The 102,292-nt window shown below is 56.4% G+C and overlaps 15 protein-coding genes and 1 long non-coding RNA gene across 48 annotated transcripts; 15 read left to right on the top strand and 1 right to left on the bottom strand.

The window, feature by feature from the left end:
• Positions 1–20,225: 20,225 nt before the first annotated feature.
• LGALSL (galectin like) lies at positions 20,226–25,306 on the bottom strand. Of its 3 annotated transcripts, XM_054822108.1 has the most exons (5): positions 25,064–25,306; positions 24,818–24,889; positions 24,583–24,671; positions 23,937–24,114; positions 20,226–21,229 (listed from the first exon to the last, which is right to left on the bottom strand). In XM_054822108.1, the coding sequence occupies exons 1-5, from the start codon at positions 25,094–25,096 to the stop codon at positions 21,086–21,088; spliced, it is 516 nt and encodes a 171-aa protein (XP_054678083.1). In that variant the 5' UTR covers positions 25,097–25,306; the 3' UTR covers positions 20,226–21,085. The 3 variants fall into 3 exon arrangements, with proteins under 3 accessions (XP_054678083.1, XP_054678082.1, XP_054678084.1); XM_054822107.1 differs by having other exon boundaries at positions 24,818–25,224; XM_054822109.1 differs by lacking the exon at positions 23,937–24,114 and having other exon boundaries at positions 21,091–21,229; positions 24,818–25,224.
• On the top strand, positions 20,959–33,202 carry LOC129205074 (uncharacterized). Of its 11 annotated transcripts, none has more exons than XM_054822098.1 (12): positions 20,959–21,098; positions 23,651–23,863; positions 24,904–25,121; positions 27,132–27,212; positions 27,585–27,625; positions 27,708–27,860; positions 29,843–31,212; positions 31,336–31,455; positions 31,649–31,822; positions 31,958–31,999; positions 32,151–32,400; positions 32,721–33,202. In XM_054822098.1, the coding sequence occupies exons 7-12, from the start codon at positions 30,914–30,916 to the stop codon at positions 33,183–33,185; spliced, it is 1,350 nt and encodes a 449-aa protein (XP_054678073.1). In that variant the 5' UTR covers positions 20,959–21,098; positions 23,651–23,863; positions 24,904–25,121; positions 27,132–27,212; positions 27,585–27,625; positions 27,708–27,860; positions 29,843–30,913; the 3' UTR covers positions 33,186–33,202. The 11 variants fall into 11 exon arrangements, with proteins under 11 accessions (XP_054678073.1, XP_054678071.1, XP_054678072.1 ...); XM_054822096.1 differs by adding an exon at positions 25,651–25,730 and having other exon boundaries at positions 27,585–27,860; XM_054822097.1 differs by lacking the exon at positions 27,132–27,212.
• LOC129204599 (T-cell activation Rho GTPase-activating protein-like) lies at positions 33,201–36,097 on the top strand (the record flags this gene model as incomplete). The annotated part of the gene is made up of 8 exons (XM_054820825.1): positions 33,201–33,401; positions 33,596–33,757; positions 33,842–33,951; positions 34,119–34,314; positions 34,492–34,609; positions 34,917–35,065; positions 35,534–35,625; positions 35,712–36,097. Coding segments are annotated over 8 exons (1,344 nt in total), but the record flags the coding sequence as incomplete, so codon positions are not given.
• Positions 36,098–39,027: 2,930 nt separating this feature from the next.
• On the top strand, positions 39,028–41,301 carry LOC129204598 (uncharacterized). Its single transcript, XM_054820824.1, has 7 exons — positions 39,028–39,105; positions 39,319–39,554; positions 39,748–39,921; positions 40,057–40,098; positions 40,250–40,499; positions 40,820–40,886; positions 40,968–41,301. Exons 1-7 carry the CDS (start codon positions 39,028–39,030, stop codon positions 41,282–41,284), a joined length of 1,164 nt encoding a protein of 387 aa, XP_054676799.1. The 3' UTR covers positions 41,285–41,301.
• LOC129204597 (T-cell activation Rho GTPase-activating protein-like) lies at positions 41,300–44,639 on the top strand (the record flags this gene model as incomplete). The annotated part of the gene is made up of 8 exons (XM_054820823.1): positions 41,300–41,500; positions 41,695–41,856; positions 41,941–42,050; positions 42,218–42,413; positions 42,591–42,708; positions 43,633–43,724; positions 43,811–44,076; positions 44,214–44,639. Coding segments are annotated over 7 exons (954 nt in total), but the record flags the coding sequence as incomplete, so codon positions are not given.
• Positions 44,640–47,257: 2,618 nt separating this feature from the next.
• LOC129205322 (uncharacterized) lies at positions 47,258–49,398 on the top strand. Of its 5 annotated transcripts, none has more exons than XM_054822639.1 (7): positions 47,258–47,411; positions 47,532–47,651; positions 47,845–48,018; positions 48,154–48,195; positions 48,347–48,431; positions 48,543–48,596; positions 48,917–49,398. In XM_054822639.1, the coding sequence occupies exons 1-7, from the start codon at positions 47,380–47,382 to the stop codon at positions 49,379–49,381; spliced, it is 972 nt and encodes a 323-aa protein (XP_054678614.1). In that variant the 5' UTR covers positions 47,258–47,379; the 3' UTR covers positions 49,382–49,398. The 5 variants fall into 5 exon arrangements, with proteins under 5 accessions (XP_054678614.1, XP_054678613.1, XP_054678616.1 ...); XM_054822638.1 differs by having other exon boundaries at positions 48,347–48,596; positions 48,917–48,983; positions 49,065–49,398; XM_054822641.1 differs by having other exon boundaries at positions 48,903–49,148.
• On the top strand, positions 49,397–52,291 carry LOC129204596 (T-cell activation Rho GTPase-activating protein-like; the record flags this gene model as incomplete). Its single annotated transcript, XM_054820822.1, has 8 exons — positions 49,397–49,597; positions 49,792–49,953; positions 50,038–50,147; positions 50,315–50,510; positions 50,688–50,805; positions 51,113–51,261; positions 51,729–51,820; positions 51,907–52,291. Coding segments are annotated over 8 exons (1,344 nt in total), but the record flags the coding sequence as incomplete, so codon positions are not given.
• A 3,068-nt stretch (positions 52,292–55,359) lies between these two features.
• On the top strand, positions 55,360–57,496 carry LOC129205387 (uncharacterized). 5 transcript variants are annotated; one of them, XM_054822834.1, is made up of 7 exons: positions 55,360–55,509; positions 55,630–55,749; positions 55,943–56,116; positions 56,252–56,293; positions 56,445–56,529; positions 56,641–56,694; positions 57,015–57,496. In XM_054822834.1, the coding sequence occupies exons 1-7, from the start codon at positions 55,478–55,480 to the stop codon at positions 57,477–57,479; spliced, it is 972 nt and encodes a 323-aa protein (XP_054678809.1). In that variant the 5' UTR covers positions 55,360–55,477; the 3' UTR covers positions 57,480–57,496. The 5 variants fall into 5 exon arrangements, with proteins under 5 accessions (XP_054678809.1, XP_054678808.1, XP_054678811.1 ...); XM_054822833.1 differs by having other exon boundaries at positions 56,445–56,694; positions 57,015–57,081; positions 57,163–57,496; XM_054822836.1 differs by having other exon boundaries at positions 57,001–57,246.
• Positions 57,495–60,833, top strand: LOC129204595 (T-cell activation Rho GTPase-activating protein-like; the record flags this gene model as incomplete). Its single annotated transcript, XM_054820821.1, has 8 exons — positions 57,495–57,695; positions 57,890–58,051; positions 58,136–58,245; positions 58,413–58,608; positions 58,786–58,903; positions 59,827–59,918; positions 60,005–60,270; positions 60,408–60,833. Coding segments are annotated over 7 exons (954 nt in total), but the record flags the coding sequence as incomplete, so codon positions are not given.
• A 2,623-nt stretch (positions 60,834–63,456) lies between these two features.
• LOC129205397 (uncharacterized) lies at positions 63,457–65,593 on the top strand. 5 transcript variants are annotated; one of them, XM_054822863.1, is made up of 7 exons: positions 63,457–63,606; positions 63,727–63,846; positions 64,040–64,213; positions 64,349–64,390; positions 64,542–64,626; positions 64,738–64,791; positions 65,112–65,593. In XM_054822863.1, the coding sequence occupies exons 1-7, from the start codon at positions 63,575–63,577 to the stop codon at positions 65,574–65,576; spliced, it is 972 nt and encodes a 323-aa protein (XP_054678838.1). In that variant the 5' UTR covers positions 63,457–63,574; the 3' UTR covers positions 65,577–65,593. The 5 variants fall into 5 exon arrangements, with proteins under 5 accessions (XP_054678838.1, XP_054678836.1, XP_054678840.1 ...); XM_054822861.1 differs by having other exon boundaries at positions 64,542–64,791; positions 65,112–65,178; positions 65,260–65,593; XM_054822865.1 differs by having other exon boundaries at positions 65,098–65,343.
• Positions 65,592–68,732, top strand: LOC129204594 (T-cell activation Rho GTPase-activating protein-like; the record flags this gene model as incomplete). The annotated part of the gene is made up of 8 exons (XM_054820820.1): positions 65,592–65,792; positions 65,987–66,148; positions 66,233–66,342; positions 66,510–66,705; positions 66,883–67,000; positions 67,924–68,015; positions 68,102–68,367; positions 68,505–68,732. Coding segments are annotated over 7 exons (954 nt in total), but the record flags the coding sequence as incomplete, so codon positions are not given.
• A 2,822-nt stretch (positions 68,733–71,554) lies between these two features.
• On the top strand, positions 71,555–73,691 carry LOC129204694 (uncharacterized). Of its 5 annotated transcripts, none has more exons than XM_054821112.1 (7): positions 71,555–71,704; positions 71,825–71,944; positions 72,138–72,311; positions 72,447–72,488; positions 72,640–72,724; positions 72,836–72,889; positions 73,210–73,691. In XM_054821112.1, the coding sequence occupies exons 1-7, from the start codon at positions 71,673–71,675 to the stop codon at positions 73,672–73,674; spliced, it is 972 nt and encodes a 323-aa protein (XP_054677087.1). In that variant the 5' UTR covers positions 71,555–71,672; the 3' UTR covers positions 73,675–73,691. The 5 variants fall into 5 exon arrangements, with proteins under 5 accessions (XP_054677087.1, XP_054677086.1, XP_054677089.1 ...); XM_054821111.1 differs by having other exon boundaries at positions 72,640–72,889; positions 73,210–73,276; positions 73,358–73,691; XM_054821114.1 differs by having other exon boundaries at positions 73,196–73,441.
• On the top strand, positions 73,690–76,313 carry LOC129204593 (T-cell activation Rho GTPase-activating protein-like; the record flags this gene model as incomplete). Its single annotated transcript, XM_054820818.1, has 7 exons — positions 73,690–73,890; positions 74,085–74,246; positions 74,331–74,440; positions 74,608–74,803; positions 74,981–75,098; positions 76,022–76,113; positions 76,200–76,313. Coding segments are annotated over 7 exons (954 nt in total), but the record flags the coding sequence as incomplete, so codon positions are not given.
• A 3,340-nt stretch (positions 76,314–79,653) lies between these two features.
• On the top strand, positions 79,654–81,784 carry LOC129204732 (uncharacterized). 5 transcript variants are annotated; one of them, XM_054821218.1, is made up of 7 exons: positions 79,654–79,803; positions 79,918–80,037; positions 80,231–80,404; positions 80,540–80,581; positions 80,733–80,817; positions 80,929–80,982; positions 81,303–81,784. In XM_054821218.1, exons 1-7 carry the CDS (start codon positions 79,772–79,774, stop codon positions 81,765–81,767), a joined length of 972 nt encoding a protein of 323 aa, XP_054677193.1. In that variant the 5' UTR covers positions 79,654–79,771; the 3' UTR covers positions 81,768–81,784. The 5 variants fall into 5 exon arrangements, with proteins under 5 accessions (XP_054677193.1, XP_054677192.1, XP_054677195.1 ...); XM_054821217.1 differs by having other exon boundaries at positions 80,733–80,982; positions 81,303–81,369; positions 81,451–81,784; XM_054821220.1 differs by having other exon boundaries at positions 81,289–81,534.
• LOC129204592 (T-cell activation Rho GTPase-activating protein-like) lies at positions 81,783–84,036 on the top strand (the record flags this gene model as incomplete). Its single annotated transcript, XM_054820817.1, has 7 exons — positions 81,783–81,983; positions 82,178–82,339; positions 82,424–82,533; positions 82,701–82,896; positions 83,074–83,191; positions 83,499–83,647; positions 83,824–84,036. Coding segments are annotated over 7 exons (1,149 nt in total), but the record flags the coding sequence as incomplete, so codon positions are not given.
• An 86-nt stretch (positions 84,037–84,122) lies between these two features.
• LOC129204933 (uncharacterized) lies at positions 84,123–84,926 on the top strand. Its single transcript, XR_008576542.1, has 3 exons — positions 84,123–84,206; positions 84,293–84,558; positions 84,696–84,926. It is a non-coding gene; the product is annotated as an uncharacterized LOC129204933 (long non-coding RNA).
• Positions 84,927–102,292: the final 17,366 nt, after the last annotated feature.

Raw genomic sequence — 102,292 nt, 5'->3', positions numbered from 1 at the left:
CGCGTTGGCTGTGCCAGGTGAAGCCCTGTGCTGGGACTGCCTGCGCTCGGTGCTAGGGTTCCCGTAAGGGGGGCCGGGGCCGTGCGGGCATTTGCCCGTGGAAAGGCGCTGATATAAAAAAATCCATCCAAAATAGAAACGGGGAATTTGGAGCGAATCCCTTCTCGCAGCTGGCTGGCGGTGCGGGGAGGTGGCGGGAGGAGCTGGCGGAAGGGCCGCACTTCGCGGGCGGGAGCAGCGCTGTGGTACTGGTAGCGCCGGGGTGAGGACCTCGGCGGAGCTTCTCTGCCGCGAACGTGATCGTGGTTATGCCCGCGCTGTGGAAGGGTTTACTTTCCAAGTCTTGAGGGTTAGGCTAGCATTTCTGCATAGGAAATTGTTTACTGCAAAGCTTCACCCCTTTGAAGTTTAGCGGGGGGAGTAGTCTGATCCCATATGTGGGATCCTGCAACCCTGTTTCCAAACCCGTTTCTGGAACAGGCTGCCATACCACTGATACCCTTTTTATGTCCCGTTGTGATCACGGGGTAAGTTCCTTCAGCTTCAGTTTGCAAACCGCTTAGTTCAGGTGGAGTCCCTGAGGGCCTGTCTGCACCGCGCTGAAACCTCTGCTCTCCTCAGCATCAGGGTCTGCCTGAGTTACCACCCTCAAAGAGTAGCTTGGTACAGATTTGTTTCTGGAAAAAGAGATTCACATGTGCCTATGCATCATAGGGAAGGTGTGTACATAGGCTAGTTGTAAGTGCACCACCAGTTAAATCAGGCTTTAGTTGAACTGGCTTTTTATGGTTTTGTTTGCTTGTTGGTTGTGCAAATTCTGTAAAAAGAAGTAGAATGAACATCGAAAAGGCATACAGGGAAATACTATTTTTACAAATAATTTTAATATTTTAAAAAATGCATACCTTATTTGCCCTTTTTCCTAAGGAGCACAAGTAGACAGTGGTTTGACCTCACAGGTGAAAGCACATTTACAGCAAAATAACTAAATGAAGTCATGAGAAATAATGCACGCATGCTTCTGTTTTTCAAATTTGTTTCTTTTTTGTTTTCTAATACCTATTTACACTGTACTGCTGATATTGTCAGAACTACCAGCACATTAGGTCTTTAAAAATGCATAGCATGGTTTTAAATAACGTGCAAAGCCTGCCATTCATCCTTTGACAGTAGTGAACTGAATGCAGTACAGCAGTTACAACATACTGGCAAATTACAATAATAAAATAGTGATCAAAGTGTAATATTAAAGCTTTATTCCTACAGAGGCTTAAGCATATATTTAAACACACAGTAGTTTGGCTGAGGAAGGCTTAAAACAAGTCTATTCATAGAACTTTCAATGTTTGATATAGGTTTGTGGAATAAAAATGCTTCAAGTGCATTTAAGAGTATCTGCTAATTTAATAAGCAATATAAGGCCTTTGTGAAGCATGGGGAAATTATATTGTTAATACAATGTTTCTGTTACATTAGGAATCCTGTTACAGTAGCTGAAGATAATCATAGGTGACTATTAATGAGGCTGTATGAGTATTACATTTTGCTGCCTGGTGGCTGTTTTTGGGTTGGTTTGTTTGTTTAGGTTTTTTTATCGGAAATGCAGTGTAAAGCTTGTGCTGACCTGGCAGAACAGAAGGAGAAGCGGTGAGGGAACGGGAAGGTAGGGCAATTTAGCAGTCAAAGATCTTTGACCTTCACCCAATGCACAACATTGCGTTTTACAAATTGTAAGGGTGAAGAGAAGAATCTGTAAAAACAGTGAAATACTTCGTTGTAAAGCAACAGACAAACTAGATTGTTTCTTCCTGTATCCAGCACTAGCCATTAACTTCCAGGAGTCCAAAATACACCTCAGTGTGTCATGTTAGTCCATGAAGAATCGTTTCCCATTCCAGCTGAGTTTAGTTGATGGTCCTTGGCCATGAGTGTTAATCATCCTTATAGCAACATTGTAAATAATATAATTAGAGGAGGTAATTTAATAATTATCTTCTCTTATACAGCTGATGTATCAATGACTTGAATGGGCATACGGAATAAACACACTGCCCATAAATTCCCTAGACAGCAACCTGAGCCCCAGCACCCTAAAAAAAATGTAAAGCCCTTCTGTGGAAAAGACCAAAGCCACAAGCACAACCATGTACCAGAGGAAGAGAGCCAGAAAGGTTGACAGTGTGAGTAGTTAGGTCCTAGAATAGAAGGAAATTTGTTAAGTAAAATTCCCAGGTGGTTTGAGGAAATGACTCATATCCTAAGCTACAAAGAAAGGCAGAAAATCCCTCCAAATGGTCCCTGCCAGTTTGACCAGAGGGAAATGTCCTTCTCGGTGGTATTCAGTAGTTCCTAGGACTAGAAGCTTTAATCAGTATACAGTTATGAGTCTGTAAAATTAATTTAACTTGAATGCAGGATCAGATGAGACGTAAGCGTTCCACATAAAACGATGAAGGTGATCTTCACTTAGACATGGTGTGAATGATTGACAAGATGTGTGGGATTTCTTTAGTCATTCCTGCGTAAGCTTTGCCTCTTGAAGGAGATTACATTTGCTTACGAAGGCAGACTGACTCTTTATAATAGCATTAGCTATATTATGTGTTAGTTCTGTGAAATGGAATCCATGAGTTACAACGCTAATTTCAAGATTATATTTTCAACATATGAAAGTTTCCTTTACAGAATTGCATAGATTGTGAACAATTTTTTTATTTGGAGATTATCCTGGAGTGATGTTCTATCCACTTTCAAACATACGGTGGCTTTTTTTTAAAGTGTTTCCAAGTAATTTCTTTTCTTACAGCATGGTGAAAACACGTTGTAATTTTGCGATATCCACCTCAAAGCGAAGCCCCTCTGCATAGCGTAGTAGAGGTTTTAAGTCAAGCAGGACTGGTCTTGGTAACTCTGAGGTCCAGCCTTGACTTGTTAGCTGTAGCAAAGCAGCTTATCAGTCGCTGCTGCTGAATCCTAAACTGTCAGGAGAGGGCGCACCCTTCCTAGAAGTCTCAAATGGAAAAGTATCGTGGTGTGTCAAGCTGATTCAGAAAGGCTGTCTCCCAAAAGTCTGCCTGGTCTGGAGGCTTAGACACTCCTCCTGGGTTGGGAATTGAGAATGGCAGGGCGCACTTGTTATGGTCTATATCCATGTCCTTCATAAAACTTAGTCTCAAGAAAATTGAGTATTTATAGGGAAACAATTTAGCTTTTTATTTCTCATTTTGGAGTTTACAATGTGGTTCCTGAATATAACTTAGTTATACTATAAGCTGTGGCATATATTATGTAGTATAATGCAGAATATTTTCTGAAAGATGTTGAATCGGTGGCAGTGGAAAGCCTAGTTCTTTCTTTTTTTTATTTCCAAAATATGTACAGTACAACTTGGCTCCTGGCAATGCAGGCTTTTTCTGCCTTCCCCACTCAGTATATGGGGAAGAAACTTGCTGTAATCAAAGACTAGGTAAATCTTCAAACATCAGGCAGTTTGCTTCATTCTTTGCTGAGCCTGGCACTGCTGCTGATCAGAAACTAGATAGTCTCTTTCCTGAGAAATTGTGATGTTTGATTTTTTTTTTAAATTTGAATTGGACATTTGAAGATTTGAAAATATCTGTAGAATGAATTTTAAATGGTCTTTGGACCTATCAGATCATTTCATTTCACTGATGCCAAAGGCTTTCATTTGTGCTATTGTCTATGCAATACTACCTAATTTGAATTTTTCTGTGGAAATGAAATATAAAAAAAAAATCAAGCAAATTGAAAACAGGAAATCAAACCATTGCAGTTTATCTTCACAGAATGTATTGACTTTTTCCCATCCTGACATGAAACTGAATTGGCACATTTCTCTGAAATGTTTTTAATTCAGTAAAACTGCATTTATCTTCTACCATTATAGCTGAAATAACCCCTACTACCACATTATCAAGCGGAAAGAGCTTGTCTGACTGAATTCACCAATCAGCCTCAAAAGATTTACATGAAAATTGTTTGTGGCTGTGGTTTCATAAGGTGGGCATTATCAAAACTAGCTGAAGGAATAATACGTGCTTTCCACTGGCTTCTAAATGGGCAACAGTTAGTAAAAGAAAAATTGTGCAGCTACTGTTAGTTAAGTTAAACAAAGCTGCAGCTGAGCAGAACTGTTACTAAATTCAACTGCTGATCTGTCCTTTGGCATAAAAGTGTGGTAAAACAAATCTATGAGCAGCTAATGCTTGTTTCTTTGAGCAGTGGTTGGTGCACTGACCTCCATCCAGAATCAGTGCAGACTGCCTGACTCCTCCACAGGGCACTGCAGAGCTCTTGTCTGCATAAGAGTTGAGGGAGCCAGGAGTGCCTCTTAGTTCCAGGGCCCCCAGCCACATCAGGGACTCCCTTGTGAAGAACCCGTCTAGGTCCGTAAGCTGGCTGTGCAGCAAAGATCCTGAGGATCCCTATTCCCTGCAGTTCTAACAGTGTCTGAATTAATTCCTGCTCCACGTGGTCTTCACGTGTCTCTTTGCTGACAGTGAAGGGAACTTGCGGAGCCTGGCCTCCTCGTGCTAGGTGTTAGCCATTATGATAACCCATGTGTGGTGGTCCCTGTTTCCTCTCTGATCTATTCAGAGGCACTGAGGTACTCTTCTGAACATCTCAAATGCCCACATCTGCTGCGTCCTTTAGCATTGACCTCTGGGCATGCAGAATGACCAGGCACTGGTTTCTCTTATGTTTTGGGGAACTTACAAAGGTGTCTTAGTTTCTCCCAGCTCTTCAAGGAAGTGACTGTCTCCATCTTGCAGTGGCATAAAATATAAAACATCATAACACATGTTTTAGATGCTACATATAAATCTTCTGTTTGGAGTGCAAGCTTGTTACTGTCTTATACAAATTTCCCTCTCTGTCTTTACTAGAGTCATAGTTATGAAAGTTAGAAGGCATTACTACAGCAGCAGCCCATTCTCTTGTGATTCACAAGCTGTTAAAACTCCCAGAATGGTCCTTAATCCTAAATGTGTTAACTACAAAATCCCTATGTAGTTACAGCAAACAGATGAAATGGCAGTAATTTTAAGTGGGTCTCAGAAATCTCCTACATCTGAAGGGAATGTAGGTTCTTTGATTTTTAGCTCAGACTTATTTGGGCAAGGATAGGGTTGCTGACAGCAGTTTTTTGGGAGGGTTTTTTGGGTTTTGTTTGTTTTGTATTTTTTTTTTCTTCTAAGGAACTCCTTTCTGAGGCTCAACCATGTTTGCAGCTGATTTGGAGCCTCTAATGAACATGCAGGCTCACATTCTTGCCATATGAGGGCTACCCAGTGGATTAGCCAGCTCATGAATATCGAAATAGCCCCATTTTTCCTGTCATGGTCTAGACCACATCCTCAAAGTGGCAGAAGTTAATGACTTCACTGTGGTAATACTATGTGTCCGCCTGGCCTCAACGTATTTTTATATCTAACTCAGCAGCAGCATGTGCAAAATATATTTTAGCGTGTGTATATTTTAATGACGGCAAGCCTTGTCAGAAGAGGCAGTAGACAAACCAATGTAGCTGGCAAAAACGGGCAAGCTGTTGGCAGTGCTGATGTGTTCAGGTGTGAAGGAGATATAATAAACTTTAGAGGAGTGCAGGTTGAAAACAATCTGACTTCAGCCCTAATTTAACTGTGTTACTCAGGCAAGCTGAGAGGGGAAAAAAAACAGCTGACAAAGTGTAGCAGCCCAGCAAGCTATGGACAGCCAAAATGATGTACAGGCAACACATACTATTTCCTCCCAGGTCTGACAATACTTCCTTCTTCTAAAAGATGGTGGTGTGTGAGTACCTCAACTGTCAGCAGGAAAGAAAGATTTTTAGTGCTCTCAGTACCAGAACAAAGCTTTCCAGTGTGACTAATTGATTTGGTTTTTTTCCCCAATACAGGTTCTAAGTGCACAAAGCCAGTAAGAAAAGAAATCAAAACTAGTCAAAGACAGTCCCTTGCTTTTAAGAGGTCTGGCTCATGAGTTATGAACATTTAAGATAAAAAGTGCTAACAGTGGTTGAAGACCATTACTCTGTTTTAATGATCCAATTTATTTATTGGGCAAAGGTGAGTTGATTTCCATAGCCATCCTTCCTTGTGCATCAGCTCCTCTCTTTCATAGAATCATAGAATGGTTTGGGTTGGAAGGGACCTTAAAGATCATCTAGTTCCAACCCCCCTGCTGTGGGCAGGGACACCCTCAACTAGACCACGTTGCCCAAAGCCTCGTCCAACCTGGTCTTAAACACTTCCAGGGATGGGGCATCCACAGCCTCTCTGGGCAGCCTGTTCCAGTACCTCACCACTCTAACAGTAAAAAATTTCTTTCTAACATCTAAGCTAAATCGACCCTCCTTCAGCTTAAACCCGTTACCCCTTGTCCTGTCACCTACACTCCCTCATAAACAGTCCCTCACCATCTTTCCTGTAGGCCCCCTTCAGGTACTGGTAAGCCGCAATTAGATCTCCCCGGAGCCACCTTTTCTCCAGGCTGAACAATCCCAATTCTCTCAGCCTGTCCTCGTAGGAGAGGTGCTCCATCCCTCTGATCAGCTTCGTGGCCCTCCTCTGGACTCGCTCCAACAGCTCCATGTCTCTCCTGTACTGGGGCCCCCCAGAGCTGGACGCAGTACTCCAGGTGGGGTCTCACAAGAGCGGAGTAGAGGGGCAGGATCACCTCCCTCGACCTGCTGGTCACACCTCTTCTGATGCATTCCAGGACACGGTTGGCTTTCTGGGCTGCAAGCGCACACTGCCGGCTCATGTTGAGCTTCTCATCGATCAATACCCCCAAGTCCTTCTCCTCGGGGCTGCTTTCAATCTATTCCTTGCCCAGCCTATAGTCATGCTTGGGATTGCGCCGACCCACGTGCAGGACCTTGCACTTGGCCTTGTTGAACTTCATGCGGTTCACACGGGCCCACCTCTCCAGCCTGTGAAGGTCGCTCTGGATGGCATCCCTTCCCTCCAGCATGTCGACCACACCACACAGCTTGGTGTCGTCAGCAAACTTGCTGAGGGTGCACTCGATCCCGCTGTCCGTGTCACCGACAAAGATGTTGAACAGCGCTGGTCCCAGTACCGACCCCTGAGGGACGCCACTCGTCACTGTTCTCCACTTGGACACTGAGCCGTTGACCACAAGTCTTTGAGTGCAACCATCCAGCCAATTCCTTATCCACCGAGTGGTCCATCCATCGAATCCATGTCTCTCCAATTCAGAGACAAGGATGTCGTGCAGGACAGCGTCAAATGCCTTGCACAAGTCCAGGTAGATGATGTCAGTTGCCCTTCCCTTATCCACGGATGCTGTAACCCCATCATAGAAGGCCACCAAGTTTGTCAGGCACGATTTGCCCTTAGTGAAGCCGTATTGGCTGTCGCCAATCACCTCCTTATTTTCCATGTGCCAGAGCATAGTTTCCAGGAGGGTCTGCTCCATAATCTTGCCGGGCACAGAGATGAGACTGACCGGCCTGTAGTTCCCTGGGTCTTCCTTTTTTCCCTTCTTAAAAAAGGGGGTTATGTTCCCCTTCTTCCAGTCAGCAGGAACTTCGCCAGACTGCCAGGACTTCTCAAATATGATGGCGAGTGGCCTGGCCGCTTCATCCACCAGTTTCCTCAAGACCCGCGGATGCATCTCATCTGGTCCCATGGACTTGTACACCTTCAGGTTCCTTAGATATTCTTGAACCTGATCTTCTCCTACAGTGGGTGGTTCTGAATCCTCCCAGTCCCTGCCTTCTGTGACCTGGGCAGTGTGGCTCAAGGATTTGCCAGTGAAGACTGAGGCAAAGAAGTCATTGAGTACCTCAGCCTTCTCCATATCCTGGGTAACCAGGTCACCCGTTTCATTCCGGAGGGGACCCACATTTTCCCTCATCCTCCTTTTATCACTGACATACCTATAGAATCTTTTCTTGTCCTTGACATCCCTGGCCAGACTAATTTCTATCAGGGCTTTGGCTTTCCTAACCTGCTCCCTGGCTGCTTGGACAGTTTCTCTGTATTCTTGCCAGGCTACCTGCCCTTGCTTCCACCCTCTGTAGGCTTCCTTTTTTTGTTCGACTTTGCCCAGGAGCTCCTTGTTCATCCACAGGGGCCTCTTGGTGGATTTGCTTGACTTCCTCTTTGTTGGGATGCATCGCTCCTGAGCTTGGAGGAGGTGACCCTTGAATGTTAGCCAGCTGTCTTGAGCCCCTCTTCCTTCCAGGGCTTTGTCCCATGGTATTCTATCAAGCAGATCTCTGAACAGGCCAAAGTCTGCTCTGCTGAAGTCCAGGGTATTGAGCTTGCTGCACGCCCTCCTTGCTGCCCTGAGGATCCTGAATTCCACCATTTCGTGGTCACTGCAGCCAAGGCTACCCTTGAGCTTCACGTCCCCTACCAGGCCCTCCTTATTGGTGAGAACAAGGTCCAGCATGGCACCTCCCCTCATAGGCTCCTCTGTCACCTGGAGGAGAAGGTTGTCATTGACACATTCCAGGAACTTCCTGGATTGCTTGCGCTCAGCTGCACTGTCCCTCCAGCAGATGTCAGGGTGGTTGAAGTCCCCCATAAGGACCAGGGCTTGTGAGCGTGGGGCTGCTCCTATCTGCCTATAGAGGGCTTCACCTGCTCTGTCTCCCTGGTCAGGTGGCCTGTAGCAGAATGCCACTATGATGTCCCCTGCCCCAGCCCTTCCTTTAATCCTGACCCATAGGCTCTCAGTGGGCTCCTCCTCCATGCCCAGGTGGAGCTCCATGTGCTCCAGCTGGTCATTGGCATAGAGGGCGATGCCCCCTCCTTGCCTGCCCTGCCTGTCCTTCCTAAAGAGCCTGTACCCTTCCATCCCAACACTCCAGTCATAGGAGCTGTCCCACCATGTCTCTGTAATGCCAATAAGGTCACAGCCTTGCAGGCACACACACGTCTCCAGCTCCTCTTGTTTATTCCCCGTGCGTTCGCGTAGAGGCATTTCAGTTGTGCCCCTGATGAGGCTGACTTATTGGCTGGGGTGGCTGGAATTCTTTTGACATATTCTCCCAGTGAAACCCTGTTGGTTCCTGCTGCATTCAGAGCCCCCGGCTCATCTTTAGGCTTCGAGCATGCTATAGTGCATCCAGCGTGTCTCTGCGCAGTAGGCTGAGGGCCCTCACCAGCGCCCTGTCCCTCCAACCTGGGCACGTTGTCCCACAACATGTTGCTGGCAAGCCTGATGTTATCATTTCATTACAGGAGTCAAGAGCCACCAAACACCCTTGTAGATCAGTTGGTAGGAAATTCTGAGGTACAAACTACCAACTGTGTACATGATGGGCACTGTTACAGCAGTTTCTTGCATACTGGGCTGTTCAAGCTAATAAGATATATGCCCATAATCTCTATTAATATCTATTTTAAGGCTTTTTTCTTTTTAAGGCATTTCAGAGGGCTTTGTGTTTGGATTTGTTTGGGGTTTTTGGGGGTGGGGGTTTTAGGAACACTAAAACTTACCTCTGTAGCTGTTTTTTTGTAATATATATATAAGACCACCTGCAATATCTTGTTTGTAATTGCACAAGTTCATTTCACATTTATGTGTCAACATATTAAAATTCAGGTGCCTGGTTTGGATGTTTTGGACAAGTTTTCTTCATGAGCCACTGTTGTGTGACTGGCAGTGATGCATATCAATAAAAATAATTTGAGAATTTTTTTTCCAAAGATAGTGCCCTTTTCTCCTTACAGTGAATGGCAAAATGTCCATTAAATGCAAGTGAAAGTACGATTCAGTTCCAGGCTTTAAAATGCTAATGGCTGAGGTTTTTTTGGGTTAATGACAACTTCTGTCTCAAGTACAACTGCCATGCAAGGAAAGTGGTTCCTTTTGCAGATATTTGTCAAAATCCTTCTAATTGTCTTTCAGACTTCTCTCTGATGCCTGTTTTCAGTACCACATATGTCAATTTTATCCTCTGTCATATTTTTCTGCAATAGGTTTGCTTTCTTGATCTATATTCATTGAGATGCAAAGCATCTGTGATGTAGGCACATAGCAAGGGTAGATCTCAGAAAAACAAGATTGCTTTCTGTAAAGCTCTTATATGAGAAATATGTGAGATTGGCCATGTCTGGTCCTAAATTACCTGACAGGGTTGTTATCATAGGTAAATTATAAACAACACAACAGAATCTAGAGAGAAAGTACCATACTCAAATAGCCAAAATGTTTCTGTATGCTAAGAGAAGTGGTATCTGCCCCAGCTGCCCTGGAGTCCTGCATGCAACGGCCTTTAGCCGCACCAGCAGCAGGATGAGACCCTCAGACAGAGGGGTCTGTTGGTCTCCGTGTGATCCCCTGCTGTTGTCTCACAATTGGAAAGAAGCAAGACTGAACCCCTGATACTTGTACCAAGAATAGGCAGAATGTGGGAAGGAGCAGGCAGAAGGGAGTGTGGAGACCTGGTCGGGGAGAGAAACAGCAGGGTGACAAAGGCAAGCACAAGGACAGTGGAGGAAGATGAGGTCCAACCCCCACCCCTTTAATATCCGGGATCAGTCAGAGATATCTTGAGAGCAGCCGAACGAATCAGCTCAGTTGCCACAAGGGGAGCTAGGAAAGATGAGATTAGGTAAATCCAAGTGCCTGAGAAATCTGTTTAAATTCACCAGGCTCTGAGTAGAAACCCTCTCTAAATCATGGCTAACTGGGTTTCAGTGCTGGGAAAGGGTGCTGTCTGTGAGCCAGCTCCTTGGTTCTAGTATGCGAGTATGATCCCAGCAGGCTAACATGATATCACTGATGTGCTCTGCAGGAGCCCTTGCCAGGAAGTGCTTCCCCTTGCTGTTCCCTGCCTCTCTCTGCACCAGCCATACAGTCTAAGTGCAGCCTATGTCATTTCAAGGGAGATAATGTGCACCTTAGCAGCGAGCTGCAGCCACCCTATCTCTAACCTTATTGAACTCAAGGGTTGTGCATTAGGGGCCAAGTTGGATCATGGTTTTCAACCACTGAACTGAAAAAAAGTTTAATAAGGACAATAAACCTATCAATTCATAGGGTCTAGTGCTTGTTGCAAGGAGCTTCAACTCCTACGATAGTTGAGAGAGGGCTATTTTCAGACCACCAGCTTGGGCTCTGTACCCTCATCTGGCCAAAGAGGGATCTGAGATCAAATCTAGATGTTGAGGAATTCTCATACCCCCATTCTTCCACCTATGCAGTGCTAGTGAGTTGGAAACACAACTCCAAACGGCATCAAAAGCACCCAGACCTGTTTTCCCAACACAAGCTGATTGCCAGATATTTCAAAGGAGCAACTTTGTCTCGATTTCCTTGCATTTATGGAATTGTTTATCATGCAGGCCACAGGGTATTTGCTGTTTGCTTGGTCAGATGTAGGTCAGCAGTTCAGTGGATTTAAATGAAAGACTGGTGGCGACTTACAATTGGTTTGCATGGAAATGGCATTGGGCCAATTGCCCAGTTGTGGAATGTTATATGAGTACAGCAGATATAATTATTTCCAAATTTGGCCACAATCCATATTTTATCCATATTTATCCATATTTTGCTGCAAAGGGGCTTGTCTCCTTCAGCAAGAAATCCCCTGGGCAGAGAGCATATCCTCAGTAACTTGCTGTTTACCCCATACTGGGTGGAGTTTCCAACAAATTCTCCTCTGTGGAGAGCCAAGATGCATGACCCTTGCTAGTGATGCAGCTATCTCCCAAACTCAGACCTCTGTCTCCTTGGCAGCCTGTCTCACTTAGGAAATGTTGCGGCTTATTCACAGTTCTCTGAGAAGCAACTAATTCTTGATACAAAACCTGTTGGCAATAGCCTGGATTTTTTCGAGGAGCAGACTCCTGTGCATATCATCATGTGGAGCAGGAGGGAGTTTCAGGAGCACTGTAGAGATCTCTCACCGTTCAGGTGCTTGTTCTGCTTATTCAAAGAAATGGTGGGATGTGAACCAGCTTTTGTTCAAAAATAACGTAGACATTTTAGCACATGACTGCCCTCCCTCCCCCAGCATGTCCTCTTGTACCTCCTGGGATCATTTGGAATTGTGCTGATGGAACTCGATTGCTGTCAGATGGCCCTTTGCAGAGTTGCTTCTGGAATGAGGAAGATACAGCCTGAACTTGCTGTGGAAGCTGTTGCAAACTGACCTATTCTTCTCGTGCTTATAGCCAGCCAGCCAGGGATGGATGATGTATCTACTTCATGGCTGCAGAGCCATGAGTCTTCTGATCTTTTTTCTCATATAAATGTCTTCTGATGCAGTTTGACAGCAGGTCACACTGAGAAGATTTTTTCCACTCTACATTTCTGCACCATCAGGACATGCTTAAATTATCCTACAGGCTGCACCTTCAGAGAGGCCCTTGTTACTTACACATCTCTGGGTTTGGCTGACAATGTGTACGCCATTACTAGATAGGCCACTTCTGTGGAGAGTTCCCCTTTCTCAATCTGACAGACATGCAGGCGGACAGAGCTAGAGCTCCAAGCTACCTAAAAAAACCCAGGGTGATAACCGTCTACAAGGCATGACAAAGAGTCACTGAGTGCTCAGGTTTGCCTTGGGGCTGGTTTGCTTTTACAGAGCTGGACCAGTTTCTCCTGAGTCAGATTCTGTTATATGCAAGCTACTGTGGTGCCTTTAATTCAGTTCAAGAGTGGATCAAATAGGTTTCTTCCCCATTCACAATTATTACCTTGTTATTGCTCTGTTTGTTAATGTGTATTTTGGTAGCATCACTCAGCTACAAGCATGCCCCAGGGCCCTGGTGCAGTAAGTGTCTGTGGAATGTTTTTCTCTCCTGATTGTGTGGAAGGAGTCATTGCTGCATTATAAACTTATCTTTACAGCTTCTTGAGGCTCATTTTTGCCGGTGGGAAAGCTTCATGTGTGAAAAGTGTCAGACCTGGCTTTCTGTGGGATAGGCTGGACTGTTACACCCTGAGCTGAAAGATAAATTGTTTTTTTCTGCACTGGGACTGATAGGAGGGGGCAAATAGCAGTAGGTCAGAGCTGTGTTGGACGCCAGTCTAATGCTGGCCCTAGGTAAGGCTCTGCAGCAGTCTCTAAGTTTCCCTTGGAAGTCATAATTTGGTTAAAGTAAACATGGTGGTGAATGACTAAGTCCCATGAAGAGCAGGAAATAATCTCTGTAGTTGTGGCAGCTAGTGCTAAGGTGTGGAAAATGCACGTCATTTGTGTGAGCTTTTGAATACTGGTTTTATCCCTGTGAGTCTCTCTGGCTGATCTAACACCTTGATGTTGAATTCGACCATTTCACATCCCAGGAAGCAAACATCACCACTACGGGACCGTCTCTGGTGCACAAAGGTGCTGTTTGTGTTTCCCATTGCACTGGTATTGCCCAGCTATGAAAAAACAGAATCACTGTTTTACCAAGGCAATGGTTGCTACAAGAGAGGAGTCTCCCAAGAGATGCTAGGTGGTAAGTTGCTTGTTGGCAAAATGCAGTGAGCTGCAGCGATATCTACCTAACACGCATATGCAGGCTTTGGACTCATTGGCGTTAAAAACAATTTGAAGGTCAGGAATAACGCTGTATGTGACTGCCTTGTATGTATTTACACTTTTCTTGCAAAGGACAAAATCAAAGAAAGTGATGCCTGCTTTTTGGTGATTAATATTGTTTGTCTGCATGAAGATTGTTTTCTCTGAGGCTTTTGTGTGTGGTGTTTCATAGCTAGTGGGCTGCTCCTGTACAAAAATCCTTCAGAGGATACTCCAGAAGAGCCAATGGCCATTAAAACCCAGAAGACTGTCCCAGTCCTTCTTTGACATCTTCTTTGACTTCTGTTATCTTTAAGTTACATCCTTGTTGCTGTCACTCTGTCAGAGTAGGACCACCCTTGCCTAGATCTTTGCCCGTGGAAGGTTTAGTATAGTCCTAACCTAGTTAGGAATCTGAGGGTTTTCCCCTCATTACCTTGGGGTGTATTAAAATCAATTATCCTGATATGAAGAGTATAAAATAGGCAGAAGTAAAAAAAAAAAATATTCAGGCTCTGAATATCTAAGCTCTGAAGACCTCACCATCCTGAATATCCTAGCAACAAAAAAATGCCTGTAAATGCAAAGTCTTGTATCTCCAAAGTCTTCAGGTTTAAAAAAATAGATGAGCATGTCATCGTCCCTCTATTTTGCAGTCCATCAGACCCTTTAGCCCTAAATCTTTGCTCAGTCTTTAGTTGGACAAAGTAGACAAGGAATTTGAAGTGAGTAGGAACACATTGGGACTCCTGAGTTTAGCTAAGACTGCATATAAAAATAATATTGTCTTAGAAAGTGAGAAGCCTGTGTCCTGTATCTGCTGAGCAAGGGGTTTCATGCCCACGCTTTTTTCCTGCATGCGGTCATATTCACAAAATAGGATGCATTCTGACTGCAGCTAAATAAGCAGCTGGAGGGCTGTTATCTCTGTGCAGAGCCATGGGCCTGTTCTCTTTCTGTTTTCAGGCACTCTGCGCATTCCTTCTCCTTTGTAGAGGCTGCAGCCTTATGGGAGGGTGAGCATGTTCACATGCTACATCATAGCAGTGCTGCTGAGACTGAGCTCAACAAATTGTTTTCTGTCCCATTCCCCCAGAGGTGGTCGCTTAATTATTAATACCTGGTATTTATTCCTTTTGGTAAAGCACTCTGAAACACCTGTCAGGCTGAATCAGACTTTAGCCTGTGATCATTCACCCATCTCTGGCATTCAGCCATTTTGGAGTGATAAAAATGTAAGCTATGCACAAAACCGGCAACCTAAAACAGCTCAGGTCAGATTTGTTTGCTGCTGTAACCTCCTTGACATCAGTAGAATACCAGCATTGTTTCCTCTACATTCAAAGAAGCTGAGAATGAAAGTTGGATCTGCATTTACTCAGGTCAAGTGCTGTTAGTTAGGATCATGCCAACAAGTGAAACACTGGATCTTACAATAACATGTCTCTGGAGCTGATCTGGTGGTTTTACTTACCATGTAACCCTGACCCATGAATCTAGTCCCACCAGAGTGAACTGCAGCATGTGTGCGAGTTACACTGCTGATGGGTTGTTTTATCCCATGCAAAAGTGACCAGCGATCTGTGTCTCATGGCCTGGCCGTAAAGTCTGAGTTGTGCCTGTTACCTCCTGAGGCTTACACTGCCCAGTGATGTCAGCAGGAGTCTTGCATGCGTAAGCAAGCTACTCTTTCCTCTAATGAAGTTATTTGATTGTTCTGTATCGTGCATTTAAACTGTAAAGGAGTTTTACACAAGCTGCTACCAAAGCTGCACATCTCATTCTAAAGTTTCGCACTACAGTTTTATGAGAGAAAGAGTTAGCTATGTCTGAAAAACAGTCAGAACATAAAAGAACCCAGAAGTTAAAGAAGTCAAGAGGGTGTGTAAGGAGCATTAATAATTCAGATAAAAGACAGAACAACCCAGGGAAGATTTCACATTTTATTGTTATTAAAAGTTCATTATGAAATTGGCACAACACATAAAAATAGATCTGTGGTGAATGATACATTACTATTATTGCCCAGTCGTTTCATGCACACCCTCACTTTTTTTTGAATCAGAAAGTAATGAATCTAAGACGTTTCATCGGCTAACTGCAAAACCAGTGTTACTGCAACAGAGAGAGGCTATGCTTTCTGTTGACTCTATCAAATGGATAATGCAGACAGAAATAGTCCTCTATTCATACTTAAAAATAAACTCAGTTTTAGAGTATGCCCTAGCTGAAAATAACTGGAGAGGGAGAGCTAGAAATACCCCTTTTTTTATGGACCTATTTCCATGAAAGTCAAAGGGATTTTTGCCATGGATTTTAAAAGCAGCAGGATATAGTTATTTGTTGACAGACAGATGGAGAGGCCTAGCAACAGAAGCTAGGGAGGACCTGTGGCAAAGTATGAGTTTATTATTTTGATCTTGCACATGCTGCTGAATCTCCTTGTTGTAGTAATTGTGTATGTTTGTAACAGCAGTGATTGCTGGGAGGAGCTGGGAGGGTGTATCAAAGCCAGATAAAGCGTCTGCAGCTCATTTTTTCTCCCTGTTTGGGTTGGCCTTGGTTCTAACCCTACACACCATTCATTGCAAAGTGACTTTTACCTGTACGCTTTCTGATCCACCTGAGAAAATCAGAACAATACCCATGATTACAAAAAATCTCACCAGGTCACTAACTGTTCCTAGACTTGTGTAGCTTTTCTTCCTAACTTCTGTGCTTATCACAGTGAGCATTTAGGGCTGCCCTCGGCCTGACTCTTGCTCCTCGTACTGTCATATCAATTCCAGGGGTGCTGGGAGGTTGCTTACAGCCGTCACTAACTGGCTCAGCAGAATTGCGATTCTGCAGTTTTCTGCATGGAAAGGTCACTGTAACCAGCCTTAGTGCAGAAAGCAGCGCTGTAGATTTCTGTGGGGAGCACTTCTCGTGGATGGGGGGCAGGATGAGCCCCACATCAGATACACTGCTTGAAATGTTTGTGGGAAAGCGATACTTTAGTGGCATGGATACTCCTAAATTTTCTGATTATTTATTTGGGAGCCTCTTTTAAAGAAGCAAGTAAGAACATGAACCCATTCAGGCCTTCCAAACTTGTAAGCAACGCTGTTTTTTTGCTGTGTCCCCTGCTACCCGGTTGCAGAAGGTGGCAGTTGACAATGTGGCAAATGCCCATCCCTGGGAAATTGTCATGCAGCTCTACAGCCTGCGCTCTTGGCTAGCTCTGACGTGCCCGCTACCTCCCTCTAAACTCACGCTGCGTTATGGCTACAGCATGTCATGCTACCCCAACCCTATTACCAAGCTTGAGAGCACTGTGGCTACTCTGTTCTTGTTTCCTCCGCAGTGAATAGTTTTTAATCCTGGAAGATAAAAATCTCAGTGCTGCTCCCTTTACATTAAAATCTCAGGGCTTCAGTCTCAGCTTGACAGCAGGAGAGTGACAGGGGTGGAAAGCTGGCACAGCAGAATGGTGAATCAGGCTCTCCCTTGGTTTTCAGGCTGTTTACTCAAAACAGCCCTTGAGAAAGATGCTATGCCTCAAGCAGATGTCACATTCAACCGGTTTAGCAATATTACGCCTATTTCTTCTCAAGCTAGTCAAGGAGGGGAGGGAGAATATAATATATGTTAGTGCAAGTTCACATAGACAACATATGAATATTTAGTACAAAATGTTCTTTCAAAGGTGGGGCAAACATTTCTAATTGTAACACAAAAAGAAGGTATTTTGTAACATTTTTAACAACTTGGCTGTGAAAAAGTGCTTATGTGAAATATGTTTAGACACAGAGTACCTCACATGATACTGAAGTATTTCAAGGCTCTTTCTGAGTAGACGATAACTTTTTTTTTATTAAATCATCTTTATCACAGCCAGTTCCGAACATAACTAAATAATTTGGTTGTGGTTTTTTGGTTGTTTTTTTGCTCTTTCCTCTTTGGAAAAAATAAAGCTATGCTAAGTCAAGTGATTCCACTCCACGTGGGTTTTACCCATTCAAGGCTTCTTTAATTTCAGAATTAACTTCCTCATTCAGAAGAAACTACAGAAATATTCAGCTAATAAATTCTAGCATAAGATTTCAAAAGTTGATTCACACACTCACTTAGTCCTGAAGCATTGCAGCTTCCAAGAAGTTCACAGACTACTTGTCCCTACTGAAAAACATCTTGAAAACTTGGCCCAATTTGGAAACAGTCTTATTTCAGGTCTAGTAGGGCTTATATCCAAAATGAAGACCTGAATAATCGCTAAATTGTGGAGCCCAAAAATTTCAGATATAAATTTTGCAGCACAGTCTCTCATCTTAAACATTTGGTTTTGGCTCAAAGTCCAACTGAACAGGAACATTTAAGGCCTCAGTTTTCTGTGACTTACACTGCACATGGAAGTGTTCAGCAGCTGCTTCTGAACATGATCAGGCAACATAAGCCAAGCACGCGTGGAACAGCCCTTGATTACAGAGATATCATCCTTCTTTTGCCTGCTGTAGCCTGGTACTGCCCAAGAGCAAAAGAAAAATAAAAAGGCTTCCAAACTGGTCTTAGACAGACAAATAGATGTGGAAGCCCTAACTGTGACTTTCTGTCCTTTCCTGAGCTCTCAGCCAAACCACAACCCATCATAAGTGGGTTCACAGCCCTTCTTGCCTCGAAGCTCAGAAACAACAGGGCAGAACTGGGTGGTGGGCACCACGGTTGATGGAGTTATGCAAAGGCAAACCCAGAACCAGGTTCAAAAAAAGCATTTTCCTGAGACAGAAACCTACTGGAGCAGGAACAAACAGGAATGCCCAGCACAGCAAGTGGGAACAGAGGCAAGGCAGTATCACTGGGCCCTTGCTCCTGCATGGTTGTGCTCCCTGGTGTAGGCATTGTGCTCTGCTGAGCCCGTGCAGGACAGCAAAAGTCTGAGGGCCGTGCTAACCTACCAGGAATCCCAAGCAGCTGAAAATTCAAGTCAGCCAAATTGCTTTTTCTAGGCTACGGTAAAGGCATGGAGGGGAAATCTCGACTGGTGTGCTGTCAGTGAGATCCCTTTTGGTTTTGTGCTAATATAGTGTCATGGTGGTCCTTACTCTCTCCAGCCTCCTACTTCTGTCCCACTGGACTAGCAGGACAGGCTCAGGCAATGGCACTGCACGAGCAAACCTGGCTTTACATATCTAGTGGGAGAAAGCACTAGGCAGGGAGGGTGCTAAATATCTCTCCAAACAGAATTCATCTTCTGCCTGCAACTTCTTTGGAACCATAGAGCATTTTAGAGTTGGAGAAAAATCCAAACACCTCATGTAGAAGCACCTTTCCCTTGGATTTTTATTATCATCATTTTTAAGAATGTATTTTGTACCGAAACGCTGTCAGCATTCTTTATACAATGGAAAATGACACGGTCATTGTGTATCATGTAAAAGAGTAAAAACAGAGTAAGACAGGAACATTTCATATCAAGATTCAGTCTGGAGTACAAACAGAATCCGATGTACAACTTAAAAGCCACACACCAGATAAAAAGATCATCTGGAAAACAACAGGTTCTCTCTTAATTTGGAAAAGGGAGGAAAGGTCAGGGAATGTCAAATTTAAGGCTAAAAATTCCATTTTTAACTTGTATTTTATAGGTGGCAGCCTGATTTGTAACTTGTCTGTAGCAGTAGCAACACCCCCCTGGCTTTACAGAGATTTGCACTTGCATGAAATAAGAATCAGGCTTCTATGCTCAGAGGACTCTGATTGACCTCAACAGGCTTTGGACTAGAGCCACAGTTGGAATTTCAGCTTGCAGTCTAAGGCTTCTTAACTGCAGGCCAAATTAGCACAAAATGAGGCTTTGCAACTGGCATTCCACCCTTAGCTTTGGATATTCTGGTTCTGGTTGCTTTAAACCACAGCTTTATTGTAGGTTTAACATAGTTCTGTTTGTGAGATTCTTCTCTTTTTTTTCTTTTTTTTTTAAGTACTGTGCTACAAAGGATGTTTTTGTATTCTGTGTCTTCAAAAGTCCCTATATTACATGTTTTCAAAATTGCCTAAATATATGTTTGTATCATGATTATAGCTACTCAGAAAGACCTGCTATAGTCTATTGTGAGCAGCCAAGGAAAAAAAGTGTATTAAGTCCTAAAGTAGTCAAGAAAAGTGGCTGTGTTCATTTATAGTGTAGCGCAACGACTGTATTTATACAGCTATACCTACTATTTAAAAAGCTACTTGAAAAGTTATTATTCATGTGCAGTAGCTGATTTTCAAGCATTAATAACTTGGCTGTCTAGACAAGTTTTAATTGTCATATCAAAGGCCGAATACGTTCTCAAACAAGTGCAAAAGATCTCTCATCTCCCTTGGAAAGAGGCTGGTTCTCTTTCTGAACTAAGAGACTGCCAAATTTAACTTTTTCTCAGGTTATAAAAGCACAGTTAAACCTACAAATTTGCTGTTTAAGTTTTTAAAATGGATCGACTTTAGCTCAAACCTATCCTGTGCAGCAAAGTTAGTAAGCCCTGAAAAACAGTTTCTAGTGAATATGCAAAGAGTTCCCCCCACCCCCACCAACTACCATGCCCACATTTTCCCAGGGCCTAGCGGGCTCCATTAAAATGTAACTAAATGTTCGACAGGAAACATGACTTTTCAAGAGTGATATGTAAAGTTTACCCAAAGAACCTAAGACATTTTGTACATTCAAAATGTTTACACTTTGCTGTTCTTAACCATCAGTAAGATTGTTCATTTTTACTAATAATACATACAATGAGTATAAATAAATAAACTACAGATAAGCTTTAAAAATTGTATTAACAATACATTGTGCAAAAACTCGTAACGATCTACATTCTATGCAAATACCCTGACTAAAATATACAGGCTGTGTCCTCACACCCTCATTCAGTTTTTGCACAGTCCTTGGGCCAAATCAGCGGCTGGGAGCAATCAGCAAAATTCCATTGCAAGCCATGGAGGGAATGCCGATTTACACCAGCAGAAGAGCTGGCCTCCAGGCATGTGCAAAAATCCCATAGAAATCAGTGGGAATTGTGCTTGACTAAGGACTAGACAGTTTGATTGTCCCCCATTAAAGTGAGTGGGAGTTTTGCCATTGATTTCCATGGAACCAGGCTCAGGCCCTGGGTAAGGACATCAGCACGTGGCCCTATGTTGTGCTACACTACTCCACTTCAGTGCAGAAACAATATTTGCAAAAGAAAAACTTTTCTTGTTGCTGTTGTCACTGCTGTTCAGTAACCAGTTTTAGTGCTGCATTTCAGAAATTGCCTTTCTGTGAGATTTAAAACAAGACTGCAAGTCTTTCTGAATCCATTCCAATTTGATTATCCAGCACAGGTGGGCTATTTTGATCGAAGAAAAGTGGCTCAATGTCTATTAACCAACAATGTTCTTCATTAGGATAAACAACAGCCCAGTTCATCGGCACTGGAGTGAAGAACTGCATGCGGAAAAGGAACGGGGCAGCCTTCCTACCATAGCTGTGTCCAGAGCTGGCTGTCACTTCTCCAAACAGACGATGGCACCTGAGCCGGTTTGGAATCTGCAGTCCTAACATGCTCAGCCAAGTTTTGTAAGTTGAAGATCTCCGTTTATCTTTATTGTGTCAATTGCTGACAGTGTTTCAATACGGTGGTAAAAATCAAAAAGCTGATGTCCATCCACAAATATTCTAAAACGGGGATGCTCGCAAAGTATCTCAACCTGTAAAAATAAAATGATGAAGCATGTTGTTCACAGTGTAACTGGGAAGTTATTTCACAGAATACAAAGAGCACTCTGTTAGCCTTTAACTTGTGTTGGTGCAGTTACACATTTTGCTATTTATGTGCCATGTGACAGCCAGCGCTGAGACCAGTTTACTCCCATGACACCAGTTATACTATGATGGATCTGCTCTTACTTCACAGGGACATGAATCCAATCTCACACTGTCATGGCAGGAAGGACTCTGGAATCCACTGCCATCAGAGAGGTTTTCCCTCTTGGAATAATGCCAGAAACAGACTCAAACTGCCAATTACAGGGGGAAGAAATTGTATCTCCAACCCAAATCTTGCATTCCTTACTAGAGAATTTTTTTTTTAACTGCAGAATGAGGGGGCAGTTCCCTGTGCAATACTTTCCACACTTCCATTAATTTACTGGAAGGGAGCGAACACAAGAGGAGGGATAGGTTTGCCCTCCCCTCCCACACATACTCACACAGCTGCTGCAAAACTAAAAAGCCTTCGCTGCTGTGGCTGCAGACAGCCCAGGACTCCCTGTTGGACTAGACTCCATACTGGGGCTGCAGCGAGGGAAGTGTGGCACAGGATGGCTTGAATTCAGCTAGACAGTTCGCAGGAGGCACAAACAGGATCAGGGAGGGACACAGCTCATCCCTCCTCCTACAGCCCTGCAGAAATGCTCTGGAAAAGCAACAAAGCCTGGAGCTGAACAGGCTTGGACAGGTCAGGAGATTCCTGATGTTAGGGATTGCTTGAGAGGCTGCCCTGTAGTTAAGCTTTGCTGGAGCTGCCCTGGCAGGAAGCAGGGATATGAGGGCACAGAACGTGTGCTTCTTCTACAGGTCCTTGGAGACCTCCAGGTCCAGACAGGCTAAGAAGAAAATCTGCAGGGAAGCCACATGTAAATCCTGTGTCATTCTGAGAGGCTGGTAGTCTGGAATGAAGTGCTGCTTCCAGGCACTTAACTCTGCTGCTATTACAGCATATAAAAATGGGAACAGGGCCAGTGATAAACTGAGTGAGCCAAAACCCGACTGACTGAGGGCACGTTGCAGCGTGAGAAGTGGCAGCAGACAGCGCAGGAGAGCTTAAGCTCCTGGGGACCTGGTAGCGCACCATGTAACAGGGAAGCGCCCGTGCTGCCGCATAGCTCCTGTGTCACTGTGGCAGGTGCATCCAGCCTTAGGCCTTGTTATGTAAAAGATATGGTTAGCCTCAACACTGCTTACGATCCATTTTTTCAGATCACCCTGGGCCACGCCAGAACGATAATTGGACTGGATCACAAGTAATTGGCAAGAACACTTAATAGAATAGTGACTATTAATTTATTGACTAAGAGGGAGACCATCAAAAGTACAAAATCAATTGGGAGCCTAAATTCCATTTGTGCATTTGGGAAAAAAAAAAGGGGGGGGGAAGAAAAAGAACAACAACTCCCTTTCTACAGTATTTCATGCCAAACATGTGATACTGCTGTCCTCTAACGTCAACTGTGATTAGTGGGACAGCCACAAAACATGCTCTGGATAATTTGTCTGGCTTGTCTGAGGGCCCAGCCACCACCCACTGCAGCAGGTAGTGCAACCCTCTCGGCCAGAGCAGACCAAGCCTCCAAGCCCTTTCAAGTGCATTTCCCACACACACCAAAGGGTGTTACCAGTTCTGATGGGAGAGTTTGCAGAAGCAAGTAGAGCGCAACCAATTCGCAGCAAAACGAGTCATAAACACGCTCTCGAAGCCCAAGCATCTGGGGAGACGTTGAGCTTTTGGGGTTGGGGGAGATTATCTTGGGGGCAAGAAGGATTAAGAGAGTTTGGCAGCTGGTCAGAGCATTGGCATTTAGCAGAGGGGCCAGCAAGGTTTCATAAGAGGGGCGGGGAGGAGGAGGGTTTTTCTGGGTCAGCCGCACAGAGAAGGCATGCAGCCTTTTTTCCTCAATGTAGTGAAGCAGCTGAGAGAGAAGCGGCCCTCTGCAGCTGCATACTTTGTTAGTCCTGATTTGCAAAGACATCTTCACATAACCATAAACACTACAGATGGGAATCTGCTTCTAGGTCAATCCAGTCCATCCCTTGCACCACAGCATTTCCACGTACACCATTTTCAAGTCACTACAGACTTAAATTTGACAGGAGATTTAATCCCAGGGTTCATAAAAGAATACCACTATTGCTTAGCTGTTTTATCTGCTAACATGAAGGGCTACCGTCAACCTCAGTGTAACATCCCTGGAGACAAAGGACAAACAAGATCCTTATTAGCTGCGCTAAATTGCAAACACTATATCCATTAAAAAACCCATCAAAACATATGGCAGTCCTACAGAGTATTTACATTCTACAGTAATAACTTGTAATGCACTAATAACATAAAGGTACTTTTTAATTTATAGCTATAAAACTAAGCTCAGGAAGCGCGCTTCATCACACAGCATTACAACTTCCGACTTGTCATAGTACCCCGGTGAGGTGTTCACAGCCCCATCTGAACTGCCTGCAGCTGCACGCAGCAGTGGGATCTCCGCGCAACTTCTGATCGTTACAAACCACCAGCGTCTCAATTGGAGAAGTGCGGGCTACACTGTGATTTCATGAGAGGCAAGTTGGTTTCTGCTGCAAACTCTGATCATATTACGCTTTATCAGATACGGCGCATACTGCTGTCATCCTGGTACTCACCCTAAAAGGCTGGTCCGGTATAAATGGAAAGTAAGGAATAGATGATTGCTCTTCCCCCCATTCTCCAGCTACACAAGAGTTTCTGATAAACTGTCTGTCTGTAAACACGGCTTTCAGTTCAATAGCTACATCTGCAGGAGGATCTTCTGACTCCCCACAAGTCAGACTGATGCCAAAGCTGCAACACAAACAGAACGGCTCTCATTCAGCCAGAGACAAGCAAATAAACCCCAAATGCCGCGGGTCTAATTTTTCAGCTTATTAAAGCCATTGATGGTATAGTGGCATGGGGGGGTGACAGCTCAGCTCGTTCAGGGAATGCTAGAAGCTCAGCAGGGACAAGAACATGGTTACAGCATATATATATTATATGTGTGCCTGTGCATTGTGCATATATATGTGTGTATATATATATGCTCCTTTATTCCCAAGTGAAATGTTGGGAAACAGGATCCCTTAAAGAAATGCCCCCTCTATGGGTCAAAGGAGAAATCAGCACGCTATATTTAAAATGATAAAAATAATCCCTTTCCAGAAAGGAGGGATCCGTGTGTACGTGTGTTTGTATGTGTGTGTGCAGCTTCCCTGCCTCGCCCCCTCCCCAGGCCCAGCACCCCCGGGGCGGGCAGCCCTGCCCGGGTGTTACCTCTCGGGGTTGAGGTCCACTATGCCCATAACTAAGATCTTCTTTCCCGGCCTCATTCCTCCTTTGATGTGCCCACAGAAGGGGACGATCTGTAAAGGACAGGGGGGAGGGTGGCCACGGTCAACTCGGCATCAGTGGCGGCTGCCGTTGTGCAGCGGTGGGTGAAGGGGTTAAAAAACCCCAACCAACCAAACAAAAGCCACCCACCAAAGAACCCCAAATAAAGGTGATTTACCAGGCGAGGGAAGTACACATCAGCTTGCACCGGGGATCCCAGGGAGTTGTTTAAATGCCCGTCCTCTATTTTCTGCAGGTAAAAAGGAGAGCGCTGAGGCAGGGGCAGGCGGAGCCCCTCCGGCTCCCCGCCCGCTCCGCTTCTCAGGTACCCGCCGTGGGGGGCCTGCCCTGCCCGCCCTCCCCAGCCCCGTCCCGTCCCGGTCCCCGTCCCGGAACCCCAGGGAGGGAGCAAAGCGGCACTCACCAGCGCGTCCCGCTCGGCTACGGTCCCCGCCATCTTGTGGAAGCGGCGGCGGCGCTGGGTACGGGGCGGAGGGGGACCGGCGGGGGCGGGGGGAGAGGCAGGGAGGGAGGGAGGGAGGGGGGCTGTGCGGCAGCCCCGGCGGCTGAGGGGCAGCGATGGACCGGGAGCGGAGCCGGTGCAGAAGTAGGAAGGCGAGGAGGAGGAGTAGGAGGAGGAAGAGGTGGAGGAGGAGGGGAGGTGGCCGGCTCTGCCTCGCCCGGCGGGGAGCCCAGCCCCTGGCCCGGGGGGGGAGCCGGGCAGGGCGGGGGCTGCTGCCGCTTCCTCCGCTCCGCAGCCTGCCCCGCCGCGGGGCCCGACCCTGAGGGGGGAGGTCGTGGTCCGGTGGGCCTGGCCGCGCTCGGGCCGCGGCCCCGCTGAGTGGGGGCGGCTGAAGCAGGGTCGGGGGTGGCGGTGGTGGGCCCGGAGTAGGCCCTGGCAGGGCCCGGCTGGCCTCCGAACCGGCGGGGGCCTGGGGACTCCTCACCTGCAGCCTGCAGGTGACAAGTGCCTGGAGAGAGGCCACAAGAACCCCACGCCCCTTATTTCAGGGAGCACCTTTATTTCTGTGCTTGGACATCCCGGTGAAGAGGCCGAGCCGGGCGTCTTGGGTAACTCCCCTTCTCCAGAGGTGAAGAGATGGCTCAGCCCCCCAAAATGAACCATCACCCCACTCCCCATCATGCTGGCGTGCCCTGCCCCACAGTGTGGACCCTCAGGGCATCAAGTCCCCCAGCTGCTTTGGTGGGCACATCTGCCCGAGGGCAGCACAGCTTGTGGCAGCGGGCAGCTGTTCAGCGTGCTGCTGAGCGACGTGCAGCCTCTTGGCCAAGTCAGGCAGCAGCTCCTTTGAAATCCTCCCCACCAACCTCCTAATGAGATGTGGTAATTGCATAAGTCAGCTGGCTGTCGATGGCTCATTACAGAGCAGGAGCTCCTATTTACATGCAGTGTCCATAGTTATGCAACGTGGCGGTGTCTGTGGGTGTCCCGCTCTGCTGAGAGCACAGCAGAGCTCTGACTGAGGTCACCAGCCCGGCTCGTGGCTGCTGTGCAATGCCAGGAATCCCTCACCTTTACCACAGCAGGAGTGACTTGTCCTGGCAAGCATGCTGTAATGATCCTGTTGATGAGTTTAGGGTCCTGGGGTGGGGGGAACTGAGGAAGGCTTTCTTCTCACTTCCTCACCACTGGGATTTGGTGGCATGAACATCCCTTTAGCAGCGTGACGCAGTGGCTGGGCTTGGCCTGCTTCCTGCAGGACCTTGCACGGGTTGCTTGCCTTTTTGTGCCTCTTACCTGCGCGTTGGGCTGGGTAATGTCGCCGTCCTTCCTCCTCTAAGGCAGTGAGGATTAATTATTCACATTGAGTAAAGTGGAGTGGAAGAAGCAAATCACTGCAATATTTGGGGTTTCAATATGACGGTGCATGTCTGTTGGGAAACACTGGCAATCAGTAGGTGATTGCCATTTGAGAAATCAAGAGCTACTGAGAGCAAGTACTGATTGTGCAAGTGTTTAGACACACTTTTTCAGTAGTGCCCACTAATTTGGGGATGTTTTCATCTCTGGATGACCAGCTGGAGATGCTTATGTTTGTGCATACAGCTCTGCTGGGAGTCATGTACTGAAGTCATGGCTTCTTCAGTTGTACCAGCACAGCCGTACACGAAGGCAGCGGGCATCCCTGTGGCCCAGGTCTTGGTATAGCAAAACCACTGGACTGTTTTCTTCATGCCAAAACATTAGGTGTCAGCCTTCACCGTGTGGAAAAGCACCTTCCTCAAATACTGCCAGGATACTGAATTTGTAAACAGTGCAGTAACGTGAAGCCATCGCACATTAGAAACAGTTGGCTTTTGAGTGGTGAGTTGAGTGTGTTCACAAGTTCACCACAAAGCGGAACTGGAGTTGGCTTGATGGTTTTGTCAGCTTCTGCGTGCTGCTCACCTTTTCCCTCACCGATGCTGATGCCAGCTCTATTTGCCTAAGAGAGAACAGAAATCGCCCTAAGCTTTTTCTTTTTATTTAGTGGTGCAGTGTTATATGGTGCCCAAAGAGCTCTTTTCAGAACACATCTTTTCCTCTGCTGAACAGGGAGCCACTTTATTGGGTAAGACTAAATTTATTGGACATAAAATCAGGCCAGCCAGTCCTTTGTGCCAAAGCATGAATTCTTGTGAGGAGAGAGGTCATCATTATGTCTTTGTTTTGTAGCTGGTTTTAATTGAACTTTTGCATTTCAAAATAATTAAATAGCAAGACTTGGCCATTGGGCTAGCTGCTTTGCCTTGTGTTTGTCTTTTCTAGCGTGTCTTCTGAAAACTAGCACAAATGCAACATTTGTTTTGTGGGCCATGGAAAGAATGACTGGAACAACCTGCAGTATGAAGTTATGATGGGGGAGGACATTACCATGTTTTTTTAAGGCATTGGTGGTCTGTGCCTTTCTGTTTCTATGTCATGTTCTCTCACCCCATAACAGCCCAGGAGGACATCGAAGATCCTGTTTGCACCACAAACAAGGTGAGGCAGCCAGAGCAGGAGCTGTGCCTCTGTGTGCCACTGTCCTACCTGTGTGATGGCTGCTCCTGTGGTTTTGCCTAAGGAGGCGCTCACCAGTAGAAGAGGACTGCTCTGCTGTGCCCAGCAGTTGGTGGAGCAGGGCTGCATTTCTGGGCAGCACTGTGCCTCCCACCCACGGTGGAGCTTCCTCAAGACCCAGCTTCCCAGCAGGTTCCCCTCTGCAAAGGGCTGCAGGGTGAGTGCTGCCATGTAAGCTCCTACACTTGTCCTTCTGAAAAAGGGAGAGGTCTGAGCCAAATCTATTCCCTCACCCATGCAGTCCTTGTTAAATCATCTGCACGAAATGGGCCCTGTTAAGTGTTTGTACCAGCCTTCTCAACAGGGAAGCTCTTGAGGTTTCATGCTTGAGGGCCTGAGCTTGCAGACCTTGTGGTAGTGGCTGGAGCAACACGATAAGTCTCTTCCGTTTCTGGGTTTGTACAGCCCTTTGCTCAGTGGAGAGCCTGGTCCTCTTGAAATACTGAGAATTGTATAAAGATTAAAAAGAAGTGGCATGGTGTGAACATCATTTGGGAACAGTTAATGACATGCCCAGCCACCAAAGCCATTGCTGAGAACTGGCAAACCCAGAACTTCATCTTAATCCCAGCACCTTGTATCTTGCAGCCACTCCCTTTGATGATTTAAAAAGGTGTATCTAATTCTTAGCCGGCCTTCACCGGAAAGGAATGCAGCACGATCGCAATTTTGGTGTGGTATAATTACCCTGCCTTTCTTGCCCCATTACCACTGACATTGCTCTCCTCACGCCTGGGTTTATAGGCTGACTTATACAACCTCTCTAGTTTGTTTTGCTTTTTTTAATGACGTTGGTGAGAGGATGGGAGGTGTTTGCTGGTTTCGTGGAAGCTTCCTTTGGTTTCTGGGTGGCAAGGCACTGAAGTTCTGGTTTTTCTAAGACTCAGAAAAAGCTGAGTAATACAATAAAGAAGAAAGTCTGGGAATAAGTTTGATTCAGTGGTTGGAGCCAAGTGTATAATAGTTCAGAGGAATTCCTCCTTTTCAGAATTACTGCAGCAAATCTGCAGTGCTGATAATTATTTGGGTTGGATTGGGTTTTTTTGACGTTTGTAGCTTTGCTACTGCAAATCCTCAGGCAGAGAGGTCTGGGAGACCAAACCCAACCTTGCCTAAATTTGCCCTGGGTGGGTGTCCAGGGCAGGGCTTGAGAGAAGATAGTGCTGATGATATGTTGCAAGGGGCTGGAGAGCAGGGTGGGAAATGTTGGACTTGCCCTTTTGCCACGTGGCTTCAAAGTGTCGCGAGGACAGATTCCCCTGGCTCTGCATGCCAAGTCTAAAGTGCAGGGTGCCACATAACTACGGAAACATTCATAAGCCTGCCCTCCCACGCTCGCCCATGGGAAAGACAAATGACAGTTATCGGTACAGACAGTGCGGGGCAGGTGTTTAGCACACCTGTGCGCTTTCACAGGCTAGTGCTATTGCATCTTCAAGGGCAGAAGAGGGGATCAAGGGCTAGGAGCAGCACCACCCTCTTGACATTTATTTCGTGTGGCTTCCTTGCTTCTTTTTGTCCCCTGAATTACTCTGGTCTGAGTCTTGCCCTTAGAGGTTCAAGCTCTGGCTGTGCATGAATCCAGTGAAGCCAGTTTTCTGGGGCTCTTAGTAACAAAGATTGTGTAAACTGGTGTTTAAGGAGATGGTCCTGGCCAGTGAGTCATTTGGTCGCACACAGAACTACTGCACATCTGGTGCACAGCATGTGCATCTCAGAAATATTTGTCTTGCAGATTGTTTGCTGGAGTCTGCACCAGGAACCAAAGATATGTACATAAAGGCATGTCAGATAAGGCATTAGTTGCTGGTTGAAGGCTGTTGGTGTTCAGGAACTTTCATCTCTTCCAGTGCCTTCCATGGAAAACTGATGCCCAAAGGCATAGGGCAGGTAGAGGTAATACCTGCAAAGTTGTGGCAGGAGCTGCAGGCATCCACAGGGGACAGACTATTTTTATGACTTGGAGGCTGGTCTTCCCTGATGTGTCCTATCTGGGGCTATTTTAGTATTATCGTTGTCATATCTCAATAATTTTATCGTGAATCTCATGATGTTGGCTCTTTTTTTTTCTTTCGGTTTCCTTGTCCTTCCACAAGTACCTGGCTTTTACTTTATTCACACATTTGTTTTTTTCTACAGAGAGAATTTCTAGCCTTTTTTTTTAAAGACACAAATTCTAGCAATTTGAGAATGTGGCTACTTTCCTAAGAACTGAAATTCAGCAGCAATTAAAAAGGACTGTTATATAAATATATACACACACACGTGTGGGGGATTCATGACTATGATGCATCATGCCTCTATACATCTGCTAGAGGATGTGGAATAAGACTGCAAAACGGCTTTTACCCATGAGTATCAGGACATCAAAAGGTCTTCCAATATACGTTTCAAATTATGAGTGACTGCTGTTCATCTTCTTTATCCCTGTACCATAACAAGAGGTGGCCTTCCCATTTTGGAAACCTCGGCTGCTGCTTCCGCATTAAAATCCTGAGAGAGAAGGGAAAACTACATCTACTTAGCACCATAAGGCAGGACTGAGCACAGGACAAAGCAATGTAGACGGTTGTGATGCGCAGTTCCTCATTGACAAAAGAACCGATCTAATGGTCACATTTTTAGGGATTTATTTTGCTCCCTCTTTAAACACTGCTGGCCTTCGCTGGGCTATGGCGGCAGCACTTCAGGCTGGTCTAGGTTCTGCCAATCGTCCTGGGGCATGAACGGTCCTAGCGAGACCAGCCTTCAGACATCCCAGGCCCTGGAGACCTGCCCGGCGGGGGGAAGGCTGGAGCAAAGAAGAGGTGCCCTCCGTGCAAGAGGCTCCGGCAGGATGAGGTGTCAGAGGATGAGATTAGAGAAGACTTGAGCAAAGCGGGGAGGCAGAAGACGTCCCTGTCGGGCCCCCACGGGGTGCACCCTCAAGTGCCGAGGGGGCTGGCAGGTGGCCTTGCGAGGCCCCTCCACAAGGGAGATGCGCCTGAGGACTGGAAGAAAGCAAAGAGCCCATGGGCTGAGGAGCAGCGCAGTGGCCGGGAAAGCGGCCGAGCGGCCGGCCCCAGGGGGTGGTGGCCGGTGGCACCAAGTCGAGTCGGAGGCCAGGGAGGAGCGGTGAGCCGCGAGGCAAGGGGCAGTGCCAGCAGGTGGAGGCAGGTGGTCCTCGCCCCGGGCTGTGCCCTGCTCTGGGCTCCCCAGTGCAAGGCAGCCATGGCCATCCTGGAGAGAACCCTCAGCCCAGTGCCCCCCCCAGTGCCCCTCCCACTTTCCGTTGGGCTCCCAGCGTTGGTCAGTTGGAGCCAACAGCCCGCAGAGACAGCAGCACGGAGCTGTGCTGGCACGCAGCAGCGCTGCGAGGAGGCAGGATCTGGCCGAGCAGCCACTAGCACCGGCACCGGCGGCCCGCTTCCCATCCTCGCCATCGCCGGCTGGCGCGAGTCCTTGGTGCCCGGCGAGGGGCCTCCTGTCCCGGGCGCGATGGGCCAGGCCAACTGCTGCTGCGGCTCCAGGTAGGCTCCCCGGGCGGCTTGGGGACACGCGGGCACGGCCGGGCCCCGCAGCAGCAGCAGCAGCAGCAGCAGCAGCAGCAGCAGCAGCAGCCTTTCTCATGCCCGCCGCTCGCTGCTCCGCAGGGAGGCTCTCAGCGAGGCCGAGGCGGTGCTGAGCGCGGACGTGCAGCTGAGCCGGGGCCGCGAGAGGAGCGCGAGGCGCCTTCTCCTCCTCCAAGAGGAGCTGGTGGTGGCCAAGTTGCAGTAAGAGCCTCAGCGCCCCGCTGCCTTTGCCCCATGCCTGACCCCGGCACCATTGCGGGGACACCCGGGCACCAGCCCCAGGCCCCGGGACCTTGGTGCTGGACGCATCGATCCACGTCCGTGCCAAGGGCAGGTGGGGGAGCCCGAGGAGGCCACCTCCATGCAGCTCCCTGCCTTCCCCTGCTCTCCGCAGAGGTGGCACCAGCCTGCGCCCACAGCTGCGCCTGGCCCTGGAGCAGCTGTGGGTGCTGAGCGGCAGGAAGGAGGCGGCGGGGGAGGAAGAAGAGGAGGAGCAGGAAGGCAGCGGCGTGGACAGGAGCTCCCTCGTCTTCGTCTGGCCCAGCGGCTCCTGCATTGCCACTTTCGGGCGAGTTGTGCTCCACGGGGCTTCGTCCTGCCCCGTCTCCTTGCCCATGGGGCAGGGCTGTGCCGGCGCCCGCCTCTGCCCACGGGCTGGGGGGCAGCGGGGCCTGACGCTCTTTCTCCTCCTCTCTGTCTGCAGCTCCCGGGCACTGAAGGAGCTGTGGCTGGGCACACTGCTGGGGTGAGCCGGGGGAGGGATGCTCCGGGCGCAGCCCGACGGGGGAAGACAGCTCCCCAGCTGGGGAGAGGTGCCCCCGCGGCACCCCCCGACAAGAGAGAAGAGGTGTCTTGGGGCTCAGCCGGCCCTCTCCCTGTCCCTTCTTGTGGCACAGGGCACCCGAAGGAGCCGCGAAAGTGCGGGTGACCCGTCTCCCATCGCTCCAAGTCCTGGAGAAGGAGCTGAGGCGCCGCCGTGCCGTGAGTGTCTCTCTGGCCTGGGCTCTGTCCCCGAGCGAGCGCTGGTCCTGCAGCTGCCGAGCAGCAGAGGCACGGCTGCTCAGCTCCTCGCCCTCTTTCTCGCTTGGCCAGGGGAGGACATTCAGCGCCAGGAGCCTGGAGAGGCTGCTGGAGGGCCAGGCCAAGGTGAGAGCGGCGGCCTTTTGGCCACCTCTGGCTGTGCCGCCGTGTGCGGCGAGCGGAGCGAGCTCGTGCGGGACAGAGGGCTGGAGGGAGGGAGGGTGCCGCGGTGCCACTCAGGGAGCGGAGAGGCTTGGGGAGCCCCCAGGAACGCCGGCACGTCCCGGCTGTTGGCGCTGGGAGGAAACCCGCCGCGCGGGGCAGAGAGCCCGGGAGAGCGGAGGGTCCCGGCTCTGCCGCGCGCGGGCTGCCGGTGCCGGGGGGCAGCTGGCTGGTGGCCCTTTCTGCTGTGGGGCTGCCCTCTAAGCACAGCCTGCTTCTTGCAGGCCGATCGCAAGCAAGGGCTCGCGCCGGTCCCGTCCGGCGACGCGGGGGCACGCTGCCGCTCAGCAGGTGAGTATTGGAAAGCAAGGCCAGCTCCTGCAACCGACCGGCTGAGCTGTGCTCACTTGTCCCTTGAGTGTCGCCATGCAGGTGCGGTAGCCCGAGGGAGGACGTCGGCGGGAGGAGCAAGGACACCCGCTGGGCAGCGGCCGCTGGATGTGGTTCTGCGGGGACAGGGAGCCTCTGCTGCTGCTGCTGCTGCTGCTGCTGCCCCGGGGCTTGGCAGGGCGAGGGCTGGGCCGGGCTGTCCCGGTGGCACGCCGGCTCTCGGGAGCCTCCGAGCGAGCCAGAGCCGCGGTTCCGGCCGCTGGCTCCCTGCCCCCCCTGCCGCACCGCTCAGCGCTGCGCTGCAGGGCAGGGCAGGGCAGGGCAGGCTCCGGGAGCGCTGGCCTGGCGGTCTCCATTGAGGGGCTCGTGCTCTCTTTTCCTTTGCAGCAGGAGGGAGCAGCTGCAGCAGCAGGAACAGGAGGAGGACACGGCTGCCCTGGCCCTTTGCTCTGCGGCGCAGCCCGGCCGCTGCCCAGGCGCCAGGGCAGGCGGGCTGCGGCTGCAGCAGGGCGCTCTTTGGCCAGCCCCTGGCAGCCGTCTGCGGGGAGGAGGGCACGCTGCCCCGGCCCATCCAGGTAAGGCAGCCTGGACAGGGGGTCCCCAGCCCTCCAGGTGCTCCGTAGAGGCTGTGGGTGTCCCCGGGAGCTGCGGGGAGGAGGGCCTGGGCACTTCAGCCCCAGCAAGGAGCCAGGTCTGGGGCAGCGCTCTGGCCGGCGCTGTTGGAAGGCAGCTCCGCAGGCAAGCAAGCGTCCTCCTGCCTCTCCTGCAGGAGCTGCTGGCTGTCCTGCAGCAGGAAGGGCCATCGACGGAGGGGATATTCCGGCAAGCTGCCAGCGTGACAGCGCTTCGGGAGCTGCGGGAGGCCCTGGACCGCGGTGCAGAGGTGGAGCTGGGAAGGCAGCCGGCGCTGCTGCTGGCTATCCTCTTGAAGGTGAGCGCTTGGGAGCTGCCGCCGGAGGAGCTCCTGGCTGGCCTGGAGTGTCCAAAGGCTCAGCTGGAGGCCCGGGCCTTGCAGGACTTCCTGCGAAGCATCCCCTCCAAGCTCCTCGTCAACGACCTCTACGAGGACTGGATGGCCGCCATGCGGAGGACCAGCAAGGAGGAGAAGATGGCAGAGCTGAAAGCGTAAGCGTGGGCAGCAGCCTGCCTGTTGAGCAGGAGCCCTGAGCGCTGGCCGAGAGCACCTGGAGAGCTGCGCGACACAGCCGCCGCCTCCCACCTGCCTCGGGCGAGCCTGGGGGATGGCTGTGGGCAGCATCTGCTCCATGAACCTTGCGTTCCTGTTCCCTCAGGGTGGCCGAGAAGCTGCCCGCGGCCAACGTCCTCCTCCTGAAGCGGCTGCTCTCCCTCCTCCGGCGCATCGCCCGCAGCGCGGGCACCAGCAGGATGAGCTCCAGCAACCTGGCCATCTGCATGGGGCCAAGCCTGCTGAGCCCACCGCACGAGGACCTGCTCCCGCTGGAGGCCATGCTGGAGGCGACCGAGAAGGTACGCTGTCTGGCCCTGCTGGCTGCGGCCTTCCCGGCCCGGCCCATCCTCCGAGCTTGGCTGCTCAGAGGTCTCCGGCTGCCTCCTGCCTGGAGCGAGGGTCGGGAGTGGGAAAGGCCGCTTGCTCGGCCCCGTTTTCCGGCAGCTGGCTTGAGAGCAAGGCTTTGATGTGTGCAGGTGAAGGTGCTGGTGGAGTTCCTGGTGGAGAACTGCAGGGAACTCTTTGGGGAGGAGACCGCTGAGCTTTGCTGTCCAGCAGCCGAGGAGTCGCCAGCCCCCAGGCAGAGCTCCCGAGGTAAGCGGAGGGACCGAGGCTTGTCACAGCCTGGGGCTCGGGACGCCAGAACCCTCGGCGTCGTTCCTGGCGGGGCTGGGCAGCGAGCGTCGCCCTCGGAGCCCCGCTTGTCCCCTGGCCTCTCTTGGGCCGCTGCCTCTCGGGGCACGAGCGCTTTGTTTTGCTCGGCAAGGTGAGCCGAAGCGGGCAGACAGGGCAGCCGAGGGCTGAGCCCAGCAGTGGCGTAGGGCTTCGGCGGGCTTTGGCCGGAGCTGGTTTCTCCTTCCCAGAAGTCCCTCACCGTGCTGCACGTGCTTTTTCTTTCGAGGCCCGCGTTTGGCAGAGCAAAGCGTCCCTGCGGTCAGAGCAGAGCCCGAGCGTCAGGCAGATGCCTCGCCGCGCACGCCCGCCTCTCTAGAGCTCGGTGTCCTCCGAGAAGCCGGGGGAGATACGGTGGTGGGGTCTGACGCGGGAGAGGTAGGTCAGGTCCCCAAAGCCCGTGACAGCGTCTCTGGTGTGGGAGGGGAGTTTCTGGAGAGGCCAAGTGGCTGCTGTGCCCCTGCCTGGCAGCAGAGCTGCTGCGGGTTTGGGCGATTCCTCCGGCGCCCGGGATGGGCCGTGGTAACGAAAACTGGCACGCTTGTTTCTCAAAGGCACTGGGCATGTGCTCCAGCAAACCAAATGCCCACAAAACACCGTCGGAAGGGCAGAGGGGAGCAGCCGCTGACTTCCGAGGGCTTTTGCCCAGGTCCTACTTCCTATCAGAGCTTCATCGAGTCTCTTTGGAGGGGGCGGGTGGGGGGGGGGGGCGCTGTGCGGACCGTGGCGGATGCAAAGCAGCCAAAGGGCTCTCCTCTGCAGAGCTGAGGTAGCAATTTGTCCGGGAGCTGCTTACGGCTCCGGGTCATCTCTTGCCACCTGCTACCTCCGACTTTTCTGTTGTAGGCACCTCCGGCTTTGCCTCCGAGCACCCCCGAGAGCGCGGCAGACTCCCCGGGGCGCCCCGAAGAACTGGCGAGCCTTTCAAGGGAAAGAAGGTAAACTGAGCCGGTTGTGGTTCGAATGGGAACGGACTCCAGCGGATGGTGGCTTTCCCTCGCTGATACCTCTGTGGGATGGAAAGGTTTGCAGGCTCTCCCCAGGCCGAGGGAAAAAGAAGAGAGCGAAAGAGGAAACAGGCCTGGGGGGAGGAGAGTGAAAGCCCCGTGGAAGAGACGAGGAGGAAGAAGAGGGCAGAAGTTTCTGGGGCTGGACCAAAGAGAAGAGGCAGGAGGGTGCAGGAGGCCAGGAGGCCCACGTGGAAGAGACGAGGAGGAAGAAGAGGGCAGAAGTTTCTGGGGCTGGACCAAAGAGAAGAGGCAGGAGGGTGCAGGAGGCCAGGAGGCCCAGGTGTGTACCAGGCTCTGCCGCCCATCTTTGCCACGAACGGTTCCTCGTGAAGGGTGTGCCCCAAGGAGAGGGGAACAAAGCCCTGCCTCGTCCTGCCCTTCTGGCTTTATGGGAGCTTTCTGACTCTGTTGTTGCAGGTGCCGATTCATTTTCCCTGGCTGAAGCGCTGTGAGTCCTGGGCCCCCGCAGCTGTTGTCCACAAATAAAATGATCTTTTGTCTCTTCGGACTGTGCCTCCTGCCGTGGGATATTCGGGAGTGGGGAGCTGTGGTCTGGGGATGAATTGTCAGGGAGGAGTCTGGGATCGTCCCTTGTCCCAGCACCCTTTGCAGCAGGCATCAGGGCCGAGTGGAGGCGCTTTAGGAGGGAAACTGTAATGGGTTTGCGTGGCAAGGTTTTGGCAGCGGGGGGGGGGCCTACAGCGGTGGCTTCTGTGAGAAGCTGCTAGAAGCTTCCCCCGTGTCCGATAGAGCCAATGCCGGCCGGCTCTAAGACGGACCCGCCGCCGGCCAAGGCCGAGCCCATCAGCGACGGTGGTAGCGCCTATGGGATAACATAGTTAAGAAGGGAAAAAACCCCCCTAGCGGGAGCTTTTGCAGCCGGAGAGAGGAGTGAGGAGATGTGAGAAACTCTGCAGACACCAAGGTCAGTGCAGAAGGAGGGGGAGGAGGCGCTCCAGGCGCCGGAGCAGAGATTCCCCTGCAGCCCGTGGAGAAGACCATGGTGAGGCAGGCTGTCCCCCTGCAGCCCACGGAGGAAGGATGATGGGGAGCAGAGATTCCACCTGCAGCCCGTGGAGGACCCCACGCCGGAGCAGGTGGAGGCACCCACAGGAGGCTGTGACCCCGTGGGAAGCCCGCGCTGGAGCAGGCTCCTGGCGGGACCTGTGGCCCCGTGGAGAGAGGAGCCCACGCCGGAGCAGGTTTGCTGGCAGGACTTGTGACCCCGTGGGGGACCCACGCTGGAGCAGTCTCTTCCGGAAGGTCTGCACCCCGTGGGAGGGACCCCACGCTGGAGCAGTTGGTGAAGAACTGCAGCCCGTGGGAAGGACTCCTGTGGGAGAAGTTGGTGGAGGACTGCCTGCCGTGGGAGGGACCCCACGCTGGAGCAGGGGCAGAGTGTGAGGAGTCCTCCCCCTGAGGAGGAAGGAGCGGCAGAGACACCGTGTGATGAACTGACCACAACCCCCATTCCCCGTCCCCCTCTGCCGCGGCCGGGGAGGAGGGAGAGGAATCGGGAGTAAAGTTAAGCCCGGGAAGGAGGGAGGGGTGGGAGGAGGTGTTTGAAGGTTTGGTTTTATTTCTCATTGCCCTACTCTGTTTTGCTTGATAATAAATGAGATGACTTTTTTTTCCAAGTTGGGTCGGTTTTGCCCGTGACGGTAATTAGCGACTGATCTCTCCCCGTCCTCATCTCCACCCACGAGCCTCTCGCTACATTTTCTCTGCCCTGTCCGGTTGAGGAGGGGAGCGATCGAGCAGCTTTGGTGGGTCGGCCGCAAAAGAAACCCACCCCAGAACCCCAAGCAGAGAGTCCCAGAGGGGAGGGTGGACGTTGGAAAGGACCTGTGGAGGTCCTTGGGTCCAACATCTGCTCAGGCAGGCTCCCCTAGAGCAGCTTGCCCAGGACCTCGTCCTCTGGAGCTTTGAGTATCTCCCGGGAGGAGCGCCGGGAGGGGAGCGCAAGGGCAGGACGTAGGCAGGGCACGATGGCCAGGAAGGGCTCGAGGTCCCTACGCAGCCGCCGTCCCCTGCAGCCATCCTCCTTGCGCGCTGATTGTCGGGCAGTTTCCTCAGACCCGCTTCGCTCACGGCAAGGGCAGAGATTAACTGCCACGCCGGGCGCTCTAAATGCCTCAGCTCACCCAAAAAGCTTTGGAAGCGGCTCCAGCAGCAGCCGGGCTGCCGAGGCTTCGGTGCATGCCCGTGTGATGCAGGGGACGCCCGCACCATTCTGTGTTTGGAAGCGTTATCACCGTCGGCTCGGCAGCCCTTTTGCTTGTAAGCGCACGTGTTGCAAGTTATGAGTTACAAATTACAGCTGTGACTTAGAGAACTTGTAACTTTGAAACCTAATGAATGAATTGGCGAAGGAGTGAATCCACACGTCAGACTGGTCTGGACAAAGTGGATGTAGCCCTTGTTTGCCATTCTTCTTTGTGTGTTTTATGAACTCATAGACTAGAGTTGAATTTATGGAGTACGTTGTCCTACCAATGTGAGAGATCCAAACAGACCACGACGCTGCGCAGTCCAGAAGCAGCTTCCTCCTGTTGCTTGGCACGGTCTGCTGGACAGGGTGGGTGCTATTTACTGGTTTGAGCAGCTCTACAGAAAGCTGCTCAGCAGTAGCCAACGCACCCCTTGGGTTCTCAAGGCTGTTTGCAGCACAGATGCAAAGCACAGCCCCGTAGCAGCTCCTGGGAAGAAATGTCCTGATGCAGCTCATCCAACGGTTGCATTTCAGGACTTCTGCTGCTCCCTCTTTAAACTCTGCTGGCCTTCGCTGGGCTACGGCGGCAGCACTTCAGGCTGGTCTAGGTTCTGCCAATCGTCCTGGGGCATGAACGGTCCTAGCGAGACCAGCCTTCAGACATCCCAGGCCCTGGAGACCTGCCCGGCGGGGGGAAGGCTGGAGCAAAGAAGAGGTGCCCTCCGTGCAAGAGGCTCCGGCAGGATGAGGTGTCAGAGGATGAGATTAGAGAAGACTTGAGCAAAGCGGGGAGGCAGAAGACGTCCCTGTCGGGCCCCCACGGGGTGCGCCCTCAAGTGCCGAGGGGGCTGGCAGGTGGCCTTGCGAGGCCCCTCCACAAGGGAGATGCGCCTGAGGACTGGAAGAAAGCAAAGAGCCCATGGGCTGAGGAGCAGCGCAGTGGCCGGGAAAGCGGCCGAGCGGCCGGCCCCAGGGGGTGGTGGCCGGTGGCACCAAGTCGAGTCGGAGGCCAGGGAGGAGCGGTGAGCCGCGAGGCAAGGGGCAGTGCCAGCAGGTGGAGGCAGGTGGTCCTCGCCCCGGGCTGTGCCCTGCTCTGGGCTCCCCAGTGCAAGGCAGCCATGGCCATCCTGGAGAGAACCCTCAGCCCAGTGCCCCCCCCAGTGCCCCTCCCACTTTCCGTTGGGCTCCCAGCGTTGGTCAGTTGGAGCCAACAGCCCGCAGAGACAGCAGCACGGAGCTGTGCTGGCTGCGAGGAGGCAGGATCTGGCCGAGCAGCCACTAGCACCGGCACCGGCGGCCCGCTTCCCATCCTCGCCATCGCCGGCTGGCGCGAGTCCTTGGTGCCCGGCGAGGGGCCTCCTGTCCCGGGCGTGATGGGCCAGGCCAACTGCTGCTGCGGCTCCAGGTAGGCTCCCCGGGCGGCTTGGGGACACGCGGGCACGGCCGGGCCCCGCAGCAGCAGCAGCAGCAGCAGCAGCAGCAGCAGCAGCAGCCTTTCTCATGCCCGCCGCTCGCTGCTCCGCAGGGAGGCTCTCAGCGAGGCCGAGGCGGTGCTGAGCGCGGACGTGCAGCTGAGCCGGGGCCGCGAGAGGAGCGCGAGGCGCCTTCTCCTCCTCCAAGAGGAGCTGGTGGTGGCCAAGTTGCAGTAAGAGCCTCAGCGCCCCGCTGCCTTTGCCCCATGCCTGACCCCGGCACCATTGCGGGGACACCCGGGCACCAGCCCCAGGCCCCGGGACCTTGGTGCTGGACGCATCGATCCACGTCCGTGCCAAGGGCAGGTGGGGGAGCCCGAGGAGGCCACCTCCATGCAGCTCCCTGCCTTCCCCTGCTCTCCACAGAGGTGGCACCAGCCTGCGCCCACAGCTGCGCCTGGCCCTGGAGCAGCTGTGGGTGCTGAGCGGCAGGAAGGAGGCGGCGGGGGAGGAAGAAGAGGAGGAGCAGGAAGGCAGCGGCGTGGACAGGAGCTCCCTCGTCTTCGTCTGGCCCAGCGGCTCCTGCATTGCCACTTTCGGGCGAGTTGTGCTCCACGGGGCTTCGTCCTGCCCCGTCTCCTTGCCCATGGGGCAGGGCTGTGCCGGCGCCCGCCTCTGCCCACGGGCTGGGGGGCAGCGGGGCCTGACGCTCTTTCTCCTCCTCTCTGTCTGCAGCTCCCGGGCACTGAAGGAGCTGTGGCTGGGCACACTGCTGGGGTGAGCCGGGGGAGGGATGCTCCGGGCGCAGCCCGACGGGGGAAGACAGCTCCCCAGCTGGGGAGAGGTGCCCCCGCGGCACCCCCCGACAAGAGAGAAGAGGTGTCTTGGGGCTCAGCCGGCCCTCTCCCTGTCCCTTCTTGTGGCACAGGGCACCCGAAGGAGCCGCGAAAGTGCGGGTGACCCGTCTCCCATCGCTCCAAGTCCTGGAGAAGGAGCTGAGGCGCCGCCGTGCCGTGAGTGTCTCTCTGGCCTGGGCTCTGTCCCCGAGCGAGCGCTGGTCCTGCAGCTGCCGAGCAGCAGAGGCACGGCTGCTCAGCTCCTCGCCCTCTTTCTCGCTTGGCCAGGGGAGGACATTCAGCGCCAGGAGCCTGGAGAGGCTGCTGGAGGGCCAGGCCAAGGTGAGAGCGGCGGCCTTTTGGCCACCTCTGGCTGTGCCGCCGTGTGCGGCGAGCGGAGCGAGCTCGTGCGGGACAGAGGGCTGGAGGGAGGGAGGGTGCCGCGGTGCCACTCAGGGAGCGGAGAGGCTTGGGGAGCCCCCAGGAACGCCGGCACGTCCCGGCTGTTGGCGCTGGGAGGAAACCCGCCGCGCGGGGCAGAGAGCCCGGGAGAGCGGAGGGTCCCGGCTCTGCCGCGCGCGGGCTGCCGGTGCCGGGGGGCAGCTGGCTGGTGGCCCTTTCTGCTGTGGGGCTGCCCTCTAAGCACAGCCTGCTTCTTGCAGGCCGATCGCAAGCAAGGGCTCGCGCCGGTCCCGTCCGGCGACGCGGGGGCACGCTGCCGCTCAGCAGGTGAGTATTGGAAAGCAAGGCCAGCTCCTGCAACCGACCGGCTGAGCTGTGCTCACTTGTCCCTTGAGTGTCGCCATGCAGGTGCGGTAGCCCGAGGGAGGACGTCGGCGGGAGGAGCAAGGACACCCGCTGGGCAGCGGCCGCTGGATGTGGTTCTGCGGGGACAGGGAGCCTCTGCTGCTGCTGCTGCTGCTGCTGCTGCCCCGGGGCTTGGCAGGGCGAGGGCTGGGCCGGGCTGTCCCGGTGGCACGCCGGCTCTCGGGAGCCTCCGAGCGAGCCAGAGCCGCGGTTCCGGCCGCTGGCTCCCTGCCCCCCCTGCCGCACCGCTCAGCGCTGCGCTGCAGGGCAGGGCAGGGCAGGGCAGGCTCCGGGAGCGCTGGCCTGGCGGTCTCCATTGAGGGGCTCGTGCTCTCTTTTCCTTTGCAGCAGGAGGGAGCAGCTGCAGCAGCAGGAACAGGAGGAGGACACGGCTGCCCTGGCCCTTTGCTCTGCGGCGCAGCCCGGCCGCTGCCCAGGCGCCAGGGCAGGCGGGCTGCGGCTGCAGCAGGGCGCTCTTTGGCCAGCCCCTGGCAGCCGTCTGCGGGGAGGAGGGCACGCTGCCCCGGCCCATCCAGGTAAGGCAGCCTGGACAGGGGGTCCCCAGCCCTCCAGGTGCTCCGTAGAGGCTGTGGGTGTCCCCGGGAGCTGCGGGGAGGAGGGCCTGGGCACTTCAGCCCCAGCAAGGAGCCAGGTCTGGGGCAGCGCTCTGGCCGGCGCTGTTGGAAGGCAGCTCCGCAGGCAAGCAAGCGTCCTCCTGCCTCTCCTGCAGGAGCTGCTGGCTGTCCTGCAGCAGGAAGGGCCATCGACGGAGGGGATATTCCGGCAAGCTGCCAGCGTGACAGCGCTTCGGGAGCTGCGGGAGGCCCTGGACCGCGGTGCAGAGGTGGAGCTGGGAAGGCAGCCGGCGCTGCTGCTGGCTATCCTCTTGAAGGTGAGCGCTTGGGAGCTGCCGCCGGAGGAGCTCCTGGCTGGCCTGGAGTGTCCAAAGGCTCAGCTGGAGGCCCGGGCCTTGCAGGACTTCCTGCGAAGCATCCCCTCCAAGCTCCTCGTCAACGACCTCTACGAGGACTGGATGGCCGCCATGCGGAGGACCAGCAAGGAGGAGAAGATGGCAGAGCTGAAAGCGTAAGCGTGGGCAGCAGCCTGCCTGTTGAGCAGGAGCCCTGAGCGCTGGCCGAGAGCACCTGGAGAGCTGCGCGACACAGCCGCCGCCTCCCACCTGCCTCGGGCGAGCCTGGGGGATGGCTGTGGGCAGCATCTGCTCCATGAACCTTGCGTTCCTGTTCCCTCAGGGTGGCCGAGAAGCTGCCCGCGGCCAACGTCCTCCTCCTGAAGCGGCTGCTCTCCCTCCTCCGGCGCATCGCCCGCAGCGCGGGCACCAGCAGGATGAGCTCCAGCAACCTGGCCATCTGCATGGGGCCAAGCCTGCTGAGCCCACCGCACGAGGACCTGCTCCCGCTGGAGGCCATGCTGGAGGCGACCGAGAAGGTACGCTGTCTGGCCCTGCTGGCTGCGGCCTTCCCGGCCCGGCCCATCCTCCGAGCTTGGCTGCTCAGAGGTCTCCGGCTGCCTCCTGCCTGGAGCGAGGGTCGGGAGTGGGAAAGGCCGCTTGCTCGGCCCCGTTTTCCGGCAGCTGGCTTGAGAGCAAGGCTTTGATGTGTGCAGGTGAAGGTGCTGGTGGAGTTCCTGGTGGAGAACTGCAGGGAACTCTTTGGGGAGGAGACCGCTGAGCTTTGCTGTCCAGCAGCCGAGGAGTCGCCAGCCCCCAGGCAGAGCTCCCGAGGTAAGCGGAGGGACCGAGGCTTGTCACAGCCTGGGGCTCGGGACGCCAGAACCCTCGGCGTCGTTCCTGGCGGGGCTGGGCAGCGAGCGTCGCCCTCGGAGCCCCGCTTGTCCCCTGGCCTCTCTTGGGCCGCTGCCTCTCGGGGCACGAGCGCTTTGTTTTGCTCGGCAAGGTGAGCCGAAGCGGGCAGACAGGGCAGCCGAGGGCTGAGCCCAGCAGTGGCGTAGGGCTTCGGCGGGCTTTGGCCGGAGCTGGTTTCTCCTTCCCAGAAGTCCCTCACCGTGCTGCACGTGCTTTTTCTTTCGAGGCCCGCGTTTGGCAGAGCAAAGCGTCCCTGCGGTCAGAGCAGAGCCCGAGCGTCAGGCAGACGCCTCGCCGCGCACGCCCGCCTCTCTAGAGCTCGGTGTCCTCCGAGAAGCCGGGGGAGATACGGTGGTGGGGTCTGACGCGGGAGAGGTAGGTCAGGTCCCCAAAGCCCGTGACAGCGTCTCTGGTGTGGGAGGGGAGTTTCTGGAGAGGCCAAGTGGCTGCTGTGCCCCTGCCTGGCAGCAGAGCTGCTGCGGGTTTGGGCGATTCCTCCGGCGCCCGGGATGGGCCGTGGTAACGAAAACTGGCACGCTTGTTTCTCAAAGGCACTGGGCATGTGCTCCAGCAAACCAAATGCCCACAAAACACCGTCGGAAGGGCAGAGGGGAGCAGCCGCTGACTTCCGAGGGCTTTTGCCCAGGTCCTACTTCCTATCAGAGCTTCATCGAGTCTCTTTGGAGGGGGCGGGTGGGGGGGGGGGGCGCTGTGCGGACCGTGGCGGATGCAAAGCAGCCAAAGGGCTCTCCTCTGCAGAGCTGAGGTAGCAATTTGTCCGGGAGCTGCTTACGGCTCCGGGTCATCTCTTGCCACCTGCTACCTCCGACTTTTCTGTTGTAGGCACCTCCGGCTTTGCCTCCGAGCACCCCCGAGAGCGCGGCAGACTCCCCGGGGCGCCCCGAAGAACTGGCGAGCCTTTCAAGGGAAAGAAGGTAAACTGAGCCGGTTGTGGTTCGAATGGGAACGGACTCCAGCGGATGGTGGCTTTCCCTCGCTGATACCTCTGTGGGATGGAAAGGTTTGCAGGCTCTCCCCAGGCCGAGGGAAAAAGAAGAGAGCGAAAGAGGAAACAGGCCTGGGGGGAGGAGAGTGAAAGCCCCGTGGAAGAGACGAGGAGGAAGAAGAGGGCAGAAGTTTCTGGGGCTGGACCAAAGAGAAGAGGCAGGAGGGTGCAGGAGGCCAGGAGGCCCACGTGGAAGAGACGAGGAGGAAGAAGAGGGCAGAAGTTTCTGGGGCTGGACCAAAGAGAAGAGGCAGGAGGGTGCAGGAGGCCAGGAGGCCCAGGTGTGTACCAGGCTCTGCCGCCCATCTTTGCCACGAACGGTTCCTCGTGAAGGGTGTGCCCCAAGGAGAGGGGAACAAAGCCCTGCCTCGTCCTGCCCTTCTGGCTTTATGGGAGCTTTCTGACTCTGTTGTTGCAGGTGCCGATTCATTTTCCCTGGCTGAAGCGCTGTGAGTCCTGGGCCCCCGCAGCTGTTGTCCACAAATAAAATGATCTTTTGTCTCTTCGGACTGTGCCTCCTGCCGTGGGATATTCGGGAGTGGGGAGCTGTGGTCTGGGGATGAATTGTCAGGGAGGAGTCTGGGATCGTCCCTTGTCCCAGCACCCTTTGCAGCAGGCATCAGGGCCGAGTGGAGGCGCTTTAGGAGGGAAACTGTAATGGGTTTGCGTGGCAAGGTTTTGGCAGCGGGGGGGGGCCTACAGCGGTGGCTTCTGTGAGAAGCTGCTAGAAGCTTCCCCCGTGTCCGATAGAGCCAATGCCGGCCGGCTCTAAGACGGACCCGCCGCCGGCCAAGGCCGAGCCCATCAGCGACGGTGGTAGCGCCTATGGGATAACATAGTTAAGAAGGGAAAAAACCCCCCTAGCGGGAGCTTTTGCAGCCGGAGAGAGGAGTGAGGAGATGTGAGAAACTCTGCAGACACCAAGGTCAGTGCAGAAGGAGGGGGAGGAGGCGCTCCAGGCGCCGGAGCAGAGATTCCCCTGCAGCCCGTGGAGAAGACCATGGTGAGGCAGGCTGTCCCCCTGCAGCCCACGGAGGAAGGATGATGGGGAGCAGAGATTCCACCTGCAGCCCGTGGAGGACCCCACGCCGGAGCAGGTGGAGGCACCCACAGGAGGCTGTGACCCCGTGGGAAGCCCGCGCTGGAGCAGGCTCCTGGCGGGACCTGTGGCCCCGTGGAGAGAGGAGCCCACGCCGGAGCAGGTTTGCTGGCAGGACTTGTGACCCCGTGGGGGACCCACGCTGGAGCAGTCTCTTCCGGAAGGTCTGCACCCCGTGGGAGGGACCCCACGCTGGAGCAGTTGGTGAAGAACTGCAGCCCGTGGGAAGGACTCCTGTGGGAGAAGTTGGTGGAGGACTGCCTGCCGTGGGAGGGACCCCACGCTGGAGCAGGGGCAGAGTGTGAGGAGTCCTCCCCCTGAGGAGGAAGGAGCGGCAGAGACACCGTGTGATGAACTGACCACAACCCCCATTCCCCGTCCCCCTCTGCCGCGGCCGGGGAGGAGGGAGAGGAATCGGGAGTAAAGTTAAGCCCGGGAAGGAGGGAGGGGTGGGAGGAGGTGTTTGAAGGTTTGGTTTTATTTCTCATTGCCCTACTCTGTTTTGCTTGATAATAAATGAGATGACTTTTTTTTCCAAGTTGAGTCGGTTTTGCCCGTGACGGTAATTAGCGACTGATCTCTCCCCGTCCTCATCTCCACCCACGAGCCTCTCGCTACATTTTCTCTGCCCTGTCCGGTTGAGGAGGGGAGCGATCGAGCAGCTTTGGTGGGTCGGCCGCAAAAGAAACCCACCCCAGAACCCCAAGCAGAGAGTCCCAGAGGGGAGGGTGGACGTTGGAAAGGACCTGTGGAGGTCCTTGGGTCCAACATCTGCTCAGGCAGGCTCCCCTAGAGCAGCTTGCCCAGGACCTCGTCCTCTGGAGCTTTGAGTATCTCCCGGGAGGAGCGCCGGGAGGGGAGCGCAAGGGCAGGACGTAGGCAGGGCACGATGGCCAGGAAGGGCTCGAGGTCCCTACGCAGCCGCCGTCCCCTGCAGCCATCCTCCTTGCGCGCTGATTGTCGGGCAGTTTCCTCAGACCCGCTTCGCTCACGGCAAGGGCAGAGATTAACTGCCACGCCGGGCGCTCTAAATGCCTCAGCTCACCCAAAAAGCTTTGGAAGCGGCTCCAGCAGCAGCCGGGCTGCCGAGGCTTCGGTGCATGCCCGTGTGATGCAGGGGACGCCCGCACCATTCTGTGTTTGGAAGCGTTATCACCGTCGGCTCGGCAGCCCTTTTGCTTGTAAGCGCACGTGTTGCAAGTTATGAGTTACAAATTACAGCTGTGACTTAGAGAACTTGTAACTTTGAAACCTAATGAATGAATTGGCGAAGGAGTGAATCCACACGTCAGACTGGTCTGGACAAAGTGGATGTAGCCCTTGGTTGCCATTCTTCTTTGTGTGTTTTATGAACTCATAGACTAGAGTTGAATTTATGGAGTACGTTGTCCTACCAATGTGAGAGATCCAAACAGACCACGACGCTGCGCAGTCCAGAAGCAGCTTCCTCCTGTTGCTTGGCACGGTCTGCTGGACAGGGTGGGTGCTATTTACTGGTTTGAGCAGCTCTACAGAAAGCTGCTCAGCAGTAGCCAACGCACCCCTTGGGTTCTCAAGGCTGTTTGCAGCACAGATGCAAAGCACAGCCCCGTAGCAGCTCCTGGGAAGAAATGTCCTGATGCAGCTCATCCAACGGTTGCATTTCAGGACTTCTGCTGCTCCCTCTTTAAACTCTGCTGGCCTTCGCTGGGCTACGGCGGCAGCACTTCAGGCTGGTCTAGGTTCTGCCAATCGTCCTGGGGCATGAACGGTCCTAGCGAGACCAGCCTTCAGACATCCCAGGCCCTGGAGACCTGCCCGGCGGGGGGAAGGCTGGAGCAAAGAAGAGGTGCCCTCCGTGCAAGAGGCTCCGGCAGGATGAGGTGTCAGAGGATGAGATTAGAGAAGACTTGAGCAAAGCGGGGAGGCAGAAGACGTCCCTGTCGGGCCCCCACGGGGTGCGCCCTCAAGTGCCGAGGGGGCTGGCAGGTGGCCTTGCGAGGCCCCTCCACAAGGGAGATGCGCCTGAGGACTGGAAGAAAGCAAAGAGCCCATGGGCTGAGGAGCAGCGCAGTGGCCGGGAAAGCGGCCGAGCGGCCGGCCCCAGGGGGTGGTGGCCGGTGGCACCAAGTCGAGTCGGAGGCCAGGGAGGAGCGGTGAGCCGCGAGGCAAGGGGCAGTGCCAGCAGGTGGAGGCAGGTGGTCCTCGCCCCGGGCTGTGCCCTGCTCTGGGCTCCCCAGTGCAAGGCAGCCATGGCCATCCTGGAGAGAACCCTCAGCCCAGTGCCCCCCCAGTGCCCCTCCCACTTTCCGTTGGGCTCCCAGCGTTGGTCAGTTGGAGCCAACAGCCCGCAGAGACAGCAGCACGGAGCTGTGCTGGCTGCGAGGAGGCAGGATCTGGCCGAGCAGCCACTAGCACCGGCACCGGCGGCCCGCTTCCCATCCTCGCCATCGCCGGCTGGCGCGAGTCCTTGGTGCCCGGCGAGGGGCCTCCTGTCCCGGGCGCGATGGGCCAGGCCAACTGCTGCTGCGGCTCCAGGTAGGCTCCCCGGGCGGCTTGGGGACACGCGGGCACGGCCGGGCCCCGCAGCAGCAGCAGCAGCAGCAGCAGCAGCAGCAGCAGCAGCCTTTCTCATGCCCGCCGCTCGCTGCTCCGCAGGGAGGCTCTCAGCGAGGCCGAGGCGGTGCTGAGCGCGGACGTGCAGCTGAGCCGGGGCCGCGAGAGGAGCGCGAGGCGCCTTCTCCTCCTCCAAGAGGAGCTGGTGGTGGCCAAGTTGCAGTAAGAGCCTCAGCGCCCCGCTGCCTTTGCCCCATGCCTGACCCCGGCACCATTGCGGGGACACCCGGGCACCAGCCCCAGGCCCCGGGACCTTGGTGCTGGACGCATCGATCCACGTCCGTGCCAAGGGCAGGTGGGGGAGCCCGAGGAGGCCACCTCCATGCAGCTCCCCGCCTTCCCCTGCTCTCCGCAGAGGTGGCACCAGCCTGCGCCCACAGCTGCGCCTGGCCCTGGAGCAGCTGTGGGTGCTGAGCGGCAGGAAGGAGGCGGCGGGGGAGGAAGAAGAGGAGGAGCAGGAAGGCAGCGGCGTGGACAGGAGCTCCCTCGTCTTCGTCTGGCCCAGCGGCTCCTGCATTGCCACTTTCGGGCGAGTTGTGCTCCACGGGGCTTCGTCCTGCCCCGTCTCCTTGCCCATGGGGCAGGGCTGTGCCGGCGCCCGCCTCTGCCCACGGGCTGGGGGGCAGCGGGGCCTGACGCTCTTTCTCCTCCTCTCTGTCTGCAGCTCCCGGGCACTGAAGGAGCTGTGGCTGGGCACACTGCTGGGGTGAGCCGGGGGAGGGATGCTCCGGGCGCAGCCCGACGGGGGAAGACAGCTCCCCAGCTGGGGAGAGGTGCCCCCGCGGCACCCCCCGACAAGAGAGAAGAGGTGTCTTGGGGCTCAGCCGGCCCTCTCCCTGTCCCTTCTTGTGGCACAGGGCACCCGAAGGAGCCGCGAAAGTGCGGGTGACCCGTCTCCCATCGCTCCAAGTCCTGGAGAAGGAGCTGAGGCGCCGCCGTGCCGTGAGTGTCTCTCTGGCCTGGGCTCTGTCCCCGAGCGAGCGCTGGTCCTGCAGCTGCCGAGCAGCAGAGGCACGGCTGCTCAGCTCCTCGCCCTCTTTCTCGCTTGGCCAGGGGAGGACATTCAGCGCCAGGAGCCTGGAGAGGCTGCTGGAGGGCCAGGCCAAGGTGAGAGCGGCGGCCTTTTGGCCACCTCTGGCTGTGCCGCCGTGTGCGGCGAGCGGAGCGAGCTCGTGCGGGACAGAGGGCTGGAGGGAGGGAGGGTGCCGCGGTGCCACTCAGGGAGCGGAGAGGCTTGGGGAGCCCCCAGGAACGCCGGCACGTCCCGGCTGTTGGCGCTGGGAGGAAACCCGCCGCGCGGGGCAGAGAGCCCGGGAGAGCGGAGGGTCCCGGCTCTGCCGCGCGCGGGCTGCCGGTGCCGGGGGGCAGCTGGCTGGTGGCCCTTTCTGCTGTGGGGCTGCCCTCTAAGCACAGCCTGCTTCTTGCAGGCCGATCGCAAGCAAGGGCTCGCGCCGGTCCCGTCCGGCGACGCGGGGGCACGCTGCCGCTCAGCAGGTGAGTATTGGAAAGCAAGGCCAGCTCCTGCAACCGACCGGCTGAGCTGTGCTCACTTGTCCCTTGAGTGTCGCCATGCAGGTGCGGTAGCCCGAGGGAGGACGTCGGCGGGAGGAGCAAGGACACCCGCTGGGCAGCGGCCGCTGGATGTGGTTCTGCGGGGACAGGGAGCCTCTGCTGCTGCTGCTGCTGCTGCTGCTGCCCCGGGGCTTGGCAGGGCGAGGGCTGGGCCGGGCTGTCCCGGTGGCACGCCGGCTCTCGGGAGCCTCCGAGCGAGCCAGAGCCGCGGTTCCGGCCGCTGGCTCCCTGCCCCCCCTGCCGCACCGCTCAGCGCTGCGCTGCAGGGCAGGGCAGGGCAGGGCAGGCTCCGGGAGCGCTGGCCTGGCGGTCTCCATTGAGGGGCTCGTGCTCTCTTTTCCTTTGCAGCAGGAGGGAGCAGCTGCAGCAGCAGGAACAGGAGGAGGACACGGCTGCCCTGGCCCTTTGCTCTGCGGCGCAGCCCGGCCGCTGCCCAGGCGCCAGGGCAGGCGGGCTGCGGCTGCAGCAGGGCGCTCTTTGGCCAGCCCCTGGCAGCCGTCTGCGGGGAGGAGGGCACGCTGCCCCGGCCCATCCAGGTAAGGCAGCCTGGACAGGGGGTCCCCAGCCCTCCAGGTGCTCCGTAGAGGCTGTGGGTGTCCCCGGGAGCTGCGGGGAGGAGGGCCTGGGCACTTCAGCCCCAGCAAGGAGCCAGGTCTGGGGCAGCGCTCTGGCCGGCGCTGTTGGAAGGCAGCTCCGCAGGCAAGCAAGCGTCCTCCTGCCTCTCCTGCAGGAGCTGCTGGCTGTCCTGCAGCAGGAAGGGCCATCGACGGAGGGGATATTCCGGCAAGCTGCCAGCGTGACAGCGCTTCGGGAGCTGCGGGAGGCCCTGGACCGCGGTGCAGAGGTGGAGCTGGGAAGGCAGCCGGCGCTGCTGCTGGCTATCCTCTTGAAGGTGAGCGCTTGGGAGCTGCCGCCGGAGGAGCTCCTGGCTGGCCTGGAGTGTCCAAAGGCTCAGCTGGAGGCCCGGGCCTTGCAGGACTTCCTGCGAAGCATCCCCTCCAAGCTCCTCGTCAACGACCTCTACGAGGACTGGATGGCCGCCATGCGGAGGACCAGCAAGGAGGAGAAGATGGCAGAGCTGAAAGCGTAAGCGTGGGCAGCAGCCTGCCTGTTGAGCAGGAGCCCTGAGCGCTGGCCGAGAGCACCTGGAGAGCTGCGCGACACAGCCGCCGCCTCCCACCTGCCTCGGGCGAGCCTGGGGGATGGCTGTGGGCAGCATCTGCTCCATGAACCTTGCGTTCCTGTTCCCTCAGGGTGGCCGAGAAGCTGCCCGCGGCCAACGTCCTCCTCCTGAAGCGGCTGCTCTCCCTCCTCCGGCGCATCGCCCGCAGCGCGGGCACCAGCAGGATGAGCTCCAGCAACCTGGCCATCTGCATGGGGCCAAGCCTGCTGAGCCCACCGCACGAGGACCTGCTCCCGCTGGAGGCCATGCTGGAGGCGACCGAGAAGGTACGCTGTCTGGCCCTGCTGGCTGCGGCCTTCCCGGCCCGGCCCATCCTCCGAGCTTGGCTGCTCAGAGGTCTCCGGCTGCCTCCTGCCTGGAGCGAGGGTCGGGAGTGGGAAAGGCCGCTTGCTCGGCCCCGTTTTCCGGCAGCTGGCTTGAGAGCAAGGCTTTGATGTGTGCAGGTGAAGGTGCTGGTGGAGTTCCTGGTGGAGAACTGCAGGGAACTCTTTGGGGAGGAGACCGCTGAGCTTTGCTGTCCAGCAGCCGAGGAGTCGCCAGCCCCCAGGCAGAGCTCCCGAGGTAAGCGGAGGGACCGAGGCTTGTCACAGCCTGGGGCTCGGGACGCCAGAACCCTCGGCGTCGTTCCTGGCGGGGCTGGGCAGCGAGCGTCGCCCTCGGAGCCCCGCTTGTCCCCTGGCCTCTCTTGGGCCGCTGCCTCTCGGGGCACGAGCGCTTTGTTTTGCTCGGCAAGGTGAGCCGAAGCGGGCAGACAGGGCAGCCGAGGGCTGAGCCCAGCAGTGGCGTAGGGCTTCGGCAGGCTTTGGCCGGAGCTGGTTTCTCCTTCCCAGAAGTCCCTCACCGTGCTGCACGTGCTTTTTCTTTCGAGGCCCGCGTTTGGCAGAGCAAAGCGTCCCTGCGGTCAGAGCAGAGCCCGAGCGTCAGGCAGATGCCTCGCCGCGCACGCCCGCCTCTCTAGAGCTCGGTGTCCTCCGAGAAGCCGGGGGAGATACGGTGGTGGGGTCTGACGCGGGAGAGGTAGGTCAGGTCCCCAAAGCCCGTGACAGCGTCTCTGGTGTGGGAGGGGAGTTTCTGGAGAGGCCAAGTGGCTGCTGTGCCCCTGCCTGGCAGCAGAGCTGCTGCGGGTTTGGGCGATTCCTCCGGCGCCCGGGATGGGCCGTGGTAACGAAAACTGGCACGCTTGTTTCTCAAAGGCACTGGGCATGTGCTCCAGCAAACCAAATGCCCACAAAACACCGTCGGAAGGGCAGAGGGGAGCAGCCGCTGACTTCCGAGGGCTTTTGCCCAGGTCCTACTTCCTATCAGAGCTTCATCGAGTCTCTTTGGAGGGGGCGGGTGGGGGGGGGGGCGCTGTGCGGACCGTGGCGGATGCAAAGCAGCCAAAGGGCTCTCCTCTGCAGAGCTGAGGTAGCAATTTGTCCGGGAGCTGCTTACGGCTCCGGGTCATCTCTTGCCACCTGCTACCTCCGACTTTTCTGTTGTAGGCACCTCCGGCTTTGCCTCCGAGCACCCCCGAGAGCGCGGCAGACTCCCCGGGGCGCCCCGAAGAACTGGCGAGCCTTTCAAGGGAAAGAAGGTAAACTGAGCCGGTTGTGGTTCGAATGGGAACGGACTCCAGCGGATGGTGGCTTTCCCTCGCTGATACCTCTGTGGGATGGAAAGGTTTGCAGGCTCTCCCCAGGCCGAGGGAAAAAGAAGAGAGCGAAAGAGGAAACAGGCCTGGGGGGAGGAGAGTGAAAGCCCCGTGGAAGAGACGAGGAGGAAGAAGAGGGCAGAAGTTTCTGGGGCTGGACCAAAGAGAAGAGGCAGGAGGGTGCAGGAGGCCAGGAGGCCCACGTGGAAGAGACGAGGAGGAAGAAGAGGGCAGAAGTTTCTGGGGCTGGACCAAAGAGAAGAGGCAGGAGGGTGCAGGAGGCCAGGAGGCCCAGGTGTGTACCAGGCTCTGCCGCCCATCTTTGCCACGAACGGTTCCTCGTGAAGGGTGTGCCCCAAGGAGAGGGGAACAAAGCCCTGCCTCGTCCTGCCCTTCTGGCTTTATGGGAGCTTTCTGACTCTGTTGTTGCAGGTGCCGATTCATTTTCCCTGGCTGAAGCGCTGTGAGTCCTGGGCCCCCGCAGCTGTTGTCCACAAATAAAATGATCTTTTGTCTCTTCGGACTGTGCCTCCTGCCGTGGGATATTCGGGAGTGGGGAGCTGTGGTCTGGGGATGAATTGTCAGGGAGGAGTCTGGGATCGTCCCTTGTCCCAGCACCCTTTGCAGCAGGCATCAGGGCCGAGTGGAGGCGCTTTAGGAGGGAAACTGTAATGGGTTTGCGTGGCAAGGTTTTGGCAGCGGGGGGGGGGCCTACAGCGGTGGCTTCTGTGAGAAGCTGCTAGAAGCTTCCCCCGTGTCCGATAGAGCCAATGCCGGCCGGCTCTAAGACGGACCCGCCGCCGGCCAAGGCCGAGCCCATCAGCGACGGTGGTAGCGCCTATGGGATAACATAGTTAAGAAGGGAAAAAACCCCCCTAGCGGGAGCTTTTGCAGCCGGAGAGAGGAGTGAGGAGATGTGAGAAACTCTGCAGACACCAAGGTCAGTGCAGAAGGAGGGGGAGGAGGCGCTCCAGGCGCCGGAGCAGAGATTCCCCTGCAGCCCGTGGAGAAGACCATGGTGAGGCAGGCTGTCCCCCTGCAGCCCACGGAGGAAGGATGATGGGGAGCAGAGATTCCACCTGCAGCCCGTGGAGGACCCCACGCCGGAGCAGGTGGAGGCACCCACAGGAGGCTGTGACCCCGTGGGAAGCCCGCGCTGGAGCAGGCTCCTGGCGGGACCTGTGGCCCCGTGGAGAGAGGAGCCCACGCCGGAGCAGGTTTGCTGGCAGGACTTGTGACCCCGTGGGGGACCCACGCTGGAGCAGTCTCTTCCGGAAGGTCTGCACCCCGTGGGAGGGACCCCACGCTGGAGCAGTTGGTGAAGAACTGCAGCCCGTGGGAAGGACTCCTGTGGGAGAAGTTGGTGGAGGACTGCCTGCCGTGGGAGGGACCCCACGCTGGAGCAGGGGCAGAGTGTGAGGAGTCCTCCCCCTGAGGAGGAAGGAGCGGCAGAGACACCGTGTGATGAACTGACCACAACCCCCATTCCCCGTCCCCCTCTGCCGCGGCCGGGGAGGAGGGAGAGGAATCGGGAGTAAAGTTAAGCCCGGGAAGGAGGGAGGGGTGGGAGGAGGTGTTTGAAGGTTTGGTTTTATTTCTCATTGCCCTACTCTGTTTTGCTTGATAATAAATGAGATGACTTTTTTTTCCAAGTTGGGTCGGTTTTGCCCGTGACGGTAATTAGCGACTGATCTCTCCCCGTCCTCATCTCCACCCACGAGCCTCTCGCTACATTTTCTCTGCCCTGTCCGGTTGAGGAGGGGAGCGATCGAGCAGCTTTGGTGGGTCGGCCGCAAAAGAAACCCACCCCAGAACCCCAAGCAGAGAGTCCCAGAGGGGAGGGTGGACGTTGGAAAGGACCTGTGGAGGTCCTTGGGTCCAACATCTGCTCAGGCAGGCTCCCCTAGAGCAGCTTGCCCAGGACCTCGTCCTCTGGAGCTTTGAGTATCTCCCGGGAGGAGCGCCGGGAGGGGAGCGCAAGGGCAGGACGTAGGCAGGGCACGATGGCCAGGAAGGGCTCGAGGTCCCTACGCAGCCGCCGTCCCCTGCAGCCATCCTCCTTGCGCGCTGATTGTCGGGCAGTTTCCTCAGACCCGCTTCGCTCACGGCAAGGGCAGAGATTAACTGCCACGCCGGGCGCTCTAAATGCCTCAGCTCACCCAAAAAGCTTTGGAAGCGGCTCCAGCAGCAGCCGGGCTGCCGAGGCTTCGGTGCATGCCCGTGTGATGCAGGGGACGCCCGCACCATTCTGTGTTTGGAAGCGTTATCACCGTCGGCTCGGCAGCCCTTTTGCTTGTAAGCGCACGTGTTGCAAGTTATGAGTTACAAATTACAGCTGTGACTTAGAGAACTTGTAACTTTGAAACCTAATGAATGAATTGGCGAAGGAGTGAATCCACACGTCAGACTGGTCTGGACAAAGTGGATGTAGCCCTTGGTTGCCATTCTTCTTTGTGTGTTTTATGAACTCATAGACTAGAGTTGAATTTATGGAGTACGTTGTCCTACCAATGTGAGAGATCCAAACAGACCACGACGCTGCGCAGTCCAGAAGCAGCTTCCTCCTGTTGCTTGGCACGGTCTGCTGGACAGGGTGGGTGCTATTTACTGGTTTGAGCAGCTCTACAGAAAGCTGCTCAGCAGTAGCCAACGCACCCCTTGGGTTCTCAAGGCTGTTTGCAGCACAGATGCAAAGCACAGCCCCGTAGCAGCTCCTGGGAAGAAATGTCCTGATGCAGCTCATCCAACGGTTGCATTTCAGGACTTCTGCTGCTCCCTCTTTAAACTCTGCTGGCCTTCGCTGGGCTACGGCGGCAGCACTTCAGGCTGGTCTAGGTTCTGCCAATCGTCCTGGGGCATGAACGGTCCTAGCGAGACCAGCCTTCAGACATCCCAGGCCCTGGAGACCTGCCCGGCGGGGGGAAGGCTGGAGCAAAGAAGAGGTGCCCTCCGTGCAAGAGGCTCCGGCAGGATGAGGTGTCAGAGGATGAGATTAGAGAAGACTTGAGCAAAGCGGGGAGGCAGAAGACGTCCCTGTCGGGCCCCCACGGGGTGCGCCCTCAAGTGCCGAGGGGGCTGGCAGGTGGCCTTGCGAGGCCCCTCCACAAGGGAGATGCGCCTGAGGACTGGAAGAAAGCAAAGAGCCCATGGGCTGAGGAGCAGCGCAGTGGCCGGGAAAGCGGCCGAGCGGCCGGCCCCAGGGGGTGGTGGCCGGTGGCACCAAGTCGAGTCGGAGGCCAGGGAGGAGCGGTGAGCCGCGAGGCAAGGGGCAGTGCCAGCAGGTGGAGGCAGGTGGTCCTCGCCCCGGGCTGTGCCCTGCTCTGGGCTCCCCAGTGCAAGGCAGCCATGGCCATCCTGGAGAGAACCCTCAGCCCAGTGCCCCCCCCAGTGCCCCTCCCACTTTCCGTTGGGCTCCCAGCGTTGGTCAGTTGGAGCCAACAGCCCGCAGAGACAGCAGCACGGAGCTGTGCTGGCTGCGAGGAGGCAGGATCTGGCCGAGCAGCCACTAGCACCGGCACCGGCGGCCCGCTTCCCATCCTCGCCATCGCCGGCTGGCGCGAGTCCTTGGTGCCCGGCGAGGGGCCTCCTGTCCCGGGCGCGATGGGCCAGGCCAACTGCTGCTGCGGCTCCAGGTAGGCTCCCCGGGCGGCTTGGGGACACGCGGGCACGGCCGGGCCCCGCAGCAGCAGCAGCAGCAGCAGCAGCAGCAGCAGCAGCAGCCTTTCTCATGCCCGCCGCTCGCTGCTCCGCAGGGAGGCTCTCAGCGAGGCCGAGGCGGTGCTGAGCGCGGACGTGCAGCTGAGCCGGGGCCGCGAGAGGAGCGCGAGGCGCCTTCTCCTCCTCCAAGAGGAGCTGGTGGTGGCCAAGTTGCAGTAAGAGCCTCAGCGCCCCGCTGCCTTTGCCCCATGCCTGACCCCGGCACCATTGCGGGGACACCCGGGCACCAGCCCCAGGCCCCGGGACCTTGGTGCTGGACGCATCGATCCACGTCCGTGCCAAGGGCAGGTGGGGGAGCCCGAGGAGGCCACCTCCATGCAGCTCCCCGCCTTCCCCTGCTCTCCGCAGAGGTGGCACCAGCCTGCGCCCACAGCTGCGCCTGGCCCTGGAGCAGCTGTGGGTGCTGAGCGGCAGGAAGGAGGCGGCGGGGGAGGAAGAAGAGGAGGAGCAGGAAGGCAGCGGCGTGGACAGGAGCTCCCTCGTCTTCGTCTGGCCCAGCGGCTCCTGCATTGCCACTTTCGGGCGAGTTGTGCTCCACGGGGCTTCGTCCTGCCCCGTCTCCTTGCCCATGGGGCAGGGCTGTGCCGGCGCCCGCCTCTGCCCACGGGCTGGGGGGCAGCGGGGCCTGACGCTCTTTCTCCTCCTCTCTGTCTGCAGCTCCCGGGCACTGAAGGAGCTGTGGCTGGGCACACTGCTGGGGTGAGCCGGGGGAGGGATGCTCCGGGCGCAGCCCGACGGGGGAAGACAGCTCCCCAGCTGGGGAGAGGTGCCCCCGCGGCACCCCCCGACAAGAGAGAAGAGGTGTCTTGGGGCTCAGCCGGCCCTCTCCCTGTCCCTTCTTGTGGCACAGGGCACCCGAAGGAGCCGCGAAAGTGCGGGTGACCCGTCTCCCATCGCTCCAAGTCCTGGAGAAGGAGCTGAGGCGCCGCCGTGCCGTGAGTGTCTCTCTGGCCTGGGCTCTGTCCCCGAGCGAGCGCTGGTCCTGCAGCTGCCGAGCAGCAGAGGCACGGCTGCTCAGCTCCTCGCCCTCTTTCTCGCTTGGCCAGGGGAGGACATTCAGCGCCAGGAGCCTGGAGAGGCTGCTGGAGGGCCAGGCCAAGGTGAGAGCGGCGGCCTTTTGGCCACCTCTGGCTGTGCCGCCGTGTGCGGCGAGCGGAGCGAGCTCGTGCGGGACAGAGGGCTGGAGGGAGGGAGGGTGCCGCGGTGCCACTCAGGGAGCGGAGAGGCTTGGGGAGCCCCCAGGAACGCCGGCACGTCCCGGCTGTTGGCGCTGGGAGGAAACCCGCCGCGCGGGGCAGAGAGCCCGGGAGAGCGGAGGGTCCCGGCTCTGCCGCGCGCGGGCTGCCGGTGCCGGGGGGCAGCTGGCTGGTGGCCCTTTCTGCTGTGGGGCTGCCCTCTAAGCACAGCCTGCTTCTTGCAGGCCGATCGCAAGCAAGGGCTCGCGCCGGTCCCGTCCGGCGACGCGGGGGCACGCTGCCGCTCAGCAGGTGAGTATTGGAAAGCAAGGCCAGCTCCTGCAACCGACCGGCTGAGCTGTGCTCACTTGTCCCTTGAGTGTCGCCATGCAGGTGCGGTAGCCCGAGGGAGGACGTCGGCGGGAGGAGCAAGGACACCCGCTGGGCAGCGGCCGCTGGATGTGGTTCTGCGGGGACAGGGAGCCTCTGCTGCTGCTGCTGCTGCTGCTGCTGCCCCGGGGCTTGGCAGGGCGAGGGCTGGGCCGGGCTGTCCCGGTGGCACGCCGGCTCTCGGGAGCCTCCGAGCGAGCCAGAGCCGCGGTTCCGGCCGCTGGCTCCCTGCCCCCCCTGCCGCACCGCTCAGCGCTGCGCTGCAGGGCAGGGCAGGGCAGGGCAGGCTCCGGGAGCGCTGGCCTGGCGGTCTCCATTGAGGGGCTCGTGCTCTCTTTTCCTTTGCAGCAGGAGGGAGCAGCTGCAGCAGCAGGAACAGGAGGAGGACACGGCTGCCCTGGCCCTTTGCTCTGCGGCGCAGCCCGGCCGCTGCCCAGGCGCCAGGGCAGGCGGGCTGCGGCTGCAGCAGGGCGCTCTTTGGCCAGCCCCTGGCAGCCGTCTGCGGGGAGGAGGGCACGCTGCCCCGGCCCATCCAGGTAAGGCAGCCTGGACAGGGGGTCCCCAGCCCTCCAGGTGCTCCGTAGAGGCTGTGGGTGTCCCCGGGAGCTGCGGGGAGGAGGGCCTGGGCACTTCAGCCCCAGCAAGGAGCCAGGTCTGGGGCAGCGCTCTGGCCGGCGCTGTTGGAAGGCAGCTCCGCAGGCAAGCAAGCGTCCTCCTGCCTCTCCTGCAGGAGCTGCTGGCTGTCCTGCAGCAGGAAGGGCCATCGACGGAGGGGATATTCCGGCAAGCTGCCAGCGTGACAGCGCTTCGGGAGCTGCGGGAGGCCCTGGACCGCGGTGCAGAGGTGGAGCTGGGAAGGCAGCCGGCGCTGCTGCTGGCTATCCTCTTGAAGGTGAGCGCTTGGGAGCTGCCGCCGGAGGAGCTCCTGGCTGGCCTGGAGTGTCCAAAGGCTCAGCTGGAGGCCCGGGCCTTGCAGGACTTCCTGCGAAGCATCCCCTCCAAGCTCCTCGTCAACGACCTCTACGAGGACTGGATGGCCGCCATGCGGAGGACCAGCAAGGAGGAGAAGATGGCAGAGCTGAAAGCGTAAGCGTGGGCAGCAGCCTGCCTGTTGAGCAGGAGCCCTGAGCGCTGGCCGAGAGCACCTGGAGAGCTGCGCGACACAGCCGCCGCCTCCCACCTGCCTCGGGCGAGCCTGGGGGATGGCTGTGGGCAGCATCTGCTCCATGAACCTTGCGTTCCTGTTCCCTCAGGGTGGCCGAGAAGCTGCCCGCGGCCAACGTCCTCCTCCTGAAGCGGCTGCTCTCCCTCCTCCGGCGCATCGCCCGCAGCGCGGGCACCAGCAGGATGAGCTCCAGCAACCTGGCCATCTGCATGGGGCCAAGCCTGCTGAGCCCACCGCACGAGGACCTGCTCCCGCTGGAGGCCATGCTGGAGGCGACCGAGAAGGTACGCTGTCTGGCCCTGCTGGCTGCGGCCTTCCCGGCCCGTCCCATCCTCCGAGCTTGGCTGCTCAGAGGTCTCCGGCTGCCTCCTGCCTGGAGCGAGGGTCGGGAGTGGGAAAGGCCGCTTGCTCGGCCCCGTTTTCCGGCAGCTGGCTTGAGAGCAAGGCTTTGATGTGTGCAGGTGAAGGTGCTGGTGGAGTTCCTGGTGGAGAACTGCAGGGAACTCTTTGGGGAGGAGACCGCTGAGCTTTGCTGTCCAGCAGCCGAGGAGTCGCCAGCCCCCAGGCAGAGCTCCCGAGGTAAGCGGAGGGACCGAGGCTTGTCACAGCCTGGGGCTCGGGACGCCAGAACCCTCGGCGTCGTTCCTGGCGGGGCTGGGCAGCGAGCGTCGCCCTCGGAGCCCCGCTTGTCCCCTGGCCTCTCTTGGGCCGCTGCCTCTCGGGGCACGAGCGCTTTGTTTTGCTCGGCAAGGTGAGCCGAAGCGGGCAGACAGGGCAGCCGAGGGCTGAGCCCAGCAGTGGCGTAGGGCTTCGGCGGGCTTTGGCCGGAGCTGGTTTCTCCTTCCCAGAAGTCCCTCACCGTGCTGCACGTGCTTTTTCTTTCGAGGCCCGCGTTTGGCAGAGCAAAGCGTCCCTGCGGTCAGAGCAGAGCCCGAGCGTCAGGCAGACGCCTCGCCGCGCACGCCCGCCTCTCTAGAGCTCGGTGTCCTCCGAGAAGCCGGGGGAGATACGGTGGTGGGGTCTGACGCGGGAGAGGTAGGTCAGGTCCCCAAAGCCCGTGACAGCGTCTCTGGTGTGGGAGGGGAGTTTCTGGAGAGGCCAAGTGGCTGCTGTGCCCCTGCCTGGCAGCAGAGCTGCTGCGGGTTTGGGCGATTCCTCCGGCGCCCGGGATGGGCCGTGGTAACGAAAACTGGCACGCTTGTTTCTCAAAGGCACTGGGCATGTGCTCCAGCAAACCAAATGCCCACAAAACACCGTCGGAAGGGCAGAGGGGAGCAGCCGCTGACTTCCGAGGGCTTTTGCCCAGGTCCTACTTCCTATCAGAGCTTCATCGAGTCTCTTTGGAGGGGGCGGGTGGGGGGGGGGGCGCTGTGCGGACCGTGGCGGATGCAAAGCAGCCAAAGGGCTCTCCTCTGCAGAGCTGAGGTAGCAATTTGTCCGGGAGCTGCTTACGGCTCCGGGTCATCTCTTGCCACCTGCTACCTCCGACTTTTCTGTTGTAGGCACCTCCGGCTTTGCCTCCGAGCACCCCCGAGAGCGCGGCAGACTCCCCGGGGCGCCCCGAAGAACTGGCGAGCCTTTCAAGGGAAAGAAGGTAAACTGAGCCGGTTGTGGTTCGAATGGGAACGGACTCCAGCGGATGGTGGCTTTCCCTCGCTGATACCTCTGTGGGATGGAAAGGTTTGCAGGCTCTCCCCAGGCCGAGGGAAAAAGAAGAGAGCGAAAGAGGAAACAGGCCTGGGGGGAGGAGAGTGAAAGCCCCGTGGAAGAGACGAGGAGGAAGAAGAGGGCAGAAGTTTCTGGGGCTGGACCAAAGAGAAGAGGCAGGAGGGTGCAGGAGGCCAGGAGGCCCACGTGGAAGAGACGAGGAGGAAGAAGAGGGCAGAAGTTTCTGGGGCTGGACCAAAGAGAAGAGGCAGGAGGGTGCAGGAGGCCAGGAGGCCCAGGTGTGTACCAGGCTCTGCCGCCCATCTTTGCCACGAACGGTTCCTCGTGAAGGGTGTGCCCCAAGGAGAGGGGAACAAAGCCCTGCCTCGTCCTGCCCTTCTGGCTTTATGGGAGCTTTCTGACTCTGTTGTTGCAGGTGCCGATTCATTTTCCCTGGCTGAAGCGCTGTGAGTCCTGGGCCCCCGCAGCTGTTGTCCACAAATAAAATGATCTTTTGTCTCTTCGGACTGTGCCTCCTGCCGTGGGATATTCGGGAGTGGGGAGCTGTGGTCTGGGGATGAATTGTCAGGGAGGAGTCTGGGATCGTCCCTTGTCCCAGCACCCTTTGCAGCAGGCATCAGGGCCGAGTGGAGGCGCTTTAGGAGGGAAACTGTAATGGGTTTGCGTGGCAAGGTTTTGGCAGCGGGGGGGGGCCTACAGCGGTGGCTTCTGTGAGAAGCTGCTAGAAGCTTCCCCCGTGTCCGATAGAGCCAATGCCGGCCGGCTCTAAGACGGACCCGCCGCCGGCCAAGGCCGAGCCCATCAGCGACGGTGGTAGCGCCTATGGGATAACATAGTTAAGAAGGGAAAAAACCCCCCTAGCGGGAGCTTTTGCAGCCGGAGAGAGGAGTGAGGAGATGTGAGAAACTCTGCAGACACCAAGGTCAGTGCAGAAGGAGGGGGAGGAGGCGCTCCAGGCGCCGGAGCAGAGATTCCCCTGCAGCCCGTGGAGAAGACCATGGTGAGGCAGGCTGTCCCCCTGCAGCCCACGGAGGAAGGATGATGGGGAGCAGAGATTCCACCTGCAGCCCGTGGAGGACCCCACGCCGGAGCAGGTGGAGGCACCCACAGGAGGCTGTGACCCCGTGGGAAGCCCGCGCTGGAGCAGGCTCCTGGCGGGACCTGTGGCCCCGTGGAGAGAGGAGCCCACGCCGGAGCAGGTTTGCTGGCAGGACTTGTGACCCCGTGGGGGACCCACGCTGGAGCAGTCTCTTCCGGAAGGTCTGCACCCCGTGGGAGGGACCCCACGCTGGAGCAGTTGGTGAAGAACTGCAGCCCGTGGGAAGGACTCCTGTGGGAGAAGTTGGTGGAGGACTGCCTGCCGTGGGAGGGACCCCACGCTGGAGCAGGGGCAGAGTGTGAGGAGTCCTCCCCCTGAGGAGGAAGGAGCGGCAGAGACACCGTGTGATGAACTGACCACAACCCCCATTCCCCGTCCCCCTCTGCCGCGGCCGGGGAGGAGGGAGAGGAATCGGGAGTAAAGTTAAGCCCGGGAAGGAGGGAGGGGTGGGAGGAGGTGTTTGAAGGTTTGGTTTTATTTCTCATTGCCCTACTCTGTTTTGCTTGATAATAAATGAGATGACTTTTTTTTCCAAGTTGGGTCGGTTTTGCCCGTGACGGTAATTAGCGACTGATCTCTCCCCGTCCTCATCTCCACCCACGAGCCTCTCGCTACATTTTCTCTGCCCTGTCCGGTTGAGGAGGGGAGCGATCGAGCAGCTTTGGTGGGTCGGCCGCAAAAGAAACCCACCCCAGAACCCCAAGCAGAGAGTCCCAGAGGGGAGGGTGGACGTTGGAAAGGACCTGTGGAGGTCCTTGGGTCCAACATCTGCTCAGGCAGGCTCCCCTAGAGCAGCTTGCCCAGGACCTCGTCCTCTGGAGCTTTGAGTATCTCCCGGGAGGAGCGCCGGGAGGGGAGCGCAAGGGCAGGACGTAGGCAGGGCACGATGGCCAGGAAGGGCTCGAGGTCCCTACGCAGCCGCCGTCCCCTGCAGCCATCCTCCTTGCGCGCTGATTGTCGGGCAGTTTCCTCAGACCCGCTTCGCTCACGGCAAGGGCAGAGATTAACTGCCACGCCGGGCGCTCTAAATGCCTCAGCTCACCCAAAAAGCTTTGGAAGCGGCTCCAGCAGCAGCCGGGCTGCCGAGGCTTCGGTGCATGCCCGTGTGATGCAGGGGACGCCCGCACCATTCTGTGTTTGGAAGCGTTATCACCGTCGGCTCGGCAGCCCTTTTGCTTGTAAGCGCACGTGTTGCAAGTTATGAGTTACAAATTACAGCTGTGACTTAGAGAACTTGTAACTTTGAAACCTAATGAATGAATTGGCGAAGGAGTGAATCCACACGTCAGACTGGTCTGGACAAAGTGGATGTAGCCCTTGTTTGCCATTCTTCTTTGTGTGTTTTATGAACTCATAGACTAGAGTTGAATTTATGGAGTACGTTGTCCTACCAATGTGAGAGATCCAAACAGACCACGACGCTGCGCAGTCCAGAAGCAGCTTCCTCCTGTTGCTTGGCACGGTCTGCTGGACAGGGTGGGTGCTATTTACTGGTTTGAGCAGCTCTACAGAAAGCTGCTCAGCAGTAGCCAACGCACCCCTTGGGTTCTCAAGGCTGTTTGCAGCACAGATGCAAAGCACAGCCCCGTAGCAGCTCCTGGGAAGAAATGTCCTGATGCAGCTCATCCAACGGTTGCATTTCAGGACTTCTGCTGCTCCCTCTTTAAACTCTGCTGGCCTTCGCTGGGCTACGGCGGCAGCACTTCAGGCTGGTCTAGGTTCTGCCAATCGTCCTGGGGCATGAACGGTCCTAGCGAGACCAGCCTTCAGACATCCCAGGCCCTGGAGACCTGCCCGGCGGGGGGAAGGCTGGAGCAAAGAAGAGGTGCCCTCCGTGCAAGAGGCTCCGGCAGGATGAGGTGTCAGAGGATGAGATTAGAGAAGACTTGAGCAAAGCGGGGAGGCAGAAGACGTCCCTGTCGGGCCCCCACGGGGTGCGCCCTCAAGTGCCGAGGGGGCTGGCAGGTGGCCTTGCGAGGCCCCTCCACAAGGGAGATGCGCCTGAGGACTGGAAGAAAGCAAAGAGCCCATGGGCTGAGGAGCAGCGCAGTGGCCGGGAAAGCGGCCGAGCGGCCGGCCCCAGGGGGTGGTGGCCGGTGGCACCAAGTCGAGTCGGAGGCCAGGGAGGAGCGGTGAGCCGCGAGGCAAGGGGCAGTGCCAGCAGGTGGAGGCAGGTGGTCCTCGCCCCGGGCTGTGCCCTGCTCTGGGCTCCCCAGTGCAAGGCAGCCATGGCCATCCTGGAGAGAACCCTCAGCCCAGTGCCCCCCCCAGTGCCCCTCCCACTTTCCGTTGGGCTCCCAGCGTTGGTCAGTTGGAGCCAACAGCCCGCAGAGACAGCAGCACGGAGCTGTGCTGGCTGCGAGGAGGCAGGATCTGGCCGAGCAGCCACTAGCACCGGCACCGGCGGCCCGCTTCCCATCCTCGCCATCGCCGGCTGGCGCGAGTCCTTGGTGCCCGGCGAGGGGCCTCCTGTCCCGGGCGCGATGGGCCAGGCCAACTGCTGCTGCGGCTCCAGGTAGGCTCCCCGGGCGGCTTGGGGACACGCGGGCACGGCCGGGCCCCGCAGCAGCAGCAGCAGCAGCAGCAGCAGCAGCAGCAGCAGCCTTTCTCATGCCCGCCGCTCGCTGCTCCGCAGGGAGGCTCTCAGCGAGGCCGAGGCGGTGCTGAGCGCGGACGTGCAGCTGAGCCGGGGCCGCGAGAGGAGCGCGAGGCGCCTTCTCCTCCTCCAAGAGGAGCTGGTGGTGGCCAAGTTGCAGTAAGAGCCTCAGCGCCCCGCTGCCTTTGCCCCATGCCTGACCCCGGCACCATTGCGGGGACACCCGGGCACCAGCCCCAGGCCCCGGGACCTTGGTGCTGGACGCATCGATCCACGTCCGTGCCAAGGGCAGGTGGGGGAGCCCGAGGAGGCCACCTCCATGCAGCTCCCCGCCTTCCCCTGCTCTCCGCAGAGGTGGCACCAGCCTGCGCCCACAGCTGCGCCTGGCCCTGGAGCAGCTGTGGGTGCTGAGCGGCAGGAAGGAGGCGGCGGGGGAGGAAGAAGAGGAGGAGCAGGAAGGCAGCGGCGTGGACAGGAGCTCCCTCGTCTTCGTCTGGCCCAGCGGCTCCTGCATTGCCACTTTCGGGCGAGTTGTGCTCCACGGGGCTTCGTCCTGCCCCGTCTCCTTGCCCATGGGGCAGGGCTGTGCCGGCGCCCGCCTCTGCCCACGGGCTGGGGGGCAGCGGGGCCTGACGCTCTTTCTCCTCCTCTCTGTCTGCAGCTCCCGGGCACTGAAGGAGCTGTGGCTGGGCACACTGCTGGGGTGAGCCGGGGGAGGGATGCTCCGGGCGCAGCCCGACGGGGGAAGACAGCTCCCCAGCTGGGGAGAGGTGCCCCCGCGGCACCCCCCGACAAGAGAGAAGAGGTGTCTTGGGGCTCAGCCGGCCCTCTCCCTGTCCCTTCTTGTGGCACAGGGCACCCGAAGGAGCCGCGAAAGTGCGGGTGACCCGTCTCCCATCGCTCCAAGTCCTGGAGAAGGAGCTGAGGCGCCGCCGTGCCGTGAGTGTCTCTCTGGCCTGGGCTCTGTCCCCGAGCGAGCGCTGGTCCTGCAGCTGCCGAGCAGCAGAGGCACGGCTGCTCAGCTCCTCGCCCTCTTTCTCGCTTGGCCAGGGGAGGACATTCAGCGCCAGGAGCCTGGAGAGGCTGCTGGAGGGCCAGGCCAAGGTGAGAGCGGCGGCCTTTTGGCCACCTCTGGCTGTGCCGCCGTGTGCGGCGAGCGGAGCGAGCTCGTGCGGGACAGAGGGCTGGAGGGAGGGAGGGTGCCGCGGTGCCACTCAGGGAGCGGAGAGGCTTGGGGAGCCCCCAGGAACGCCGGCACGTCCCGGCTGTTGGCGCTGGGAGGAAACCCGCCGCGCGGGGCAGAGAGCCCGGGAGAGCGGAGGGTCCCGGCTCTGCCGCGCGCGGGCTGCCGGTGCCGGGGGGCAGCTGGCTGGTGGCCCTTTCTGCTGTGGGGCTGCCCTCTAAGCACAGCCTGCTTCTTGCAGGCCGATCGCAAGCAAGGGCTCGCGCCGGTCCCGTCCGGCGACGCGGGGGCACGCTGCCGCTCAGCAGGTGAGTATTGGAAAGCAAGGCCAGCTCCTGCAACCGACCGGCTGAGCTGTGCTCACTTGTCCCTTGAGTGTCGCCATGCAGGTGCGGTAGCCCGAGGGAGGACGTCGGCGGGAGGAGCAAGGACACCCGCTGGGCAGCGGCCGCTGGATGTGGTTCTGCGGGGACAGGGAGCCTCTGCTGCTGCTGCTGCTGCTGCTGCTGCCCCGGGGCTTGGCAGGGCGAGGGCTGGGCCGGGCTGTCCCGGTGGCACGCCGGCTCTCGGGAGCCTCCGAGCGAGCCAGAGCCGCGGTTCCGGCCGCTGGCTCCCTGCCCCCCCTGCCGCACCGCTCAGCGCTGCGCTGCAGGGCAGGGCAGGGCAGGGCAGGCTCCGGGAGCGCTGGCCTGGCGGTCTCCATTGAGGGGCTCGTGCTCTCTTTTCCTTTGCAGCAGGAGGGAGCAGCTGCAGCAGCAGGAACAGGAGGAGGACACGGCTGCCCTGGCCCTTTGCTCTGCGGCGCAGCCCGGCCGCTGCCCAGGCGCCAGGGCAGGCGGGCTGCGGCTGCAGCAGGGCGCTCTTTGGCCAGCCCCTGGCAGCCGTCTGCGGGGAGGAGGGCACGCTGCCCCGGCCCATCCAGGTAAGGCAGCCTGGACAGGGGGTCCCCAGCCCTCCAGGTGCTCCGTAGAGGCTGTGGGTGTCCCCGGGAGCTGCGGGGAGGAGGGCCTGGGCACTTCAGCCCCAGCAAGGAGCCAGGTCTGGGGCAGCGCTCTGGCCGGCGCTGTTGGAAGGCAGCTCCGCAGGCAAGCAAGCGTCCTCCTGCCTCTCCTGCAGGAGCTGCTGGCTGTCCTGCAGCAGGAAGGGCCATCGACGGAGGGGATATTCCGGCAAGCTGCCAGCGTGACAGCGCTTCGGGAGCTGCGGGAGGCCCTGGACCGCGGTGCAGAGGTGGAGCTGGGAAGGCAGCCGGCGCTGCTGCTGGCTATCCTCTTGAAGGTGAGCGCTTGGGAGCTGCCGCCGGAGGAGCTCCTGGCTGGCCTGGAGTGTCCAAAGGCTCAGCTGGAGGCCCGGGCCTTGCAGGACTTCCTGCGAAGCATCCCCTCCAAGCTCCTCGTCAACGACCTCTACGAGGACTGGATGGCCGCCATGCGGAGGACCAGCAAGGAGGAGAAGATGGCAGAGCTGAAAGCGTAAGCGTGGGCAGCAGCCTGCCTGTTGAGCAGGAGCCCTGAGCGCTGGCCGAGAGCACCTGGAGAGCTGCGCGACACAGCCGCCGCCTCCCACCTGCCTCGGGCGAGCCTGGGGGATGGCTGTGGGCAGCATCTGCTCCATGAACCTTGCGTTCCTGTTCCCTCAGGGTGGCCGAGAAGCTGCCCGCGGCCAACGTCCTCCTCCTGAAGCGGCTGCTCTCCCTCCTCCGGCGCATCGCCCGCAGCGCGGGCACCAGCAGGATGAGCTCCAGCAACCTGGCCATCTGCATGGGGCCAAGCCTGCTGAGCCCACCGCACGAGGACCTGCTCCCGCTGGAGGCCATGCTGGAGGCGACCGAGAAGGTACGCTGTCTGGCCCTGCTGGCTGCGGCCTTCCCGGCCCGGCCCATCCTCCGAGCTTGGCTGCTCAGAGGTCTCCGGCTGCCTCCTGCCTGGAGCGAGGGTCGGGAGTGGGAAAGGCCGCTTGCTCGGCCCCGTTTTCCGGCAGCTGGCTTGAGAGCAAGGCTTTGATGTGTGCAGGTGAAGGTGCTGGTGGAGTTCCTGGTGGAGAACTGCAGGGAACTCTTTGGGGAGGAGACCGCTGAGCTTTGCTGTCCAGCAGCCGAGGAGTCGCCAGCCCCCAGGCAGAGCTCCCGAGGTAAGCGGAGGGACCGAGGCTTGTCACAGCCTGGGGCTCGGGACGCCAGAACCCTCGGCGTCGTTCCTGGCGGGGCTGGGCAGCGAGCGTCGCCCTCGGAGCCCCGCTTGTCCCCTGGCCTCTCTTGGGCCGCTGCCTCTCGGGGCACGAGCGCTTTGTTTTGCTCGGCAAGGTGAGCCGAAGCGGGCAGACAGGGCAGCCGAGGGCTGAGCCCAGCAGTGGCGTAGGGCTTCGGCGGGCTTTGGCCGGAGCTGGTTTCTCCTTCCCAGAAGTCCCTCACCGTGCTGCACGTGCTTTTTCTTTCGAGGCCCGCGTTTGGCAGAGCAAAGCGTCCCTGCGGTCAGAGCAGAGCCCGAGCGTCAGGCAGACGCCTCGCCGCGCACGCCCGCCTCTCTAGAGCTCGGTGTCCTCCGAGAAGCCGGGGGAGATACGGTGGTGGGGTCTGACGCGGGAGAGGTAGGTCAGGTCCCCAAAGCCCGTGACAGCGTCTCTGGTGTGGGAGGGGAGTTTCTGGAGAGGCCAAGTGGCTGCTGTGCCCCTGCCTGGCAGCAGAGCTGCTGCGGGTTTGGGCGATTCCTCCGGCGCCCGGGATGGGCCGTGGTAACGAAAACTGGCACGCTTGTTTCTCAAAGGCACTGGGCATGTGCTCCAGCAAACCAAATGCCCACAAAACACCGTCGGAAGGGCAGAGGGGAGCAGCCGCTGACTTCCGAGGGCTTTTGCCCAGGTCCTACTTCCTATCAGAGCTTCATCGAGTCTCTTTGGAGGGGGCGGGTGGGGGGGGGGGCGCTGTGCGGACCGTGGCGGATGCAAAGCAGCCAAAGGGCTCTCCTCTGCAGAGCTGAGGTAGCAATTTGTCCGGGAGCTGCTTACGGCTCCGGGTCATCTCTTGCCACCTGCTACCTCCGACTTTTCTGTTGTAGGCACCTCCGGCTTTGCCTCCGAGCACCCCCGAGAGCGCGGCAGACTCCCCGGGGCGCCCCGAAGAACTGGCGAGCCTTTCAAGGGAAAGAAGGTAAACTGAGCCGGTTGTGGTTCGAATGGGAACGGACTCCAGCGGATGGTGGCTTTCCCTCGCTGATACCTCTGTGGGATGGAAAGGTTTGCAGGCTCTCCCCAGGCCGAGGGAAAAAGAAGAGAGCGAAAGAGGAAACAGGCCTGGGGGGAGGAGAGTGAAAGCCCCGTGGAAGAGACGAGGAGGAAGAAGAGGGCAGAAGTTTCTGGGGCTGGACCAAAGAGAAGAGGCAGGAGGGTGCAGGAGGCCAGGAGGCCCACGTGGAAGAGACGAGGAGGAAGAAGAGGGCAGAAGTTTCTGGGGCTGGACCAAAGAGAAGAGGCAGGAGGGTGCAGGAGGCCAGGAGGCCCAGGTGTGTACCAGGCTCTGCCGCCCATCTTTGCCACGAACGGTTCCTCGTGAAGGGTGTGCCCCAAGGAGAGGGGAACAAAGCCCTGCCTCGTCCTGCCCTTCTGGCTTTATGGGAGCTTTCTGACTCTGTTGTTGCAGGTGCCGATTCATTTTCCCTGGCTGAAGCGCTGTGAGTCCTGGGCCCCCGCAGCTGTTGTCCACAAATAAAATGATCTTTTGTCTCTTCGGACTGTGCCTCCTGCCGTGGGATATTCGGGAGTGGGGAGCTGTGGTCTGGGGATGAATTGTCAGGGAGGAGTCTGGGATCGTCCCTTGTCCCAGCACCCTTTGCAGCAGGCATCAGGGCCGAGTGGAGGCGCTTTAGGAGGGAAACTGTAATGGGTTTGCGTGGCAAGGTTTTGGCAGCGGGGGGGGGGCCTACAGCGGTGGCTTCTGTGAGAAGCTGCTAGAAGCTTCCCCCGTGTCCGATAGAGCCAATGCCGGCCGGCTCTAAGACGGACCCGCCGCCGGCCAAGGCCGAGCCCATCAGCGACGGTGGTAGCGCCTATGGGATAACATAGTTAAGAAGGGAAAAAACCCCCCTAGCGGGAGCTTTTGCAGCCGGAGAGAGGAGTGAGGAGATGTGAGAAACTCTGCAGACACCAAGGTCAGTGCAGAAGGAGGGGGAGGAGGCGCTCCAGGCGCCGGAGCAGAGATTCCCCTGCAGCCCGTGGAGAAGACCATGGTGAGGCAGGCTGTCCCCCTGCAGCCCACGGAGGAAGGATGATGGGGAGCAGAGATTCCACCTGCAGCCCGTGGAGGACCCCACGCCGGAGCAGGTGGAGGCACCCACAGGAGGCTGTGACCCCGTGGGAAGCCCGCGCTGGAGCAGGCTCCTGGCGGGACCTGTGGCCCCGTGGAGAGAGGAGCCCACGCCGGAGCAGGTTTGCTGGCAGGACTTGTGACCCCGTGGGGGACCCACGCTGGAGCAGTCTCTTCCGGAAGGTCTGCACCCCGTGGGAGGGACCCCACGCTGGAGCAGTTGGTGAAGAACTGCAGCCCGTGGGAAGGACTCCTGTGGGAGAAGTTGGTGGAGGACTGCCTGCCGTGGGAGGGACCCCACGCTGGAGCAGGGGCAGAGTGTGAGGAGTCCTCCCCCTGAGGAGGAAGGAGCGGCAGAGACACCGTGTGATGAACTGACCACAACCCCCATTCCCCGTCCCCCTCTGCCGCGGCCGGGGAGGAGGGAGAGGAATCGGGAGTAAAGTTAAGCCCGGGAAGGAGGGAGGGGTGGGAGGAGGTGTTTGAAGGTTTGGTTTTATTTCTCATTGCCCTACTCTGTTTTGCTTGATAATAAATGAGATGACTTTTTTTTCCAAGTTGGGTCGGTTTTGCCCGTGACGGTAATTAGCGACTGATCTCTCCCCGTCCTCATCTCCACCCACGAGCCTCTCGCTACATTTTCTCTGCCCTGTCCGGTTGAGGAGGGGAGCGATCGAGCAGCTTTGGTGGGTCGGCCGCAAAAGAAACCCACCCCAGAACCCCAAGCAGAGAGTCCCAGAGGGGAGGGTGGACGTTGGAAAGGACCTGTGGAGGTCCTTGGGTCCAACATCTGCTCAGGCAGGCTCCCCTAGAGCAGCTTGCCCAGGACCTCGTCCTCTGGAGCTTTGAGTATCTCCCGGGAGGAGCGCCGGGAGGGGAGCGCAAGGGCAGGACGTAGGCAGGGCACGATGGCCAGGAAGGGCTCGAGGTCCCTACGCAGCCGCCGTCCCCTGCAGCCATCCTCCTTGCGCGCTGATTGTCGGGCAGTTTCCTCAGACCCGCTTCGCTCACGGCAAGGGCAGAGATTAACTGCCACGCCGGGCGCTCTAAATGCCTCAGCTCACCCAAAAAGCTTTGGAAGCGGCTCCAGCAGCAGCCGGGCTGCCGAGGCTTCGGTGCATGCCCGTGTGATGCAGGGGACGCCCGCACCATTCTGTGTTTGGAAGCGTTATCACCGTCGGCTCGGCAGCCCTTTTGCTTGTAAGCGCACGTGTTGCAAGTTATGAGTTACAAATTACAGCTGTGACTTAGAGAACTTGTAACTTTGAAACCTAATGAATGAATTGGCGAAGGAGTGAATCCACACGTCAGACTGGTCTGGACAAAGTGGATGTAGCCCTTGTTTGCCATTCTTCTTTGTGTGTTTTATGAACTCATAGACTAGAGTTGAATTTATGGAGTACGTTGTCCTACCAATGTGAGAGATCCAAACAGACCACGACGCTGCGCAGTCCAGAAGCAGCTTCCTCCTGTTGCTTGGCACGGTCTGCTGGACAGGGTGGGTGCTATTTACTGGTTTGAGCAGCTCTACAGAAAGCTGCTCAGCAGTAGCCAACGCACCCCTTGGGTTCTCAAGGCTGTTTGCAGCACAGATGCAAAGCACAGCCCCGTAGCAGCTCCTGGGAAGAAATGTCCTGATGCAGCTCATCCAACGGTTGCATTTCAGGACTTCTGCTGCTCCCTCTTTAAACTCTGCTGGCCTTCGCTGGGCTACGGCGGCAGCACTTCAGGCTGGTCTAGGTTCTGCCAATCGTCCTGGGGCATGAACGGTCCTAGCGAGACCAGCCTTCAGACATCCCAGGCCCTGGAGACCTGCCCGGCGGGGGGAAGGCTGGAGCAAAGAAGAGGTGCCCTCCGTGCAAGAGGCTCCGGCAGGATGAGGTGTCAGAGGATGAGATTAGAGAAGACTTGAGCAAAGCGGGGAGGCAGAAGACGTCCCTGTCGGGCCCCCACGGGGTGCGCCCTCAAGTGCCGAGGGGGCTGGCAGGTGGCCTTGCGAGGCCCCTCCACAAGGGAGATGCGCCTGAGGACTGGAAGAAAGCAAAGAGCCCATGGGCTGAGGAGCAGCGCAGTGGCCGGGAAAGCGGCCGAGCGGCCGGCCCCAGGGGGTGGTGGCCGGTGGCACCAAGTCGAGTCGGAGGCCAGGGAGGAGCGGTGAGCCGCGAGGCAAGGGGCAGTGCCAGCAGGTGGAGGCAGGTGGTCCTCGCCCCGGGCTGTGCCCTGCTCTGGGCTCCCCAGTGCAAGGCAGCCATGGCCATCCTGGAGAGAACCCTCAGCCCAGTGCCCCCCCCAGTGCCCCTCCCACTTTCCGTTGGGCTCCCAGCGTTGGTCAGTTGGAGCCAACAGCCCGCAGAGACAGCAGCACGGAGCTGTGCTGGCTGCGAGGAGGCAGGATCTGGCCGAGCAGCCACTAGCACCGGCACCGGCGGCCCGCTTCCCATCCTCGCCATCGCCGGCTGGCGCGAGTCCTTGGTGCCCGGCGAGGGGCCTCCTGTCCCGGGCGCGATGGGCCAGGCCAACTGCTGCTGCGGCTCCAGGTAGGCTCCCCGGGCGGCTTGGGGACACGCGGGCACGGCCGGGCCCCGCAGCAGCAGCAGCAGCAGCAGCAGCAGCAGCAGCAGCAGCCTTTCTCATGCCCGCCGCTCGCTGCTCCGCAGGGAGGCTCTCAGCGAGGCCGAGGCGGTGCTGAGCGCGGACGTGCAGCTGAGCCGGGGCCGCGAGAGGAGCGCGAGGCGCCTTCTCCTCCTCCAAGAGGAGCTGGTGGTGGCCAAGTTGCAGTAAGAGCCTCAGCGCCCCGCTGCCTTTGCCCCATGCCTGACCCCGGCACCATTGCGGGGACACCCGGGCACCAGCCCCAGGCCCCGGGACCTTGGTGCTGGACGCATCGATCCACGTCCGTGCCAAGGGCAGGTGGGGGAGCCCGAGGAGGCCACCTCCATGCAGCTCCCCGCCTTCCCCTGCTCTCCGCAGAGGTGGCACCAGCCTGCGCCCACAGCTGCGCCTGGCCCTGGAGCAGCTGTGGGTGCTGAGCGGCAGGAAGGAGGCGGCGGGGGAGGAAGAAGAGGAGGAGCAGGAAGGCAGCGGCGTGGACAGGAGCTCCCTCGTCTTCGTCTGGCCCAGCGGCTCCTGCATTGCCACTTTCGGGCGAGTTGTGCTCCACGGGGCTTCGTCCTGCCCCGTCTCCTTGCCCATGGGGCAGGGCTGTGCCGGCGCCCGCCTCTGCCCACGGGCTGGGGGGCAGCGGGGCCTGACGCTCTTTCTCCTCCTCTCTGTCTGCAGCTCCCGGGCACTGAAGGAGCTGTGGCTGGGCACACTGCTGGGGTGAGCCGGGGGAGGGATGCTCCGGGCGCAGCCCGACGGGGGAAGACAGCTCCCCAGCTGGGGAGAGGTGCCCCCGCGGCACCCCCCGACAAGAGAGAAGAGGTGTCTTGGGGCTCAGCCGGCCCTCTCCCTGTCCCTTCTTGTGGCACAGGGCACCCGAAGGAGCCGCGAAAGTGCGGGTGACCCGTCTCCCATCGCTCCAAGTCCTGGAGAAGGAGCTGAGGCGCCGCCGTGCCGTGAGTGTCTCTCTGGCCTGGGCTCTGTCCCCGAGCGAGCGCTGGTCCTGCAGCTGCCGAGCAGCAGAGGCACGGCTGCTCAGCTCCTCGCCCTCTTTCTCGCTTGGCCAGGGGAGGACATTCAGCGCCAGGAGCCTGGAGAGGCTGCTGGAGGGCCAGGCCAAGGTGAGAGCGGCGGCCTTTTGGCCACCTCTGGCTGTGCCGCCGTGTGCGGCGAGCGGAGCGAGCTCGTGCGGGACAGAGGGCTGGAGGGAGGGAGGGTGCCGCGGTGCCACTCAGGGAGCGGAGAGGCTTGGGGAGCCCCCAGGAACGCCGGCACGTCCCGGCTGTTGGCGCTGGGAGGAAACCCGCCGCGCGGGGCAGAGAGCCCGGGAGAGCGGAGGGTCCCGGCTCTGCCGCGCGCGGGCTGCCGGTGCCGGGGGGCAGCTGGCTGGTGGCCCTTTCTGCTGTGGGGCTGCCCTCTAAGCACAGCCTGCTTCTTGCAGGCCGATCGCAAGCAAGGGCTCGCGCCGGTCCCGTCCGGCGACGCGGGGGCACGCTGCCGCTCAGCAGGTGAGTATTGGAAAGCAAGGCCAGCTCCTGCAACCGACCGGCTGAGCTGTGCTCACTTGTCCCTTGAGTGTCGCCATGCAGGTGCGGTAGCCCGAGGGAGGACGTCGGCGGGAGGAGCAAGGACACCCGCTGGGCAGCGGCCGCTGGATGTGGTTCTGCGGGGACAGGGAGCCTCTGCTGCTGCTGCTGCTGCTGCTGCTGCCCCGGGGCTTGGCAGGGCGAGGGCTGGGCCGGGCTGTCCCGGTGGCACGCCGGCTCTCGGGAGCCTCCGAGCGAGCCAGAGCCGCGGTTCCGGCCGCTGGCTCCCTGCCCCCCCTGCCGCACCGCTCAGCGCTGCGCTGCAGGGCAGGGCAGGGCAGGGCAGGCTCCGGGAGCGCTGGCCTGGCGGTCTCCATTGAGGGGCTCGTGCTCTCTTTTCCTTTGCAGCAGGAGGGAGCAGCTGCAGCAGCAGGAACAGGAGGAGGACACGGCTGCCCTGGCCCTTTGCTCTGCGGCGCAGCCCGGCCGCTGCCCAGGCGCCAGGGCAGGCGGGCTGCGGCTGCAGCAGGGCGCTCTTTGGCCAGCCCCTGGCAGCCGTCTGCGGGGAGGAGGGCACGCTGCCCCGGCCCATCCAGGTAAGGCAGCCTGGACAGGGGGTCCCCAGCCCTCCAGGTGCTCCGTAGAGGCTGTGGGTGTCCCCGGGAGCTGCGGGGAGGAGGGCCTGGGCACTTCAGCCCCAGCAAGGAGCCAGGTCTGGGGCAGCGCTCTGGCCGGCGCTGTTGGAAGGCAGCTCCGCAGGCAAGCAAGCGTCCTCCTGCCTCTCCTGCAGGAGCTGCTGGCTGTCCTGCAGCAGGAAGGGCCATCGACGGAGGGGATATTCCGGCAAGCTGCCAGCGTGACAGCGCTTCGGGAGCTGCGGGAGGCCCTGGACCGCGGTGCAGAGGTGGAGCTGGGAAGGCAGCCGGCGCTGCTGCTGGCTATCCTCTTGAAGGTGAGCGCTTGGGAGCTGCCGCCGGAGGAGCTCCTGGCTGGCCTGGAGTGTCCAAAGGCTCAGCTGGAGGCCCGGGCCTTGCAGGACTTCCTGCGAAGCATCCCCTCCAAGCTCCTCGTCAACGACCTCTACGAGGACTGGATGGCCGCCATGCGGAGGACCAGCAAGGAGGAGAAGATGGCAGAGCTGAAAGCGTAAGCGTGGGCAGCAGCCTGCCTGTTGAGCAGGAGCCCTGAGCGCTGGCCGAGAGCACCTGGAGAGCTGCGCGACACAGCCGCCGCCTCCCACCTGCCTCGGGCGAGCCTGGGGGATGGCTGTGGGCAGCATCTGCTCCATGAACCTTGCGTTCCTGTTCCCTCAGGGTGGCCGAGAAGCTGCCCGCGGCCAACGTCCTCCTCCTGAAGCGGCTGCTCTCCCTCCTCCGGCGCATCGCCCGCAGCGCGGGCACCAGCAGGATGAGCTCCAGCAACCTGGCCATCTGCATGGGGCCAAGCCTGCTGAGCCCACCGCACGAGGACCTGCTCCCGCTGGAGGCCATGCTGGAGGCGACCGAGAAGGTACGCTGTCTGGCCCTGCTGGCTGCGGCCTTCCCGGCCCGGCCCATCCTCCGAGCTTGGCTGCTCAGAGGTCTCCGGCTGCCTCCTGCCTGGAGCGAGGGTCGGGAGTGGGAAAGGCCGCTTGCTCGGCCCCGTTTTCCGGCAGCTGGCTTGAGAGCAAGGCTTTGATGTGTGCAGGTGAAGGTGCTGGTGGAGTTCCTGGTGGAGAACTGCAGGGAACTCTTTGGGGAGGAGACCGCTGAGCTTTGCTGTCCAGCAGCCGAGGAGTCGCCAGCCCCCAGGCAGAGCTCCCGAGGTAAGCGGAGGGACCGAGGCTTGTCACAGCCTGGGGCTCGGGACGCCAGAACCCTCGGCGTCGTTCCTGGCGGGGCTGGGCAGCGAGCGTCGCCCTCGGAGCCCCGCTTGTCCCCTGGCCTCTCTTGGGCCGCTGCCTCTCGGGGCACGAGCGCTTTGTTTTGCTCGGCAAGGTGAGCCGAAGCGGGCAGACAGGGCAGCCGAGGGCTGAGCCCAGCAGTGGCGTAGGGCTTCGGCGGGCTTTGGCCGGAGCTGGTTTCTCCTTCCCAGAAGTCCCTCACCGTGCTGCACGTGCTTTTTCTTTCGAGGCCCGCGTTTGGCAGAGCAAAGCGTCCCTGCGGTCAGAGCAGAGCCCGAGCGTCAGGCAGACGCCTCGCCGCGCACGCCCGCCTCTCTAGAGCTCGGTGTCCTCCGAGAAGCCGGGGGAGATACGGTGGTGGGGTCTGACGCGGGAGAGGTAGGTCAGGTCCCCAAAGCCCGTGACAGCGTCTCTGGTGTGGGAGGGGAGTTTCTGGAGAGGCCAAGTGGCTGCTGTGCCCCTGCCTGGCAGCAGAGCTGCTGCGGGTTTGGGCGATTCCTCCGGCGCCCGGGATGGGCCGTGGTAACGAAAACTGGCACGCTTGTTTCTCAAAGGCACTGGGCATGTGCTCCAGCAAACCAAATGCCCACAAAACACCGTCGGAAGGGCAGAGGGGAGCAGCCGCTGACTTCCGAGGGCTTTTGCCCAGGTCCTACTTCCTATCAGAGCTTCATCGAGTCTCTTTGGAGGGGGCGGGTGGGGGGGGGGGCGCTGTGCGGACCGTGGCGGATGCAAAGCAGCCAAAGGGCTCTCCTCTGCAGAGCTGAGGTAGCAATTTGTCCGGGAGCTGCTTACGGCTCCGGGTCATCTCTTGCCACCTGCTACCTCCGACTTTTCTGTTGTAGGCACCTCCGGCTTTGCCTCCGAGCACCCCCGAGAGCGCGGCAGACTCCCCGGGGCGCCCCGAAGAACTGGCGAGCCTTTCAAGGGAAAGAAGGTAAACTGAGCCGGTTGTGGTTCGAATGGGAACGGACTCCAGCGGATGGTGGCTTTCCCTCGCTGATACCTCTGTGGGATGGAAAGGTTTGCAGGCTCTCCCCAGGCCGAGGGAAAAAGAAGAGAGCGAAAGAGGAAACAGGCCTGGGGGGAGGAGAGTGAAAGCCCCGTGGAAGAGACGAGGAGGAAGAAGAGGGCAGAAGTGTCTGGGGCTGGACCAAAGAGAAGAGGCAGGAGGGTGCAGGAGGCCAGGAGGCCCACGTGGAAGAGACGAGGAGGAAGAAGAGGGCAGAAGTTTCTGGGGCTGGACCAAAGAGAAGAGGCAGGAGGGTGCAGGAGGCCAGGAGGCCCAGGTGTGTACCAGGCTCTGCCGCCCATCTTTGCCACGAACGGTTCCTCGTGAAGGGTGTGCCCCAAGGAGAGGGGAACAAAGCCCTGCCTCGTCCTGCCCTTCTGGCTTTATGGGAGCTTTCTGACTCTGTTGTTGCAGGTGCCGATTCATTTTCCCTGGCTGAAGCGCTGTGAGTCCTGGGCCCCCGCAGCTGTTGTCCACAAATAAAATGATCTTTTGTCTCTTCGGACTGTGCCTCCTGCCGTGGGATATTCGGGAGTGGGGAGCTGTGGTCTGGGGATGAATTGTCAGGGAGGAGTCTGGGATCGTCCCTTGTCCCAGCACCCTTTGCAGCAGGCATCAGGGCCGAGTGGAGGCGCTTTAGGAGGGAAACTGTAATGGGTTTGCGTGGCAAGGTTTTGGCAGCGGGGGGGGGGGCCTACAGCGGTGGCTTCTGTGAGAAGCTGCTAGAAGCTTCCCCCGTGTCCGATAGAGCCAATGCCGGCCGGCTCTAAGACGGACCCGCCGCCGGCCAAGGCCGAGCCCATCAGCGACGGTGGTAGCGCCTATGGGATAACATAGTTAAGAAGGGAAAAAACCCCCCTAGCGGGAGCTTTTGCAGCCGGAGAGAGGAGTGAGGAGATGTGAGAAACTCTGCAGACACCAAGGTCAGTGCAGAAGGAGGGGGAGGAGGCGCTCCAGGCGCCGGAGCAGAGATTCCCCTGCAGCCCGTGGAGAAGACCATGGTGAGGCAGGCTGTCCCCCTGCAGCCCACGGAGGAAGGATGATGGGGAGCAGAGATTCCACCTGCAGCCCGTGGAGGACCCCACGCCGGAGCAGGTGGAGGCACCCACAGGAGGCTGTGACCCCGTGGGAAGCCCGCGCTGGAGCAGGCTCCTGGCGGGACCTGTGGCCCCGTGGAGAGAGGAGCCCACGCCGGAGCAGGTTTGCTGGCAGGACTTGTGACCCCGTGGGGGACCCACGCTGGAGCAGTCTCTTCCGGAAGGTCTGCACCCCGTGGGAGGGACCCCACGCTGGAGCAGTTGGTGAAGAACTGCAGCCCGTGGGAAGGACTCCTGTGGGAGAAGTTGGTGGAGGACTGCCTGCCGTGGGAGGGACCCCACGCTGGAGCAGGGGCAGAGTGTGAGGAGTCCTCCCCCTGAGGAGGAAGGAGCGGCAGAGACACCGTGTGATGAACTGACCACAACCCCCATTCCCCGTCCCCCTCTGCCGCGGCCGGGGAGGAGGGAGAGGAATCGGGAGTAAAGTTAAGCCCGGGAAGGAGGGAGGGGTGGGAGGAGGTGTTTGAAGGTTTGGTTTTATTTCTCATTGCCCTACTCTGTTTTGCTTGATAATAAATGAGATGACTTTTTTTTCCAAGTTGGGTCGGTTTTGCCCGTGACGGTAATTAGCGACTGATCTCTCCCCGTCCTCATCTCCACCCACGAGCCTCTCGCTACATTTTCTCTGCCCTGTCCGGTTGAGGAGGGGAGCGATCGAGCAGCTTTGGTGGGTCGGCCGCAAAAGAAACCCACCCCAGAACCCCAAGCAGAGAGTCCCAGAGGGGAGGGTGGACGTTGGAAAGGACCTGTGGAGGTCCTTGGGTCCAACATCTGCTCAGGCAGGCTCCCCTAGAGCAGCTTGCCCAGGACCTCGTCCTCTGGAGCTTTGAGTATCTCCCGGGAGGAGCGCCGGGAGGGGAGCGCAAGGGCAGGACGTAGGCAGGGCACGATGGCCAGGAAGGGCTCGAGGTCCCTACGCAGCCGCCGTCCCCTGCAGCCATCCTCCTTGCGCGCTGATTGTCGGGCAGTTTCCTCAGACCCGCTTCGCTCACGGCAAGGGCAGAGATTAACTGCCACGCCGGGCGCTCTAAATGCCTCAGCTCACCCAAAAAGCTTTGGAAGCGGCTCCAGCAGCAGCCGGGCTGCCGAGGCTTCGGTGCATGCCCGTGTGATGCAGGGGACGCCCGCACCATTCTGTGTTTGGAAGCGTTATCACCGTCGGCTCGGCAGCCCTTTTGCTTGTAAGCGCACGTGTTGCAAGTTATGAGTTACAAATTACAGCTGTGACTTAGAGAACTTGTAACTTTGAAACCTAATGAATGAATTGGCGAAGGAGTGAATCCACACGTCAGACTGGTCTGGACAAAGTGGATGTAGCCCTTGGTTGCCATTCTTCTTTGTGTGTTTTATGAACTCATAGACTAGAGTTGAATTTATGGAGTACGTTGTCCTACCAATGTGAGAGATCCAAACAGACCACGACGCTGCGCAGTCCAGAAGCAGCTTCCTCCTGTTGCTTGGCACGGTCTGCTGGACAGGGTGGGTGCTATTTACTGGTTTGAGCAGCTCTACAGAAAGCTGCTCAGCAGTAGCCAACGCACCCCTTGGGTTCTCAAGGCTGTTTGCAGCACAGATGCAAAGCACAGCCCCGTAGCAGCTCCTGGGAAGAAATGTCCTGATGCAGCTCATCCAACGGTTGCATTTCAGGACTTCTGCTGCTCCCTCTTTAAACTCTGCTGGCCTTCGCTGGGCTACGGCGGCAGCACTTCAGGCTGGTCTAGGTTCTGCCAATCGTCCTGGGGCATGAACGGTCCTAGCGAGACCAGCCTTCAGACATCCCAGGCCCTGGAGACCTGCCCGGCGGGGGGAAGGCTGGAGCAAAGAAGAGGTGCCCTCCGTGCAAGAGGCTCCGGCAGGATGAGGTGTCAGAGGATGAGATTAGAGAAGACTTGAGCAAAGCGGGGAGGCAGAAGACGTCCCTGTCGGGCCCCCACGGGGTGCGCCCTCAAGTGCCGAGGGGGCTGGCAGGTGGCCTTGCGAGGCCCCTCCACAAGGGAGATGCGCCTGAGGACTGGAAGAAAGCAAAGAGCCCATGGGCTGAGGAGCAGCGCAGTGGCCGGGAAAGCGGCCGAGCGGCCGGCCCCAGGGGGTGGTGGCCGGTGGCACCAAGTCGAGTCGGAGGCCAGGGAGGAGCGGTGAGCCGCGAGGCAAGGGGCAGTGCCAGCAGGTGGAGGCAGGTGGTCCTCGCCCCGGGCTGTGCCCTGCTCTGGGCTCCCCAGTGCAAGGCAGCCATGGCCATCCTGGAGAGAACCCTCAGCCCAGTGCCCCCCCCAGTGCCCCTCCCACTTTCCGTTGGGCTCCCAGCGTTGGTCAGTTGGAGCCAACAGCCCGCAGAGACAGCAGCACGGAGCTGTGCTGGCTGCGAGGAGGCAGGATCTGGCCGAGCAGCCACTAGCACCGGCACCGGCGGCCCGCTTCCCATCCTCGCCATCGCCGGCTGGCGCGAGTCCTTGGTGCCCGGCGAGGGGCCTCCTGTCCCGGGCGCGATGGGCCAGGCCAACTGCTGCTGCGGCTCCAGGTAGGCTCCCCGGGCGGCTTGGGGACACGCGGGCACGGCCGGGCCCCGCAGCAGCAGCAGCAGCAGCAGCAGCAGCAGCAGCCTTTCTCATGCCCGCCGCTCGCTGCTCCGCAGGGAGGCTCTCAGCGAGGCCGAGGCGGTGCTGAGCGCGGACGTGCAGCTGAGCCGGGGCCGCGAGAGGAGCGCGAGGCGCCTTCTCCTCCTCCAAGAGGAGCTGGTGGTGGCCAAGTTGCAGTAAGAGCCTCAGCGCCCCGCTGCCTTTGCCCCATGCCTGACCCCGGCACCATTGCGGGGACACCCGGGCACCAGCCCCAGGCCCCGGGACCTTGGTGCTGGACGCATCGATCCACGTCCGTGCCAAGGGCAGGTGGGGGAGCCCGAGGAGGCCACCTCCATGCAGCTCCCTGCCTTCCCCTGCTCTCCGCAGAGGTGGCACCAGCCTGCGCCCACAGCTGCGCCTGGCCCTGGAGCAGCTGTGGGTGCTGAGCGGCAGGAAGGAGGCGGCGGGGGAGGAAGAAGAGGAGGAGCAGGAAGGCAGCGGCGTGGACAGGAGCTCCCTCGTCTTCGTCTGGCCCAGCGGCTCCTGCATTGCCACTTTCGGGCGAGTTGTGCTCCACGGGGCTTCGTCCTGCCCCGTCTCCTTGCCCATGGGGCAGGGCTGTGCCGGCGCCCGCCTCTGCCCACGGGCTGGGGGGCAGCGGGGCCTGACGCTCTTTCTCCTCCTCTCTGTCTGCAGCTCCCGGGCACTGAAGGAGCTGTGGCTGGGCACACTGCTGGGGTGAGCCGGGGGAGGGATGCTCCGGGCGCAGCCCGACGGGGGAAGACAGCTCCCCAGCTGGGGAGAGGTGCCCCCGCGGCACCCCCCGACAAGAGAGAAGAGGTGTCTTGGGGCTCAGCCGGCCCTCTCCCTGTCCCTTCTTGTGGCACAGGGCACCCGAAGGAGCCGCGAAAGTGCGGGTGACCCGTCTCCCATCGCTCCAAGTCCTGGAGAAGGAGCTGAGGCGCCGCCGTGCCGTGAGTGTCTCTCTGGCCTGGGCTCTGTCCCCGAGCGAGCGCTGGTCCTGCAGCTGCCGAGCAGCAGAGGCACGGCTGCTCAGCTCCTCGCCCTCTTTCTCGCTTGGCCAGGGGAGGACATTCAGCGCCAGGAGCCTGGAGAGGCTGCTGGAGGGCCAGGCCAAGGTGAGAGCGGCGGCCTTTTGGCCACCTCTGGCTGTGCCGCCGTGTGCGGCGAGCGGAGCGAGCTCGTGCGGGACAGAGGGCTGGAGGGAGGGAGGGTGCCGCGGTGCCACTCAGGGAGCGGAGAGGCTTGGGGAGCCCCCAGGAACGCCGGCACGTCCCGGCTGTTGGCGCTGGGAGGAAACCCGCCGCGCGGGGCAGAGAGCCCGGGAGAGCGGAGGGTCCCGGCTCTGCCGCGCGCGGGCTGCCGGTGCCGGGGGGCAGCTGGCTGGTGGCCCTTTCTGCTGTGGGGCTGCCCTCTAAGCACAGCCTGCTTCTTGCAGGCCGATCGCAAGCAAGGGCTCGCGCCGGTCCCGTCCGGCGACGCGGGGGCACGCTGCCGCTCAGCAGGTGAGTATTGGAAAGCAAGGCCAGCTCCTGCAACCGACCGGCTGAGCTGTGCTCACTTGTCCCTTGAGTGTCGCCATGCAGGTGCGGTAGCCCGAGGGAGGACGTCGGCGGGAGGAGCAAGGACACCCGCTGGGCAGCGGCCGCTGGATGTGGTTCTGCGGGGACAGGGAGCCTCTGCTGCTGCTGCTGCTGCTGCTGCTGCCCCGGGGCTTGGCAGGGCGAGGGCTGGGCCGGGCTGTCCCGGTGGCACGCCGGCTCTCGGGAGCCTCCGAGCGAGCCAGAGCCGCGGTTCCGGCCGCTGGCTCCCTGCCCCCCCTGCCGCACCGCTCAGCGCTGCGCTGCAGGGCAGGGCAGGGCAGGGCAGGCTCCGGGAGCGCTGGCCTGGCGGTCTCCATTGAGGGGCTCGTGCTCTCTTTTCCTTTGCAGCAGGAGGGAGCAGCTGCAGCAGCAGGAACAGGAGGAGGACACGGCTGCCCTGGCCCTTTGCTCTGCGGCGCAGCCCGGCCGCTGCCCAGGCGCCAGGGCAGGCGGGCTGCGGCTGCAGCAGGGCGCTCTTTGGCCAGCCCCTGGCAGCCGTCTGCGGGGAGGAGGGCACGCTGCCCCGGCCCATCCAGGTAAGGCAGCCTGGACAGGGGGTCCCCAGCCCTCCAGGTGCTCCGTAGAGGCTGTGGGTGTCCCCGGGAGCTGCGGGGAGGAGGGCCTGGGCACTTCAGCCCCAGCAAGGAGCCAGGTCTGGGGCAGCGCTCTGGCCGGCGCTGTTGGAAGGCAGCTCCGCAGGCAAGCAAGCGTCCTCCTGCCTCTCCTGCAGGAGCTGCTGGCTGTCCTGCAGCAGGAAGGGCCATCGACGGAGGGGATATTCCGGCAAGCTGCCAGCGTGACAGCGCTTCGGGAGCTGCGGGAGGCCCTGGACCGCGGTGCAGAGGTGGAGCTGGGAAGGCAGCCGGCGCTGCTGCTGGCTATCCTCTTGAAGGTGAGCGCTTGGGAGCTGCCGCCGGAGGAGCTCCTGGCTGGCCTGGAGTGTCCAAAGGCTCAGCTGGAGGCCCGGGCCTTGCAGGACTTCCTGCGAAGCATCCCCTCCAAGCTCCTCGTCAACGACCTCTACGAGGACTGGATGGCCGCCATGCGGAGGACCAGCAAGGAGGAGAAGATGGCAGAGCTGAAAGCGTAAGCGTGGGCAGCAGCCTGCCTGTTGAGCAGGAGCCCTGAGCGCTGGCCGAGAGCACCTGGAGAGCTGCGCGACACAGCCGCCGCCTCCCACCTGCCTCGGGCGAGCCTGGGGGATGGCTGTGGGCAGCATCTGCTCCATGAACCTTGCGTTCCTGTTCCCTCAGGGTGGCCGAGAAGCTGCCCGCGGCCAACGTCCTCCTCCTGAAGCGGCTGCTCTCCCTCCTCCGGCGCATCGCCCGCAGCGCGGGCACCAGCAGGATGAGCTCCAGCAACCTGGCCATCTGCATGGGGCCAAGCCTGCTGAGCCCACCGCACGAGGACCTGCTCCCGCTGGAGGCCATGCTGGAGGCGACCGAGAAGGTACGCTGTCTGGCCCTGCTGGCTGCGGCCTTCCCGGCCCGGCCCATCCTCCGAGCTTGGCTGCTCAGAGGTCTCCGGCTGCCTCCTGCCTGGAGCGAGGGTCGGGAGTGGGAAAGGCCGCTTGCTCGGCCCCGTTTTCCGGCAGCTGGCTTGAGAGCAAGGCTTTGATGTGTGCAGGTGAAGGTGCTGGTGGAGTTCCTGGTGGAGAACTGCAGGGAACTCTTTGGGGAGGAGACCGCTGAGCTTTGCTGTCCAGCAGCCGAGGAGTCGCCAGCCCCCAGGCAGAGCTCCCGAGGTAAGCGGAGGGACCGAGGCTTGTCACAGCCTGGGGCTCGGGACGCCAGAACCCTCGGCGTCGTTCCTGGCGGGGCTGGGCAGCGAGCGTCGCCCTCGGAGCCCCGCTTGTCCCCTGGCCTCTCTTGGGCCGCTGCCTCTCGGGGCACGAGCGCTTTGTTTTGCTCGGCAAGGTGAGCCGAAGCGGGCAGACAGGGCAGCCGAGGGCTGAGCCCAGCAGTGGCGTAGGGCTTCGGCGGGCTTTGGCCGGAGCTGGTTTCTCCTTCCCAGAAGTCCCTCACCGTGCTGCACGTGCTTTTTCTTTCGAGGCCCGCGTTTGGCAGAGCAAAGCGTCCCTGCGGTCAGAGCAGAGCCCGAGCGTCAGGCAGACGCCTCGCCGCGCACGCCCGCCTCTCTAGAGCTCGGTGTCCTCCGAGAAGCCGGGGGAGATACGGTGGTGGGGTCTGACGCGGGAGAGGTAGGTCAGGTCCCCAAAGCCCGTGACAGCGTCTCTGGTGTGGGAGGGGAGTTTCTGGAGAGGCCAAGTGGCTGCTGTGCCCCTGCCTGGCAGCAGAGCTGCTGCGGGTTTGGGCGATTCCTCCGGCGCCCGGGATGGGCCGTGGTAACGAAAACTGGCACGCTTGTTTCTCAAAGGCACTGGGCATGTGCTCCAGCAAACCAAATGCCCACAAAACACCGTCGGAAGGGCAGAGGGGAGCAGCCGCTGACTTCCGAGGGCTTTTGCCCAGGTCCTACTTCCTATCAGAGCTTCATCGAGTCTCTTTGGAGGGGGCGGGTGGGGGGGGGGGCGCTGTGCGGACCGTGGCGGATGCAAAGCAGCCAAAGGGCTCTCCTCTGCAGAGCTGAGGTAGCAATTTGTCCGGGAGCTGCTTACGGCTCCGGGTCATCTCTTGCCACCTGCTACCTCCGACTTTTCTGTTGTAGGCACCTGCGGCTTTGCCTCCGAGCACCCCCGAGAGCGCGGCAGACTCCCCGGGGCGCCCCGAAGAACTGGCGAGCCTTTCAAGGGAAAGAAGGTAAACTGAGCCGGTTGTGGTTCGAATGGGAACGGACTCCAGCGGATGGTGGCTTTCCCTCGCTGATACCTCTGTGGGATGGAAAGGTTTGCAGGCTCTCCCCAGGCCGAGGGAAAAAGAAGAGAGCGAAAGAGGAAACAGGCCTGGGGGGAGGAGAGTGAAAGCCCCGTGGAAGAGACGAGGAGGAAGAAGAGGGCAGAAGTTTCTGGGGCTGGACCAAAGAGAAGAGGCAGGAGGGTGCAGGAGGCCAGGAGGCCCACGTGGAAGAGACGAGGAGGAAGAAGAGGGCAGAAGTTTCTGGGGCTGGACCAAAGAGAAGAGGCAGGAGGGTGCAGGAGGCCAGGAGGCCCAGGTGTGTACCAGGCTCTGCCGCCCATCTTTGCCACGAACGGTTCCTCGTGAAGGGTGTGCCCCAAGGAGAGGGGAACAAAGCCCTGCCTCGTCCTGCCCTTCTGGCTTTATGGGAGCTTTCTGACTCTGTTGTTGCAGGTGCCGATTCATTTTCCCTGGCTGAAGCGCTGTGAGTCCTGGGCCCCCGCAGCTGTTGTCCACAAATAAAATGATCTTTTGTCTCTTCGGACTGTGCCTCCTGCCGTGGGATATTCGGGAGTGGGGAGCTGTGGTCTGGGGATGAATTGTCAGGGAGGAGTCTGGGATCGTCCCTTGTCCCAGCACCCTTTGCAGCAGGCATCAGGGCCGAGTGGAGGCGCTTTAGGAGGGAAACTGTAATGGGTTTGCGTGGCAAGGTTTTGGCAGCGGGGGGGGGGCCTACAGCGGTGGCTTCTGTGAGAAGCTGCTAGAAGCTTCCCCCGTGTCCGATAGAGCCAATGCCGGCCGGCTCTAAGACGGACCCGCCGCCGGCCAAGGCCGAGCCCATCAGCGACGGTGGTAGCGCCTATGGGATAACATAGTTAAGAAGGGAAAAAACCCCCCTAGCGGGAGCTTTTGCAGCCGGAGAGAGGAGTGAGGAGATGTGAGAAACTCTGCAGACACCAAGGTCAGTGCAGAAGGAGGGGGAGGAGGCGCTCCAGGCGCCGGAGCAGAGATTCCCCTGCAGCCCGTGGAGAAGACCATGGTGAGGCAGGCTGTCCCCCTGCAGCCCACGGAGGAAGGATGATGGGGAGCAGAGATTCCACCTGCAGCCCGTGGAGGACCCCACGCCGGAGCAGGTGGAGGCACCCACAGGAGGCTGTGACCCCGTGGGAAGCCCGCGCTGGAGCAGGCTCCTGGCGGGACCTGTGGCCCCGTGGAGAGAGGAGCCCACGCCGGAGCAGGTTTGCTGGCAGGACTTGTGACCCCGTGGGGGACCCACGCTGGAGCAGTCTCTTCCGGAAGGTCTGCACCCCGTGGGAGGGACCCCACGCTGGAGCAGTTGGTGAAGAACTGCAGCCCGTGGGAAGGACTCCTGTGGGAGAAGTTGGTGGAGGACTGCCTGCCGTGGGAGGGACCCCACGCTGGAGCAGGGGCAGAGTGTGAGGAGTCCTCCCCCTGAGGAGGAAGGAGCGGCAGAGACACCGTGTGATGAACTGACCACAACCCCCATTCCCCGTCCCCCTCTGCCGCGGCCGGGGAGGAGGGAGAGGAATCGGGAGTAAAGTTAAGCCCGGGAAGGAGGGAGGGGTGGGAGGAGGTGTTTGAAGGTTTGGTTTTATTTCTCATTGCCCTACTCTGTTTTGCTTGATAATAAATGAGATGACTTTTTTTTCCAAGTTGGGTCGGTTTTGCCCGTGACGGTAATTAGCGACTGATCTCTCCCCGTCCTCATCTCCACCCACGAGCCTCTCGCTACATTTTCTCTGCCCTGTCCGGTTGAGGAGGGGAGCGATCGAGCAGCTTTGGTGGGTCGGCCGCAAAAGAAACCCACCCCAGAACCCCAAGCAGAGAGTCCCAGAGGGGAGGGTGGACGTTGGAAAGGACCTGTGGAGGTCCTTGGGTCCAACATCTGCTCAGGCAGGCTCCCCTAGAGCAGCTTGCCCAGGACCTCGTCCTCTGGAGCTTTGAGTATCTCCCGGGAGGAGCGCCGGGAGGGGAGCGCAAGGGCAGGACGTAGGCAGGGCACGATGGCCAGGAAGGGCTCGAGGTCCCTACGCAGCCGCCGTCCCCTGCAGCCATCCTCCTTGCGCGCTGATTGTCGGGCAGTTTCCTCAGACCCGCTTCGCTCACGGCAAGGGCAGAGATTAACTGCCACGCCGGGCGCTCTAAATGCCTCAGCTCACCCAAAAAGCTTTGGAAGCGGCTCCAGCAGCAGCCGGGCTGCCGAGGCTTCGGTGCATGCCCGTGTGATGCAGGGGACACCCGCACCATTTTGTTTTTGGAAGCGTTTGTAGCGCTTTCTTTAAATGAAATCCTTTAGCATGGGAATCAAATCTTTACATTTTAATTGCCAGCCCCAGTGGTTAAAGTTATAAAGTTATACGCATAAAAAATTCTGCATTCAATCATATATAGGCAATGCAGTGCCTCCGTGGATTTTCTGGACATCATTGATTTGTCTGAAGTGGTGTATGGTTTTACTGCATTATGATCTTAGTCAGTATATGATTGAGTCTGAAACATCTGCTGGTACAGCACAAGACTGACAACTGCCCTTCATCCTCCAACAGTGCCTTCATAAGGCCCCAGTTCAGTCAGCACATCTGTGCAGGCAGAGAACGAGGCCATTCCTGAGAAGAAAAGGACACATGGAAACCGCTCTGGGTGGCTGGTTGAGCCAGGGTTTCATTGCCCGTGCACAGCAGTTTCCGGAGCTGTATTCTCAGGACTTGTTGCAGTCTGAACCTGTCTTCCCATCTGGATCATATGAGGTATCCTCCATCAGTGACACTTTGCTCTGACAGGTGTCCTGCTGTGTACTGCAGCAGTTCAGAGCTAAATAATTTATTTTGGAAGCATGTTTTGTACATGACTTAGAAAATGGAAGAGAACAGGAATATTGCAACAGTGAACTGTAGGATAGACAAATACATTCTGCCCCGTAGTTTCTAAGCATTGCACTTTGCCATCCATTGTTTCAAAATTGCTTTCTCTCCCAGAATTCTCTTCAAAAGAGAAGGCTGATCCAAAGTAGGTTTTGTTTGTTGGGTTTTTTCCAGGGTGGTTCATTGATTTCCATTTTTAATAGTAAAGATGAATAAAAAAAAGAAAAAAAAACCCACGACAAAATATTACCTAACGTTTAAAATAGAGAGAATGCACATATGTGCCACAGCACACTTCATGTGTGGACATCAAAGTGTCTCACAGAGGTCATAATCCTCATTTCAAAGATGAGGAAGTAGAGGTGCTGAGAGGGAAAGTGGCTTAGCAGGTCAGTGGCAAAGCAGGGCAAGAGTTTCCTGAGCCTGTACTGCAGGCGGAGATGAAGGAGGAGAACAAACCCGTCCTCACCTAATCAGGACAGCCCAGGTCCTGAGTGCAATGAAGACACAAAGACACTGCAGGGAGAGCAGCAAATCATGCCACAAGCTGTGGAGCCAGCAAAGCCTGGTTTCCTCTGGGTTTGCATTTAAAGGGTAGTTCGGGGGTTGTCTGATGTTGGCCTTTGATGGTGCAATCATGGGGTGCCACTGTGGTCTTTCCCTCACTAAGGGCACTGGTGGAGTCTGGCTCCTCAGCTTCATCCTCTGTTTTCCCAAAACTTTTGGGTGCTTGAGAACTTTTGAGCCTTTCTGTCAGGTGTGATCACTGTGAGCCAGTGGAGTCACAAAGAACACGTCCTTCATGCACATACAGACATGTCTGTCTTGGCTTTGCAATATAGGGGGTACCTTATCCTATGGAACTATGCAATGTCAATATTTTAATATTGTTGATCTGTGGTTTTGAACTTTTTTTCTTCGCAACAGAGTTCTGAAAGTAGATAAAGGGTGGTACAGCAAGGATGTTAACAATGTTGATTCAGTAGCCGCTATTGTATAATCTTACAGGAAAATGCTTCCCAAGGGGAGACACAAAATTGGACTTCCAACCCTGTAGCTCCATCTTCTTTGAGCCCTGAGAGACTCACTATGAAGTGAGACTCATTCAGGTTATTCATTTGATGAATAACTTGAGTGAGAAGACATTTTTATACCTGAAGCCATGCCGCCTTGGGTCATGGTCCTGTCATATCTCGTTACCCAGAGAGGGAAAGGTTGAATAGGAATTTTGGTGTGAAATTCCGAAGTAGTGATTTTCGAGCTTTCTTGATATGTGAACTCTGAAAATACTTGGTGGGGGGGGAAGGGGGGGGCAGAGGGAGTGGAGGGAGGAGGGCTATTCAGCCTCCTTGATGGTAAACTGAAACCTACTGATAATAGGTTGGTTTTCTTAGCTTTAATGGACCCTTTAAAGGTAGGCCATGGATGCCACAGGGCTGCTGGCCAAAAGTTGAAAAGAATTGCTCTAAAGAACACCCCTGGTATTTAAGGAGTGCTTCTCATGGCTCAGGAGAGAACATCTTTCTCTCTGAGGACTGGAACACAGCCACTCCAAGAGTCTATAAAGTTTCATGGCGTGATGTGGCCATGAGTTAATTGAAGATTTTAGAGTGTTTTTCACAAAGGGATTTGCCTCTGAAAGGTAGACACAATCTGGGGGATTTTCCCTCTCTGCTCATATTATTGGAAGCAGCAAAATCAATGGGAGCCAGGACCCAAGATCCTGGCTCTGTCTGTGGGAGAGCATCCATGGTCTGGTTGTGCACACGTGAAGAGGTCTGTCTGGGCTCGCCCCTTGTGCCTGCATGCGTGCAGGGTGCTGTTGGATGTGCTGTCCTCGGGACGTCAACTCTTAGCTCAGGGAACAGACTGTCCACCTTTGTCGCAAGCTGCACTACACAACTGGTAGTTACTCTTCATAACAGCTGCTTTGAAATGGCTTGCAGTGTAACCTTTTGATTAACAGTGCCTCCCTGACTGCTTTCTGAGATGAGTGTTACAAAAGCTGGGTAGCAGGGATAAGTTGTCTAGCTTTGACATTCACCCTCTTTGACCTTCAAGTCTTTTTTCTTCCATCAATTAAAAAGACACAGTGTTGTTCTTAGCCCACAGGAGGGTTGTGAGAGTTTTAATAATAAACTCTTCTAGATCATCAAATGAAATGTGCTGTATAAATGCAGATTAATGCTACTAGAAAGCCTGCAGGTTCTTTGCCTTGAGTAACTCTTCTGTGGTGTCTGCCAGCAGACTCAAATACATTTGCTGCTCAGATTACTAATCTCAGATGTAATATATCAACTGAACAGACTTTTGTTCTTTATGTTTTAAATATTACAGTGCATTGTATCATGCAACCTATGATAACACTGTTTAGCATCTCTGTTATTAGAGCATCTCTTCATACTTTTGTTGTTACAGGTCCCAGAGGCATTGTTTATGGGCAGACCTCAAAGACCTAGTAGTATTTCACTTTTCCAGATAGGAAAACTGAGGCCCATTTTCCAAGCAAAAACTCTGAGCCAGTGGTGTAGAAACTGGGTCTCCTACTTCTGACATGCTTTCTCTCCAAGCAGTGAGAAACTATGCTTTCAAAGGCACTGAAGACTATAAATTACAGGACCTCACCACAGAGTTTGCAAGTGAAAGTAAGTTTGATAAACAGAATAATTTCTCCCTCCGTGTGCTGTGAGTGACACTTCCACTGGGAGTTGCAGCGAGTGGGATCCCCGTGTGTCCGGTTACTCTGGTGAGATGATTTATCCGAAGGGAAAGCCCTCACCCATTAGCAATGGCTCCTATTCTATTTGTTGGATATCGAATGTTTTACATCCCCAGGTCCTTCCCTTCACTAATGTGCTCTTAATAATGAACCTTTTCACTGGTTACCGATATATTCTTTGGATTAGCAAGGCTTTACAGGCTGTTGTTCAAAAAGAGTTATTTGGAGAACATGCACAAATGGTGGTAGAGAAGAGTTACCTGAAGATCTCTCTTCTTGACACCTCACCAGGAGAATATCCTTATTACTGGGCTAGGTGGTCGTGGTCCTCCATCTTTTCTGTTTCACGAACCTCATGTTCCTCGCTGCCCAGTGGTCTGATGTGAAGATAAGCGAAGAAATATTTCCCTCCCTCCAGCCAATGTGGGTGCTTTGAAAGGAGATGCTGGCTTGATCTCTGTTTGAAGATGGTAATTCCATGTCTGTCTTGCCTTTGGCAAGTATTCTGGTCCCTTTGGTTGACGCATCAAACCTTGGTGTGGCAATGTGAGAGGTAAAGCAAGGAACAATCCTCCTTTGTGCCCATATACCAGTGGGATTCAAAATCCACCTCAAGGAGGCAGAGGACCCATTTCTTTAGCTTTCCTTATTGGCCATTTTAGGTGTTAATTGCAATTACCTAGCAATTATGGCACCTCATATTGGAGGTGTAGGTGAGTAGCTGGGGTTTGGGCATTTCACTGCTGGAGCCAGGCACCTGGAAGGGAGGTGTGGGAATTGCTGTCACAATACCTAAACCCTTTGTCAGTCTGGGGCCACAGTGCCCAAGGTGAGTAATTGTTATTGATGGAGAAGCTGCCTTGTTTGTCCACTGAATATATAAAGCAGTTTTTCCAGCCGTTCCCTCCTCCAAGTCTCTCCCAGCTCCTTCCAACTTCCCCACATCAATCCCTTTTCCTAATCTTCCCATCTTTTCCCTGTGGCTTCCTTCTGCAGTTTCAGCTCTGGTGGGCAATTCCCAGGGTGGTATGGTCTTCCCAACTGAAGACGGCTTTCCAAAGGCAACCTGAATGTCCCAAATGGTTGCCTGTACAACCCTCTTCCCCAAATCATCTGTGTCAAAAAGCAATGTTTTTGCCTTGTGTTGCAATGATCATGTCTAATTGTTAGTTAAATATCAAGGTCACCAGCCACACCTATTCCTAAGGAAGCACTATGCCTTTTAAATGAGCAGGGCTGGAGGGCAAGGGCATTTACTGACCAAACCATCTGCAGAAGACTTGATCTTTCCATTTGCCCTTCAAAGCCAAGGTTGCCATATTTTCCCAGAACCTGTGACCTGAATAGCAAGTTAGTGCCCTGCTAGAGTGGCTGGTCCTGAGGTGCCTGGGTTTCCTGCCACTTGTTTCAGTAACGACAATGATTTCAGCATCCTTATGAAAAATAATTCAGACAATCCATCAGGTATTTCCAAAAGCAGAAAAGTGGCACGATGGGACACACCAAAACCCAATTTGAGAGTAGTACACTAGTTAAATGGACAGACCCTGCGGACACTCTGGGTCAATATACAATAACAGTGGTGCTGTACGATGCTTTTATTCCATCAGAGCAGCATTATCACATTGATTGTGCCAGAGAATAGCTGGGTAGCTTTTTAATGTGTAAATCCACTTCCTAACCTGGCAGGCTTTACAGCACAAATGTGTCAGTGAGATATTGGTGCTTGTTTCTTCCATGTATTCTGACAGGGGTATGCATCTGGTCCTCTTTGCCGAGGGTACGGCTCCTTTAGAAATGCTTTTTGCGGAAGAGCTTGACTTGGGGAAAGAGTTATTTTTACTGACAGTTTTATGCCATTCAAATGTTAAAGTCTTTGCATAGCAGAGGTACACATGGTTATTCTAGCATAAAAATGTGTGTTTGCATGGTTCTGGGAATCAGTATAAATTATGCTAGCAAGAACATGTTTTTTGTTTATATGTTGGGAAAGCTGGTGCTGTAATTGAATATAACTCTAAACAAAATAAGCCTGGTGGTATTTTTCATTCACAGGCCACCCAATTGAAATGTATCCTCAGCATTGCCATATTGACAAGGGCAACTGTGAGAGGTCAAGTGAATTGGAGTCAGACTCATGTCACCACCTTCCGCTGTCCAACTCCAGCACCAACCACCTGCTACTGGAGACTCTCCATACAAAGGATTTTAGGATGGGAGGAACCGTGGTCTAGAATAATCTGTTTCTATCCACTGGGTTATAAAGGAGCACAGATCTGTCGCTTACAGTGTAAATATCCAGTATTGGCTAGATAAATCCCGTGTTTGACTCCTGAGATCGTCAGTAGGTCTCCAGACTGCCAGTCTCACCTCCCACTCACCTGGGCACAGTGCCCACTGCAGGTATATGGCACCGGTCCCTGCTCAGCCTGTCTTAATTAAAACCAGCTTTACTATCTGATAGGTACCAACAGAATAAAACCCACAACACAGAAGGCTTCTGTCCTGAGGATGTTTACCTGTAAACAGATGGTAAGCAGAAAATATGCCAAAAAAGGTCTGCCTTGAAAGGTTTGCAATTCCTTTCCCCTTCAGATGTAGCATCACTACTGGCTGAAGAGGGCTCTAGTTACAGAAGAGTTCTTGAAGGCTAAGGCAGCATGGAAAGCCTGCAAGGGAAAAACGTGAAACCAAGGGAGGGAAAAAGACCCAACTAATTATTATTCATAATATGGGGATTTTATTTCAGCCCGTCCCTCTGCCTCTGTGCTTAGCACTGTACCTATACACCACATAGGAGAGCAGCTCTGCCCAGGGAGGTGCAGCATCCACGCCGGCAGGAGAAAGGGTGGGGGACTGCACGTACTTGGCTTAATTTTACAGACTCAAAACAGATTTCACCAGCTGATCTCATGACTTGTACAAGGCTGGTGGAGATGTCGGTGGCAGAGGTGGTAATTAAACCCCTGGCATTCCAGCCAGAGGCACAGTCATGTCCTGCTTCATCTGAAGCAGAGCTGGTCTGACACAGCAGAAGCCTTACGTAACCAGGCCAGATTTTCATTTTCAGAGCAACAGTTTCAGAAGAACTACATACACAGGACTTTTTGCTATTTATAAGCTAGAGAGTGAGCATACTTCTGTCCCCTTGTCTCACGCTTCGTTAGGTGGCATGCATGTCAGGGAACGAGGGCTCCTCTTCCAGCTAACTACGCAAGGCTTTCGTTTGCATTCCCTCTTTGTTTTGTGTTGGGATAGCAGAGGTTTGCACTGGCATGCAAGACATTTTCTTATTTACTCATCTACAACTGCAGTTGTCACATTTCAGAAGCGTTTTGTCACGTTGCCCGGCTGGCAGCAAACGATCATGGCAGCAAACGATTGCAGTAGCAGCTTCTGAGGCTGAAACGTTTTTGTTGCAATGCAATTAGCCCATCTCTATTATTGCACAAGCTTTTCCTTTTCCCCTCATCTGTTTTGGTTGTATCAGAAGGTGTGAACTCTTTTCAAAGAATCTTTAGTCTTTTTCAACGTTTGGAGTGCCCCTGAATAAAGACTTATTGGGGAAAAACTTAATGGGAAAGAGTGTGTTTCTGGCTTCTTATTCTGGCTAACACAATCTCTTGCAGATGCAGTATTACAATACCGATAGTGCTATATATATATATACACACACACACACTTATATATACTTACAATAGCATGGTGCATGCAAACCATGGTTGTTTTTAGTGGGAAGAATCACACTGATGTGCCTACCAATCTCTGGTGTTTTCATTGCCTATCCTATGACCATGCTTTTCTTGTAGACACGCTTGCTCTGTGGTTTCCTGGAAAATAAGAAGCTTAAAACTGACGGGTATTTTCTATCACCACCTGAATAACACTTAAAACTGTGGGATAATTAGGGTTGAATGCTTTAATTCATTGGTTCCCTTTTCAGGTAAAACTATTCATTCAACCAGAGTAAGGATTAATAGATGACTACCTGTGAGTTAATTGGCTGCAAATCTAGGGTGTAAAGTAAAATAAACACATCATAAAACTTCTGCCCTGTTTCTTCCCACCTATTCTTTAGACTATTCATCTATTTTGGAAAGCTTATTAGTTCAAGACATTAAATTCATGGACTACACATGAGGAGCAAGTATGACATGCACATGGAGGAGACTGAGGTCTTGATATGAAGCCAGGGTGGGAAAGGCAAGATGTTGGCATCCTTGGTGAGGAATGAAGCAAGCTAGAGAGTAGTAAGCTGGGGGGTGGGGGCATGCCTGGTTTGGGGATCACTGCCCAAGTTCAAAGCACTTCTGCAGATACTTGCCTGTAATTATGTATTTAAACGCAGATCTGAAGCAGTTAAATACCTGCACAAACGTAAAACTAGTGTCACCTAAACATGTGCCTCTGTGCCTTGCTGAGTCAAAGCCCACAGAGCGAGGTGGGTCGTGGCAAGAGGATTTCTGGGCTATAGGCTTACACTGATTGAGGCCAGCAGGTCAGAGCTAGAGTATTTTGTAGAAACTCAGCTATGAATGCCAAAGTCTGTTGGTGCAGTCTCCAATTAACATTTTTAATCTTACTATCTCAAGCCTTTTATCTTTAAATTTTCTTGGCTGTTTGTTTGTTTTCTTTACATTTGTTTACATATACCAAACTGAAAGTTTTTCTGGAAATGCTGGTATGGCTTTTAACTGTAAGAATGATTCACTGAGAATAATTAATTCAAAGATCTTGGCATCTCTTTTCCTTGTAATCTGGTGCTGGATATTCTGTGATTTTCTTGGAAGGTTTTTCCCCCTGAATGTGCATGTTTACACTCACACCCACACAGACTCACACACATTTGCAAATGCAGACACTTCCCTCTTCTTTTGGAGCTTTTAAGTTCTGGAGCACCACATCAGACCTGTACGATTAACCCTTTCTGCTTCGTATCTCCATTATTTGTGTCCAAAAGCACGACAGAGCTTTTGAGGCTTGTGGGACCCATGCTATAGGTTTTTGCCTGTATCATAAACCCCCTAAGCTTCCAGCACAGAGCAAGCACACACCAGCCGCACTTCAAGAAAGGTCTGTGCTCTGCGCTAACTCCTCCAGTTGTTCAGGCTCCATCTGGGAGACTGCTGTCTGGCCTGGGTCAAACCAGGCATTTTTTCTAAGGAATTAAACAGCACAGATCTGCTCCCAGGGCCCAGGATTGCTCCTAACTAAACTAAACAGTTTAGTTTATTAAGTATTGTCGTTGATATAGAGGTTATAGCTTGCTCACATTTTAATATCTATTAGTAGCAAAAGCAGTGAGTTCTGCCTCAGAGTTTGTAAGCCCTCGGGAGCATTACTTACGTAGAAAGTTAAGCCTGGACTATGCAGTCTGTGAAACAACCTCATACAAAGCATACAGGGTAAGATTTCCCTGCTGGCCCTGTACATGAAGTCTCTCATGAAACTTGGAGTGGCTCATCACTGTAAACATCAGTAATACCTGAACTATTTGCTTTGTAGAGCTTGCAGTTTCACTTGAAATTTAGGCACCTAAAGAGAAATCAAGGCGCTAAACACCTTTGAAGAGCAATGTCTTATTTTTTTCCCTTGTTCTGAAAAAGGTCATTTATGCAGTGCCAGAATCTCTGTAGCTTAGTACTTTGCACTTCAGAAGTTAAAAGCTATTATGGTGCTTTTAATCACCACCACAGCGTGACAAAAAAAACTAGTTGTTTTGCAGTGGTGGTCATATCATTGCAATACTGACAGCTCCCTTGGGACCTGTGCAAGGTAACTAGCAGGCTGTAGGTGAGCTGGGTTTAGCCAAATAAATGCAATGTAAGGAGCCCACAGCAGAATATGGAGTCACTCTGTAATTATGCTCCTGGTTTTTCTGCCTTGTCTATGAAACAGAGTCAGTGGAACAGGACAACTTTTACAAATTCAGGGAGGGCCAAAATTATTATAACCAAGTATAACAACACTTGGCTCTTTGAGGGCTTTTATCCAAATGTCTCCAAGCCCTTGCTCTTCACAAAGAGAGATAAATATAATTATTACAGTTCTAAAGTGGGGAAGGCTGAGGCTTAATTAACTACTCATGGATATATAGCAGATCAGCAGCAGAGATGGGAACAGAAACCAGTTTTCCTGACTCCCATTTGTGCCCTCGTTACTGGATTCCGGTGCCATCTCTATCAGGTAGCAACTGCAGTGGAATAAACAAGACAAAAATTCCCAATAGGGCAAAGCTGAGGGTGTCCTGAAGAGTCTCCGTACAGCCCTATGGCCAGCTGAAGTGGCTCTGGAATACATCCGTTGCCTATGGTCTGGCATTTAGTCAACCCGAACCGGCGGCATCAGTAACCTGCATGTTGTGTGAGAGAGAGACCAGTTTCTTTCTCATAGTTTTGTCCTTGTAATGATCTTAAAGTTTGCTTGCAGGAAAGAGTTCCTGCTGTGGCATCACCCACCCAGCTGCTCTCTGCCTCTCCACCACTGCAGCTCTGCTAATCTGGGACTCCAGGCTTCATCCCAGTCGGGAAAGTCAGTGGTCTAGGATGAAGCCACAGCGATATACACCCTACGCCATCCACTTCGGCTTCTTTCTTTCCAACCTGTGTCGCTTTTGTTCTGACCTGTCCCTCACCATCCAAGCAGGCTCACCTGAGACCTGCAGCCACCGAGACCTGCGCTGGGTGACTCCTTGTTCCCGAAAGCTGAGCCACGCGCCTGGAAGAAGAGGCTGTACTAAGAGGTGCAGAGATGAGATAAGCCAGGCACTGACTCCTCAAAGGCAGCACTTAGCTGTTCTCCCAAAAGGCTGATGGCAGAGAAGGATAGCCTTAAACTGTTCTGTTCTGAATAAACAGTCCCAAAGCAGCGGAAGGGATCTCTCACCCCGCGCGCTGACTCCAGGCCAGGTATATTCAAACTCTGTTTCCTCAATGTCTACGCAGCCTGGGTGCAGAGCTATGCTGAGCTGTGTCCTCCCTCTGCACCACCAGCTATCATAACAGTCAAGGTGCTCATGGCATCTCCACAGGCTCCCTGAAGGTCTCTCCACCCGCCTGACTTACCTTTTTTTCTTTTTCTACAGTTGAGATAAAAGTTCTCTCAGCCAATGAGGAGAATTCATCACTACACAAATGACATCCCTCTCCTGTTTTGGGTCAAAATGTAACCTTGAGCTTTTGCAATAGATCATACTTGTCTCCCTGCGGGTCCCTGAGCACAGTGGCATGTGTCTGCAGCCATTTAGCTAACTCCAGGAAGAAAATCGAGTTAAAATACCCAGAATGAGTTTTTTCTAGCATTTGCCGATGACTTATTACATTGCAACAGTGAGGCTTTCGAAACATGAAGGTATTTCTACTCCAGGCTGAAATAACACGCTTTAGCACGGCCAACAGGCAGCTTGCTGCTCAAACCCTGGGCAATACCTGCTTTTGCTGAGAGTGGAAGTAGATACAACCATGGCAAGGGGTGACTCTGACGGCAGAGAGAAACCTGTAAATAGGAATCATAGTTTTGCTTCCAGCCACAAGCAGAAGACTTATTTAACATTTGCTCAGCTTGCTACAGGACAATGTAGTTGTCATTTTTATCCCACTAAAGCTTAAGGGCGAGCGAGTATGGGGCTCCAGCCAGGCACTGTACTGCAGGAGGAACACATCCCCTGCCCCGAAGTCTTCTGCAGGAGAAACGCGGGATGGGGCAAAGGAACTAGCAGGAGGACAACACCATGAGGGCAGAAAATATGCAAGTGCTGCTGTGCAGGGAATCACAAAATGATAGAAAAGAAGTTCCTTGTTCCAGTGGTAGCCTGATCCATGACCAAACTATCTTCTTCAGAGGAGAAATCTCAAAAGAGAGGATCTTCATGATCGATGTCCAGTAAAAGGTGCTTATTTGTGTGTGTGTGGGGAAGCCTGAAGAGTGGAGGAAGACAGCAGCTGTCATCTGAAGGTGCTGTAAGTGGAGATGCTACTGCAGCGCCCCGCACCCTTTTCCACTGTGCAGATGCCAACAGCTATAAGAGGAGCCCTGAGTGTAGGACAGGTTTGGCACATTTGGCATCGCTAAATCCAGAAGCTATTCTTGGACACCACCTACCGGCATTTTCCCTGTTAACTATTCTCAAGATGAGCAGTTGTGTCCGGTGTCAGCACCATCCCAAGCCTGGAAGTGAAGAGACAAACTTGACCTTCCCAGACCTTTTCAGTGAATGTCCTGCTTGTTTTTGGAGAGAGGGGAGCTGCCCCGGGGCCTTGTGAAAAGCTCCATTCCATAAGGGAGGGATTTTTAAATGGGACCAGGAAAGGGGATGCCGATGTCAAAAGAAATGCTGTGAATGGAGGCGGGTGAAAGAAACAAGAAAAAAAAGCAAAAAGAGGGAGAAAAAAGTCTGCAGACACTAGCGAGGAATAAACTGGAGCTCTTCCCTACCACAGCTCTGGGAGAGGGGGAGTTTTATACCCATCAAGTGCCAGTTTAGATAGTCTTACAAGACACAGAGTGTTTAAGTCCATGATCTTTCTTTTTTCAGCAAGGTTTATGCAGCACTGAGAAAAAACATTTTTAGTTTTTGGATGCAGCATTTTAAATTGGAAATGAAGAGGAGGTATGGCTTCTGACTGTTCTGCCTTTTGGCACCAATACAAAAAGCTGTAGTGCTGATGTTTATAATTCCTGACAGTCACAACAGACAGGCAAAAAAAGACCAAAGGACCATAGTGGTCAGTCATCATCATTTGCACAGCAGGCAGGAGAGTGCTCAACTTCTGCATGGTGTTACTGTATGCAAAGGGAAGAAACCTCCCAGTTGCAGTTGTTCCTCACGCAAGACACGATCCTGCCCTTCCTCCATCTTCCTGGCTTGACCCCCTGCAGCTGTGAGGTTTCAGAAACAGAACCCAACAAGCTCCCAGCACACCCATGGGTCTTAATTGCTCTGAGCAGCCTCAGCTGGGGCCTCCACCCACACCCTCTGCCCAGCAGCTCTACTTAAGCTCAGCCTTGAGTGACCTTGCAGGTGGGTTGATTTTTGGTTTGTTGTTTAGGTGGGCCTTATAGGTGTGTTGTAGTTTTTCCCCAGTTTTTCTTCACTGACTGCAAGCCCTGGACTTGGTGCACCCCTTTGCTGTATCTGGGGCTGCTGAGCCCTGCTACCAGCATCTAGCTCTGCTACCAGCATCTAGCTCTGCTACCAGCATCTAGCTCTGCTACCAGCATCTAGCTCTGCTACCAGCATCTAGCTCTGCTCAGGTACTGTGGGACTGTGTCTGTGGGTGAGCAAGCTGCCTGTGTTGGGGTCTCTGTGTCCCCTTTTGTGGGGCAGTGCTGCTCCTTGATGTAGGTAAATGTTGTTGCTACTTTTCTACTTCTTGTCCCTCAGGTAACTATCTCTGGCACTTTCCAACAAGATTTTCTCATGTTATATGTGTATGTATTTTTTTTCTGCTGATATTTGTCTCAGAAGCTACCTTATCTAATGTTTTCCTCTGGGGAACAGGTCTAGATTTAAGATCATAAACTGATTTATCTTTTCATAAGAAGATAGAGAAGCCTGTCATGCCACCATCTGCTCAAGGCCTGTTGATTGCCCCTTTTGCTTACTGTGGTGTTCCTGAGTCTGTTCACCTTCTTGCTGTCCATTGGGTCCCTTCCTACAAGCTGGTTTTTGTTTTGTCAGTGAAGATTTGAGCCCACTGATTTTTTTTTTTTACATCTGTATTCATGTTCTGCTCTCAGAGATAGTCTCATAGGTTTTATTTAAGAGCTGTGGGTGAGAGAGTTCCTCTGAAACACCTCTGCAAGCTGTATTGACTGATAAAATCTTGTTGTCTGTGACTGCCATGAAAGAGTAGTTTTGAGCAACAAGCTCTATTCTTGTTCAAGATACAAAAATCCTCAGATTTTCTAACTAGGAGGCCTTAGCTTAGCATTCATCCTTCTGGTATGATCTGAGGTCTGTTCAAGTTTTGGTCTTTTAAGAGACTGGTGACCTTTTGGGCATGAGTCTGACTTTCACTGATGGTTAGGAGGGTAGAAATGTAACTGAGCTGTTCTGGCGCTCTGTACCTGGGGGTATGCATACTGCAGGATCTGAGCAAGTTGTCAGTACCTGCAGAGATCCTGCTGGCACCTCTGAATATCCTCCTACCGATGGTCAGGATGGTGTAGGTAGGACAGTTTGTGACTTTGAGGGGGTTTGTTTTTAAATATTAGTTTCCTTTTCTGTTGGCTGGTTGTAGATGTTGAGGGATGCAAGGTGTATCTGGCAGGTGGAGCAGCCTTTGGAAGTGGCCTTTTTTCAGTATGGTGCCCATAGGGTGTGAACCCATAGCGTAAGGGCTATTAATATTAAGAGCTTTCTGAAGTGATCATGATTAGAGAGGTCTCTTCCTCCAACAAAGCTGAAGTTCTCTTCCTTCAAACACTTCTACTTTCTGTTGTATGGCATGTTGTAAAAGGTGGCTTTCATTGCTGTACCATATCACCCAGGGCTCTCCTTTCATGTGAGTCCTGCCAAGCAGAGATGTGTTCCTGGAAAACACTTGCATGTCTCTGGCTCAATAGCTTTCTCTGATTGAGCAAGGTCTCTTTTTATGGTGAATAAAATCAGAGGAGGTTTATAGCCTACACAGGTATAATGTGATCCAGCCATGACACAGACAGTCCTTTCATCATGATGAATGATGGATTTTTTTGTTATTACTCTGTTTTATTACTGTAACAGGTAGGTTTGAACTACACTTGCCACAAAGGATGAATGCGGTAGGCTGGAAGGAAAACAGTGGAGCTGTTGTGGTTCAAACCCACCTAAGAAGGAAAACTGTCTTGCATGTCAAATGTGGACTATTTTACATTGCAGGAAAAAACCTTACTGTTGGCATTTTCTCTGTTCAGTGTGAATTTCCTAATTTTAGAGGTGGAATTAATGTGTTTCTCTTGCATTGTTGGTGAGGTCTCTGAGAAAGTATTTGTGGTTGGAGCAAGTCTTTTTGTAATTAATACTAGCTCTGATTCTCAATGCTTACAGGTAGGTGTTCAAAGTGGGTCTTGTATCTGCTGGTGTTTATACACAGGAGCTTTGCAGGGCCACATGGTAGACTAGCAGATTATGTATAGCCATATAGCATATATATAGCCATACTGCATAGCCACTTGCTCATTCCCTGCCCGCCCAGTGGGTTGGGGGAGAATCAAAAAGTAAAACTCATGGATTGAGATAAAGACAGTTTAATAGGACAGAAAAGGAAGATACAAAACAAGTGATGCACAACACAATTTCTCACCACCTGAAGCTGATGCTCGCTAGTTCCTGAGCTGTTCTGCCTTCTGGCCAACCCCCAGTTATATACTGAGCATGATGTCATATGGTATGGAATATCCCTTTGGCCAGTTTGGGTCAGTTGTCCTGGCTTGGTTCCCTCCCAGCTTCTTGGACACCCCTGCCTTCTCCTTGGCAGGCCAGTATGAGAAGCTGAAAAGTCCTTGACTGCTTGGCAGCAACTGAGAACATCAGTGTGTTATCAACACTATTCTCATACTAAATCTAAAACACAGTGCTGTACCAGCTGTCAGAAAATTAACTCTATCCCTGCTGAAACCGGGACATACACTTAAATTTGTATGACAGTCTGAGTTTCTAATGCTGATGAAAGAGGTGTGGGGATTGACTGGCTAGCCAACCACCTGTGTTATGTCTGGCCCACATTATATGCCAGTAATGTGCCTTAGACTGTCAGACTACCAAAGCCCTGTGCTGATGGCACTTTCAGACACTTGGAAGCTGTAATGAAGAAAAGGATGTTGTCATTGTTCAGTGAGCTGGCAGTTCAGCTAGCTTCCCAGGCATGAGCGCAAGCTTGCAGTGATGGCACTACTAAGGCTTTGTGGATTTTGACTAGACAAGCCTCAACAGAACAACCAGATCAAAACTGCTAACACCATAAGCTTCACTAAAAATTAATTAGTAGGAAGGAAGAAAAGGAGGAAGGGCAGGCACTGCTTTGAAGATTGAGTTGCAAAAAGTATCACTGTGATAACCGTGAAGGGTATTTGGACTAAGACAACCTAGATTCTGGTCTTCAGTGGGAAATAATGGTAAGAGGCTGATGTTGTAGAGTTGATGCTGCCTCCAAGGTACATAGTACTGGGACTATCACTGGCTTTTTCTGACACCCTGAGAGCTCAGTCCTCATCAGTCTACTGATATCAGTCTTCAAAAGAGATGGCTTATCTTGCTGCTGACCTCTCTGGATGCCTGTTCTTTAGATGCCTTCTGATATTACCCGAGGAAGGAATTCCAGTCCCTCCAAGGAACAAGCCTCTTCTCTGTTTTGGACTTGAGATACCTTAGATTACCCCAAATCACCAGATGCACTGGGAGTGAGTCTTTGTCCACACCTACAGGAGTAGACAGGTCTCAAGTGGTGTGTGGTGAGGCCTGGGAACCT

The sequence above is a fragment of the Grus americana genome, chromosome 3, assembly GCF_028858705.1.
Source record: "Grus americana isolate bGruAme1 chromosome 3, bGruAme1.mat, whole genome shotgun sequence".
NCBI lineage: Eukaryota > Metazoa > Chordata > Aves > Gruiformes > Gruidae > Grus > Grus americana.
Note: the sequence above shows the minus strand (reverse complement) of the source record. Positions and strands in the feature narration are given on the sequence as shown.

What these genes read in the sequence shown, in the direction of transcription:
- LOC129204598 (XM_054820824.1), top strand. Translation starts at nt 39,028, where the DNA reads ATGGCCATCCTGGAGAGAACCCTCAGCCCAGTGCCCCCCCCAGTGCCC. An exon ending in TGGCTGGGCACACTGCTGGG is followed by an intron (nt 40,099 to 40,249) that starts GTGAGCCGGGGG and finishes CTTGTGGCACAG; the next exon opens with GGCACCCGAAGGAGCCGCGA. An exon ending in GGCACGCTGCCGCTCAGCAG is followed by an intron (nt 40,887 to 40,967) that starts GTGAGTATTGGA and finishes GTCGCCATGCAG; the next exon opens with GTGCGGTAGCCCGAGGGAGG.
- LOC129204694 (XM_054821110.1), top strand. Translation starts at nt 71,673, where the DNA reads ATGGGCCAGGCCAACTGCTGCTGCGGCTCCAG. An exon ending in TCCTGCATTGCCACTTTCGG is followed by an intron (nt 72,312 to 72,446) that starts GCGAGTTGTGCT and finishes CTCTGTCTGCAG; the next exon opens with CTCCCGGGCACTGAAGGAGC. An exon ending in TGCTGGAGGGCCAGGCCAAG is followed by an intron (nt 72,890 to 73,209) that starts GTGAGAGCGGCG and finishes TGCTTCTTGCAG; the next exon opens with GCCGATCGCAAGCAAGGGCT.
- LOC129205322 (XM_054822637.1), top strand. Translation starts at nt 47,380, where the DNA reads ATGGGCCAGGCCAACTGCTGCTGCGGCTCCAG. An exon ending in TGGCTGGGCACACTGCTGGG is followed by an intron (nt 48,196 to 48,346) that starts GTGAGCCGGGGG and finishes CTTGTGGCACAG; the next exon opens with GGCACCCGAAGGAGCCGCGA. An exon ending in TGCTGGAGGGCCAGGCCAAG is followed by an intron (nt 48,597 to 48,916) that starts GTGAGAGCGGCG and finishes TGCTTCTTGCAG; the next exon opens with GCCGATCGCAAGCAAGGGCT.
- LGALSL (XM_054822107.1), bottom strand. Translation starts at nt 25,096, where the DNA reads ATGGCGGGGACCGTAGCCGAGCGGGACGCGCTGGTGAGTGCCGCTTTG. An exon ending in GTGGACCTCAACCCCGAGAG is followed by an intron (nt 24,115 to 24,582) that starts GTAACACCCGGG and finishes TTTGTGTTGCAG; the next exon opens with CTTTGGCATCAGTCTGACTT. An exon ending in TACCGGACCAGCCTTTTAGG is followed by an intron (nt 21,230 to 23,936) that starts GTGAGTACCAGG and finishes TTATTTTTACAG; the next exon opens with GTTGAGATACTTTGCGAGCA.
- LOC129205074 (XM_054822097.1), top strand. Translation starts at nt 30,914, where the DNA reads ATGGCCATCCTGGAGAGAACCCTCAGCCCAGTGCCCCCCCCAGTGCCC. An exon ending in TCCTGCATTGCCACTTTCGG is followed by an intron (nt 31,823 to 31,957) that starts GCGAGTTGTGCT and finishes CTCTGTCTGCAG; the next exon opens with CTCCCGGGCACTGAAGGAGC. An exon ending in TGGCTGGGCACACTGCTGGG is followed by an intron (nt 32,000 to 32,150) that starts GTGAGCCGGGGG and finishes CTTGTGGCACAG; the next exon opens with GGCACCCGAAGGAGCCGCGA.
- LOC129205397 (XM_054822860.1), top strand. Translation starts at nt 63,575, where the DNA reads ATGGGCCAGGCCAACTGCTGCTGCGGCTCCAG. An exon ending in AACTGCTGCTGCGGCTCCAG is followed by an intron (nt 63,607 to 63,726) that starts GTAGGCTCCCCG and finishes GCTGCTCCGCAG; the next exon opens with GGAGGCTCTCAGCGAGGCCG. An exon ending in TGCTGGAGGGCCAGGCCAAG is followed by an intron (nt 64,792 to 65,111) that starts GTGAGAGCGGCG and finishes TGCTTCTTGCAG; the next exon opens with GCCGATCGCAAGCAAGGGCT.
- LOC129205387 (XM_054822832.1), top strand. Translation starts at nt 55,478, where the DNA reads ATGGGCCAGGCCAACTGCTGCTGCGGCTCCAG. An exon ending in CTGGTGGTGGCCAAGTTGCA is followed by an intron (nt 55,750 to 55,942) that starts GTAAGAGCCTCA and finishes TGCTCTCCGCAG; the next exon opens with AGGTGGCACCAGCCTGCGCC. An exon ending in TGCTGGAGGGCCAGGCCAAG is followed by an intron (nt 56,695 to 57,014) that starts GTGAGAGCGGCG and finishes TGCTTCTTGCAG; the next exon opens with GCCGATCGCAAGCAAGGGCT.
- LOC129204732 (XM_054821216.1), top strand. Translation starts at nt 79,772, where the DNA reads ATGGGCCAGGCCAACTGCTGCTGCGGCTCCAG. An exon ending in CTGGTGGTGGCCAAGTTGCA is followed by an intron (nt 80,038 to 80,230) that starts GTAAGAGCCTCA and finishes TGCTCTCCGCAG; the next exon opens with AGGTGGCACCAGCCTGCGCC. An exon ending in TGGCTGGGCACACTGCTGGG is followed by an intron (nt 80,582 to 80,732) that starts GTGAGCCGGGGG and finishes CTTGTGGCACAG; the next exon opens with GGCACCCGAAGGAGCCGCGA.